Source organism: Styela clava, chromosome 4 (genome assembly GCF_964204865.1).
Source record: "Styela clava chromosome 4, kaStyClav1.hap1.2, whole genome shotgun sequence".
NCBI classification, from domain to species: Eukaryota; Metazoa; Chordata; class Ascidiacea; order Stolidobranchia; family Styelidae; genus Styela; species Styela clava.
Genome location: NC_135253.1, coordinates 22970717 through 23076188, shown reverse-complemented (window position 1 = coordinate 23076188; position 105472 = coordinate 22970717). Strand labels below are relative to the sequence as shown.

Here is a 105472-nt window from a genome sequence, read left to right as displayed (position 1 = left end):
ATTGTCTAATCCCTACTGCCTCGTTTTTTTGCTCTGGATATATGGTAAGTTGGTACTCCCGTAGTATGTGTATCGGGTTAGGGTTAGTCCATAATTTTATTTCGATCTTCCTTATTTTAGTTCTAATACTAGTTCGGAGACTGTCTGTGTTAGCCAAGTAAATATACCCCCTGCCCATAGGTTTCAGTCCCTTCACACAACTTGATGTAAAGTAGGCGACCAAACTTAGTTACCTCCATATTGGTACACATACTTCTGGAGCTCCGTAAGCCCATCTATACCCGTTTTATTATTCTCTGACCAACTGATCGCAAACTATCCTGTCATTCTCCCCATTCTCTTCCTACAAATTATCCTCGTATTTCACGACACACAGACCGTAAATACCTCGACCACGCAGTAAAATCGATCGAAATCTTTTGAGTATAAATAGTCCAGTACGATTGGTGCTAAATAATATTCAAATCACGCGAAACCGCTGCGCTCTTTAACATCCGGACCCCTGGGATTTCCAGCTGTGAATTTAGTAAGACATTCTACCATGCTAGAGCTAGGCTTGAGTTATTCAAAAATTCTTTTGTGATGCTTTCGAAAAAAAAAAACGGCAAAAATTACCATAATTTTCTGGTAATTTTCACCAGATGTAAAGATAGCTGTAGTCAAAATATTTTTCTGCATTTATACGTTACTAAATTACTTCACTTTTCATACTTTTGCACCTTTGGATCCATCTATGTAATACATGTAAAAAGGCATGGCCTGGGAGAGGGATATGGGAGTCCGAACACTGAAACGCATGAATGTCTAACTTGGCAATTATAAATCTTAGATCCCCGACATCCGACTTTCTCGTAGCAGGAGAAAGGTCGAAAAACCGCTCCAAATAATTTGTAATAATTTTCAAGATGTCATCACACAAAATTTCGAAGTGGAAAACGAATCACGAGCTCAAAAAATATTTTGAAATAGGTAAGTGTGATAGCCTTCTAGCGAAAAATGAAATCTTAAATTTTAAAGCAATTGATCCCGTAGTTAATGAGAAAGATGAGTTTTACATACGGTAACAACGAAAAGAAAAATACCAAAAGAACAACAACAACATAATGACAAAACGATCCATATCATCATTTCGTGCCCCATAACACTACAAAATTCTAAAAAAAAGTTTCGCTACATACTAACACAAATTATATTTCTGTAACGTTTCATCCAACCAAAAGCAGATTTCTTCAAATATTGATATTCCCACTCTGTTGGGAATACACAATTTTATTACGATAACCAGTTGCCAGAAATCATTTCTAAATTACTTAAAATAAGAGACGGTAGGAATTATCGAAATCTCTTTGAAAATTCAAAGAAATGGAGGTAACTTTGCAGCGATAGACACAACGATCAAGAGTGGATCGGAAGTCTCGCTTTGCTCTAATACCAAGATAGTACGGAAACGTTTTGCCTTCCTGAAGCCGAAATTTTGAAAATCAATTGTTAGCAATTTTGGATAATAATATAATTCTGCAACGTTTTACCTAACCAAAATCAGAATTCCCCGGCTATAACATTTCTGCTACGTTAGACACAATTTTATTCCGTTAACCGGTTGCCAGAAATCCCCCCTACTTTACGTTAAACTAGGCGACTGGAGGAATTTCAAAAAACTCTTCAAAGATCGGGAAACGCCCTAACCACACAAAAGACTCGGATCATGGGAAATGTCCAAATCGTTTAAAATTGAATTAAAATTCAAAACCGCCGATCCGTTATAATTTGATTTAGTCGGAACGGCTTCGACTCCACTCTTTTTCAAACGAAATTGAAATAAAGCATTAAGCCGCGAAAACTCGCGAGAGAAAGATTACTTAACTATACAGGGGGCTCCCGAAGTATGCGAACCAAGATGGCGGACATCGGAATGTAATATGTGTACTAGGTTAGGGTTAGGCCATAATTTTAGGTATAAATACTACGGGAGGCTCTTGGCTAGTCTTCGAACTGATAATAGGACTAAAATAAGGAAAATTGGAAAGAAATTATGGCCTAACCCTAACCTGTTACCCATGTTACGTTCCGATGTCCGCCATCTTGTTTCGCATACTTCGGGAGCACTTTATACAGTCAGGCTTACCATACGTCCCGGTTTAGTCCCGATTTTGGCAAGCTGTCCCGACGTCCCGCCCGGTAGACCCAAATCTCCCGGTTACGCAGTGTGGCAGTTATAAATTTTCTTTTATTCAATATCAATAGGAATTTTGTTTTGTTTTGTTAATAGACCATTATCACTGATTAGTCCGTTCATCACATGATTAAGCCGTCTTATCGGCTTTCCTTTCTCCCCGGGATAGATATGTTGATCCTATCTATTATATTCATGAATAATAATATGAGTTGAATATTGCTAAGCCTCGAAAATGAACCAAGGTTCGTCCAATCCGATCTGTCCGGTTTTTTGTTTCATATATATCAGGGGTGGCCAACACGCCGATCGCCACGTCTTAGGTAGTCGATCGCGTCGAGTGAATTCAATAACATACCCCGAAAAATGATTTAAACCTGTTTTATGCAACGCCTGTTCTGCGTTTTAAAACTGAATGAATACAGTACTGTACATGCGCCAAAACGATATACACAGTGGTGGGATTCAAATTTTTTGTCAGCTGGTTCCATCATACAGATGTCATATTTTCAGGCGGTTCTGTTACAAAAAGTCCTGTAATGCTAACCGGTTCGCTGATCTCATCAAATTCCGTGAGACGGTTCTATAGAACCAGTGCGAACCGACTTAATTCCACTACTGGATATACGGTGCGAACCGACTGAATTCCACTACTGGATATACACATACAGTATTTTAAGTTCTATAGGGCCTATCATTACATAATGCAAGATTCGCCGCGCCAAAGTTCAAAAATGAAGTGCCGAATATCGTGTGTCGAGACTGACAAACGATCCTGCAATAACTTCTGTAGTATGCAAAAGTAATTGTCTCACTCCAAGAGTAGGGTGGTAAATTGTATTCGCAACGGTAGCAGTGGCGTCAAAATGTCTAATTTTTTCTAATTCCAAGCGAGCGAAGGAAACTGTAAATTAGATACTGACGTTTGAGCAGTTTTGTAACAATTATATGTTTTGATAAACTTTTTATTTTTCGCGTCTTAGATAATACGAATACTTGCGGTTATCTTCATTTTCAGCATCCATTTTTATGTATATGACCTTATCACCAGGTTCACCACTCCTGATATATTAAGAGGTAGAAGAAGTTTTCATCAATGATTAGGACAAATTATGTTTTAGTATGAAAATTGTTGTGGCGTGGAATTTTAAATCAGACAAGCGACAAATCTTACGTTACAATGGTCAAATGTGTATTGACGCGCTGGCGGCATTGAAGATTGATTGGGGTTAGTCTCAGTTACTGAGCGATTTGTCGAGTAAGAAGACAAAAGTACGAAAATGGGAACAGAGTTGTAAGTAAGAATGGGAAGAAGAATACGCATTCCCCAGTCAGGAAAATAAACCATTGTGGTCAATCTCTAGTAAGCTACTTAGTCCGAATAAAGTCAGCAATGTTGAACGGCACCATAAAACGAATCACAATAACTTCGCACTACCCTCGTAAATCAGCTGGTTTATATCGTTCACCAGGCTTCGAACTATAACAGCTATACGTTGAGAGCAAACCTGCTATAAATCTTTCCGCGGTAGAGAAAACGAACAAAATTATATCGCGTTAGGCCAGTGGTTTCCCCAATCTTTTTCGCTAAGTTCCTCACCTTCGTTTATTTTGTAACTCGTTATCACTTCCTCACTTTGCATAAAACTACATTATATATATAATAATATATTAATATTAATATAATAATAATTAATAATAATAACTTAATTAATAAAATTCACTGAAGTATTTTAATAAAATACTATTTGGAGGTGTTCATCAATTTATGTTATCAATACATTCTTTTCGAGTTTGTCTTTTTTTGTTAAAAAGAAGTGAAGACAAACTCCATGTACGCACACGGTATAACATAGCCGATGAAACTTTCCAATTACTTGTCTACTTCATTCTTTCTTTCGTTACTGACAAGGTTCTGCAGAACTTTTTTTTTAGCAAAAACAACAACCCGTTGAAAAAATATATTCGTAACAGCGGGAAGAAATAACATTGAATCACTTTATTTCCACTATAGCAACATTGCATTACACGCTCTCGGATTCCTTGAGGCCTTCCTGGCTGCGCTCTTGCATACGGCAAGTAAAGGTAGACTAAGTCTCGCTCAACCACAACCGATAGTTACCATTAACAGAAACAAGACTTTAGCAAATTATTCAATCAATAGGCTCACTTCGTGTCCAAAAAAGTTATTAAACAGACACAACATTTTCCAATTTTTCCCACACGTCTTAACTCAACTTTCACATCTTCCGAATAAAATTTAAATTATTCACGAACGGCGTCTGTTCTGCGCCGGATGTTTGTACGACCGCAATGTTATCGATGCATGGCTGTGATATACATGATCCATACTTGGACTAAGTATAAATATAATGTAATATCTATGGCACAAACATGGACGGTGATAAATTCCCAGTCAAAAAGAAATCTAATTTATTATGCACGATTTGGAACCCTATTGATATTAACCCCTTTGCTATCGTTGGAAGAGATTTTGACCAATAAAAGCAAGATTAACCCTTTTGTTACTTTTGAAATATTTTTTTTGTGAGATCAAACAAACAATATTAACCATTTTGCTTCTACTGAGAGAGAATTTGATGAGGTGAAACAATATTAACCTTTTTGTTACCGCGGGTTCGACTTTTTATTATTATTTTCTTTTAGACTTTTTATGTGTGTCGCTGCTCGATAACCAATATTAGTTTCCCACAACTCCGCGCACCCTACAATGGTTTTTCATAATTTATTGCGATTTGTATATCTATTAGTATTATGGCTTTTAGAATGATGAAAAAAAATTTAACAACTGATTACGAATGAGGTTTGCGGATCGGGTTGTGTCAACATGGACCTACGGGCGCTACGGCTTCTTCCTTTTTGAGTTGGTATTATGCACTGATAGCAAGGCCGTAGCAAGAATCAAACCCGCTATATTGTGTGGTTTTCCAACAACATTATACCGTATTACTTTTGATGTGTAACGTTTCGGATCTTTTGTACAAAGCTCCCGCCGCTAATACAAAAATGTGAGATTTCAGAAAAACAACCCCGTTTTTAAATAAAAAGTTTGTGGTTGTCCAAAAGTAGTGTCCAAAAAGTTTCGCCCGATTTTTTGGACATCCTGTATATTGATTAAGATATTGTTTTAGACGAAATTGCTTACGAAAATATTTCTAGTAACCACGGGTCGGTCACGGATAGTTCCATCATAAAACGATGGCTTTGAAACGATGGAACATAAATTAATCATTCCCGGACTTGTAACAGGATTAGAATTATAGGGTTTAACCACAGTTTCAAACTTATTTTGTTTAAAAGCTATTCTCCGTCCCTCGGGTGTTAAAGAAAAATGTCTGGTCAATTTCCGTCGACAACCGACGACTCTCATGAGATAATTACGTCATAATAAAATATTTATATAAAACCGTTATGATATCATATATAAACATTTATGTTGAAATAATGGGTTGGATAAGATGATAAGGTATAAGCGCTATCGTGAATTTAGTTGGATCGAAACGTCCATGGATCTGAAACAAATAACTGGCTAGCAACTTCCGTGCCCAACATGCACTGGTAGACTGAACGAAAATCCATGGTTTGCCATATGATTAGGCAATCGTATCGACTAGGGCTGGGCATTTCGAATCGAATAGTAAATTATTCGAATCGGTTCAGAGCTAAACTTCGAATCGCCGCCATCTTGTTTTTATCTTTCCGTTAATGGTCGAGGTGAATTCCCCATTTTTTTTCATCGGAGTCATATTTTTTCAACGAAATTCTAACATATGACTATTTTCTGTAGTGAGTTATTGATAAAACGTGTTTGTTATTCTGTGTGAACGCTCAGTAATCTATCTGAGTGATTTATTCTATGTCTTCAGTAATTCATTTGTTGAGAGGACCAATTATACTATAATAAAGTCGGTTACAATTATATATTTTCAAGTATTCGAGATTCGATTCGATTCGAAAAAATTATTCGATTCGATTCTGAAATCACAAGGTATTCGAAAATGCCCAGCCCTAGTATCGACTGTTCTCTCCCCCCGGGATAAATATGTAAATCCAAACACAACTTTAATTGAAATGTCCCGACAAGGCTTTTTAAACGAGTATGTAGGCAGGGGTGTCTCAAGGGCAGCGTTTCCCTAACTTTTTCGGCCGCGGAACACCTCCACTTTTTATCTCGCCTCGCGGAACACCAAAAAATAAAAGAGTAAAATTGATAAAGAAAAGTTGTCAAATGCGCGGCGAAAACTAATAGAATTGTGTTAAAATACTTAAAATAGGATTGAATATTTTACATGTTGCATTTTTTATTAATGTTTTATTGTTTCTTAATTTAAATGGTGTGTATAAGAATCAATAAATTCATTTTACCATTCTATGCCGTTTACTATCCATTACGTAGTGTTTGCCTCTAATGTTACGTCTAATGGAGATAGAAGTACTTGCTGCAATTTTGCTGCATTTATCTACTTAATAGAGTTTAGCGAAAATGAGTATTTTTCAGCATTTCGTTCGTTTGTTGCTTAGTTATTTCACTCTTATTTGACCTTTAATTTATTTATTCTCATGTATAACAACATACATAATTTGTTTATCCCCCAAATTATTTTTGAATCTTGGTATAGGATGCAGCATTATCAGAAACTCGCCCCGGGCAGCAGGATAGCTTGGCACACCCCTGTATGTAGGAATGCGTTTTTTTTTTATCAAGATCCGACGAAATTTGTTAACTTTAATAATTCTAATTTTAGACATCGAATCCGCCATATTCACCCAGCGACGTCTAAGGTTAAGATTGTGGCAATTTCGGGGGAACAAACACGTATGAAATTTTCGGAACTGTAAAATTAAAAAAAAAATCCTTGGCATAGGGGTTATCTACTATCCTGATTCTTTATTCCAAGTTTTCTTATTGCTATGTAACATTTCACATCACGTTACACTGACTACGTAGTAAAAATAGTAGCCTAATATATGTATTAAGGTGACCGTACATTTGAACCCATGTACATTTGAACCCATGCGTATATCCACGGGTTCAATCTATATGCGGGTGCTAAAACCCATGGGTTAGGGTTAGTATGGGTTTAACTATCCGTGAAACAAAAAAAAATTCCATAGGTGCAATAGCATACAGGTGCAATTGTCATGGGTTCAAATGTACGTGGGTTCAAATGTAATGGAACCATGTATTAAGCCCGCGCGCAAATCTTCTGACGTTTGGGCCGACGTCGAGTCTTAGATAGCCCTTAATAAACACATTTAATTTATTCATTTGTATCGCTAGGGTCTACATTTCAACAGAGTTAAATCAAAAATCTTAATTTCAAAACAGTTTCCACGCTTGATTGAAGACGACGACCAGAATTGGAAGACATAGTGATGTCATAAAGTGAACTGCGTGTACACGACCTGAAAAGTTAACAGAGCCAGCGTTAGAATTACATTTCATGGCCGCACACAACTTTTCAGGGAGCTAAACCTCATTTACTTTTGAGTTTGTATGCGTTAGTTTGACTAGAGCAAATTCAGAATAGCTAAAGAAAGCACTGTTGTTGATGAAGCAAGGTATATACAGGTTTTAGTGAAAATGCACCAGCTCATTTGAGCAATTCAACAAAGGATATAATTCTAGGATATATTCAGTTCGTTGCAATGAATAATTAAAAGTGATTTTGGAACTCATAGCGGGGACAATTTATCATAAAATGTTCGACGGTTTCGTTTTCCAAGCAAATAACGCAGGATCAGCGGTAAGCGCATTACACGGGGAATGCGTTTGACATCGGATCTCTGATTGCCCTGTGCGGGTTCACAGGCTCGACTAAGTTTTATCGGCTTTCCTCTCCTCTGGTATAAATATATAATCCCTACATTTTCTAAATTGTATGCCGCTGTTTATACAACTTAAAATATCTACAAAATAGAGGTCTTTTTTTAAACTTACTAGCGCCATCTCGAGCCTGACTGAAACAGAAAGCCTCATCTTTACACTCTTCTGTTGTCAGATCGCACTCGGAACATCTCGCACCTTCTTTGAATGGCGCTCTGCCTGTGGTCATAAAATACCAGTTATTGGTAAAATCAATTTATAATGAAATATAGATTTAGAATGCTCAAGCATAGCCTCAAAGATCAATCCAGGAGAAGTCGCATTCGAGTCGCTACCTTTGAAGGAAAAAGAAGGGAGGAAATTGACTGAAAAATATAGCATGCAATATAGTGATGTAGAGTATGTAAATTATTATCGCATCACTGGAGTTTTACCTAACGATTGGTTATGCAATATTGGAAACTGTATTGATTTTAGGGGGCTCCCGAAGTATGCGAACCAAGATGGCGGACGCGGACGCTCGTAAGGGGTCAATGAATGAATGCGGGTCGTGGTGCCGGACAAATGGCAGTAATTCGTCCGGCGCACTGCCGCCAACACATTTAAACCATTGTAGTTTAAATAACACATTATGAATTGTTAGTTCCTAATAGAAGTCGATTTCAATCAACGGTTCGTGATCACTCAACCGCGACGATAAAGACAAACGGCGGGTCGCATCCAGCAAAATTAGAGGTAAATATCGAGAATCAAGAAAAATCGAAAAAGCAAAACACTTATACTGACCTTTTCAATTTTCTAATACTAAAAATTGAAATTGATTGCTCCATTAGTTACAAAATGAAAGTTCTTTTGTTCACAACAATAAAATGCACTTTTGTGTCCAACAAAGCAACAAGTACCTTCAACATTTCCAGCCGGGTAATATCTGCAAAGAAACAAAGTAGCGACTCCGTATTTTCTTCCATCCCCGGTCTCCACTCCATCACATGTTGTCATCCCACAGCCGAATCTATGACTTTCAGCCCAGACGAGCTGTGAATGTATATGATGTATAGTTTAGTCCTGGGACGTGCAACCTGCGGCTAGTGAGCCAAATGCGGCCCACAATAACAACAACAATTGTGCGGGCCGCGAATAAGGGCTAATTTTGAACGGTGTGCGGCGCGCGAGACGAGACGAATTTATTTTAACCTGGTACGTGTAAGTTATTCCAATCATTTTGCGTTTCAAAGCCTATAACTGAGCGCTTAGCCTATGACATAAAAATGTCCTAACAACTAGCTTGTGCGAAGTCAACAACGCATGTTAAAAGTCGTAAGATCAATAACCAAAGTTTTTGTGCCTGCAATCACTAGAAAGCCTATGTTAAATAAAGGTGCGCCCGCCGTTTTATTCAGTTATTTGTATCTGGCCCTTCCGTATTAAAGGTTGCACACCCCAGGTTTGGTCTATAAAATGAATGGAAGTCTTAATAAATTTTTATCGCGTCGTCCAACTGTTTCTCAAGATTCGGTTGTATGCATGTTGTAATAGACCTTAGTTATTTTAACCCCATTTCACTAGAAAAAACATAACATAGCATGATCGAACATTTTTATATCGTTAGGATATGAATGTTTATGATGAATGAGTATGGGATTGTTGAATCGAATAGTAAATTATTCGAATCGTGTCAGACAAAAATTTGGAATCGCCGACATCTTGTTTCAAGGTGAACTCCTCAATTGGTTTTTTTATTAAAGTCATATTTTTAAAATACAATTCTGACGTATGATTCTATCTTCCTCATGAGGTCTTATCGTGTGTGAACACTCAGCAAACTGACTGAGTGATGGATTCTGTGTTTTCAGTAATTTATTTACTCATAAAAATAAACAAGCCGCATACAATTATGTCGTTTAAATATTGAATTTAAATATTCGCGATTCGATTCGAAAAAAAATAGTGGATTCTGAAATCATCAGGTATTCGAAAATGCCCAGCCCTAGATATTTCTCATCGTGTCCGAATAAATCGCTTTAAAAAATCTATCTTGTCGCAGGAAATTTTGCCGCATGTAAAATCGCTGCAAGAGCATTTTGCTGTAAAACAAGTATTTGTGATAAAATCAGTTAGATTAATAGGGTTAGGGTATGCTCTTAAATAACGAATCTCCTTCAAATAAAAAAAGTACTTCAGAAACTTAACTGTTTTTGTCACAAATACTTTGTTTTACAGCAAAATGCTCTTTCTGCGATTTTTCCTATGTGGCGAAATTTCCCGCGGCGAGATTTTTTACGACGAAATTTCCTAGAACCATTTCTCACTAACCTGCGTATAATTCCCACAATAACCCGTGTTGCACGTTGCCTTGTAGAAGTCATAATTCATCATCTCGCTTCCCCATGCATCGAACGTCTTTCTCAAGAACTCAGAAAAATTCTCCAGCTGTCCTTTGGAAATGTATTCATTCACTCCTACTTCTCCGTATTTCCTTGACTCTTTCTGAAATAATAAAGCGAAACAATGTTTAAACCACGCTTGAATATCGAACGAGGTGCTTGAGCGGCTGCATAAGTTACGTTATTGTTGACTTTTTAATGATTGGTCATTGTTACGGAAATTAACAAAGAAATCGATGCTCGGGGAAACATCCATATATATGTTGGCCGTTTTCAGTATTTTAAGCCTGATTGGTTCCGTGTTCATACCGGGAAGAGGAAAGCCAGTAAGATGGTTACAAAGCTAATCACTGTACTAATGTACAAGTTAATTTCGACTTTTATGCAGTTCTCGGAAGTATTTTGAAGTGAGAATCTTTTTTTTATACCTTCAAATTTATACGTGTTTTCAACATTTTTAGTCTTATTATGTTTTTCAAACGAAAATCCAAAAAAAAGTTGACGACCCCTAGCCTAGCCTCAATAATCGGTATTCGGTAAGTATGTGAACCAAGGTGGCGGACACAGGAACGGAGTATGTATACCGGGTTATGGTCAGACCATAATTTCATGATACTTAAAACCAAGATGCTGAATCTGCCCTCAGTTTGGCTGATTGTAGAGACTGGAAAAGAAGTATTTTTTCCCCGACTCCACGACATCGGATTAAGCATTCGAAATAAACTTATACTCATGTGCAGGGCCTACATATGGACACTCACACTGATGGGGAAGTTATAACAGTTTCTCGAATCGTCCATCGCTTCGTAGGCAAGTTCTTCGTCCCAAATCAATGGTCGCATGTTGGCGGCAGAGGGTCCAGAAGCTGCCCTGGCTCCCTTGTGAAACCCCGTCAATTCCATGATTTGTCCCGGATCTAAGTTCAGTTCAGTCTTTACCGATGCGCTGAGTGAAAAATTGGTTTTTAATTTTTTAAAGACCCGAAGAAAATACATTTTGAGTCCGCGTTGATATACTCATTATTACCAAGGCCGACCAGGAAAAGTCCCGTACCATGCGTGCGTCTGTAAAGGACTTGCTTGTCGACCTTTGGCGGATAAAAAAAAACAAGAAGAAAGCCGATAGGACAGCTCAATCATATGGCGAACCACGGTTCCTCGGGTGGTTACCATTGCTTGTCGGGTATGGGATTAGTTAGCCAGTTGTTTGGTCTCAGATGCATGGACCTAATGGTGGAGGAAGTCGTCACGACCAACGGTTACGTGGACCACCCTACGGCGACGAGGAATCCAGCAATCTTCTTCTCGCACATAACTAATAACTCTCCCCACATGGGATTCGAACCTGCCAACTCATGCTGGATAATCAGAGGTGCGGAATTTAAGGTCATAACCTTACTTTGAGCAAACTGACAAACAAAAGATAAATTAATATAACCCAAACAACGGAGCCAAACAATTTCACAATTTTACGTAAATTGAACACATTGCAGCCAAAGATTCCAATACTACTCACCCATGCGCCAAAGTAATGAAAAGTGCCACAGAAAGAACTAGTTTCATTATTATTTTTCGTTGCACCGTTCACCCAAGCAAAGTCGTACAAATGAGTATATTCCTGTTTAAATTTAAATTTTTATGTTTTGATAGCAACACATTGTGACGTCACTCTTATATTTTTTAAAAATAGATTAACGCAGAAACGTACCGTCTTATTTTTGTTTTGTTCTGTCTGTGTGTAAACTGTTTTAACAATGCTGGCCACGTCAACATATCAATTAGGCTACAGACCTGTTCACGTGTGATCAGTGTTTTCCCTGATAATTGTTTTATTAGTGTCCGTACACAGAATTTAGCGTCATAGTTTCACCTAAACCACTTTATCACATTTTCAGCAATGCCCAATCTAGCAATCAGTGTAGTTTTTCATGGCTTAGTTTTCTTAGCTTTCATGACTATCGTCGCCACTTCCTTACATTGCACTCCCCATATTATTGTTAGTCACCACCAAGGAGTCGCATTTTTGAACTTTACCATGGGCGTCATTTTGAGTAGATATGACACGCGCTCAAATATATGAACACGGAAATAAAACGATATGTCGACGAAATGTTCAATGAATGGACCTTTCCCCGAGCATCGACTTCCTTGTTTACTTCGTGACATTGGCCAATCAGCAAATTGCAAAAAGTGACGTAACAATGCTCCCTTTTCGCATCCGCTCAGACACTTTTCTCACTCAGACAGATTTTCAAGCGTGGTCGTAAACATTACCTCGTTTTCGCACTTTTGAACTCTATTCGTTAGTTTTCAGTTATGTTTTAGAAACTTAAATGTAAATCAGATAATTCAATGGTCACCCTGTCTTCCTAGGAGTTTCAATTTAATTGCAGTAATAAAAATTAGTGTAGAAATAGCTGTGATAGATTAGGCTAAAATTCTTTAACGGTAATTTAAAAAAAACAGGTTGTTGTATGCGATGAATCATAGTGATGGTTTGAAACACATACCCCATTTCACAGGCGCCAACTCGCAAAAGCACTCTTAAAATAGCCCCGAAAATTTTGCAATAGTAAACTATAGGAAGAATTTTTCGGGGGTCAAAGGTCGGGGAAAGGTCCATTGTACCGGATATCATAAAACAGTGAACTTAAAAATGCACAATTTGGAGTGAAATGTCGGGCCGTAGGATTCGAGAAAAGAATTTAAAATTAATATGCGACAGTGCGACTTGCGCTGTTTTCACTAACAACAAATTAGATTTTTTCATTGCGGAGAAAACAATTTTTTCACAACAACGACAGTTTAGCAAAATAAATCAAAGGTTCACATCTTATCCCTGTCCGATAAAATTATTTTGAATGTAGAAAGTTTTCAAAAAAGAAATTGAGCGCAAATAATGGAAGACAATTCAAGAATCGAATAAAACTTTCAGATAAAGCTTAAAACGTGTGGAACGCCTTTTACATTGAGAATAGAAGAAACACGGGCACTCTTTTTTTTTATCGCACCTCAACCAAAATGGCAATAATCAAACTTAACTTATCTGCCTCTAGGAAAATCGTCCAAAAAAGACTAGAAAATGAGTAGAGGAACAATCTAGGCCTGCCCGAACTGTCGCTGGTCTATATGTGAAACGAAATGTACAGGGCCTAGCATTGATACACATAAGAATAATAACTGAAAATGGAGATTTTGTATTAAATGAATTAATGTTTACGTTTTATTTTAAATTTTTAAATAACTACGAATTATGATTATTGTCTCGTGAGCGTTGCGTACAGGGAATTCACATGCGAAATATTGCCAAAGTTCGGATTTTTACATGGTTCACTCTCAAGGAAATCGCCAAGTTTTTGATTTATATTCGTAAATTGTCGATGTCAACCTCAAAAAACGTGTAGCTTTAGTGGCAGAAGCTTCCTCCACAAGATGCCATATTTCAACTATTATTTGCACAATATAGTAGGGATGGGATAGGATAGGATTTACTTACATATTTATCCCGGGGGAGAGGAAAGCCGATAAAACGGCTTATCCATATGGCGAACCACGGCCTCTCGTCCGGTTGGTTACCATTCCAAGTCGGGTATGGGATTAGCTATATTGTTTGTTTTCGGAAGCATGGACTTGGTGGTGGAGGAAGCCGTAACCGACCAGCGGTTACGTGAACCACCCAACGACGGCGAGGAGTCCAGCAATCCTCTCGCACATAACCATCCCTGCATGGGATTCGAACCTGCGAACCCACGCAGAGTAATTAGAGGTGCGGTGGCGAGCGTATTCCTAACGCTTAGCCCGTTGAGCCACACCGCCGCGCCGAGTAGTTTGAGAAATCAGTATATTACCAAGTTTCAGAAGGGGGGGGGGTCATAAGGGGGAATTACCTAAAATAGCTCTTTATAACACTAATAGGCTACGTTTCGAATGGTTTAAAAAAATATAAACCACTTCTCTTTATTTTTATTTTTTTGATAAATCCTCGTCGGTCTCGTCCCCAAATTTTTATGACATTCGGTACAATTCTTCTAATATCAGCTGTAACATTTTTACTTTACGGTGGCTCCCTTGTTTTAATTTCGATTTCATATTCCTGTTATCCTGTATTCAGTTGTTTGCCCCCGTTTGCTGTTTCATTACGGTATTTTGTGAGTTCCGTATAGGCTACCGGTACTGGATTATGAAAAGTGAAAATTATATTGGATGGTAATATAAAGTAATGTGACGATTGTTGTTTCCTTGTTTGGGTTCGCCCTGGACATTCTCAGGTCAAAGTCAAATTATATGTATAGTACCGTAAAAGCAGGTAACTTCGGATGATTTCACTATATTATGAACAATTTCTCCGCCGTTTATTGTTCAATTGAAGCCAAACTTGGAATATAATACATTGAAGCCTTTCTCCTCGCGATAAACTCGGTTTCATATCAATCAATACTTTTTTTCATTCAAATTATTGACTTTATTTGCCTGCCGATCTGTATTCCAAATGTTTATAACTTCGGATGGCCACTTTTCGCTTTGCGTCACTTCGTCGTGAGAGAGAAATGTCTGCGTGATCAGTGACGCGTGATAACGTCGCTGCGTAGAACTTACGACGCCGTGATTCGTTTTGCGTGTCGCACACTGACGTTCATCTATGACGGCCGTTTTTGTGATTATTAATTCTTCCGGGTCGGCGGACATCAGAGTTTTATATATCTGGTGTACCCGTGTGTTTACATCGGCAACAGCTCTTGAAGACAAGAAGGACTGATTTCAAAACCCAAATTAATTTTGTTCTGATTTAATCTTACGTGTTGGCTTTGATCTTACTTATCACCGTTTGTATACTATTAATCGTTCGAGTTTAAAGCGAACGGTGATATTATTATCGTCGCCGAGATGGAGATATTTATTAAGACGATGATTGATGTTGTTATGCTTTGCACCCGCGATTGTGCGAATACTGAATTTTTATTTATAATAATGATTGAATAAATCGGCCGTTATGCATTTATACTTGTCATAAGGCTTTTGGTCCTGATAGCGGGTCGGACACTAATTATAACTATTTCCCTCAAGTTTTTAACTTTTTTTTTGAACAAAACAATACCCCAACGGTTATTATAGCTAAAACCGTTACCGACTAATTCACAATTTTATCTGCGGAATTTGCGAACTCAGCACTTTACTCGACGATTTTGACAGTGTCGCGCCATAATTATTACCGCTAAATGCTTCAAAATACAACGCATGTAATAATTTTGCCCAGCCCTATTCCTGACGTTTCGCAAAACTAAACCATTTATCTCTTGACTATTCTTAATTTCATGAAAGTGCTATATCTTGCTATTATGATCGTTTCAATACGAAACAAAAATGAGACAACATGGGACAAATGAAAATAAAAAACGGACGAATAAAATAAGTCGTAAAAGTAAAAATGGAAAACTATTTTTAATACAAAACAAAAATGAAACGAATGAAAATAATAAAAAAGAAAAATGGATGATGAATTACAGTAGGTAGTAAAAGTAAAAAAAATGGAAGTGGACAACAATATGGAACAGTGTAGCTTGTGGCCGTGTTGATAATTCAGATATAATGTATTCACAGGCAGATAGACATGAAACGGATAAAAACGCCAAAAACCTCCAATCTCCTGCTGTGTGCACCTGTGCAGAGTTTTATGCTCACCTGTGCAACATTCTACTCTTAATATATTATCATCGCCGATCGTAAAACCTTGTCATTGTGATAGTATAGATACGCGTATCTGGCTGTTCATCAGCCTTACGTATCAACAACATCTATACGGTCGAAGAATGCCGAAATGTTAACACACAAATTTAATGTGCATTAATCGGATTCACAATAAATAAACAGCATATGACCGGGGCTATAATTAAGTTTTTGTAGGATTTGGTGACGAGGATCAGGTAGGAGTTTTCACTTTATATTTAACTACACGTGGCGCCACATAGTCTGGCGTTCAAATGTCGCAGCGAGTTACGCACGAGCTACGCAATGTGACGTCGGCCTTAAATGGAGCGAAATTGAATCACGTTGTTGACGTCACGTTCAGCGTAAGCACCGTAACGTCGATATTTTGACGAAATTTTTAAATCAAAATAATATATTTTACTTGAATCTCGTACGACATCTCGTGATCACTGTAATTTTCCTTGTACATTGTGTATGCCCTCTAGCGATTGACGGTCTTTTAGTGAAGTTAGCGTCGATAGAAGTCGCTATTTTAGCCGCTCAAAAGCGAGGTGTCAATTTTTGGCAAAAAGGTGATTTTTTGTGTCAAAAAATAAATCCTATTAGGCGACTGAATATGATAAGAGATTAAGATATATAAGGACTCTCTATAGAAACTGCCAGAAGCAGAATATGACGTAATTTAGTCGAGATATAAACGATTGAAAATTTCATCCGAAGTTATAAACCATCCGAAGTTACCTGCGTTTACGGTACCGGTTCCGGTAGGCGGTACCGGTAATAGGTATAAAGTTATCAGATGTTTGGTATCATTTCATTTGCTCAACGAATTTTCAAATGTTTATTGTATAAAATATTCTTGAAATCAAGAATTATGTTGTATTGAAAGCTTATGCCTGTAGGCGAAATCTCAAATTTTCCATTGTATTATGATTTCACATTTATTTAATTTCAATTTTTAGAATCTGGAACTAAAGTTCAGGCTAAACATACATTAGCCATCAACAAGAATGACGATTGCTAGTGTAGTGCAGTAGTACCGGTACTGTAGTGTGTGGCTATGTTTGGCAAAGAATTTGCAAAAATCATCTCTAACTCATAGGTAGTAATTACCGTAAAAGCGCCTAACTTCGGACAGTTCCTAACTTCGGACAAAATTTTTGAACGGCCATATCTTGGCTAAAACGCGCCGTATATTGCTAATTTTAATTATTATAGGTTGCGCTGTTATATTTACATCTATTCTCATCTTTTTTAATGTTGCATAATTATTTTTTTGTTAAAAAAACGGGAATTTTGCCGAAAATTGACTGCCCGGCATTCAACGGCGCAGAGCGTCGCTCCTACTGAAGCTATCATCGTCAAAATACCATCATTCGGTAGAGGGCGACAACAATGTATATAATTTATTTGAGTGATCGCAAGATGTCGTACGAGATTTAAATAAAACCTAAAATTCTGAATTATAAATTCCGTAAGAATATTAAGATTTCACGCAGCGTCAAAAATTACGTCAACCTCACGTAGATTATTTTTCGCTCACTTCCGACACGACGTCACACTGCGTCGCGGAAATGAATTTTGACGCCAGACACAACGGAGCCAATATGACAATTTCCGTTAAGATAAAGACGGCGTTCCAATGTAATATTTTTGTATTTTGTTCGGTCATGTAAGAATATATGCCAAAATTACATTAATGAAAATACATGTCACACTTAATCGATGACGTTAAAAATCGAATATATAAAACTATGATAATTCCAACGTCCATATGGCACAGTGCACTGACTTAACCATTATTTTATGATTAGTAGTCGAAATGACAGGTATTGAATACGGCCTGGGTGAATTTTATTCACTCGAAATTAAAAATAAATTTAATCTCCAACAAATAAACGGGACCTACATGTTTACAAGATTAAGTTGAATTTTGAATTAAACTTTACAATCGGATTTACCGTGTGTTTGATATAAATTATCATTTATAAAGATAACCGCGCAGAATAAAAAAAAAGCTATCCGTCGAGAATATTAATACTTCAAAGACTTCGATAGAAGCCTGTTAAAATACTTCATTGTGGATTGAAACGGTTTGCATCAGATATATTTACGTATGCATTTCCTGATTAAAATGACTAACGTGTTATTATACTCATCTGAAGTATCGAAAATAACGAACGAAAGATGTAAACATAGGACGACGGAAGTTTCAAATAATGCATTTTCGTCGTGACGTCAATGTTACGTTACGACGACGATCGAGCGTCTTATCTTCACGCAACGACGTGATTACGTCATCCGCATCGGAAGCCTCTTTCTCTCTGTGCGTCGCGGTTACGCAGTGAAGAAAATGACTGTCCGAAGTTAGGGCAGTGAAGGATAACGGTCAGATGGCAAGAAATATCGATTATTTCAATAGTAAAAATAGTCCAATTGAACCGAAATTTGCAGGGAATGTAAATTACCGCACGAATGTTTTACCGAGCAATTTTGGCACCGTTTGGACAATAAATGGCCGAGTTATTGACGAAAATATAGTAATTTTGTCCGAAGTTAGGCGCTTTTACGGTACCATAAATTTTGGAAAAAATAGTTGGAATAACATTGTCTTGGTCAATTTCCTCCAGTGTTGGGGTCTTGCAGTACGGCACACTATACATTTGGGTGACATCGTCTCGTTTCAGAGAAACCCATTTTACCAATGATCAGACACCCCTCCTTTGGGAGAGGTCTGGACATTGTTGTCCCTCAATATCGGTAAAAATACAGTATAATGAAGTTGCGCAAAATACTACAAAGAAGCGCAATCTAATAACGTCATCATTGAATTCCTCTGGAAAAAATAATTCAATTTACCGAAGGAAAAAAAATTTTACTATGGCATTCGAGAGTTTTTAGCAAAAACGGCAATTTTGGTCATGTGTCGGACTGTCGGTCGCGATTAATTTAGATAAATATTGAGACAAGCATGGCGCGATATGACGCATCTGACGTGGTGCCAAGCGCCCCTCGTTTGTGAGACACATTGAGTGTTTGTTTTATTGAACCAAATGGAGAGAAATTCTTGGAATTTGGATAGTGTGCCGTACTGTCTTGTGTAGTCTCGCACCTAAGGTACTTCTAGAGGACGTACCATAACAATTTTTTCACATGTCAATCCTACTCCCACCTGACTGCGACCTCACAATCATGTCGTAGAGCTTGCCAAAGTATAACTCCCTGACGACAGCAATCTTTCTTATATTGGGATGAATGCGACAAGAGAGAGAAATACCTTGTTCGATTTTGGGTGATCGTATGACAGTTGTGAGACGGTGACGTCGTAGTGATGTAATTTTTGGATGAGTAGTCAGGTGGGGGTTAGGCATAGCATATTATGAAAAAATACATTATGTACGAAACTACACTAGACCCCAGTGTTATAAGTTGACTGTCAGAATGTGGAAAAATTGTTTTGTCAGACATCAGATGTCAAAATGAACGTATCCTAAATGATTCCTAAAATTTAGTATATTGAATATACTAATTTTGACATCCTCAAATCAAATTTAAATGATAATATATGTCAGGGCTACTCAACTGGCAGACTGTGGTCCGAATTCAGACCTTCTAATCATTAAATTTGGCAAGTGCAGTTTTAGGTATTCTGTGGCGTCTGCAGCTGCCACAAAACCATGGCGGTATTTCCATACCATGGCCGCTACGGCCAAGCCTATGGCGACTGACTTTTTAGCTGCCACAAACGAACGACGAGCTGCCGTTACCGCGGCAGCAAATTGAAAACCAATTGCAGGTAAAATTTTGCTGCCGTAACCATGGCAGGTGGGCCTTAAAGACAGGGCTGTCCCTTATGGTGATAAATATTGGGTAAGTTGGGATGTTTTTCTTATGGATACAGTTTTGATGGATTTGTGGTTAAGGTTTAAGTAGATATAATTCCGCATGATTAATTGAAATCGGGTACATTTATTTGTGAATATACCGTTAATACTGATTACTGAATACTGAACAGCGCTATAAAACCATGGTAAGAGCTGCGCGGTTCGTTCGTGGCAGGAGCTGCCATGAAGTGGTAAGAACTGCGCCTCGAATTTGGACCTCGTGTGCTTGTTTATTTTGGCAGCATAAGCATCGTTTTATAGTTTTAGGTGATTTTGATACAATTTAAATACACAGCTATACAGTTTGTCGTGCTGGTACCGATGTGCGATATTATTTGTGTCCATATTAGCGAGCCATTCATTGCGCTTGTATTGAATTTAATATTGCATTTGAAGTTTTGTTTATTTAATGAAAAAAATTTTCTTTAATGTGCGGACCCCAGTAACTTTGAAGTTTTCTAAATGGACTATTGGTGAAAATAGTTGAGTAGCTCTGATATATGTAAAGCGCTTATTGTTATAATGTTTACTACAGTTTTCATTTGCTACTGACACTGCATTGCTTTATATCAATGTTCAATTTGTCGAATTTTCAGATGAAATATTTTGTGTTGTTGTATTATCAAGAATTTATTATTTTAATTTAAACACTTTAAATATATTTAATTTGTCAAATCCTACTAAATTATAATATTTCAATTTCACAGCTATTAAGTTTTAATTTCTGAAATGTAAAAGTGAAGTTCAGGCTAAACATACGTTAGCCACCAACGAGAAGGATGATTGCTAGTGTGGTATGTCGTCAGGCTGGTCTCGCTGCTGTTAAAAACAGCATTCCGGGTGTAACAAAATGTTTTTCTGTTGCCGGTTTTCATACCACGACTCCGGAAAGGTCTACATTGGGTGAATTCATCCAAACGGTGAGGTTCAAGTATTTCAATAATATTCGTCATAACTTGGACAATGACAAATGGGCGAAAATATTCGTTGTCGAAGGAAATATAAAATCAGGAAAAGGGGCGTTCGCAAAAGAATTCGCAGAAAAGTTAGATCTGCGTTATTTTCCGTCTGTCGAACCAGAATACCAAGTAACACACAACTGTCATCCCGAACATCTCGAAAGGACTCTGAATTTGTTTCACACGATAACTCGACTTTCGTTGGAAGATTTCTACAAAAACCCACAAGATTGGCCCCATATTGGACGTTACCAGTTGGAAATGACTTCAGCTCGATTCATGCAATACGCTCATGCCGTGTGTCATCTTCTGTGGACAGGTAGGGATCCTTATCAGTGGCCTCTTGTAGTATTGAGCTCTTTTTCCAGAGCGGAAACGTATAAATCAACATACAGACATATATCCTTTTGTAGCTTTATTTTTTTATCATGTTAAAGATAGTGACTCTTCTGATTCTATTTTTATCGAAAAAATTAGTTCAAAATTAAGGTCTCTCGGAAACATAAAGCAAATCTATGAGCAAAAGTTACAAAAAACAAGTTATGAAAAACCTTCTGTAGCCCTGTTCGTTTCGCATTTTGCATCCAGTTTCATAATTTCAATATGTGAGATAGTAAATTTTTATCGACAAGATTTTGTTTAAAGCAAGGTTTCTAGGCCAAAGCTAAAACAGAAAATCGAGTCTCTGAACTGGGCCTCGAGAGTTGGGAAAATTTAGACTAGACTCCAGAAGGTACTCCCGAAGTATGTAAACCAAGATGGCGGACACCGGAACGTAGTATGTGTACCAGATTAGGGTTAGTCCATAATTTTATTCCAATTTTCCTTATTTTAGTTCTATCACGAGGTCAGGGACTAAACAAGTGACTCTCGTAGTATTTGTATCTGAAATTATGGAGCCCAACCCTAACCTGGTACACATACTACGTTCCGGTGTCTGCCATCTTGGTTCACATACTTCGGGAGTACCCCCCCCCCCCAGCATTGAAAAAAGAAATGATACTGAGTGGAACTAGAACTTCAGGTGGAGAAATATTGACTCTAATCGGCTCCAAATAAGAGCAAATTCTGATAACACGTACTTTTGCGCATGCATTCCTTCTCCAATTGTTCATTCAAAATGCTAACTTTACTTGATACATTATGTGTATCTGGCGAAATATTCAATTTTAATAATCACCATCAAATTACTGGAAGGAAGGTCTCCCAGACACAGTCAAAATAGAAAACCAAAGTTGTGTTGAATACTACACAATTCAAGAGTCCAGCTGCACACTATCATAAATGTATTTCTGTAAAATTTTGTCTGACCAGTTTTTCTTAGACAAGCATTGCATGCATTACAACATTGCATTGAGGAAGGACTGAGGAAGGAGTTAGTCTCGCCTCTCGCGTAACCTCTACTAGTAGTTGTGTTGAATAGTTTCGAATCTCATCCAATTAAGCTGATTTAATTTGATTATAATAGTTAGCGAAGTGATTGAAAAAACTCTGATTTTGGTCAGATGAAACGTTACAGAAATACATTTATGTATTAGTGACTTTTGTCCAGAGTTTTAGTTGTAAAAATGTGAAAAAATAACACATAACTATCACTTTAGAGGCTTTAACCCCAAAAGGTATTTTGAGAAAATGTGAAAAAAGTGTAATTTTTAAACTTCTGTGACTTTCTATTAAAATACTTTTGGTCTAAACCAGGGGTGGACAAGGGGGCAAAATTAACCCACTCAGAATGGCGGGCTATGTAAGTGTGACCTAAAAAGTTACATTCTATGAACAACATTTACATGTTACAAAAGAGGAAATCGATAAGCATCGTGCCAAAACCAAATTTAATCGCAAGTTCAACAAATTCCTTGAGCTATTTTTAGCTAAAACTTCAAAATTTGGTTTTAGTTTGGTTGTCACAGCATCAGGCTGGCCGGATTGAAGTACCCAACGGGTCGGATTTGGCTCATGTCAGGTCTAAACTATGATTATATATTAAATTAGAAAACGCACCTATTCTTTTGTAATATTCTAAGATAATTTCCTTAATTCAATTATCGACATGAACCATTTTTTATGAATAGAACTTTTATTAATTTTCACAAATTCTGCTAGTCATGCTTCATTGATTTTTCGACACGTTATGCTGACTATATTGAAATATCCCTTAAGGCTCATCCCTTAAGTAACCATAAGCCTTATTTTCAGGCCAAGGATGTGTTTTGGAACGGGGTTACTTTGGACTCGAAGTATTTGAACATGCGATCAGAAAGCTGAACTTGGTGCCAGAGAAAGTATTGGAACATTATTATCTGATGCGGGCTCGCATGACTCCTGAGTGAGTTTTAATGAATTATTACTTATTGCTTTTGATCGGTAAGTATGTTGATAGGTATTTGTCTGTATTTCCGTCTGTTTGTCTGTAAGATGCACGCGATTTCTCACGAAAGCGAGATTGAATCTGCTCCAGATTTTGCATGTGCATTCATCATATGTCGGACCAGAAGCCTATTGATTTTGAATGAATTATGTCGTATAATTAGTGAGTTATTAATTAATTAGTGATAGGACACAAGGTGTCACCATGGGATAAGAGCGCTGTTTTGGGGGATCCCTTAACTTTCGATCGATAAGTCTTCGCTCTGACCGATATTCTCGTTTTTTTTTTAATTAAGAACTCTTTACGGTACTCCCGTAGTGTGCCAGTGCCAGGTCAAGGTTAGGCCATTATTTTATTTTGCTTTCTCCTTATTTTAGTTCTATCACGAGTTCGGGACTGTCTGTGTTAGCCAAGTGAATATACCCCTTGCCCATGCCATAGGCTTCAGTGCCTTTACACAACTTGATGTAAAGTAGACGAACAAATTTAGTTATCTCCATATTGGTGAACACACTTCTGGAAGCGCCACTTTAGTGACTAGGCCACGACAACTCTTTCAATATTAAGCTTTCTACATTCTTCAACAGTTTTGAATAATTAACATACTTAAAAATTCAAATTTTGGTTTTTCAAGACTCCTGACACCACAATGTGTGATATATCTTGACGTGGAACCAGAACAATGTCATGAAAATCTTCAGAGAAGCGGAATAGAATGGGAAAAGCATATTCCGCTGGAGTTTTTACAAGCTATGGATGAGGGGTGAGCTGAAGTTTTGTTTTTCAGATATCCGCTGTAGGAAGGGCGTAGCCAGAATTTTTCAAAAATTTTTTCTCAAATTTCTAATTGTCAAGTTAGACCGTAACAGCTAACTAGCGAGTGTGACCAGAGCTGGAAAATGTCCCAAATACGTTTTAAATTACGAAAAATGCTATGTATGTATAGCAACAGATCATATTTCAGAATGAATTTTTATTCCGACCATCCGACCATGGAATGTGTTTGTTGCGTCACAATGCGTTTTTGCAACGAGGCATGTTTTGCAATTGGATATATTGTTTTTCCAAGACGCGTGAAGCTGATTATATTAACGAATCAATTTTTTCAATCAACAACCCTTGCAATTTATAATTGGTCTGCGGCCCACTCCAAAATGTCTCTGTGGCTCACCAGTGGGCCATGGCCCAGTGGTCTAGCTGTCGGCTCCAAACGGCTGTGGTGATCTGGATGAAATTTTTCGCATTTGTTATCCCTAGTCACCCTAGTGTTAGGTGAGTTACCCGAAGTTCAAATTGATGTTTTGTTTCCATGGCAGCAGCAACAAAAACGCATTGATCACTGTAAAATTGCTGTTATCATCTCACAAATTAATTAGAGAATTAAAATTTCAATACGATACGCTGAAGATACTAATGAACTATGGAACATTCATCCTTATAACTCATGAACTTGGGAAGTCTTAGTAATTATATAACCAGGTTTTAATTATTAGCCACATCACTTACGCAAGGATGCTGATGAAACGCGCATGCTGATGAAACGCGCAGAGTGTGCGTTACGACGTTACGAGTATAAATGGCTAATAATCTATTAAATTTTGAAAAACAAACAGGAATTGAATAGGCAGAGGTTGAAATGTATTGTAAAAGTTGGGAAATACTGCTTTATTACATCACAAATATTTTTAGGTACAATATGAAGTATCTACCAAGTGCTCCAACAGCTGGAACCAAAGTCCTGAGATTTGATTGGACGAAACCGGAAGCTGTTGATGACATTATTCTTGACTTGGATGACATGCCAACATTACAGGTTAGCCCAAGTGATTTTTTGTATAATGTATTTGTACGTCATTTTGCAGCCACTGCTAAGTAAACAAATACTTGCAGATTTGAGAGTATTGGGCTGGGTTAGATTTTTAAAATAAATCTGGACCTCCTGAAGCATGTGCACTAAGATAGCGCACAACCTGAACTCAGGTTGTGTACCAGGTTAGGGTTCAGGTTGTGCGACATCTTGGTGCGCATACTTCAGGAGCACCATAAATCAAAATTTTGTACGAGTAATATGAAATTTTCAAAACTTTTTCAAGAACAGGGGGCTGCTTAAAATACTTTGGCGTGATACATGCTGCCAGCGGACTGTTGTTCGCCTATTCTTGATGGTGATCCACATATTTATCCTGATGGAGAGGAATATTGATAAGATGGCTTAATCTTATGGCGTATCATGCCCTCTCGTCTGGTTATCAGTCCATGTCGGGTATGGGATTAGTTAGCCGGTTATTTGTTTTCAGATGCATGGACTTTATGGTGAAGGAAGCCGTAATCGACCAGTAGATACCTGAACCACCCTGCGGCGAGGAGGAGTCCAATAATCCTCTCGCACATATTGAACCCCATATGGGATTTGAACCCGCGACCCCATGTCAGATAATATCAGAGGTGCGGTGGCAAGCATATTCCAAGACCCATACTATTATAAAGTCCTTATCTGCTTTCCTTTTTAGTGTAAATATTAAACCCTTCTTATATTTCTATCCAGGAAAAGGAAAGCAAATGGGACAGCCATCGAGCCATCTTGATGAGGTATAACGACTACCTGGCGGACCCTCAGAACATCAACAAGCTTATAAATCACCAAATCACGCCGGTTGAAGAGTTATGGTATCCAAAATGGGTCCATTGGGCAACAGATAACTTCAATTACTCAAGAACGAAGACAAATGATAAGTTCTATTGGCTTGCAGAGGAACCAGCGCGCAAGTATTCATACAAGAAACGATATGGATGGCTTTTCCATGGACTGAATCTACCCTGGCGCTAATCTACATTAAGGCCCCCCTTCAAAATTCTCCATATGTTTTTCGGTGTTACCCCCCCCCCATATTTCAAGAATATTTGGACCTTAATGATGTTATACCACCAAAATTTTTCATAGGCTGAATCTACTCTTAAGACCCTTTTGAAAATTTGCATATTCTTTTTTGTTGTATCTTCCCCCCCTCCTCCCATATTTCGAGAATATTTATTAGACCCCTCTTTTAAAAAAAAATTTGATGAATTGATTGAATTTTTTTTTGATGTTATACCCCCAAAATTTGAAAAATATTAAAATTCCAAACTTCAATATTGTTATCAATGATCCAAATTGTAGAATACACCTCACTTCTGAGTGAGTTGAGTATTTTCCATCATAATTCTATATGACTTCAGTAGCGCTTGTGTCATTTCAGTCGCCGCAGATGACTTTTGAGAGTAAATGCATGCAACCTTTTTTGGAGAAGTTCTGATTAGGCTATCTTCCATAGGTCCTAGATTTGTTCCATATTTTTTGTGTGTGATATGATATAATATAAGTTCAGATGAGAAAATTTTGATGTGAATGTTTAATTTATGGTACAGCGGGATTGGTCAAGATGGCTTGAGACTTTGAGACTAGACTACATCGATCAGAGCTTAAAGTTGTGAATTTGACCAGCGGAAGAAAAATGATAAGACAGCTTAAATCGTATGGTGCACCACGGCCTCTCGTTCTTTTACCAGTCCATGCTGGGTATGGGATTAGTTGTCTAGTTTCAGATGCTTGACTTGATGGTGGAGGAAGCTGTAATCGACCAGTAAGTGCCCCATGGTGACGAGGAGTCCAGCAATCCTCTTACACATTTTCCTCCATGGGATTCGAAGGTGCGCACCCATGTAGCGTAATCGAAGGTGCGGTGGTGAGTGTATTTCTAAAGCTTAACTTGATGCGCTGAGCTCTTTAACTTAATTTAATATGGGACTTTATAAACATCAGCGTCACATCAGAGGCGCAGTTTTTACCAATTCATGGCGGCTGCCGTCACGGACGAACTGCGCCATCTCTTGCCATGGTTTTATGACGGTAGAACTGATATATTCACAAAGTCATGTAACGAATTTTAGTTTGTCGTGCGGGATTATATTTACTTAAACCTGAAACCTAACCCCAAATCCATCAAAACTTATCCATGAAGAAAATGTTACTTTTCTTACTCAAAGTTTGTCACCATCTGGGACAATCCTGCTATTACAGCCTACATACCTTGGTTTGTGGCAACACAATTTTACCCGCCATGGGTTTCAATCTGCTGCTGTGGCACCCTGCATCCCACCATTTGTTTGTGGCAGCTAAAAAGTCGGCCGCCATGGTTTGGAAATCCCACTATGGTTTTGCGACAGCTTCAGACGCCACAAAATACTTAAAACTGCACTTGCCTCATCAAGTGCCAGCCCAATACCCCAACACAGGAGCCAAAAACTATACACAAATTATGGCTTTACTTGAATACATGAACGAGCATAAAATGTTGAAGCAATTAAGTGCATGTCATCACAGTCCAACAAAAGATAAACAAGCCAGTCAAAAATGCAATCAGAATTCATTATGGTGAGTGGAAATGAATGAACAATATTTGAAAAATATACTTGGAACTTGAAGCGGAATCGCTTTTCATGTGATGTGTGCTTATTTAAGAGCTTTGCAATTATTTGAAAAATCAGATATTAACTGTAAATGAAAATGAACTCTAATCTCGGGGACCGGAATCGTTTTTGACTAGGGCATATACAAGTTATTGCTATTGAGTCAGAAGTTGACAATTTTTATAGTGACTGGATAGTTGTATTTTCAACTCACTGGAGCTCTAGAGGTGAATTTTCAGTCTTTCTTGAGTCTGGATTTCAGATTTTTGAAGGTAACTGAAGTCGAATGAACTCTGATTGTGGGAACTGGAATCCATTTTACCAAATTTTTTTTTTTAAAGGTTTTTGCTATTGAGTCAGATTTTGGCATATTTTTATAATCACTGAGGAGTCGTAATTTCAACTAACTGAAATTAAGAGGAGAATTTACAGTCTCTCGGGACAGGGGCGCAACCAGAAATTTCGAAAAGTGGAAGGATTCTGGGATTTTTAGCCGCTAAATTTGACTATAATCAGGGTCTACCCCGTGTGGGTTGTGAATCTACCCCGTCTCTGGAGTCTTGATTTTCAGATTTTTAAAGGAGGTTCTTGAAGTCTAAAGTTACGACAGAATTTAGAAAAGCATCAAAATGATTAAACCGAAGATCAAATTATAATTATGGCTTCACTTGGAATATTTAAAACTGATAAAACAATTAAGTGCATGTAATCACAATATATTAAAAACAAATTGAATCAGTTATAAAATGGGTACTCCCGTAGTATGTGAACCAAGATGACGGGCACCAGAATGTAGTAGGTGTACCAGGTTAGGGTTAGGGCATAAGTTTATTCCACTTCTCCCTATTTTAGTTCTAGTAAGCGTTTGGGGCCTATATATATGAACTGACGTGGTACGGCACACATACTACTTTCCGGTGCCCGCCATCTTGGTTCACATACTTCGGGAGTACCAAGAAATGCAAGCTGAATCGATAAAGTGAAAGGCAATATCTGAAAATGTCATGAAATTATAATCAAAATCAAAAAATCTCAAAATATGCTGTTTACGATTAAAAACTTGAAGTGCATCATTTGTATCACAGTAAATAGACGGAAATGGTTTTAATAATTATAAAAGAACTCACTAAATAATTTAAAATTTTTTTTTTTAAATTATAGTTCAAAAGTAAAATGAAACATAGGATTCGCAAGATTTAGACGGAGAGGTTTTGCATATAAAGCGTAAGAATTTGATATTGGACAAGAGTGCAAAATTATGGCTTAAATGTCATTTAAGTGCAGGTGAACTCAGAAATAAATGCATTAGAAGCAGGGGTGTGCTACCTTTACTACATGAAGGCCAGACATGGGTGGATTCGCGGATTGCATCTTTACTTACCATAAGCTCTCTAGTAGTTGCAGACACAAAAATTTTGGTTATTGATCCTGTGACATGCGTTGTTCGCTTCACACAAGCTCAGATATAGGCATTGCAACGCAAATGAATTGGAACTACACATACTAGGTTAAATAAAAACCCGTTTCGCGGGCGCACACCATTCAAAAGTGGCGGTTCTTCGCTGGCCGCACAAGTTTTCCTTGTGGGCTAAAGGTTGCACACCCCTGCATTAGAAAATAAATAAATGCTTTCAAAAATATACATTAAAGCTATTACTTTGCTAGTTAGACTGGGTTACACCAGCAGACTGAAAAATAATTGAGGGGGGGTATAGGTGCGTGCGTTCTTAATTTCAAAAGGGAAGGGTGGGGGTAATATTCAACCCCCCTTACCCTTGGTGCCAATGAACAAAATATTTCTGTGCCAAAATGTGTAACATTAGGTAGAATCGAAATTCATTCAATTACCCTGGATTGTTTTGCATATAAACCACAAGAATTAAGTGCAAAATTATGGCTTAAATTTAAAAAAAAGTGCAGGCAAAGAGAATGAATAAACATGTAGATTTCAAAAATCTCAGAAAATGGGATCAAAAATATTTTAAAGCGATCAAAAGGTTTTTCAACTTGATAAATTTTGACTTTTTATAAAAATTTTAGTGACATTTGTTGAAATGGATGGAATGGCTAAATCTAAATATATGTTAAATAAACGCAGGTCACACTGCCAAGAGATTACAAATTCAAATAGCAATAACTGTAAAAATTATATATTGGACAAGACTGTAAAATTATGGCTCGGATGTCATAGGAGTGCTTGCAAAAGAAATATCTTAAACTGTGACTTTGAAAATATTAGAAAAGTGATCAAAAATAGTTTCAAGCAATTACAAACCGACTTAAACTTACTAAATTTTACGTATTTGACAAAATGGTGATTCAGAAATAGGACGGTTCAATAAGGCTTAAGAATGCCTAAACACAAATTCAAAGCAATACATGAGTATAAAAAATAGTCTAAAAATATTACTTCATTTTCACACATGTTGATAATACAATCACAAATATACAGGGTGGCCCAAAAGTAGGTAAACAATTATTAAACTATTTTATTTGCTTTGAAGCTACTTGCAGTTCACTTTATGTTACTTGTTAAGTACCACAAAAATTGCTTATTTTTTTAGATAATAAATCTAGTGTGAATTCTACATTAGTTTTCTAGCTGCTTGGAAGGTAATAAAAATATATAAAATATCTGTATACCTACCTCTGGGCCACCCATATATATATATAAAGGATATTCTGGTTATTCTGGAAGTTCTTACCATAAAAGTATTTCTATACATGTGTTTGAGAAGTTTTAGTCCTAACTACTATGGCTTTCATCTAAAAAACTAATTAAAGCGAGTATTAAAGTATTAAAAATAATCTAAAATAGTATTCATTCACTCAAGTTTAATAACACAGTATAACACAGAGATACCCTGCTTAGTTTAACAAGTGTTGCTTTATTAGCATTTCTATACATGAACAGGGTGAGCCAGAAACAGAACCACAGTCATTTGGAACATATTCCAGTGTAGGGGTGTGCAACATTATCTTTGTTGTTGGGCCATACAATAAACTTCAGACATCCAGCTGTGCCACACAAAAAGAAAATTAGTTTCACTAAGTGCACAAGGAATTGAAAAATTAGCAACATCCTGAGTGTCACGAGTAAGGCAAGAGGAGAGAATGCGGCTATCGCTTAGCCTTTCAATAATAAAGGCGATTGGAAAATGACAAAATAGTGCTGACATAAGGCTGCACTATGTCTGCACAAATCGATTGGGTTGAGGCCTGCCTGTTGCACACCCCTGTTTTAGATAACATAGTGCAAAACGTCCTAGATTAACGAAACTTTCGGGTACGATCATAGACAAACAGAAGTTCGAGTGTTAAATAAATTGTCTTCATTTTTGTAAAATTAATTAGGAAATTCATAGGTTCTGTTTTTTTGAGTTACCCTGTGATTTACATATGTTGTTTTAGTCCCATCCATTGTGGCATCCGGGAATGAATTCTCCGAGCGTTCCAATAGGGACTGAGGTCCGTTGAAGCGCTCCTGAGTCGATTTTGTACTTTGCGATTGATTTCGGGGTGTAATGGGAGTCGTGGGTCGTTGAGAAAAAGTATTGGCCACCTAGTGGTGCAGAGATGTGAGTTCTGCGAAGATTATCAAGAGCCTAAAGAAAAATATTGATATATTTTAATTGAGAAATAAATGCATTGGAGCAGGAGTGTGCAACCTTTATTACAGCAGGGCCAGATACAAATAACTGGATGAAACCGCGGGCCGAATCCTTACCACACAAAAATTTTGGTTATTGATCTTGTGACATGCGTTGTTCGCTTCAATAATTCATTAACATGTCTTTAATAAATTTTGAGCAAGCGTTCAAAAACTGAAATTTCTGCCCTTATTAAATAGATATCAGAATAGTGGGTGTTGACTTGGTTGAACATATGATTGAGCTGTCTCATCAACTTTCTCTCTTCCCAGGATAAATATGAAGATCAAAATACAATCAGATTTTCACATTTATCCCGGGAGAGGAAAGGTTCATTACTCCCGTAGTGTGTGTACCAGGTTAGGCCATAATTTTATTCAGATTTTAATTACTTCAGTTCTATTAAGAGTTCAGGGACTATCTGTGTTAACTAAGTGAGTATCCACCTGTAGATGTAAAGTCAGCTATTGTGAAACATTCACAAAACCGATCTTACCACAGGGTTAGGAATCATCTTTCCAATCCTTGGGTTCTGAAAGTCGCTCCAGGTAGTCGGGTATTCACGTTGGTTGCCATAGTAACTGAGTGGAACAACGCTGGGGTAGTATGTGTTGGCCTGTGAGGTAAACAAAAAAACGGAAATGTCAATCCTGCTTGACCACAAAATTCCAGAGCTAGAAAATTTAAACTTTCTATGAGAGGGGTTGACTAGAATTGTTTCAAGTCTTGTGTTTCCCTACATCGGACATAGGCAAGGTACGGCCCGCGAGCCAAATCCCGCTCGTTGGGTAATTCAATCTGGCCTGCAAGATGCTGCCACAACCAAACTGAAACCAATTTTGATGTTTTACCTAAAAATGACTCAAGGAATTCGTTGAGATTGCGATTACTGTAAATTAATTTTGGCACGATGCGTATTGTTTGCTTTCGTAACTGTAAATATAGTTCATAAAATGTAACTTTTTACGTCACACCTATATGGCCCGTCAGTCTAGATGGGCCAAATTTTTGGCCCATTGGTTCTAAAACTATACCAACCTCTGCTCTATATTCTTGGTGTACTAGTTTTAAACGCGATTCTTTTAGTCCTTTTCCCCCTCAAGTTGTGAGCTATGGATGTTGCATGCACAGAACACCAAAAAGGGTGTGTGTGTGTAACTTTTAGTGGGTTAGATTATGGCATCTCTCTTACATGCAAGGCAAATATTTTTCATATAATATATATACAGAGCTTTGCTCATAATGAGGGAATTAAAATAAAAGAAAGAAAAAGTTTATTTCATTTTGTCAAACCAAGAAAACAATATATGCAGACCAAAAGATGCTTTCATCACATGACTGGGAGGCAACGATACAACTTTTACAGACACATTGGAGTCGTTTGCCACCCTACTCAATTAAATAGGCATAAAAATAACGATGGCCCACCTTGAATCGAGGCACATTCACAGTTTGGTATGTCGAATCACAAGTCGTGTCATAGAATTTCCCTGCCAGAGTAGATTCTCCGAGTAAAACGTTACTTTTTGTACGTAGTTTTGAACCATCGACTCGCCGAGCGTCTCTGACATTCATGGGAGGATGGTGGCGTCGTGTTGTTGTCATGTTTACTCTCTCAGTGCCACGGTTTGCATCTGTGTCACCCTCCGGAATGTCACTAGCATTGCGATCTCGAGAACGGTGAACCCTATAAAAACAATTTGAAGAATTGTGTTAACATGGTCATAGTCTGCTCATCTTACTCAGGAAAAAATTTCAAAAAATAACTGCTTGTTTAGAGTGAATAATGCATCATAAAAAATAGAATATTGTCGGTCCTTGTCTGGTTACCAGTCCATGTTGTGTATGGGATTGGTTGGATAGTTATTTGTTTCAGATGTATGGGCTTGATGGTTAAGGAAGCTGTCATTACCAAGCATTTACGTGAACCACAACCCTACACTGGCGAAGAGCAATCTCTTAAGCAACCATTTCGCAAATTTTAAACCCAGCATGATTGGAACATGCTAACCTGCACAGAAATAATCAGATGTATGTAAGCAATCGTTTTCTTTCATGCTTATCATGATGCACAACTGCCACACCCATAATAGGATAAGATTATTCATTCAAGTCGCAAACCTTTGACTCTCGCAGGAGATCGGAGGATAACTCTCTTTAGCTGTGCTCTGGTATTTATCAAACGTTCCTTTCCCGTCACTTTGCTTGTAGTTGGTTGCGTATAGCTTGGCATATGAATCTCCACTGTTTTGAGACTTCCAGTCCGTTTTGTGGGGTGTGAAAGACTTCCTCATTGTCGTTGAATGCTCCGTGACCTTTTCTTTATCTCCTTCTGGAACTGACGAGCGAAAGTGCTTCGGAACGGGGTCAGGAGGTGCGCTCCAAAGGCCATGAAACGTGTTGGTGTGCGTTGTCCCAAATCGTCTTACGTTATCCCCTTTTATTGTGCCTTGATTGCCCCAATGTTGCGACCCAACTCGTTCAATTTTCATTTTGCTCGTGTCATGGCCTGGGAAACCGGTTCTATATGTACTGATTGGTTCATCTGCTTTTTCTTTGTCTCCTTGCGGAAAAGAGCTTTTCGTCCAATTGACTGCGAGCTGCGTATTGTCAGGGGGAACAGACGTTGGTTTTGCTGTGTAGTAATAATCATGAGTGGTGTTAAAAGTTTTGATTCTTAAATCAGAGTTTGGTTTGAAATTTGTTTTGTACAACGCAGAATATTTGTCACGCGTGTCAGTACTAGTAAGCGCTTTCTTTCTCGGAAACTGCTCCCTTGTTTCCGAAAGTTGTGTGTTTATTTTTTCTTGGTCTTGATGCATAAATAAAGCAGGCAACGGTGGGAGAGCAGCGTCAGGTTTTTGTTTGGTGCTCGGAGGTTTGTAGTCTGTATCCACAGTGCTGTTCCAACCTTCGGGTATATAACGATCATCGTTGCCGATTCTTAAGATAATTTCAATATTATACCGTAATACTAAGACAAATGCACGGGACGAAGGACAGGATAGAGTTTACATATTTATCCATGGGAAGGAGAAAATCAATAAAATGGCTTAGTCATATACGGCGAACCATGGCCTCTCGTTCAGTTACCAGTCCGTGTCAGGTATTGGATTAGGTATTGCTTTCAGATACACAGATTTGATGGTGGAGGAAGCCGTAACCGACCAGCTGCAGCATTCAAACCTGCGAACCCATGCAGGGTAATAAGAATCAGAATGGGAAGCGTATTTTTTATGCTCAGCACTACATAGGCAATTTCACCTTGTGCCATAGAATATTAGTGTAAAATATGACAAGATACTGTCTAATTCAGTTTAAAGCTTAAGATAACACATGAATAACATTATATGTGAAAAAACACAATGAGATACACCCAAATTAGGCTCTAAGGTATGTGATAAAACATTAATAGTCTATATGTGAAAAAATACACGCAGTAAATACCTCAAATGTGATGAAGCTAGAAATTCTCTCCCTGCAAGTGGAGCGGGGATTAGGTGAAGAGCTTCCATGACCTATGAAAAACAAAATTAAAACATGTCTTAATGATTGACTCGGGATATGATATGATTATGAATCCTCATAATACCTTTATGGAGGGGAAACCTGATAAAATAGCTCAATCATAGACTTTAGCCAAAACCGGTAGGTGTAGGTAAGTAATATTTATTCATCCCCATGTGAAAATCAAAGACACATTTACAAACAGAAGACTAACATTGGATAGGATAGGATTTACATATTTATCCTGGGGGAGAGGAAAGCCGATAAGACGGCTCATCCATATGGCGAACCACGGCCTCTCGTCCGGTTACCATTCCAAGTCGGGTATGGGATTAGTTATTTTGTTTGTTTTCGGAAGCATGGACTTGTTATTCACAGGAAACCTCAAGAGGTTACCTATCTAGCTCGGCGCCCTAAAAGATGAACAATAAAAAAACTACATTAGTCAATTGTTTATAGTGGGACATTGTTTTTATATTTCGAGGTGCAATGGAAGGATGACAAGCGCTGAAGTGCGAACATACCGGTACCGGTACGGTACCGAACAGTTGCAAGAATGCGCTTGCCACCATGTCTCAGGTCAGACAACACACAAATCTCATATTCTATCTTATTTTTTCGATTATATCTGGACAATAAAAACAAACACTTACCGAACACCGAATCCCTTGAATGCAGGGACGGGGCAAACTTTTTAGAAATCAGCAAATGATATCGGTAACCATAGCGATTGTAGTGAGGTGTTCGGAGTCGGTAAACGTGTAATCGTTATCTTGAAGAACCCTTTGATGCTTCAATCCATTAACAAGAAATGAAAACAAATTACGTTTACAGCATATAACTATACCAATAACTGCATTTATGGAAAATGAGTCGCTGGAAGCGCCAAGAGATTTCCGTGCTGGCCACAACGCTAGGTCAGGCCGGCCAAAAGGGTTGCTGGATTTCTCCTCGTCGCAGTGCGGTTCGCATACACGTGACCACAATGCAGATTTCCCCACTTGTCATTACCCACCTAGCACTTTTACCAACCGACAAACTATTTAGCTATTATCATATGATTAACAACTCAAGTTCAAACAAAGGTTTTCTACATTTATCTTTTACATCCAACGTTGGTTTCTGGCAAGTTTATATCCCTAACAAATCTTTACGTGTTTCGTGAGACATAGTGTAAAAACATATCGATTCAGCGATCCATACCCTGTCTCCATCTTTTCACACCGGAACCTGGGATATGGACGTGCCATAAACTGACTATTGTACATATTGTCGTTGTGTCGTACCTCTTTGTCTTGTGTATTTTTTTTTATTTGTATAGTCAATTTTATGTCTGTTGTCCTAGTATAACGCAGCAGTCCTAAACTGCTGTTATAATTGCTAGGGGTACATGTCGTACATCTGTGTCTTGGGCCAATAAGGTAATAAGGTCTTGAACATGTATCCCGTCTCTGTTTTACTGTTTAATTATTAGGCAGATACTGTTACATTTTTGAGGCAAATAAAACATACATACCGTGTTTCCCTGAAAATAAGACAGTGTCTTATTTTAATTTTATTTCGAAAAATACCACTAGGGCTTATTTTCTGGGGATGTCTTATAATTTTATTTATCAAAAACAAAATTAGAAAGTACAAAATTAGGATATTTTCAAATATAAAAATATTAAAACTGATATCCATTACTTAATGACACGTTTTTCTCTCTCACACGTTTTAGATTAATCATTTATAACGTATGGGAGAGATTTCTTGCTATCGACCAGGTAAAAAAAATTTGCGGTATTGAATAGGTCCTATTTTAAGGGGAGGGCTTATATTAAAATCATTCCTAAAATTCAGGCTAGGTTAGGGTTACCATATTTGAAGAAGCAAAATTCCGGACAGTGCATGACTATGTCGGCAATGTCGCACAACCTTAGTCCTAACCGGTACACAAAAACTATGTTCAGGTTGTGCGCCATCTTGGTGCGCATACTTCTTTCTGGAGGTCCCTATTTTCATGAGACCATATATATGCGCTACCGAAATGCTAAGCCTGCAAACGTTGTACGATACTCATGCTAACGTTGTACGATACTCATGCTAAAGCGCCAGCTACCGAAATGAAAAGTATTGTCTTCAGTCACAAGCAGAATCTCACACCAGGCAGGTAAGCACACTCTAAATATAGCTACGGGCCGTCGACTGAAAAAATCTCAACTTCAGAGTGAAAAATAAGAATGAGAATTAGATTGTGCCGAAACGGAAGAACAGCACTTACATGCTTAAAACAAATTAAAGACAATCACTACAAATTTACTCTTCTGACCATGCATATTTTTCTGAAGATCTAATTCTCTTCTTGTCTGATTTCAAAAATGAAAACAATTCACTACAGTGCATATCTTTGAAATTATATTGGAGAGTCAACATGCCTTTTATAGTCGCAACTTGTTTCTCTCTTTAGTCCACTGACTTTGCATCAGTGAAAAGACTCTCTCTACATTGACATTGTGGAATGTAACAGCAAAGAAAAACAGTTCAATCCTTAAAATTTCGGAGTGGCATGTGATGTTCGTAGACTGATCGAAATATTTGCACCATTTCTTATGCGTTGGCAGTTTAATAAATTCTTCGTCTTGTAGGTAACTTTCCACAAACTGCTTCAAGTTACAGAATTGGTCAAAGCATTTATCATCGTCCACATCAACCCGTTTACTATTTTATTACTATATCAGATGTTCCAGGCAAGGCTTTACATCAGGGGTCGGCAACTTTTTGTCGCTCGCGGGCCAAAACCAAAGGTTGCAAGTCATTGGCGGGCCTCATATTTTTAGAATGTTGAAAACCGAACGGATAGCCGATGAATCACACTTTTTTCACACAGATCAGAAGTTAAATTTAGAGCAGCGCACGAAGACTGACCATTTGAATATTTTCTGCACCATCAAACCATTTGCGCTAAGCATCAACTTTTCTGCGTTTTGTTGCCATTTGTGTAATTATAATTAAATTATAGGGTCATTAAACGCGCAATTGTGAGTTATAACATACTTTAGCCTACGCGTGTCGCAAAATTAATTCTGTTACGTAAAGAATATAATCGTTAAAACAGCTGTTTTGTTACTATAATCCAGTGAAGCGTCGCGGGCCGGATTATATTGCTCTGCGTACCGGATCTGGCCCGCGGGCCGTAGGATGCCAACCCCTGCTTTACATCCTTCCAACTTGGTATCTCGTTCAAGGTTATCCATTTGAAACAAGTAAACTCTTCCATTGGTTTCATCCATTTGCACAGGTATTCCAAGCATCTCTCATAGACGTTTACAACTTTAACACCATTGATAAGGAAAACGCTCTGTTATATTAAAATTCCATACAACCTCGTAGTAAAAATATGCGCACGGTACGAAATAACAATGTTCTGTATTAGCAGTGTGCACATTACGATTGCAGATGCAGTAAAATTCCGGACATTTGAGCATTTTTCAAAATTCCTCCCGGACGCAAATTTTAACCCTAAATTCCGGACATGTCCGGAATTTTCCGGACGGTATGGCAACCCTAGGCTAGGTATTATTTTCAGGGTAGATTCGGGGAAACACGGTACATACATATCCCGACTGATAAACCGAAGCATTGTTTCTCCAAATGATCCAATAATAGTATCATCTTTCTTTCTCTTTTTTGGATAAAATATGAAAACTGCACGTTTGCCAACATGTATATTTGTATATCTTTTTTTCAGCTGAAAAACAAACTGTACATATAAATCGTTGGGTTGAATGCTTGTTGCTGTTGTTTAAATAAAACGCTTCTTTTTCGACTTCCTTTGTATAACTTGTACTCATATATTTCAGTACACTTGTTGACGGTATCGTTACCGAAGCGCGAATTTCGTGTCCGTATATTTGAACATTGCTTTCTTGTGCATTTAGTTACTTATGCGCGATGTATTTTTCATGACATATTTGTATCTGCCAGTGTGTATTGAACAAACACTACCGTGGGAAGAGTCTACCTCTTTATATCACCCCTACTTGCGGTATGCGATTTAATAATGCATTCGAGTTATTTCGATGAAAAAAATGACCAGTGAAGGTATTTAAGTTGCTTCAACTTTAATGAACTATTCGTCTGCGGGCGCAAATGTCCGTAGCTGTCGAACCACATAAAGAAGTGGTAAGGTATCATAAACTCATTTTTTACGTGCAATTGTATTTATGTGTTATCGTGTGTATAAAAAGTGATGTTTTTAATAAGAAAAAATTAAAAAAAAATGTCCGTAGCTGTAAAGGTGCAAATAGGATAGGATAGGATTTACATATTTATCCCGGGGGAGAGGAAAGCCGATAAGACGGCTTATCCATATGGCGAACCATGGCCTCTCGTCCGGTTACCATTCCAAGTCGTTACCGGTATAACCGGTAATTAAATAGACAAGTAATAGCAATAACATCAAGAACATAACTATCAACTATTCGTAACTTTTTCCTATACGAATAAGCACTTAAGCGTAAAATATATTTTGGTCAACAAATAGCCTACAGCCGGCAAAATTATATTCGCGCAAAAGTTCATTCTCGAATTTTTTTTTCCGCGCCTTTTCTGGAAAATATTATTCTCGCAAACAGTTTTCTCACAAAGTGAAAGTAGATCAGATTTTTGTTGTTTTGGCTGTCGTCAATTTTATCAGCTGGGGCATTTCTATTAAAAATATTCGTTCATATTTCGAGCCACAATATGTCGAGGGTTAGAATCGGTGAACCGTATTTATTAATTTGTGTGAAATGTCTAGTTTTTTTTTTTTTTTAAGAAGATTACATACGGTGGTACCGGTAGATGGAAAATGTAGAAATCACCTATGGCATGATACCGTACTGCCGTAGGTGTTTTTCTGATTATTTATCTAATTCTTTAAAAAAAAATTGTTTTTCATAAAAATGCTAATGATGGATAAATTGACTATTTATATTGTATATTATATAAGTGATGATAATGGAAATTATAGTCTATGTCTTAATGGTTACTGCATCACATGGAACCCCATGCTATTTACATTACAAAATAAAATTTGGGCCTCATGCAATAAAATTGAAATATATATTTGGATAAACCAAAACTATAATTTTCATAAAAATCCAATTTGGCAATGGATTTGAATTTGGCAAAAAAAAAAAAGGATCGGTGAATAGTACGATACCGGTACCTGTATGACTTTTAGATCTAGGTACGGTACTTCAGTCTTCAGTACTTCAAATTTCTGGTAAAAGAGAAACATAAGACAACTTAATGCTGGAATGTCTTAATACTGTAATACAGTGAATGACAGAATGTTGGGCACATGCTGACATGGTCTGTTTGGTGTTGTTCTACAGTTCCAACTAACCGTCTAAGTGTTAGTCTAACAAGGTAGCGGTAGGTATGAAATGAGAAAGTTCCTGATACTTTGTCAAGCTCTCCTTCACATGCGTGAAATGATGACGTCGTCAACTGCTGAACTGCAACACTTTCCTGTTTCGTGTTATGCCTCTCTCTATCCTCCTGATCTTACGCTCTGAACTTTCCTCAGTCTTTTGAGTTTTAACTCTTATTTTTTTAGAATGGCATTCCTAATTGATAAAATTCTCTATTTTGTTGTTGTATTACAGTATCAAATATAACTAGCTCTAATTTTGTCTTAAAGTCTAATTGATAATGGCTGTTGCAACAAATGAGTTAGATCCCATGTTTGTGAAAGCACTCGATTATTTGTGGTCGAAAAGCCCAGATTCAACGGCAAAATTGAAACGAATGCTCGATGATGCCATTGAGCAAAGTTTAAAAAAAAAACAAGACGTTAAATCAAATATAGACAAATCGTTAAATGTGAAAACTGGGAAACATTCAGTGAAAATTGTGAAAACACATGACACAAAGAAGAAGGAAAAAGATTCAGCCCAGAAACGACAATTTGAAAAAATACAAAAAGATTTGTTAGAACTTGATCAAGAGGTCTCGAAAAAGTCTCGTCTCGATAGCCAGTCACCAGCATTTTTATCGAACGACAAATTTAGAAGTGGGAACGAGTCGAAACGGTCACCTTTGGCATCAGATGATAAAGATTATGCCATTGAGATGGACGAGCTTGCATGCGTCGTTTGTAAAGGCTTCTCTAATGATAAAGGAAATACGATTGAATGCCAGGAATGCCATAATTGGTATCATCGCGATTGCCATCAGCCACCGATAAGTGAAGACGCAAATGATCCTCGTTGTTTATGGAATTGCTCAGTTTGTACGAAGAAAGTTGCAAAACAGATTAGTTCGAAGCCTTCTACTGTCGCCAGACCTAATCTGGTTCGAGATAATTCTTTCGAACCAAAAAATAAATCAGCTTTTGTAACGCCTTTTAAGCGGAATGAAATAAAATCGACTTTACAGTCATCTGGAAATGGATCAGTTGGGGGGTCGTTATCTGGATGGGCTGCTTTGAGTGGAAAAACAATTCCCCAACCATCAGCGACAACAAAACAAGTAAAACCTACTACATCTGGGGTTCTATCTTCTAAAGAAAAGCGTGATAAATCTACTAAAATGCCAAAAGTTGGGCCCAAACTTGCTGTATCGGATGCATTTGCCGAAGCTCTTGGAGCTGATTTACCGACAGGAATGGCGAGTTCGTCAAAATCAAGTTCACATAAGTCAAATCCATCGTCATGGATTTCTACTTCTAAATCTTCAATGTTTCCTAAAGCGGCAGCAACCACTAGTCTCGCCAGTGCGGAGAAAAGATTCCAAAACATGAAGAAAAAAGCGAAGTTAAATTCAAAGAAATCGAAGATATGATTTTTTATTCATGACTTCGCAATATTACAGTAATGACTCGGTGATTGGCGAAACAAGACTCTATAATTCATTATAGCCCCAGTAGTTCTCGACTTCCTGGTGGTTGCCCAGGACTCCACTCAGATATCTTTGATTTATGAGTGATTACATGTGAACTTGCTTTGAGCGAATTTCCATTCAAAAAAATTCTGGTGCTAACAAAACAGTAATTGGAAGACTTAAAATAAAATTGTTCTGAGCTTTTCATTTTCAATAACATAACATAGGACTTTACTTGAAAAACTAATTCAAAACTAATCTGCTAACTATCCCAAATTTTTGGTTTCTTTGTGTTTACTGTTTAGATATTTGTTATAGGTTCAAAATGATGTTATAATGTATATGGTTGGTTGTATTGTGAATTTTTCTTGGGAATGACAACTGTAGTCCCAATGAAAGCGCCAAGCCTGTTTTAAAATTCATCAAAAACTCTACATGTTATGTACTTTTGTTATTAAATTTCAAATGCCTAATTTTCTGCTTTTTCCAGGTTCAATTAAATAACAATAGTCTTATAAACTAATTAACCCCTAAACGACCACAAAAATGTCTTCGAAATCAAGGCCACCCCCTCCCAGGCTAGCTCCAAAACCAGGAATGGTAAAGACATTTCGAGCTCTGTATCCTTATGAAGCGCAACAGAAAGATGAGTTGTCAATTGATGAAGGGGACATTATTTATGTGACTGACCAAAGTGATAGCAACTGGTGGAAGGTAGGTGATGAAATTGGTTAATGATGTGTAACTGGTCGGAATAATAGTGGTTGGAGGTAATAGAGCATGACTGGCCGGAATATTTGTAACTGATTTATGTGACTGATCAAAGTGATTGCAACTGGTAAAAGAAGATAGGTGAGGGAAGCTATCCCTGGCTGTCCAAAAAAATTGGAAATTATTTGGATACATTTCAAATACCAATATTCAATATAGTGAATTTTTGATGGCAGGAATAATTCAGAACAACAGAGAAATAATTTTCTTTATATTTATGTTGTTTCAGATACGATCAACATGAAAATAATAAAGTCATTTATTTAATTTTCCATATGAATTTGCCCCCAATTTGGAATGTATTTGACATGCTATATTCCAAAATATTTTTTAGAATGTAAACGGAATAGTGAAATGCACAGTTTTAGCCATCCGTTAATTGACTATGAATCAAGGCGGTAATACAAAATTGCGAATGCCCGAAGTTAAAAAAAAAATGAAAAAATTCCAAAAAAGGCTGCTTTTCTAGTCGTTTTTCTAATCAAAACTTGTGGCTCTTTTCACCGAAGTATTTCGATACAAAATTAGAGATGTTAATCCTCATTTTCTCAAAAATATTTTTTTACAAGTCGTATCATCATTTATTCTGTTTCAGGCAACCTGCAAGGGTAAATCAGGTCTCGTTCCTAGCAACTACATGTCAGAGGATAGCGCTGGAGCGATTGATTTCCCACTTCATGAAGCAGCGAAGCGTGGAAACCTAGATTTTCTTCGAGAATCACTTCGGAATCGGGTTGGAATTAACGGGCAGGATAAAAGCGGAAGTACAGCTTTATACTGGGCTGCTCATAGCGGGCACGGCGAAGTTGCAGATGAGCTAGTACAGAATTCGCTCACCGATTTGAATTCCCAAAACAAGCTCGGGGATACTGCACTGCACGCTGCAGCTTGGAAAGGCCATGATGAAATTGTCCGTCTTCTACTTGAGCGAGGTGCAAACCCATTGTTACAAAATAATGATAAAAAGACACCGTTTGATTTGGCGTCCTCTCCAGTGGGGGCGAGTCTTCTGAAACCAAAAAAATGTAACTCCCTTGGAAGTCTAAGCGATGATTATCTGGGAGATGGTGACGAATCTGATTAACTTTTGCAAGGTCATGAGCGAAACCATATTTTTGTCATATCTATTGATGAATCTTGGATATTTGCACTCTTAAAACTATTTTATCAGTAATTTTTCTCTTTTCAGTTAATATCGGTTCGCTTTGAGAAAACTTGTAGAAAAAACTAAAAATTAGTAACTACTCGTCTCCAGCCTTGCCTACTATTTGATTAGACATTTGGCACTGGTTGCTTCTAACTCAGGGTGATCCAAACCCAGGCCCGCGGGCCACATGTGGCCCGCCGCTTCATTATCTGTGGCCCACATCACCTCGGAGAGTAATCAGAAAATCACATTTTGTGTTGTTTCGTCATAAAATAAATCTTTTGACATATTGTCATCACTAATGTCACTGAATTAAATAGTGTTATGGCTAGCTGAGGAAACTAGCAAAATTGAATGATGTGCTTTTCTAAACTGTTACCTGGCTTTTTAACATTTTGGTCGGGAATATATGCTAGCAATATAGGCATTATAGAAAACTAAAAATTAAATGCGGATTCTATTGGCTATGACTGATAACTATGTGTTTGCGCAATAAAAGTGTTTGTTTTGTATTGCACTGTTTACCTATTCTTGGCACTATTGTGACCCGCGGACCCGATAACCTTGGACCACCCTGTTTTAACTATTCTATCAGTAATCTTTGTACTTCTCATTAATGGCTCATGAGCTTGCTTTGAGGAAACCTGCACAAAAATTGTATGTATAAGTGTTGGTTTGAAAAATTGAATTTTTTTCCTGCTTCTCATTGAATGATTGCCCTAAGCCTTGTTCATGGTGTCCTTGAAACTCCGTACAATTCTGTTTGTAACAATTCTTATTCCATTTTCAGTTTATAAGGTTTTGTGGAATCTCGTAATAATAGGTTTCAAATTTGTGACTGGTTTTCTGAAACCTCATTTACTTTCAGTTAGACCAGCGTTTCTCAAAATTTAGTCACATTTTCGATTTCTGTTCTGTGGAACAATCTGTAGAAGCTCATGAAACACAGTTTGAGAAACGCTGAGTTGGACATTCGGCAGTGGTGCACAAAACTATAATATCAGTACTATATCCATTTTTGTTGAGGCCGAATGAATTTGCTTTAACTAAGTTGCATTAGAAATCCTTGTTAAAAAAGTCAGTATGATTACTTATATTGATTGTTATGTCTACTTAAGACCACAGATTGGATTATAAATTACCAAATTAAATGGACATTTACATTTGCGTATATAACATTCTATCAAATGCTGCACTTTTATCATCATCGACTAATAAATGGTACTCTCTGAATCATGTTTTCGAATTTGTATTTTGTCATTCCATCATTTTATAATTTTGTGTGCATTCCCTGATCAGTGCGGTGTTCTCAACCTTTTTTCTATCGTGGCCCACTTTTGTTGCACGAAAAATTCTCTGTGGCCCATCAACTATCTCATGCATGGCTACAAGAAAAACAAAAAACTCTTTTTGCAAAGACAGACATTTTCACTTAAATAAATAATGACAACATTTAAAATAAGAATTACCACCCGAGTCAAAAAGAAGCATCACCATTTTTTGCTACAATAATCAGAGACTAATTTATCAATTCCTAAAAGCAAGAATATACATTAACAAAAATATTCTATTTTTAATGTACCCCAATACCCCAACAGAATACCTGGAAATTTTATTCAACTGTCTCTGATGTGGTAGCTCCTATGTGTGTGCATTTTGTATTACTATTCTGTTTTTATATCTTTGTTGATGTTTTTTTTTGAGAATATTCAGACAATCTATAATCAGAGTGAAAAATAATCGTAATTTATATTATACTTATGCGGATACATTTTTATTATTACCTTCTCACTCTCCGCATCAAAGTTCTGTTCTGGCAAAGAGTTTGAAAGCCTAGCAGTGAAAACTCTGGACTTAATTAGGTTGGATGGTAAACTCGATAATGTTTGTCATTTTTACATTGAAATTGTGTTTTATGTCAAATTTCATTGGAGCACAAACATTAATATTTGTAGGGAAGTCCAACTGAATAGTTGGCAATTTTAGTTTCTGTTTTTACATAAATTTTAATTATTCTGTGTTGACCTATTTTTTGGTCAACTTATCACTGAATTCTATGCCTTGAAATATGAATGGCTTTGTATATTGTTATTCAAAGGTTAAATAGTAAATTTAAAAAAATCCATCAATACGATTGATTCTGAATTTCCACCATTTTGAAACTAGAACTGAATAATTTCCAACCCTTATTTGCTTACTTTACATTCCACCATAAATTTCGAATCTGGATATAGAAGTCTTTAATGGTACGATTCAATATAATCTCATCATGAAAACCAATGGACCAAAACCTGGCAGTATAATTACTGCCTGATTCATATGCTATCATTCTGACCAGTCAAGCTTTGTATATATTATAGCCAGATTTTTTATGCATTAATCTCTTTAATCATGTGTACTTTATTAATTGAAGAATTGTATTCTCAAATTTAGATTAATTTAGAGATATAGTTCTATGAGATCGGAATATATCTATAATATTTGACCTTGGGAGCTGAGAATGACCTTGTGAGGCCAAAATGATTTCGCAATCTGGGATAACTACAACATCTTTTCTTGGAGAGACAAGTTTAAAAATTTCAGAATGACCTTTGACTGAATGACCTTCAGATATCAAAGTGACATTGTAATGTTATAATACCATTACAAGGGACAAGTTATGGAATGTCGACTCGAAATTGACCTTTGGGATATAAATGACCTTGGGAGGTCGAAATATTGTCGCTACTGAATTTCTCTTACTTATCAAGAAAGGCTTGGGTTAGGGTTAGTATTATTGGAGCATTAATACTAATCTATCACATTAAGAGGATGGATATCAATGCCTAAGAAGTTTGTCTTGTTGGTGAATTTGAAAAACATAAAACAGGTAGGAAGATTTGAGTGTATTTTGAGTTAATTGCAATAATATTTTTGTGCAAGGATCTTGGTAACCATTAATCAATCCTTAGTAAAGCATGCGTAACTGATTTAAAGCAAATATTTTTTTCAGATATAATATGTTTATAATATTATGATGGTATAATTTCCGGGTCTTTCGTACAAAGCCCCTGCTAATGCAAAAATGTGAGATTTGAAAAAAAAACACGCGCACCGTGTTTTGAAATAAAAAATTAGTAATTATTCAGGTGGGTCAGCGCAGTCTGTATTTCTAACTGGATATATACTAATTTTCTTATTTTGAGCGATGGTGGGGAAGATTTTTGGATGGGGGTTTGTACAAAATATCCCAATTTTCTCTTTCACCCAATACAAGCATAATGTATTGAGGGAAAGCTTATCTCCATCTGTATAGACTCAGAACATTGGCAAAACTAAACCATTTGCATATGGATGAGCCAGATAGCAAGCGCCAGGCACTCTAATTCATTATTCTGTAGTGTACTGAACCGGCCACAAGTTAATTTTTAATAATTTATGCCATTAACTGACAATCGCGTTAAATGGGCATCAACCTTCAATTCATATATGTAGAGAAGTAAAACATATTAAAACAATGCTTTGAACTTGTCTATGGCTGACACTTTTTAATTATACTAAACTTACTAATAACCAAATTTAGTGGTATATGTGGGTAGGCCTACTCGATATTGTTCACACAGTTCGGTCAGTTTGCATATATTGTCTTATAAATTTTCTGATTAAATATTTCCTAGTTTGAAATATTTGATAATATTCAAATAAGTTCTTTATAATTATAGTGTCGATTTTTCTCGTTTATTATGGCCATCTCTGACTATAATTTTACTATTGTGCTAATGATACCATTAAATAGATATTACCAAGTACAGATTACAGTACATGCATGGCCGCTTATTTTACATTCTCATATTTTTGTCAAGAATGAATATTACTTTTTGACAGTTAAAACATAACCTGAGGGGCCAAATAAATTTTATTACAGTATAAATAAGGAAGTTGTAATACTGGTTGATTAGCTGATAATTATCTTGAACACAATTAGTTATCTGTTATGTATTTGATAGCTGTGATAAACTGTGAAAATTGAAGGCTGATCAGATCGTTGTTTATCTTATCTCTCCTTATCTGTTTATTTCATCTTGCCCTGTCTGTTTATCTTATCTTTCCCTGCATTCCCAAATTGAAAATCATTTATTAATATACAATGACTTCTTTGTTTAGCACAGTTTTTTTTAACCTGAGTTCGATCGAACCCTTGAGATTCGTTGGGGCTGTCTCAGGGGTCCGACAGAAGTCCTCTAAACAATTTGTAGGTACTCCTGTACTGTGTGTAGCAGGTTAGGGTTAGGCCATAATTTTGTTCCGATTTTCCTAATTTTAGTTTCATTACGAGTTCGAGACTGTCAGCGATAGTCTTTCCCATAGGCTTCCGTCCCCTTACACAACTTGATGTAAAGTAGGCGAACCAAATTATTTACCTCCATATTGGTGCACATACTTCTGAAGCGCCTATTTCTATACCATTAAGTATTTATATTATCCAGCCTATTATTTGCGTAAAAATAACTTTATTTCACGGCAGATATCCAAACTTCAACTCATAAAATATCTTAGCAATATGTAGTTTTTCACAGATATAAGTTTCTGTGAACCTAACTATGATTGATCTCATCACACTTCATAAAAAATGTTGTTCTGCTTGATGGCGTTTTAGGATACCTCCTGCTTATGTTTTCGAAATTATGAGTTGTCACGATAAACGTTGGGAATTCATGCTGAATATTTGAAGTTTCAGAGAGAAATGATGGCTTTTCCGTACTGTTTCAGCTTTTAAATCTCTAAAGTTCCTTTTTATATTTGGTTTTGGCCCCTGGTTTTGACTATTCAAAACATTGGGGTTCAACGGAAGCTTGCATAATAACGTAGGGTAACGTATGCAATGGTTAATAAGAACCACTGGTCTAGCATGGCCCAATTTAGAATATGCTCATTATTTTAATATGTTCCAAAATACAGTAAATGTGTTTGCCACAATTGTGGGTCACATTTTCATTCTCAATTCTTTTTCGAAATTAAAAAATATTTTTCAACACCAAAAATATTACCTGAAGGGGACTTCATGAAATTTGACGACAATATCAGAGAAGTTGCGTCGCTGATTGACTTTGCTTTTAATTAAGCGTGACAATAATGAATATTGATTACCGGTACTTGAAAATTAGTTTTCTTGAAGTTTCCATTACCTATGTATTCGTGATTGATGCCACTATAGAATTTCAAGGTTATAAAATTGCATATCTGGCATGCTGTAATGTAATACCACGCAGTATATACTATACATGGTTTTTGCAAAGTTATAAAATGTTCAAAATTGAGAAGGGAAATTTATAGATTCTATTTACTTTGTTGCTCACTACTGGTGTAGTAAATGAAGTAAAAAACTTCGTTAAAAACTGATAAAATAAACCTGTTCAAGATATATTGAGAACTGACTCTATAACAAAAGAAAATTTGAAAGGGAATTTGTTGATACCATATATAATTTATTGGCCTCTACATGAAGTTAAATAAAGAACTTGAATAAACACTGATTTGAATAAGAATAACTGGTTGAAATAAATAAAGAATTGACTTTTAAAACAAAATTGAAGTTGCAACAGCAACTTGTATGTTAGTAGCATGTCAATAACCTATTTCCTATCAATAAATAACACCTTTGTATTCATGTTCCAATTAAATACCATTTGAATGACATATTCAGTTAGGAGTGAGGATTGACATAATCAAAAATTGTTGAGGCTGGCCAACTAGAAGTGCATGTGTGGCAAATGGCAATAATGAATATTGATTTTGTTAGAAATTAATTTTCTAGGAAGTTGCCATCACCTCACCTAATGTATTTATGATTGATGCCACTAGATAATTCCAGGGTTATAAATTCGCTTTATCTGGCATGCAGTATACACTATACAGAATACAGGGTTTTATAAAGTTTTAAAATTTTCCAACTTGAAATTCATCAAAGGGAAATTCATTGATATATTTGTTTCACTTCGTTTTGAAAATAAAATGAGTATTTTCATTATGGTGTCAAAATAAATACTGATTACTGAAATTGTATTTGTAACTTGTATAAATGTGGCATGTCAATAACCTATTTAATCAATGAATGATGTTCTGGGAATGTCCTATCAATAAGTAGCATCTTTGTATTCATGGTCTATTTGACATCTAAACGTCCAATTTCCAGGAAGGTTATTTCCGAATATTTTGCCAGTGGAAATCAATTTATTTATAATACTTTCGATACTGATACCTAATTTGGGATTTCTAGTCAAGGAAAGCAGTTAACAATAATACTTTCGTGGAAAATTAAGTTGAATTGAATGAATTAGTAATTGACAAAATTGCTAAATTATTGACATTATAAGCCATAGTTAGGTATTTAATTTAACACAAATAGTAATTTCCTTGTATGGGAAGTTTACAGAAAAGTACGATCAAATTTATGTGCTGATAAGCCGACCCCTTAGTTTAACCTTTTTTTTCCTAATTTTTTCTTGAGTTTCAAACTCTGCTTATATGTGTGAATATACGGATCATTACCAAGTGATACGTGCAACTCGCTCTGCTTTTTTTAGAATTTGAATAGTTTGTATTTCATGTATAAATATGTATTACAATAATAGTAAAAATGTAAAGAGTATTAATAATACACACACATATAAAAATTTAAAAAATTCACTCTCCGAAAAACGAAAGTAAAGTCCTCCCCGGTAGGGAAAAACTGCTGTACATCTTGAGAAAGCCTATGGATAGCTTATTTGCATATATTTCAATTCACAAATCATTTTTAAAGACTACAGGATGTGGCATACGCTTCCTTCCTAAGCATTGTATGTATTGTTTCGTTTCTTCAAAGCCATTCACAGATATGATTCGTAAGGCATTGAAATTGGGAATAAATTAGGCTTTAGATTTGGCTTTTTTATATGTAAATTCAAAATGTTAATATAAGGACTAAAGAAAAATAATTCACTATTTGAATACGTTCAAATTTTGTTAGTTAGGTAAAAGAATATGTTCAAAGCAAGGTCGCATGTACTCATTCAAAAGCAAAAGAGGCTTGTCTCTGAGATAAGTTACATCTTACATGCAACCATTAAATGCCAAGATATACTGCAACTTCATGGAATTATTGTAGGACCTAAGAGTAACAGAAACTCATTTCTGAACACAACTGGTACTGGCTAACCTCTGAATGCCAGAAGCCACAGACACTACATAGATTTATGGCGATGCATGATCACTCGCTCAAAAGTGACATAAATGTATCTCTTGAGAAAGTTCTGGGTGACCAATAGATTGATAGATCACCTACTGTATTTACATAATCATTGAAAATTTCATTAAAACGATTTTGTATATTTATTTCTCTACTAAAATTTCTCTGTATAGACATTGATAACATTGTCCCCAAATAGATAGGTACAGTATTTGATTTTCATATATTTATGACCCACAACAAAATATTTTCAAAGACAGCACAGGATGTGACAATCCCTTCCTGAGTATTACAAATTGTTTGTATTGCTTCATTTCTTCAAAGCCATTCATGAAAATAATTCGTAAGGCTTTGAAATTGAGTTTGGAGAATTCAAATGGGCTTTGCATGTTAATATCTGGAAACAAAAAATTAATATTTGAAATACATTCAAAATTTTTTTTCGAATACGGAATGTCAATTATATTTTGTTCAAATGTCCAAAAGGAAATTTAAATAAATACCGGTAGTTGCTAATTCAAGAACTAACATTATATGTAACTTTGAAATGTTATTATGGAGGCATAGAGCGGATAATTTACGATTGGAACTATCCTAAATTTCTTTTTTTTTTCATTCACTATTTCATGCCATCCTAAATATTTTTTAAATGTGAGATATCAAATTAGGTTTGAATTGGGACAGTTTGAAAGAAGAATTTAGGAAATCATTACAAATTCAGGAACTTGCCTAATGTGTAGTCTGCCTGAAAGATTTGCAAATTTGAATTGTTAATTACGAATTTACGATAATATGTTTTATTGAAATGTTAATGTGTTTGAGCATTCAATTCATATTTGGGCATCATTGGATTACTTGTATACTTTTTGTCTGCTTTGAAACTGAGAAAAAATCTGAAAATATTAGTTTAAAAAATGTAAAACAATTTTACTGTTTAAAAAGCTAATTCTCAAAATTATTTTTCTCATAGGCCTAATTGATCTTTATTGATTACGTAATAAACGAGGTAATTATCAATTATTCTCTATTTTTAAACTCAGTATATCATTATCATTGATTGATTTGATCATTTTAAATTAATTCTGACCAAATTTAGTTATCACGATGATGCATATGCAAAGTGACCTTGTGATTTGAAGGTTCAACAAGTTACAAACTATGTGGCTCATACATTTGCTTGTAAATTATTGGGGATTGTGACTCCGTCATCATGTTTGGTAATGTAGTATAACTGGTTAAATAATTCCATACCCGACATGGACTGGTAACCGGACGAGAGGCCTGTTAACTGGTTCGTCATATTATTAAGCCATGTTATCGGACCCATGTTATCGGTTGGATAAAATAAACTTGAATTGGGATAAATATGTAAATCCTAGAAGATTTTATCTTTTGTGCGAGGCTATGAAAGCACATCGGTCTCATTAAAGAGATTGTCATTTTTTTGATATATTATCAAATTTGACTTCATTTTTTGTCCCTGGGGGCCGCGAAAAAGTTTGGGTCATGATAAAAAAGTTTGAAGAACGCTGATTGAAACCAGAAGTCTATTTCGCCCACAAAAGCTTATTGCTGAAATAAAGCATTAAACTGCGCTCACTTACCGCATAAAATTCATGAGTCACCTAAAATAACCAACTAACACCAGGAACAGTTTCCTTAGTGCTGCATGGTCGTTATCGTGACTCATATCAGTACATTACATAGGTGATCAGATCATTACCTTGGGCCGAGCATGGTATGATGTTAATACTCCATAGTCAAAAAGCCGTATATTTTTTGCTTTGCTTTGATCATATTGGTGAAATGTATACTATACAGGGTGTCCATAAAGTCTCTTTACAATTTCGATTTTATTTTGAAGTCAGTTCCCATTATATTTTAACCTGGTTTGTTGTTTTTTAATCAGTAATTATTCAAGAATTTTTAACTCATTCAATACATTTATCTGTGACGGCCAAAACAATTTTATGGTATTGACAAATTTCTTTTGCAATTTGAAAAAATATTAAGACTTTATAATAATATTGTTGAAATGTATATTATATATCTAAAAAATTGAAAGTGTTTCAATGCTATTTTGTAGCAGTGGTTCCAGAGGTTGACTGACCTAGGGCCAAAATTAGAATCGGAAGGATATTCGTCGGCCGAAAATGAGCGATAATATGCCTGATATTAGAATAAGTTCAAAATTTCATATTTTTTTATTTAGATATTCCTTTTTTGAAAAGTCAAGTTTTGATAGCTGGCCCGAATAACGATGGATTTTTCATATTATCATCAACCGTTTGAGAAATCTCTGTTAATGAGAAAAGTTTATTAATTTGCTGACAAATAATGATTTGCTTTTAATATAAGTCGGATCAATAACTAATTAATCAATTAAGAAACACTACAACGCGGTTGCCATTTCTTGTTCTTCTTTATCATAGTAATCTAATTCCAATATTATAGCATTTTGCAAACAGCATATTTATATGGATAAACATTTAATAAGGACAATACGGCGCTCCAGAAGTGTGTGTACCAATATGGAGGTAACTAATTTGGTTCGCCTACTTTACATCAAGTTGTGTGAAGGGTCTGATACCTGTGGGCAGGGGGATATTCACTTGGCTAATACAGACAGTCGCTGAACTCGTAATAGAACTACAATAAGGAAAATCGGCCTAACCCGAACCTGGGACACATACTATGAGAGTACCAACAAAAATTTTAACAATAGTCAAGGATGTTCATAACTGATTGAATTACTCATGTTCGATTTTGCATATCCTTGAATTTAGAACAGTTACTTTTAAAAAATGGTTGTTTTGAACAATATCGTTCTTTGAAACTTAAAAGACTTGGTAATTAATTTGTTTGTAATTACTTAGTGCATCATTTTTTAGGGCCTAAATCGCCATAGTCAGGGATGTCCGAACCTAATTGTTTATTGGTGGCGAATTAGAGAAACCAAAGGATTTACGAGCTATTCGTTTACTAAAACAATACTGAATCTCAGCAAATACATTAAATAAAGTAATTTTAATTTACTCTGGAACATTTATCTGTAAGAAACAATGTGCTTTTTGTTTCGTTTTTATTTTTATAAATTTATTGAGGGGCTTCATAAATAACCTCTTCACAGGCTCAATAACACCAAAAGTTCCAAAACATATAGACTTCTACATGGTTTGTTTTGTTAACATGACTCAAAATATTATTTTTGTATTTTTTTAATTTCCATAATATTTGATTTGGTTTTTGGCCAACACTGAAGGCATGGAAGAGAGAGGTACATGGCACAATAGACTTTCTGATATTTTTTTGTCCTAAAATTTTCTTCTGATTATATATTATTTTGCAGGTTGCAATATTGAAGATGAAGAATTTCAGTGCGTTCTCAACTTCTCTCATCATGAACTGCTCACCTGCACCTCTAGTGTATGAAGAAACTAACCCACGGAACCAAGCATCAAATACGAAGCGACCAGACTTAACATGGAGTGGGACATAGCTATGTTACCATCGCAGATTAAGAGTTTTGGATGAGACGGTGTGGCTCAACGGGCTAAGCGTTAGGAATACGCTCGCCACCGCACCTCTAATTACTCTGCATGGGTTCGCAGGTTCAAATCCCATGCAGGGATGGTTATGTGCGAGAGGATTGCTGGACTCCTCGCCGTCGTTGGGTGGTTCACGTAGCCGCTGGTCGGTTACGGCTTCCTCCACCACCAAGTCCATGCTTCCGAAAACAAACAATACAGTCAATAAAACTAATCCCATACCCGACTTGGAATGGTAACCGGACGAGAAGCGTGGTTCGCCATATGGTTAAGCCGTCTTATCGGCTTTCCTCTCCCCCGGGATAAATATGTAAATCCTATCCTTTTGGATGCAACCCCTTTGACTATTGTCCTGCTCTGGGTGTAATAAATTGTGCGGGCAAGGGTGAGCAATCAAAATAATAATTGACTGTTCAGAGCCTTTAAGGTTGAAAAGCCAATATTTGTCAGATCCGTGATTACAAACTTCCGATGATGATAGTCGAACACAAGATTTTCAAGCATTGAGTTTGCTAAGAATTTTGGATAAATTTAGGCCAAGTTTCTGTAGTCAAATACAGGGTGTCTCTCTCAAGAGTATGTATACACTTTTAATTTTGATTTGCTTTTCATATACTCATCATAGAGCGTTCATTTTTTCATGAAACATAGTATGAATAACTAGTAAAATTTAGGTATTCATTACTTTTTTTCAACAACCCACAGAATGACAAGGAGATTAACTCAAGAAATGAAGAGCAAAATTGCTTATATGCAAGAAGCATGTAAATTAGTAAGGCAAACTTAGTGCCTCTTTAACAGAGAATTTAAAACTAATTCAGCTACATCAGAGCGTCCGCTCCTTGGTCTTCCCGATCTTTGTGCATAAATTACAGATCCAGTTTTCATGAATTTTTGTAGAATTGCGTGATTCTACGTTGTAAAGTGTTGAATGCCTCACTGTTTTATATGCTTCTTGCCAAATAGCAATTTTTCACCTCATTTCTTGGGTTAATCTACTTGTCATTCTGTGGGTTGTTGAAAAATGCAAACAATACCTATATTTTACTAGTTATTCATACTATGTTTCATGGAAAAATGAACGCTCTATGATGAGTATATGGAAAGCAAATCAAACTTAAAGTTAAGTTTTCTACGCATTATTAACAGTGTATTTATAAAGGCTTGCATGCGCTAAATTTGATTTTTTAAAGTTTGAAAATGGGGTCTGAATTGAATTTTCTTTGCAGCCTAGAGTCTGACCTGGGACTTTTTTTCTTGTGCGAGTCCATTGTGAATTTTTGCTACCTTGTTTCTCAACACCTGTTTCAGTTTTTGTGTTTTGGCGTTATTTGAGTAATAAATCAATATTTAATGTAACAAGTGCTGAAGGCGTCACCATGGGCAAAAAATGAGACTTAAATATGCACACAACTTGTTCAACTATCCCGTAGCTGACATGGACGGTGTGGCACATCGTGCTAATTTTCCGAATACGCTGCCACGTTTTTGATTACTCTGCGCAAGCGAATAATCATGTGCGAGAGGATTGTCGGATCGCTGATCAGTTACGTCTTTCTCCACCACTCAGTCCATACGTCTGAAAAAATATCCAGTTTTCGGCTGTGGCTGGCCATATGTGAGTAGACCAGGGGGGCACAACACGGGCACGCGTGTCAAATTTGGCACGCCATACGCTTAAACGTGGCACGCGAACGGTTTTGTAAAAAAATTCAAAATATCACGTTTTTTATCAAAATCAGCAGTTTTTCATGACATTAAATTGTTTCAATAAAGAAAATATCCGTTATTATGTATTATTATTGAAATTTGTTTGTTTTGCGGGTGTTAATTTACAATTCCACAATTATGCGTGGCAAGCGACAAGATTATTTTGAAAAATTTGGCACGCATCCTCATTTGAGTTGTGCACCCTTGAGTTAGACCTTTCTAATCAGCCAGGATTTTTTTTAGGCAGGCTACGACCCACCAATACTTCCCTCCCCGTACTATCGCAACTCCCTATGCGGAACGGATTGTGCAGCGCTTGGGTACCCCAGATAAAACCTGAAAATTAGGATCTAAAATAGAAAAACATTTTGTCTTCAAATTTTTTAACAAACAACATGGTCCCGATAAAAATAACTTCACTTAACGATCCTCGCGTGTAAGAATATCGTCAAATTATACTTCTTTATGATGATCATCCGAAACGAATAATTCGCTAACTTATCCAACACCCGACATGGATTGGTAACCGGACGAGAGGCGATTGCAGAAGATTAAGTCGTCTTATCGGTTTTTGTCTCATAAATATGTAAATGCTATCGGTTCGGTTTTCTGAAATGAGTGAATATGCTGTTAGCAAGTTCGATATAAAAAAGAGCCTTTTCTTAAAATTTCTGAATTCCATCCCTCTCACCAACCCATCTCAAAATACTATTTATCCGCAAGTATTATATCCCGCACGAATCGTACAATTCCGAGCAAATACTCCTGAATCTTTTGTAGAAAGACTCCACCACTACTGCAAAAATGTGAGTTTTGAGAAAAACACCCGTGCTACGTTGTAAAATTTTTTAATTATCCAGTTAGAGTTCGGGTTAGGAATTTTCAATGCGACTGTCGCCGCAATTGAGCTGTTCCACGGATAATGTTTTTTACTGTTCTTGCTCTATTAATTTAATTGTGTGTTTAATGTAACCTGCGGTTGCGTCGACAAATTGAGAACTTAATTCACGGCCATGAAAAGTGTTTCAAACTGCCCGATTATATTTAGTTTTGATCCTAATTTTAGATTATTTTAAAGATAACAACGTCAGAGAGATCCCTAGTTTATTCAGTACAATAACATTTGATTGTACAGTGGTGTTTACCAAAAAAAATCGTGTTTCGAACAAAATTCTGATCCCGAACATCCGAGCTAAGCTCGCGGCCACCTGAGATGACCCAGAACCGAACTTTATCGATATAGGTCGAGACTGACAGACGAAAATCTTAGTATGCAAATGGTTTTTAAACCGCCAGGTCGTCCTAATATAATGCGGTTGGTAAAGCAAAATATCCATTGAATGTTTTTTTCATTATTTAACACTGCAATATATATTTAAAATACATCAGCTGTATGGTTGCAGTTGTTCGATTTATTGATGAACATCAACATCTATCATACGGTAGTATGACTACAACGTTTTGCGGCCCACTCAATCAGCGATGACTGATAAAATGGCCCGCGACAGCAAATAGGTTGGTCACCTCTATTCTATTCCAACTCTCCCAAAAAAGATCGCCACAAATTTTTGATGCTTTTTATATTCGAGGTAGGACAAGACATTGCAATTAGAAGGAGAATAAAAAGAATAGAAGAATAATTTGCTTTAAGATATTTGTATCGTAACCGATTCCACAAAACTCTCGAATCTGGGAAGTTCAAATTCTAACTCCTAATTCGGTAAATTTCATAATATGACCGCGGTTCCCACCTTCATACTAGCAAAAACTTAAAAGCCCGGCCCACGTTCAACACCACAAAACATCAGGAACGGTCTGGATTTTGGGTACAAGGATACAGTCAAATATTTTTTTTTCGAATTTTCTTAGAGCAATGTTTCTTAGAAGAAATAGAGACTCATCCCCGATCAAGGTCATTGCACCAACTGAAATGTCAAAACCCAGTGAGACTGAAAACTTGCCAAAGACATTCTAACCTAAAAGTGCGAAGCAAATATAATAATAGAGCAATACGTCGTCAAACGGTGGTCTCTGGAGAATTGAGTAAACAAGTTTCAATATCATCATCAAGCGACATGTTTTTAATAAAAATGTGATCGCTAGACGATGATATTGAGTCACATAAACTGTCATTTTGTGATCGGTTTGAAGATTGGGAATCTTCAAACGATTCCGGAGGCAGTAACGTTACATCAGTGCTATTCCGGGTGGTTTCGTTTATACAAAAGCCCCGCTTGGTACTTTTACGAAAAAATGAAAACACAGGGGAATTTTTAGGTGAATTCCCCGTTAATTTATCGTTACTATTGTTATTATTAGTGTTTCGATTATCCGAGGTCTTTAGACGCACAACGTGAACTTTGTGTGAATTCCCGCTCTTCCAAGGCGAATCGAAAGTCAATGTTCTATCGTCTGACGGAAAATCGTCTATGACGTCACTATTAGATGCAATGATGCAGCACATTTTGCAAAGACCGCCTGGAGTTTGTACCGTCGTGGTCGGGATAGCTCGCTCAGAAGAAAATTTCGAAGTGAAAACTGGAGAAAGAATCCTACGGAATGCGTTTCTGAAATCACGCAGCTTGTAAGCGTAAAGTAACGGATTTACTAGCGAGTTAGCGTGGGATAATAATATGGCAAGGTCTTTTAGCCAGTTAGGCTGAAAACAGCCAGGGCAAAATAAAGTTATACTGTTTAAGATGTGCAAGGGAAGCCAGCATATGGCGAATAACCCAACCACTGTTGCCAGACTTCTTGCAGCTTTGAATTCTTTCTTCAGTAGTTGTCGTTTACGTTTCATTCTTCTGTGAGCGTTGCCAGATTCTGACGTTGTCCACACGCCGTGTTCTGAAGTGTATATTGTCGAGCGGGAGGAGTTTAGTGATGATGGTAACTCCCCATTGGCTAGTTTTTGAAGAGGCGTAGCTTTAAGGTTGTAGGATGATTTTGATTGGTTGCATAAATGTTTTGTATTTGTTGATGCTGAAAACGAGTGGGCTTTACATCGAAGCCTGTGGTTGCGCCTTTCATGAGAAATTTCATCCTAAGGAAAAACAAAAAAGCAATACTCAAATATACATAAATTCAAATGACTACGCAATGTCAAAAAATTTTAATTGAAAGTTGAAAAAATTGTGGTAAATGCCATATGAATTTGTGCATTACGGTACCGGTAGATAAAAACAGCAAAATTTGGGGTGTAATATTAGTACTCGTAGCGGACGACTCCGAAATTTGGGAAAAATTAAAGTAATAGTCTTCTGACGACCTTTTCTATTTCCAGGTACTATCTACAGGTAATTTGACATCAATTTTCCACTAAGTCACATATTACCCACTGGAAGGGCGTTATTACTGTTAAGCAACGACGATAACATACCTGAGACGTGTAATAGTCAAGGTTCCCGTTTTCCCCTTCACATGAAACACTTCGTTCATGTAAACGTTTTCGCATTTCGGCCAATTTTTTTCGTCTTTCTGCGCCATATTCAATATCCGATGAAATCACTTTAGCGATTCCATTTTTGTCGGGGTTTGACTGAGGTAGATTTTCGTCGTTTCCCGCGCTTTTTGAGTTCAAATTGCACTTTCCCGCTATTTCTGTTTCTTCGACGTGGATTGCGGGATTTGAGGTTGATATTTCTTTGAGATGGGGCGTAAAATGTGTTGATAGGTCACAGTTTACCGCCTTTTCTGATATTTTTTCAAGCTGGTGTAACTTTGAATCGCGATTTTCCGCCAAATCTGAGTATTTTGCGCCAAAAGTTTCTGGTTCAATGAACGAGGATTCGTCGACAAAAGTTTCGGACGTTATTTCCGAAGAAAACTTCCCGATTTTATCACCACTAAGTTGCGTTCGAGAGAATCTGAAAATTGATCTCTTCTTTTTCTTGTTGTTGCTATGGGAACCATTTATAATGTCAAAGTTCATGCTAGAAGTTGTACTTCTTGTGTTATCCGCCACTCCAGGCGCACGAGAGTCTCTCACTTTTTTCTTGTATGATTTGACGTCAAAATATATTTTCCTGAGTTGATTCTTTGCAGACTGGGAAAAGAAATAATATCGATATTTTTATGGCGTTCTCGCATATTTTCTCTGAAAATGGGTCTATATATGCAACTATTGATATCAAGAAGGAATGGTATTTTTGGAAAGGGCCAAATTTATATGGTTTGAAGTAATTGTCTCCAAGGTAATTCGTAACCCAAAAAATATATCTATACATATCACACACCGACACACACTTACGGGGATGAACATATGCTACAAATCTGATGGACAAATGTTGTCTCCCGGGGAATATAAGTATGAAGACAAACATTGGACACTGAGACACACGCACACGGAGAAACAAACGAGATAAACAACATAGAGCTCGAACAAAAACACACAAAAAAATCCAAAAATGCGCCAAATAAAGATTTTTGATCTGAAAAAAATCAGCACGAATGTCGACCATTGAAGCGCTAAAATTTAAACTAACACACGAAAAACACATCACACAAATATGATGAATTTCACTTACTCGGAACTGGCGCACATTGAATCACACATACACACATCTTACATATGGGATAAATTTTACTCACTCGGAATTGGTGCACATTGAATCACACATACACAAACGAACACGCAGCTGACATATGTGAAAATTTCACCTACCTGGAATATGTAAGTATAAATTTCACTTACTCAGAACTGGCGCACATTAAATCACACATACACACACGAACACGCATCTAACATATGTGATAAATTTCACCTACCCGGAATATATAAGTATAAATAGCACCCATGATTAGTAGAGGTAGCAAGATACATCCGAAGAAATTGAAGTAGACCATGTATTCCATGCTAATAACGTCTTCGAAGGCGCAACGCTGCCTTTCACTGAAAAGAGAAAAACAAAAAAATAAAAATGATCTATTTTGATCTCCGCCATTGTACATAGGAAGAGAATTCAGGAAAATCTTCAAATGAGGTATTAGGATTTACATAATTTTCCAGGGGGAGAAGAAAGCCGACAAGGCGACGTAATCATATGAATAACCACGGCCTCTCGTTCGGTTTCCATTCCATGTCGGGTATAGGATTAGTTAGTTATTTGTTTTCGAAAGCATGAACTTGATGGTGAAGGAAGTCGTAACCAACCTACGTCGGCGAGGAATCCAGCAATCTTCGCACAAAACTATTCCCGCATGGGGTGCGAACCTCCGCAGGATAATCTGAGGTGCGGTGGCGATCGTATTCCTAACGATAAGTACGATGCCTTCCCCACCTCCGAACAGTACAGCTCAGTAGTGTTCTTGTTTGTAATAGACAAACCTGAAGCACACAATTAAGAATTCACTGAAAGTCTATCTCACCAATTTGAATCTTCTGTTCCCGCCCATTTGTTCCAACCCAGCTCCGGGGCGACACCTATCAAAGCTCCAAACGCCCAGGCTGCAATGATGCCCACACGAGTCTTGAATGACGTCATAAAAACACCGTACCTGAAAATAAACGATAACGGTTATCAGTTATCACTAAAAGCGGGTTGCAGTTAATCGACTTTTCTAAACGGTTAAAGGGTTCAAATTGTATAAGATATGATTTTTTTAAATTTTTCCTGTAGTGGTAGTGGAAGTCCTAATCATGTCTGTGAAATCCGAGTTCGGTCTGTTGTCGGCGTCTAAATTATAGTTGGAGTTGGAATTTCCTATTTTTTTTCATGGTGATAATCTGAGTCAACATTTTCAAAGCAACTAAAAAATTACCCGACTCAACAGTTCATTTAAGTAGGCTGGTACACATCAAAGTTTGTCAACATTTTTACCTAACCAGGAGTTCTTCATTATGTATACCCGAAAATTAAAAGAGGGAGTAATATGCAAATTAGGTGGTTTTCGGAGACGTATTTCATGAGGAAAAAATTGTCTTTGAGAAAACTGATCAAAGCGTGTATAATTATTTTAAAAATAAAAATAGACCCCATAAATACAGTTTTAAATATGTTTTTAGGCGAGAGAGAGAGAGAGGCGATTCCCTCAGTAAGTTCGACTATTATATATGCCGCAGCGTATGGCGAATAAACAATTCTGATACAAACAACCTCAATTCAAACGTCACAATCAGAATATTCAGAAGATAACATCGGCGGGCGACATGTTATTATTTCATGACAAAGTGGTTGTGAAATGCCACTTTGACGTGACAGTTCAATTCTGAAAGCGAAAATATTATTGACGGCCGAACAATGTACGTGATAAATTGCACACGCGCATTTCAACATTAATAACCACTGAAATTGAAATTAATTTTACCGCGTGGAAATAATATCATTTAAAAACTAATGTGTGGTCATTTTGCGGTTATTTATTGTATTAGCGTATTGAATTTCATTTACATACACAACGGGCGTATCCGCAGCAAATGCATTTTGGACACGTTATTTGTTTTTGGTTGCGCGTTCATCGTTTTAATTTCGAATAGGACACTGGGTCGTAATCGGTACCGGGATCCTTCATTCATCATTACAAAGAGTACCCCGGTTTATTGCCCCTCAGTCAGGTAGTGAACGCGCAACCGCCACATGGTGCGCAATTTCGATGACGTCATTGCACACAAAACTAATCCCACAGATCCCACATAGTAACAACCTTCTAGCGACAAATACAATCTATAACCAATAAAATGTCAATGCAATTGGTCCAGTCCTAGAATATAGCTTATGTCATTTTAAACAATGTCAATGCTTATGTCATTTTCAAGAAACTCTTTTATTACTTTGATTACAATAGCCAAAGCTAAAAAAGACTTAAGGCATTGGCTAAAATAAAAAAAATAAAAAGTGATGGCTCGGTCCAGGATGACGTAGGGTTAAAGATAAGGCACTTTGGCTGTACTGTGACATTATAATTGTCCGTTCCATGTGACCGGCTATTAGTCTCTAAAGCAGGCGTGTGCAACAAGCGGACCGCGGGCCACAACCTGGCCCGCCAAGTCATTCAGTGTGGCCCTTGTCGACAATCAGATTTGTTTCCATAAAGCATCAAATCCTAATTCGAAAGTTGATGTTTAAAAAGACGTGGGTAAAAATCTATAAATTTTATTTTGCTCTTGTCGTTGCGTTAAATCTTTTGCCGTTTTGCCCGGTACCATTATTACTGTAAAGCTAAGCGATAGCCATTACATTGTGAGAATTTATTGATAAGTTGTGTACATAAATTTTATTTTCGTGGCCCGGCTAGGTGTCGGAAGTGGCGGGCCATGTAAGTGTGACGTAAAGAAGTGACATTTTATGAACAATATTTACGGTGGTACAAAAGCAAAATTAGAAAACAATAAGTCTCGTGCTAAACTAAATTTAATTGCAATCTAAACAAATTCGGATTCCAGAAACAACAAACATGCAGAATTGGTTGAAAACAGAAATTTATGTCAGCATCAGGCGGGCCAGATTGAATGACCCAGCACGCTGGATTTGGGTCTATAGTATAGCTTGAAGTGAAGGTATGAAACCGCGAAATAAAGTTGCCTCTAGCTTGTCTTGAGACTTCTTTCGAGTGAGTGTCTGCGACACTCCATAAAATATCATATGTAAGCAATATTACATTTATAATCAACAACAATAACGGCTACACTACGTGCTTGTTGTCACGGTTGTTTTTATCGGAATGACTTCACGACCACAGAAAGTAAATATCATAAAATATTAGTTTGATAACGAAATGTTGAAATTAGCTGTTTGGTCAACATGGACAGTAATGGACAACATCGTTGGTCTTCAGACAAAATCGTCAGCGGATGCCATCTGGTTGGCTTATGACGTATGAACATTTACGACAGCAGTATTAAATATACAGGGTGTCCATAAAGTCCCCTTACAATTTCAATTTTGTCATGAAGTCAGTTCTTAATATATCCTAACCAGTTTTGTTGTCTTCCAAAAAGTAATTGTTCAATATTTTTACGTCATTCAATACATCTGTGAGGGCCAAACAATATACGATATACAATATCGTACGGTATTGATGAATTCCCTTTTAAATTTAAAAAAATGTAAACATTATGGATACCGTATAGGTTATACATTACGGAAGCGACTATACGAGTTTCAGCACTGATATGTAAGAGGCAAATATCCCGCATATTCTGCTGGTATTTTAAACCACGGAAAACTTTATCGTATATGGACTGTTTTCAAAGTGCTTCCGATAAGCGTTTGCAATGTTGCGTAGAGCAAACGTTTTTATGAAGTGCGTTCGCGTCTTCGTCTTTTGCCGAACAAGTCTTTTTATAAGCCGCCACTGATACGCATCTAGTGTTTTAATCTTTTACGCTCTGCATTTGCACGAAAAATAAAATGAAGTTTTTGCTTAAAAACGCGTTTAAACGTCACATTTTCGTTATGCAATTTAACTCGGATTAATCCTGGCAGAGCATAAATCGGAGTTAAATCTAAGAAAACTAGAAACAGTGATGATCAGAAATATCGCGCCAAAAATCGATGCGATTTCAATTTAAAACCGATTTTACCACAAATGATAGATTAAAATTGAGAATGTAATTTCACGACGAAAAGGCAGCACCGGGCGCGAGTAAATACCATAGCAAAAAATTCTAAATTTTCTAAAAAAAAAAAAAAAATTTCTGAATTTTTCATACTATTAATGAAATAACCCCGGCCCACGCGTCGGACTCTAAACTGCGAATTTTCCGGAATCTGAATTACAAATAGAGTTGAAATTACAGTAATAAAACAAGAAACCGATGCTCAAATATATGGACACGAATGCCAAGACGAAGTAGTACGGGTATGCAATATGTCACAGTAGACTATCCGTTCCAGATATCAACCGCCACAAGGGTAGCAAATTTTAATTTTGATGAATTCATCGCGGCACCACCGGCACGCGGTCTTGGCCTGACTACCAGAACACAACGATTTGCGAACGCGGAACCGCCTCATGGTGAGCAATTTTTATTACGTCATCGCACACACAAAAAAAAACAATTCCTATAGTGCCAACAGAAATTTTGAAAATAAATAAAAGTAATATCTTTCTAGCGAAAAATACATTATTTAACCACTGAAAATATCAAAGCAATTGGTCCAGTAATTCAAAAGAAAAGCGATTTTTTTTATCACAACAACAAGAAGAAAAAAAGAATGACAAGATCACCAACAACATAAAAAACGATGTGTATGTCCACTTCGTGTCCAATAAGTCAAAACTGTATTCCTACTAAACCTCAAAAGCATTAATTTTACAGAGAGTTCCTAACAGTCATTCAAAGGAGGCTCTCGTACGACAAAGTTTTGCTATGGAGCAGGAGTCGAAATGCGTTACAACAAGTGGGAAACGAAATTGGGACATTAATTTTAGCGCAACTTCGGGGAGGGCGTGAACCCCTGGCTAAAAAATTCAAGACATTCCGGCTTGAACAACTTACCTGAGTGGGTAACTGATGGCGATAAATCTATCAATAGCGATAATGAGGAGACTGAACACTGAGACTTGTGTGAGGAATATAACGGATGAAACAATAAATAAACACGTTCCTTCGCTGACTGATGGTTGAGTAACGGCTCCGCAATCATTCTTGAGAGATAAACCTGAGAAATAAGCGAAAAATTACCAGTAATGCCATTTCGTGTTCCACATAATGTTTCCTATTGGGTTTCCCTTATTGATAAGGGAGATAATGAATAATTCCGGAATATTTCATGACATATAAGTACATATTGCAGTAAGCATAAACAAACAATAATCATGAAACATAATCGGAAGGGGCGGGGAAGACTTCAAGGTCAACAATGTCGACCGACCTAGGGGAATAACTTAGTTATAGTCCTCACTAAGAAGTAATAACGAAGGCTGAGCTCTGAGCAAAAAGCCATCGAGAGAGATTTATTAGTTCATCAACCAAAAAGTACAGTGACCAATGAGGTAAAAAAGCAACAGCAATAAAATTATTTGGGTATGGACGACCGGTCATAAAAGCCATTTTGTAAATAATGATGTAAATAAGATTCACACTAAAAGATGAGATAACTAGTCACATAACTTGAACTACTACGATAATTTTTTTTACAAGTTTCTACAACAAAATTGGGGGGTTTCTGAGTAAACTTTAATGGTATACACGTGTGTTTTTAAAGAGGGGGGGGGGGGGGGGGGGGCATTCGTCAAATAAAGAATAATGGGTACTCACGAAATATGTGAACCAAGATGGCGGACACCGGAACATAGTATGTGTACCAGGTTAAGGATAGGCCATATTTTTATTCCAAGTTCCTTATTTTAGTTCTATTACGAGTTCGGGGACTAGCCAAGTGACTCCCGTAGTACTTGTACCTAAAATTATGGCCTAACCCCTAACCTGGTAGCTGGTACACATACTACGTTCCGGTGTCCGCCATCTTGGTTCACATACTTCGGCAGTACCGAATAATGTGGTGGAAATAATGGTGGTGAATGAATAATGTGGTCGAAATACCGCGATATACTGAAACTATGTAAAATTATGCGGTGAATATATCGATTCCGTACGAATTCGATTTAATTGAGGTCATTTATTAGGAAAGCCGAAACCAAGGTTTGTGTAAAGGCCCCCTGATAGCCCCCTGTAAGCAGAGCCGTTTGAAGGTAACAATGGGAACGTATTTTACTTTAAGATATGAACCAATAGGAACGCCACGAAACGTATACGACATGCATATGATGTTTTATTGTGTAGTGTAGTCTGTTGGTTGCTTACCCGATGCCTAGTGCATAGCGCAAAACAAAGCAGTAAAGACAAATATTGCTTCTTTTCGACTCAATTTCATGGATTTGGATCACCCTGGTCTACAAGCTTGTCAGATTCCTATTTAGAAAAAACCTAAAACAACGAAACATATACAAGCACTGCCTTTACTCGCTTATATCCGTGACTGTTTGAACGTAGTCTTGTTTTTTGAGTGAAATGTGTAAACGTCGTCAAAATACCATCTTTTATGTTTTTCGATAATTTTTGAAGGGCCAGGAAGTGGCGGGGTTGTATTTATTAACTTAGTGATTACTTATCGATTTTAATCGGTAAGTATGTTAATAGGTATTTGTCTGTCTGTCTGTTTGTTTGTCTGTTAGATGCACGCGATATCTCACGAAAGCGAGATTGAATCTGCTCCAGATTTCGCATGTGCATTCATCATATGTCGTACCAGAAGCCTATTAATTTTGGATGAATTATGTAGTATAATTAGCGAGTTATTAATTAATTAGTTATGGGACACAAGGTGTCACTATGGAATGAGAGCGCTGTTTTGGGGGATCCCCTAACTTTCGATCGATAAGTCTTCGGTCCCTGGCCGATATTCTCGTTTAACTGTTTTGTCATACGGTCATTTAACAGCGTTTTGCCACTAAGAACGACTCACAAACAATTTTTAGTTCTTCAATTAAAACGGCTTACGATGTCGTGTATTGTAAATTTGTCGCCTTGTTTCAATTTCACGCAACACCCCCCCCCCCCCCCCCCCCCCCGTTACAAAATCCTGACCCTCATCAGAATTACTGTTCATTTTCGCTTTTACGGAGGTTTGCTCGGAGTGGATACGGGTTAACATCATGTAAAAATATCTTCCTTCATGCTTTTGGATAATTTTTCAAGACCCGGAAATGGCGGTGTTATACAGTATTTATTTACTCACTGTTTTGTTATGAACGACTCACAATTTTTAGTTCTTCAAATAACTTACGTTGTCTTGAATTGCAATTTTGGCGCACTGTTGCACGCACGTAATAACCCCGTTACAAAATAACACCGTGTAAAATGCAATCCTTTATGCTTTTTAATAATTTTAAAAGTACCGGAAATACCGGTGTTATTTATTTACTCACTGTTTTATTGTTATATCATAGGCTCATAAACATTTGAAGCTTTATTATTGTCCATCCTGGTTTTGTTTGCTCCATATGTCATGTAATTATACAATTTTATTTGCAGGCCGGCACTATAAATAGATATCGCGATACAACACTAGTAAACAGCAAATTAATAACTACCTTACCACAATATGTCGGTCAATAAATATGCTAGGGATATGTCATTTTAGCAGCGATAATTATAGATTTATATTTACACGCCGTCACAACAAATAGGATTCGCGATAAAAAGGCTTGAAAGTAGTTAATAAATTGTTGCATTGTCACAGTTTGTCAGCAGAATAAATCAGAATAAACATAGAAGAAATGGACTGTCTTGTCAGAGTATGTCGTTGGCCATTTAAAAGTGGAACGCTTGGAAAAAACTAACATACGTTGTCACTAAAATATAACATGACTACATGAGCAATGTACAAATATCTGGAACACAAAGTGGACCTATGGCTCGTTTTGTTATTTTGTTGTTGCTGATCATCACGTTAGTATTTCTCTTCTTCACGCTCTTGTGAAAAAAAATCGCTTTTCTTTTTAACTACTACATAAATTGCTTTGAAATTTCCAATGATTAATTTTTTGTGGTTGAACTTTTCGCTAGATGGCTTGGAATTACATTTTTTATTTCAAATTTTTTTATAGGTTCTATCTGTGGGATTCGTTTTATTTTGTGAGCGATGACGTCATCAAAACCAAAAAGTGCGTTTTCTGTGGCAGCTACAGATTGCATACCCGTACCACTTTGTGACCATATATTTAAGTATCGCTCTCTTGTTTTGAATATCGTTAAAATTGTATTTTTGTATATCACCAACCATATGCTATGTAGTTATTTCAGGTCATATTCGTTTGCCAAATATCAAAAATAGCCGTTTTATGGTTTATATTGTCTTGAAATACGGAATTAGTTCCCACTATGCAACTGATTTTTACAGTTCCACTGTGTGTGCACCTGGGCCAGGAGTGTACAAAGGAGGGGCCCGCGGGCCACAACCCAGCCCGACAAGACCCTTGTCAACACTCCGATTTTTCCCCATCACGCATAACCCTAATCTGACTCAACAACATAAACTTTACTCACCCAATCTGAGTAATATTGCACTCGGAATTGCAAAAATCGCTACAGCGATATCCGCTACAGCGAGACTGGCAACGAACCAATTAGTGGGCGTCCTGAGAGTTTGAAATTTCCATAGAGCTATGATGACAAGTACGTTGTTGATGAAAGCGAACAACGCGATACAAACTTCAAGAGCGATGTAGATCACCAGTTCTGTCTGGTTTTGCTGAAATATTCAAGAATAATGGATAGGTATTAAAGAATCATAATAGCAATAGAGAAGAATGATTAAATGTTAGCTATGGTCAATATACTTAGATATATGAAAATAATATAACCCCCTTCCACGAAATAGCAAGTATATTTGTGAACTTTCGTCCAAAGCCACATTGAAAAACATTCTGGGAAACAAAGTACTCAATGTCTAACCCAATTATTAACCGTTCAGTATAACCGAACTAGCATAACTCTCACCGAACAAGTGGATTGAGTCGCGAATCAGTGATAAAGGGACTGCCTCCATTAACGAAAAAGTTGATATTGAAAGTTGATAAAAAATTATTTATAAATACCATACTTAGGGTTACCATATTTTTGTGACTTCAAATCGGGACGCCTCGAAAGACAACGACCCATTAGCTGTGATTTTGTAACTGACGTTGACGATTGTAATTGACGTTAACGATACCGGTACAAATAATTCGAATTTAGACTAATTAGCATTGGTTTTACATGCGATACGTCTGCCATCAGTGGGAATCAGCGGGAAAAGAACGCATTCACCTTCAGTAAGAAGGCCAGCGTTGCGCTACACAGAAACAACAGTAACAAGAACATGTTTATGTATTATGCTGGAAAAGCGAGACTTTTGGCTGACTTATAGGGACGTATGGTAAGCCTAACCAATTAACCATACTGCATAAACGGGACATTTGAGTCTACCGGGCGGGACATCTTGTCAAAACCGGGACTATCCGGCCTAAACCGTGACGTATGGAAAGCCTATTTATACAGTTTTATATTTGTTTTTACGCCGTCAATCCAAATGAGAAGTAGTCACTGATAAATCGGGAGCTGCTATTTTTAGAATAAATGTTTTCGATTGTTTATCTTCACATATATATTATTCATTTGCTACCGGCAACCGCGTTAAGTGAGACTGAAATTCCGGTCTTAAAGATCATGGCCTTTGCCCGAACCTATTACGATGTAATATATCAGATTAAAAAGGAAATTCGGGTAATATGATGGGCGTGGCGACATTAGGAGTAATGAAACAAGTCAATATTTATATTGCTTTTCTGTCTCAGTATTAAATTGATGTAACGTAACTCGAGTTCCGAAAGAAAAATGATATCTAAATACTTGTGGAACCTAGTGCTTCAAATTAATTATTTAGAAATTGAACGCGGGATTATAATCTGAGATGTCATCAGGGCTAGGAGCTTAGCCGGGAATTTTCAAAAAGGAGGGAATCTGAAATATAATCTCTAATTACCAAGATAGACTAGACCTTAACAACAAGCCAGTCCGGCCGGAAAACATGAATTTTGAAGTCTTGAGGGTCAAAAGATCGTGTCAAGCTACGACAAACCGCTATGTACAATACAGAAAAACGCTTTTTATTTTACTACATTTCAAAGGGCGGGTTCGAACCTCAACTTCCCCTGGGTGTCATAGACTCATAACATAAAGTCCAACGCTTCAACCACTTGGGCCTCGCGCTCATAAATCGCACCATATCGTCTGCTTTTATTTTTTTGAATGATTACCGAGATAAATCCCGTTCAGAATTGATAACGTGTAGGGAAAGTAAGAACGAGGTAATACTATAATTAGAATGGATTGTGGAGAGGATTGCCGTTTCCGTGTTCCGGGTTAAAGATCGTGAAAGATATCTTGGCATCTGTGCAATATATTTTAATTAAGGTCTTTGAATTGCAACCCTTTATCAGTTCCTGCGGTTGGGCTTGCAAATCGAAAATTCATTGCAAGTTCGCGGTGTGCGGTAATCTCGATTGGGTATTTAATGGTCTAACTACTTATCTTTCTTTTCGGATTATTGATGCATATAAAGCAAGTATTTTGCAGAAAGAGTGCAAATAGCTATTCTGAGTTATTACTATTCGGGCTGCATAATACTACAAGTGTATTTCTGTAACGTTTCCTCTAAACAGAATCAGACATCATCATGCAAACGTAACATAATTGAACTAAACTTGTGTCTGCCGATTTTAAATTAATGGATTTATATCCAATTTTTTTGCATCCGAACGTGCCAAAGTTTGAATGGGACAAACCCAAGGCCGGATCATGCCTTTTAAAGGCATTAAGCATCATAAATTTGCATCATTTTGTTGAAAACAGTCGTCATACTTTATGGAGCATTTATAGCGAGGTTTAAGATGATACTTGAGAACTTTTTTCAACTGGGCCAAATGGAGGTCTGTGTTGACTGACCAATTCGAATTGTTTCATTAAACAATGAGGCAATATTGAAAAATCAATATTGCTGATATATTATTTTTATATTCAACCACGAAATAACATTCTGAGCCCGAAAATCTCGGAAAACCTTGTCCAGCGTTTCACGCAAACTATAATGCATAAGAAGACGACCTGTACATGTTTGTACCCGAGATTTTACATGCATGCGATACCAAAATAGCTCAGAGCAAGCAATGTTATATTCAAAGCCATTGCGCCCACATTGTAAAAACAAAGATAGAAGCCACAGAAAAATCAAACTCAAGCCTATCAAGACCTACTGGAAACAAAGGAACGTAAATCAATAGTACAGGCATTTCTCAAAAAATCCTGGTGTCGCTTTGGCTTTAATTCAACCGAGTATACCTTTGGGATTTCCTGTCAAATCAGGGCCGATTAAAATGCAAATTTAACACATTTGAAGTGTGAACTCGGTTTCAGATTGAAAATACAAAAGAAATTTGATATTTATCCCTGAGGGATAGAAGGCTGACATCTTAGTTTAATCATATGGAGACCAATACGACCCTTTGCCCGTTCCAGTCATAGGGATACCTAAATAGCTGAAGTGACTTCTCCCAAAGACTCTCAACATTTGCGACCCCTACTCTTCTGCCTAGTTTCGCCCTCAACGCGTTCTAGTAGGTTTTTGCATGTTTCCATGAGTTTTGGTATGTTTTGTGCGGTTCACCTAGGCTTTTGCATAGTGATACATTTGTATATAACTATATACCGGTCCTTCTCGTGTATCGATAGATTCTTTAAGGATATTTTCAAGTAACTCGAGCCACTAAGCTTAATTAAACACTGCCAATATATTTTATTTAAATATACTCAGAAAACTTTTGTATGTTTTTTTGAATTTTTGGTATGTTTTATGTGGTGTTTAGTAGGTTATTCACGTAGGCTTTAAATAGGTTTTTGCATTGTGATAACTTGTAAACCGAGCCACCATGCTTCGCGCAGAAAACACTGTCAACATATTTTAATCGAATATACTATGAAGACTTTTAAATGCTTCAGTGAGCTTTTGATATGTTTTATGCGGTTTGGGCACGATTAACGATAGCTTTGATAGGGTTTTGCATATAGTGATACACTTGATTATACTGGTCCTTTTCGTGTATCGATAGATCATTTATGTTTTATGTAACTCGAAAACCGAGTCATAATGCTTCAGTAACACACTGCGGATGTATTTTAATTCAATATGCTACGAAGAATGACTCACAAATCACACTCAACCTTAAATTCACCACTAATAACGTAACGTTCGATCGCTAGTGACCATTTATCGGTCAAGAGCGTGGTTGAAAATAGTTAAACATTTAACCGAATTATGGTTGAGATATTATCGACCGGGAACTGTCGCGTATAAATTTCTGACTGAAATTTGGTTTCAACAGAGTGGAAAAATTCATATTCAGTTTGTATGACGAGGTCTTCAGATTTTCTGTCTAAGTTTAATAAATTTTGTTTCTTTATGCTAATATAAAATATATTTCAACTACAATGAATGGAAATACAATGAATTGAAAATGTAAAATACAATATAATGTATATTTATTTTTCCTCACTTATTCGTAATTCAAACCTTTCAATTGTATTCTGAATATCCGTTATCAATTATTTTAACCGAAAATGGAATTGACGTAAAAATAATTCGAATTCACTTTTATCTGAACAAAATAATAAATTCCTTATTGGCACTGAAATTCAATTTAGCAAAAAAAAAAACGGCGAAATGATGGAGCATGTATGTTACTGTTGTAATGATATTTCACGGCTGGTTAATAGTCTACTTGGTATTAGCTTCACCAGAATCATCACTAAATTTATTATCTGTTTTCTGATTCTTGTTTATTTTAAAATTGTACAAAAGCCTAATAAAGTTCTTAACGTGTGAATGGTTTCATGCAACTCGTCTATCAGTACTATTTCCAATAGCTCTAAGAGTTTGAGCCATTGTACCTGGAGGGGAGACTATCTATAAACATGCCCCCCTCCCAAACACTCGGAACATTCACTCTGTGCCACCCTGCTATTTAAAGATTTTTTTGTTTTGAACGGGATTCCATCACTTATTTTATGCCCACATTTAATAATAAAAGGCAACAAGTGAAAGTAACAACAACGCATCACGGACTTTCACGGTTAATTAAGAATTTAACAAATTACAAATAATTTACTTTAAATCAGTGTAGTAAAGCGGTACCCACCAAGCGCCTTCGCCCATGGCCTAACCATAATAAATAAATTGGGGCAATAATAGGAAAGTAGCTATCGCTATCGAGCTCATACAATATCTGAATATGGAATTGACCCCGCGGCATACAACTTTCTTCCTTGTTCCGTAATTTGAACAAATCATTGACTTGAAGTGTAAAAATAACTCACATTATGACAATATAATGAAGTCTAATGATTTTTGTGCAACGAATCGGAAATAACAGTATCCTACGACCCCTCCCGAATGAGAAAAGAAGAATTATTTAGATGGATTGATTGATCAGAAAAAAAGAAAATCTGAGGTCGTAATAAAGATACCATACTTTAGAGTTTTAGACCCCAAAACACTTAATATTGGAAACTAATCATTTTTAGGCAAAAACTAATCATCGGCGGTTTTACGGTCACACTCGAAAGAAAAACTTAAAAGCATTAATAATTATTGATAAAAGCAACTCTGTTTTTATAAAAGTGTTGCGGAATCAATCAACCTAAAATGCCTTCATCAATTTAACATACTGTAAAAATTGATCAATTTATTAGGCAAAAACTACCAAATTAAGACCTTTTGCGATTTCCCTTGGATTGGTAACATCGTTATTGAGAATAGAAAAAGGGCAATTTTGTTGTGTTAATGATGCTTTTAGCAAAGAGCACTTTAATCATTTTAACATAATATAAGAAAATTTGGTTCAATTATTAAGCAAAAACCACAGTCTTTGGACGTTTTTGGGATGACTATCAGGAATGGAAAAAGCAAACCTGTGGCTATTGCAGACGCAATTAACGCAAATTGCACTCAGCATTTCAACATAACATAAGAAATTTGATCCGTTTATTACGAAATGACTACGATCTGCTGACGTTTTCGGTAATAACGTTGGTTGATAACAGTCAATGAAATATTGTTTTCAACCAAAAAACGTTTCAACTTTTCCGCAAAAGTCTAGTCCTCCACAGGCCTCAACCGTGTGAAAACGAATGAGTGTAATCGAGTTCAAACGAATTTAATAGCTGTTATTCGAGAGTTCAAATGTTTAAAATTATTGATTCTTTCTTGTTTTTCGAGAATTTGCACTGACCTATGATTTGCTCTTCAAAATATGCCAGTTTGAATATTTGAATTTAAAATAATTGCTGAGCAGATGTCAAGAATATCAAGCTAATTCCAAAAGCAACTGCTCGCAACTAAAATGGTAGCGGTCAATGTGGGGTTATATATTACTGGCGATAATAATCAACGATGGATTAAGACATGCAAGAGTGCGATTCATATTCATTAAACGGACGAAGGGCGCAACTTCTGCCCAATAGGTCATTATATTAATCTCTCAGCCGAGGTTATCAGTTATCTCATACATAAGCGACTTTGTTTAACCAACTTACCTTATGAGAGATGTTGACGACGAATTCTTGAGTGACGTTTATGACGTCATCAATCGCGGCAGAAGACACGTTCATCTTCGATATTAAATCCAAATATGATGCGATAAAGTCCCTTGATACTATTTATTACGTCACACATATGTATCCGATTCTCTGAGTTTGACCTATTTGAACACATAGCAAATGCATCTCTTGCAAATAAATATTAATATATGCAAGGATATAGGATACTTTCCGTTTAACTGTATAAAATTAGAAAAATTTATTCATTTTGTAAAGCTAAATCAGTTTGCATTACGGGCTTGTTTAAGTTAAGTCAAAAATAGCCAGGACTGGGTTAATCATTAGGAAAATAAGCGCGCGCTTAAGGCAAAATGGAAGGGGGACAACACAGAAATTTTATAGTCGAATTAATTATTAAGCTGTTCCCGTTCTTATAGTTAGTTTTGATGGATATTATCTTGTGGCGTCATTGAAACTAAAGGCACTAAAGTCTTTAAATCCTTAGGGCCTCGAAAATCAATGATCCGGGCCTGCACGTAGCATAAATTCATCTAACAGCTGCGAGTTCGCCGATGTGACCAAAATAATTGAAAACAAAATTTGAATTTATTTTAGGGCAGCTCACGGATTAAAATCACGAATCGGGTTCATGAAATAGGCTTTCTGCTTTAGAAAGGAGTAAATTTTTGGAATGAAATATTTAAATTCAGTATTTATGCCTATAAATATTGTGCCATTTGCAATTCAGAATATTTGAACTTTGTTTGACAATTCTGAATGATAGAAAAGACGCCTTGAAGCCACAGCCCTTTAGAGCTATCTGTATGTAATTATTCAAAGTAGACATGGGAAAAGTACGGCCCGCGGGCTAAATATAGCCCATTGGGTAATTCAATCTGGCCCGCCTGATGCTGCCACAACCAAACTGAAATCTAATTTTGATGTTTCAGCTAAAATAGCTCAAGTAATTCGTTGAGATTGCGGTTAAATTTCGTTTTGGAGGCCTATTGTTTCCCACCATTGCTTTGTAACACTGTAAACATTGTTCATAAAATGTAACTTTTCACGTCACACTCACATGCCCCGCCAGTCTAAGTGGGCAAAAGGTTTGGCCCCTGGTTCCAAAACCTTGCCCGCCCCCGATTCAAAGGCTGGTAGGGAAGTGTGGCGGCGATAAATCTACATGTAAAGCAGCTAAACGACTGTAAAGCCAACGATAGTTTTTTTTAACACTATGCGTAATTCCATTTACAACGAAACCTTGCTAAATACGCGGAATAATTTCTAACAGGAGGACTTGTGTCTAAAATTTGCTGTCCTACCAGAGTTAGCTTTCCATCTTAAAACATATTCATTATTAAGCTGCACAAAATCGTTAACCGCGAGTAACGCAAGTCTATTCTTAACAGATAATGCAAAGATAGGATGTTTCTGTCGATGGCGACAGAATATTCTAGTGAACAATGCTATTGCGATCTTGTTTCCGGGCCAATATTGGGCAACTCATATTGGAAGTGCGTCATGAAGATTGTAACAAGGCAAAGACAGTCTCAAGCCCTCCCTAACGTTGGTCCATGCAAGGTTTTCATAATAGCTAACGATAGGAACTGCTAACCTCGATGACAAGGGCTGAAAGGCCCAAAAATACGAATGCTTGTTTTTGCGGGTGGCAACCACTTTGAAAAGTGAAAAGTTCTCGCGCAATAATTTATGATGCAAATTTGTATATATTCATATTCCTGAAAATGAATGTAATAACATGGGGCGAACAAAAGACGACCAAACGGCTCCTCGTCCGATCACCATTTAGCATCGAATGCCAGAAAATCGAACTACCCTCGCCCACGTACCGCCTTTGAAAATGCGTCGTCAAAAATGACGAGTCCACAAAACACTCAAACACAAGATAGATATTTTGTTTTAACGATATTTTACTAAGCCATAATAAATAACCTGTTAAGGGTACTTAAGCCACTGAACGCCGGGCTTTACTTGTCAATTAACGTAATAATATAAACAAACTGTAATTTTGCTATTTCAGCTTGATGCCCTGAGGTACATTTGTCGCTAATTACGGTGACTGTACATTTGAACCCATTAATTTGCACCCGTATATCCGCGGGTTCAATCTATATGCGGGTGCTAAAATCCATGAGTTAGGGTTAGTATGGGTTCAAATATCCGTAAATAAAATTTCCATAGGTGCAATAGTATGCAGGTGCGATTAAAGTGGGTTCAAATGTAATGGAACCCTAATTACTATTCATATTCATAGAATTCCTTGGTCAAGAGTAATCAATTTTGGTGGGGCCACTAAGGCTCTCCGACAGATTAAACTGTTGATCTTTCAAATCTGAACTACAGTATCTTTTATTTTATTCTCATATAAGCTTCCACACTGGGGATCGAAAAGCACTTCCAATGGGCCACGGAGTATATTGAAATGGTATTGTTTCCCAATTCGACCCAGCGAAGACATGGACAAGAGAAGATTTGAATTAATGTTACCAAATTTTATGTAGAAAAAGCCATGTCAACTTAGACGTTGTGTTCGTGCATGGGTTTGATAGACACATGGTTAATAGTTGGACTCAGCTACGATCGGATTGTCAGTTAAAATCTTGAGTCCAAGTCCTATGCCCACCAACTCACCTATAAATTAAATGTGGAAAATTACGAAGGAAAAGTTGAAGCGAAAAGATATCGATCCTTTTTAAACTATCCTCGTTTGTAACGGCAATACTCCGATTAGCCGTTGTTTTTGACATTCATATAATATAACAACGCCCCTCAAAGTAATCTCAGTTAACCAATAATAATGTAGCAACAAATGTGACTACTAATTCATCAAGTACCAATTATAATTCCTCTTATACGAGTTCGATAATAACAATCATTTCTTATTATACAGAACCAGTATCTTTTGTACGAAGCCCACGCTACTACTGCAAAAGTGTAAGATTTGAGAAAAACACCCCGTCAACATTCAAAATAGGAAATTTAGTAATTATTCAGTTGGGATTACTGGGTTAGGAATGATTTGAAAATACGACGCAATCTGCAGTACTAACCCAACTGGATACTAATTTTGAGCGTTGGCAGGGGGGTGTTTTTTTCGGGAGTATTGTACAAAAGATCCCAGGGCCGGCCTTAAATATTGCAAAACAAGTAGCGCAGATTTTATTACCTTCTAATACAAAATCACAGGACCTCCTGAAGTATGCGCACCAAGATGGCGCACAACCTGAACTCAGGTTGTGTACAAGGTTAGGGTTCAGGTTGTGCGACATCTTGGTGCGCATACTTCGGGCGTACCAAATCACAATTGAAGTATATTTACTTTGCGAGCGCTGAGAGTAGCGAAGCCATGAAGTACATTATCGAAATTCTGTATGATTATTATTTATATCGGTTTAATATTTAACTTATTATTTTACACCTAGAAACAGCGCGGGGGCTACATATGTGTAGGCCGTAGGGTCCGCTGAAGCCTCATAGGTTGCAGTGACCTAAGGTTGTCCTTGATCTTGTATATAACTGTTATTTACAAACTCGAGAATAAAATTAATTAGTTTACAATTAAGTTTACTGATTAAACTATTACTACATAAAACAATAAATGCTCCTTTCAAATAATATTAATTCTGGCAATATCACTCGAGGATATGATAATTATCTTTGGTAATTTCACGAATCAAATTAAGTACCACCGATTAAAACGCCATTACCTCATTCAGTGAAGTTTGACATCGATTATAACATTGTCGCGACATATATCAATGTTTCGCATTATTACTGTGACTCATATAAAAAGCATGATTGCGGACTAAAAATAATTGCGAATCTGTTACTCACATCACTCCCTACGGGCAAATCCACTCTTCACTACGATATTTCCATTTTTACTACAGTTTATTTATTAATAAGATGTTTTAGTCCTGATCCTGACAAGTCCCTAATTCTTATTGGAGTTGTGTGAATGGGTGAATATCACCTGAAAACCTCAACTATCATTTTTGCTATGGCTATCATTTCATATCGTTACTGACTGGTTCGGTAAATAAATATGCCAGAAATGCGCATAACGGAGAAGAATAAATCTTTACGACACCGACTCATCGATAAAATATAGACTCTGATATATAGACAACTATAGACTCTGACTCAAAGTATACAATATAAAGTAAATACAATTGTGACTGGCACTCGAGATTTATATCAATTTCAAGAATTGCGCAAACAACCTTGACGCTCAAATTGAAAGATTTGTCTAAAATATAACTTAATAGTTTGAAGTGACTTTATAGATTTAATTGTCGCGATTATTATCTCACACTTAAGAATGGACGACAAAACATAATTTACACTTATCCTGGCACAATATAAATATATCTTAATTGAAATAATTTAATAAAAAATTTCTTCTATAATTCTATACGTACAAAGAGGGCCAGGTAAAAACGAGTTAGACCGTCTGTGGGGAATGGGGCTTGGGCTTTCCTTATACCAACAAAAATACTGAATAAATAAATGAATATATACATGTCAAACATTATACACGCGAGGCACACATGAATATAGTTTTGCTGATTACCGTACCATTCATTCATATATTCAAAATCAAAACAAATGGCAGAGAAGAATACTAAATTATGAGTCCAAAATGAATATAATATTACATTAAAAATTAGTCTCATTCAATATTTTAGATTTCCCATTTTAAAACATTACATCATTTTGAGTTATTGAAATCTACCAGTATGTTTAAACAGTGCTTCCTTTATATAACTGAAAACTTTATTACTGATTATCCAGATCGCCCTGCATTTCCAAATTTAAACTTGACAAATATACACTGCGTTCTATAGATATCCTCTGTTGAACATGATACATTTTACAATATACTCAATTTCACTTACTTAAAGTACTACCGGTGTTTCAAAGTGTAAAAGAAATAGTAAGTTATACGACATTCCCATCCCTGAGAACAGCTCTAATGGTAAAACGTTCTTTCAATTCAGTGCTGTATATTGAATCCAGTGAGGAGAACACTAAAATGAAATTTTGAAAGAACACGGCGTTTTATTACAAAAACTTTCAATGCAAAATGCGACGTCGTGAAGTATGAGGCGCAACAACCACACCTCTATAAATGCTATTACATGAAAATATCGTTAATGTCTGGAAATTACCACACATCTCATAAATGTTTAAAGGTAGAAACGTGATAAATTACCTTATCAATCATAGTTTGGCTTTTGGTATTCCTGAATATTAAAGCCATGATACCCGCACTGGCAAACCTTGGGAAATTATCATTCGACATCATTAAGCGATCACAGTGCAAAGTCACAGAATTTCAACCAAAAGAAAGCTTTGTGCAAAAGATACAAATTTAAATAAAACACGCTATTGCGCATTGGATCTGACTAGTTGGTGCCGCTGGTTAACGATATTTGGTTCATACCGCATGCCCAACACCTCACATGTAAGCGCTGTTTGCCGTACCGGAATTATTGTGGTTTTCATGAATGCATTGTAGATCCATACTTATTAGCAGCTTTGAAGAATCACAGAACCTCAAATACCTGAATCGATGAAAATGCGTTTATTCTTTTTGTCAGTGGGTATGATAAGTTTTGATGGAACCGATATAATCGACGAAGCTCTTAGCTCAGTGGTTCTCAACCTTTTATGACTCGTGGCCCCCTTTCGGAGGCTTTTACCACTCATGGCCCCCACTTTAATATTCCAGAGGTATTAATAAGGTTATTTTCATTGATAGATTCCAAATCCCATCATGTTAAACAATTCGCACAAAAGAGAGCGAAAACATCCTGCGAAATAACCTTGTTGAGCAGAAAACTAGGAAAAACTGTGAAATTTCTTTTAAAGTGAAAAGTAAATTCAGATTTCAGCCCATCCTTGTGGCCTCCCTCCAACTCCTCTGTGGCCCCCTTAGGGGGCCGAGGGCCCCCGGTTGAGAACCGCTGTCTTAGCTTATGTCAATGGTGGCGAACCGCGCCTCCTCTCGCTGGCTATAATTACCGTATATCCAAATTTAACTAAGTGAACTGTAGCGTAACAATTTTTTTTAAATTTATTAAGCGATTGAAGAATATATACTTTGCAATATTGTTATTATACGTTTGTGTAAGGTTCTTTTCAGTTCACGATATTCTAATATTATTAATTTTAAAAATTATGCGGCTCTCACATATTTCTGACTTGCTGCATGCGGCTCTTATACTAAAAAATTTTGCCCACCCCTGGCTCATGTCTCAACGAAAGTCTGGTAAAATTTGTATTATGCAGAATGAGACTCCAACCTATTGATGCCAAACTTTTTTCTCCACAAACGTCTGGGAAGTGTGTCTATTTGTAGATTCATAGCAGTTGTACGTATTATGCTTGCTTACCTCTAATAAATTGTATATGAACCGATTGCTTCATAAACAAGCATATTGACAATACCGCGAAAGCGCGCGTGTGGTTTTAAACAATAAACATTGAAATTCTGACGACGACAAACTTGTCGAAACAGTCCGTTAGTTAGGAATGTTATGAGCAATTGTTGTGTAGTGTCAAATATCGATAAATGAAGCCAGCGTTTCCCAACCGCGGAGGATTTCTCTCAAGGGAGGGATTTTATTGTTATTGAGGAAAAACTTATACCTTGTAGTTGTTTGTATTATTGTCAATATATTTGAATTATTTAGTATTATTGGCAAATAAAATAGGATGGGATGTATTGAAGAAAGTTGGGAACCACTGACATAAAATCATTTAACATGTAAAAATAGTAGTTTGTTACTATTTATTTCACTTAATTTTGTTTTTTGGTGCTCCCGAAGTATGCGAACCAAGATGGCGGACATCGGAACGTAACAGGTTAGGGTTAGGCGATAATTTTTTTCCAATTTTCCTTATTTTAGTCCTATTATCAGTTCGAAGACTAGCCAAGAGCCTCCCGTAGTATTTATACCTAAAATTATGGCCTAACCCTAACCTAGTACACATATTACATTCCGATGTCCGCCATCCTGGTTCGCATACTTCGGGAGCCCCTGTTTTTTCTTCATGGATATAAATAACCGCCCATTACAATAACAACAACACCCATTACTGCAACTTAACCACCAAAATTGCTAATTTTAAAAACATCGAGCGTCCCGGGCGTTTAACATACTTATAATATTAGCACTAAACCAGTGGTCGGCAACCACCGGGCCGCGGCCCATTGCCGGTCCGCTTAAAGATTACTACGGGCCCGCAGTAAGGCGACACAAAAAACGTACAATGTCCTAATAGCATCGTTACCAGTATGTGAGGTCAGGTTTTCGAAAATTGACAACTACAAAAACGAAACATTAAAGTAGGACGAACGTAAGAAACACGTTATACCTTTGTTTTTGAATGTATTGTCAACATAACTTTTCTAGCGCATATAATTTATTACATTAAATCAGTTCGTCTGTAATTTGTATAAAGGTGGTCCGCCAAAATTTAGGTCAGATGTTACCGGTCCGTCACTGAAAAAAAAGTTGCCGACCACTGCACTACACAATATAATACTGCTGCCATTGACTACAACCATCCCCTCATTTTAAGTAAATTACCAATTAACCATCCCGATAAATTATCTATCAGTCATCCCGACTGATCAGGTGATGAAAAAATTCCGAAAAAGTCCGAACTCAACATACTAATAATACTATTATTGACACACAAGATACTAATATTACAAACATACATCTGGAATAGATCAAGCATTAATTGATCATTCCCGCGATTGTCAATAATCCGAAATCCGCATACTTATATTGATACTAATAAACAAGGCGGTTTGCAGTAAACAAGTATAAAACATACGCGTGAGTTGGGAATATTTCCGAAGTTCGAATTTGACCAATACTAAGAGTGCACCCACTAAAGATACGCCAAGTAGGTTTGGGATGGGATTTACTTGACACGTTAAGCAATTCCTGGTCATTGCAAATTTGTTCGAATTCAACATACCGATACAAAAAGTACAACCACTAAACATGAATTCTCGAAAACCATCAAGCACAAACCGATCATAACCCCAGACCCAAAAATAGGTTTGGGTGTTCTTCATACTATCCTCATATACAATTCCCGGACATTTCAAATTAGTTTGAAGTTAACAATAACATACCAATACTCCAACGACCAAACAAAATATTAATTTCACTACATCAACGACTACTGCTGTCAAACAAAGACAAATTTATTAAATAAATCAAGGTATTATTCATTCACGAAAATTGAGAGTTCAAAGTTCAAATTAAATATTGAAGTTATTATAAACACTACGTCAAAGCCCGCGTCATGATAGCGAACATTCTTCCCGCAGTTTAAAAAATAAGCAGAAAATTAAATAGCAGTTTATGATCATTTCACGCTAACCTATATATTCGAGACTGAAATATCTACAGTGTGACCAATGGTAACATGCGGTAAACAAGAGTAGAGGAAAATATTATACATGAGAGTTATATACTGTAATATGAGACTTAAACGGGCCATTTTACGCTAATCGGCACATTCATGCCCGAAATACCTACAATGGCGGTATTTGATAAGGAAAGCAGGCATAGGGGGGATAACCTGATATCGCTTATTCCGCAGAACAAGACTCTGCATAAGCTACCACGTAGGGCCCGTCAAAGTGGAATTTTCCATGCTAAATAGTTTGAGGATGTAAAACTTTATCGGACACAGGAAGTGTACATATGGACCGTTTTGTTATTATGTTGATTGCATGCGGTAAATAAGAAAGTATAGGAAATATGTATGCACAGAAGTAATAAACTGTATTATGAAAATTGAACAGGTACAGAACTCTGTACTGATTTCACTGATAAAGAACAGGAATTCTCCATTCACAAATGCGATACTTAGTTCACTCAAAGAATAGTATACTTCGCTTAGAGTTAGCTCTAAATAACCTACTCACTCCTCCAGAAAACCTTATAGTTATAACATAGAGCAGCGGTTCTCAAAACTTTTTTTGCTCGCGGCGCACTGAGCAAATAAAAAAAAATTTGCGCACACTTGTAAAAAATAAAGTTAGCTTTAAACAAATTTATTCTGCAAATGTTGATTCGATGTGTGTGCCTGTTTTGAGAAACAATTGAAACGAGGTTCCATCGCTCCCTTTTTTGCTTTTAATTTCAGTCAGAGCGAACACCCGTTTTCACAGAGCCATATGGAGATGCAAATGGCCAGATTACTTCGATGAATTTAGCACAGTCAAAACTCGTACAAACTTGCTTTCCTGTTAGCCCAATCAGGCGCTCAAGTCAACATGGTGAAACATGGACGTCTTGTTTGAATATACGTTATAACATAACGATACAATTATAGCGTGACAATTACACTTACTACAACGACAAGTCAAATGCAATGATGGAGGGGCTCCCGAAGTATGCGAACCAAGATGGCGGACATCGGAATGTAATATGTGTACTAGGTTAGGGTTAGGCCATAATTTTAGGTATAAATACTACGAGAGGCTCTTGGCTCGTCTTCGAACTGATAATAGGACTAAAATAAGGAAATTTGGAAAAAAATTATCGCCTAACTCTACCTATTCCGATGTCCGCCATCTTGGTTCGCATACTTCGGGAGCACCCAATGATGTTATCAGTCTAATAATGGATAATGCGCACTCAAGTCTTTCCCGTTGCATGCATGCCTATGTGTAATATGAAAAGCTTAATTTCTAAAATTTCAAAGAGAATATCTCACGGCACACTAGTGTGCCGCGGCACACAGTTTGAGAAACACTCATATAGAGTATCCATAAAGTCTTAAAATTTTTTAAAAATGCAAAAGGAATTTATCGATACCCGATATTGTTTTGGCCCTCACAGATGTATCAAATGACGTAAAAATACCAAAACAACTAAAAAAAAATAATTTGGTTCAGATATAATGAGAACTGACTTCATAACAAAATTGAAATTGTAAAGGAACTTTAGGACATTCTGTATATTTATTTCTTCAGAAGCCGTCATAATTGATACGTATTTTGTTTGCATTCTGTAAAGTCGAATTCGCGTGATATGATAAATAACCCTGATGGGAACACAAAATACCGCGTCTAAATATTGAGCATAATTATATTATCGGAACACACTATAACTCCCAAATTTGCTTCTGGCGCAACCAAAATAGACATAGACAACTGTTTTAATTTAATGTCATCTGCCAAACATTTCTTCACGGAAATGCAACATCTGCGAAACTCGACCATATAAAGCAATGGATTGCTTAGTCGAGCCAGAGTTGTGTCTGAATCGCGCACAGAACCAATTCCAAACCACTCATGTGCAATTGATAATCACTAGCTGTAAATGCTAACTAATGCAATATAAATACTTAGATTATCTTAATCTTTGAGCGTTGTAATCATACACTGATAGACTTCCCGCACGTTACCGAAATTTCAGCACTAAAACGTTTGCCATAACAACTGCCAACTTCGTATAGCTCGCTTTAACTTAGCTGATTTAGTTTTTCCAATAGTATGGTTTCAACCTCTATAAACTGACACCTGACTCAATAATGCACCAACTACGTCGAATCACGCACATTGGTCATTTGCGACCGTTCAAGGAATACTCTATAGTCTATCCACTTCAAGTTGAGGGCTTGAGCCTTGCTTTGGGGCGAGTTAACTTCTTACTACTCCCTATAAACTACCTACGCCCCGTGCCTGAAAATGATCCAGATTACAACTGTACTATTATTATTCATCGCACATGTTAGTCAATGGTCGAGTGCTTTCTTTGTACATAACAAAGATCCGAGATCGAGCCAAACCAAACAATTCCAAGCATCAGGCCGAGAAAAGTAGGTCGGTTTACTACAACTCGCTTTACAACAGCGCCTTACAACAACACTAACTTTGGCAGTTATTCATGTGTCGTTTGCGGGATTGAGAATTCGTTCCTTATGCTGACTAAACGTCGCGTTTCGTCATTCCGAAACTAAATGTTTTGATACCAATAACATAACTTTCTCCTTAGTGTACACAGACATTTACAAAGAACGTTTGCAGACGTGGCGTGTGCGAAGGGAAAGAAACATCTGGGACGTTCTACCCCAGAAAACGAGGGATAACTTCAAAATGATTCGTCCCTATTAGTTTCCACTTTTGTTCTTGGGCACAAAACCTTCCCAATCGAACCCATCTTGCATTGGTTTGTACTGAACTAATGTAGTACGATGGTTCCATTACATTTTAACCCACGTACATTTGAACCCATGACAATTGCACCTGTATGCTATTGCACCTATGGAACTTTTTTTGTTTCACGGATAGTTAAACCCATACTAACCCTAACCCATGGGTTTTAGCACCCGCATATAGATTGAACCCGTGGATATACGCATGGGTTCAAATGTACGGTCACCTAGTACAATACCATACTTCTGCAAATAGCTATTCCAACGAATCGGATCTTTTGTACAAAGCTCCCGTAAAAAAAACGCCAACGTTCAAAATAAGAAATTTAGAATTAGTCAGTTAGGGTTTGGAATGCAGATTTTCGCTAGAAATTCAAATTTCCAACCTTAACTCCAATTGGATAATTACTAATTTGTTATTAAAAATCGCGGCGGGAGTGTTTTCTCAAATCTCGCATTTTGCATTAGTGGCGGGGAATTTGTACATAAGATCCAATGCATTGGCAGAATAATTTATGCCTTATTTAAACCTTGCAATTCTGTAATTTTATTTGTATTGGTTGATTGAATATACCGCGATCAATGGAACCATTCTACGTTATTAGGGACGACATTTTTCGGTTAGGCCAGGGACATTTAACTTTAAATCATTCGAAAGAACAATTCTTGTAGAAGCCCTTGCCAGAAAAACACCCACGAAACAGATAAAAATAAAAACATTAGTAATTATCTAGTGAGGAATGCAGATTTCGCTGACAACTCAAATCATTCTTAACCCGGACAGGATAATTACTTATTATTCTAGTTTGAACTTGGCGGGGATGTTTTTATTAAATCCCACATTTTTGCATTAGTTACTGAACCTTTCTACAAAAAATTCTAAAGCTTTACATAAAATATTGGAATGAATTGACATTGGCAATAAAGGCAGCCGCCCTAAAACTCACTGTCTGTATGCCAGTCCAATATCCCTGAACGGAAGCGACCAATAAAATGGCGATTGAGACCATATTTACATCCTAATTCCTAACTCGCTGTCTAATTGAAGCCCAATTGTTTTCTACGGAGGGAATGCAAATGTTGATTGGAATCATAAATTCCTCTTCCCAACCTACTGTCTACATGGCAGCTCACTCAATATGCCCTCGACGGAGGACGCCATTAAAAGCACGTTTAGGGCCATGTATTCATACCCATTCCAACTAACACCACTTCACTTGCCAAAATTAGAATTCTGACGACTCAAAGAGTCAACCACGCTACAGCAAATCTGATTCTGAGAGGGTTGAGATGCTTCTGAAGTAGTCGAAACCCAATAATCCTAATACGAAATAACATTTATACTAACTTATCACCGCCCAACTTCGCGAATATGCAGATATACATTTCCTAAAAACACTAATATACCCGAAACAAGGCAACAATATATTGACTTAACTCCTAAATACTTTTTCACCAGATGAAATAATGAACCGACCCTGTCGGCGCTACATGTCACGTAAGCTGTGATAAGCACACAGCAGCGCGACCACTTGACACTGTGGCAGATGCTTTTAACATAGTTACCGGTATACTGCACACTGACCACCGAACCAGCACGATCAAACTTTTATAAAATGATTAAATATTGATGTGAAATGGTAACAAGTGGAAATTTCATGCGTATGTTGGAAATTATAGAGTAATTTGACCTATTTTTAACGCAGAAATGCATTTAAATTTGCAAATTTGCGTTGTGGGTTTTACGCAATGTAAACAACTTTGATGAGTGTGTAACATAATTATGGCATCATACAGACGTCAAACGAGTGTTTGTTTGCTCACGGAAGATAAATATACACTGTTGCAAATTTCACAAATTGAATATTTCTTAGGGTAATTCAAGAAAGTTGTGTCGGTTTATAGTTGGCCAAGCATAATCAGCAGATATGTTTGAAGTTTATATGTGCCTCATACCTGAATCATGCTTGACAATACACTTGATTTTGGCGTATGCAAGACTGCTTTAGACTGTCACTCATAGTAAACTTAAGATGAGAGCTATTTCAGAATTGCATTTCAAAAATATGGCTTCACAAAAGAATTGAGCCTGATACAATATGGCTGCGATTCGAAGTTATTGTCTGAACCTATTCGAATAATTTACCATTAAATTCGAATCGAAATGCCCAGCCCCAGTGACGACCTGTGACCATACACCTAATACAACCTATAACCGGACTTACGCCTAGTTAATACAGGCAGAGCAGCTGACATTGCTATTTTATGTGCAACAGAAAAAAATAAGGAAATTAAATTATATTTTCGATGACGTTACAACAGTCTTTTGCAGAAACATCTTGATAAATTTGCATATAGTTGATATTTTTCACAGAAAAAGAGAAAAGACATTGTCGTCGGAAATGTTCCACAGCATTTTAAGTACGAAGCGTTTTTTTGGCTCGTCTCTCGCCTCTAATCATCCTGAATCTGATCCAAATTTACGTTTCCGAAAAGTGAATCGGCAGCGCGAGGACGAGCATATTATTAACTTAATCCTAGGACAGATATTAAACTTTTTTCAGCTTTATTTAAAGCGAAATCGTATAATTACGAGTTCTCTTGAGTAGATACTACACGACATGTCCCATGTAAAACGCTGACATTTTGGCGTCATAATTAAATTTAACGCGCTAAACACACAGTAACATCCGAGTAATTTGAATACAACAGAAAATGAATGTTTCTCAATTATACGTGTTCGACTGTTGAAAAAGCTGCATGTGCACCCAATGGATGTTTCCCCCAGCATGGATTTCCTAGTTTATTTCCGTAAGTATGATCAATCACCAATGACTCAAAAATGACGTAACAATTGAAATTTCTACAGTCTCTCAGACAGATATTTAAGCACGGATATAAACATTGCTGCTTTTCTGTAGTTTTGCACGATATTTCTCGTTTTTCAGCCATGTTTCACAAATAGTTCAATCGTCATTATTTCTTCGGAGGAGTTTAGTTTAGTAACTAAACTTTAGCTGGAATGGGAAAAAATTAGTCCCGAAAAAGATGCGATAGATTGGGCTAAAATTGGCTATAAGTACCTGTAAGAGACGCGAGGTTGAATATTTTTTAATAAAAATGGTGATTTCAGAAACGTAAATCAGTTTATAAGAGCCAACTCTCCAAAACACTCTCAAAAATCTTGAAATAGTAAAGTATGGGGAGAATTTTTCTATGAGTTGCGGGTTGGGGAACATCCATGACGCTGTATCAAAGTTAGTATAGTATAGCAGTAGGTTGATGCGTGATTTGAAACTTTTACATTACTTGGTTCAACAACACCACTATAATGTTTGATATCAGCAAAAATTGAAAATGAGAACCCAAAGTTCCGACATTGGGTGTTGGGGTGAGTTAGGTCGTGATTGCCGTGGAAGTAATTCACTTGCGATAACTAGATTTTTAAATGAGGTATTCGCACATAATATTTCTGGGCAAAAGTATCTAGTGTATAAACTTGAAGCTTGTAGATTGCCGATCGCAAAGAAACACGACTCTCTAAAGGTATTTGGTTTCCCAGCATCAAAGGAAACTTAGCTTTGAAGAATTGGTTTGTAAATTTTGTAATCAAATTTTCTATCGAGCATAAAAAAATTATAACAAACAGACAGAATTACCTAAAAGTTACGTCTAGTTTAGGCCAACAGATGATATTCTTGCTTGAAATGGAATTTCACTTTTTCTGTTATTAACTTAAATCCTCTATTTTTCAATATGCATAAAAGGAACAATATCTAACATAATGTTTAGTAAAATTAGACCCGTATAATGACAGGTTGTTAGGCAATTATCGCGATTTTCATGTAAAATTTTTGATGATGTTTTTGTAAAATATGTATACCCTTTCTGGTATTTTCTCGCACGAGAGCGAACATCAAAACATTTTCACAGCGCCGAGTTAACATTGCTAAATTGCCATCGACTTTATGTCGTCATAATTTATTCATGTGTTGCTAGGATAACATCGATAATCAAAGAAGAATTATTTAGTTGGTGTAAAAAAATTGTGAAATTAACGTTTAAATTTTTCTCGAATATCACAGTAGATTGCCGTCACAAGGTGCGAAAATTTCAATTTTAATGCTGTCATTTCACACAACAAACGAATCCCATGAAGAGAAGGGTAGAAATATTCGGGCTTTGTACAAAAGATCCCAATTTTATTCGGTGAAAACTTTTTTTTTCGCAGTTGATAGCAAGAGTCTGGCAACTCTTCACAACTCAGCAACAGCTCTTCACAGCGCAGCTTATTTATATCAATGATATCCCATATAAATAATTACACCACAACCTCACTTATGGCTTTAAACAAATGCTATCAAATGAAAACATCTGAGGCATTTAATGATTCCCAGGGGAGGGAAGATTACCCGTCCGCAATAACATCAAACGCTCGCTTTGTGGCGAGTTAGTCATCGATCGCAGAGTTTATTCTGAAAAGATAATTGCGAAATTTGATGACGTCATCTGGAATCGTATCGTATTCGCTCCAAACACACGTTGACTTGCAGGTAATATCCATTATTCTTGAAAGCACTCGAAGAAAAGATAGGTTTAGGTATCCCGGAAAAACGTAGCAAAACACAACAGCTTTGCAAAAACAATGAATAACCTTCCAAAAACACTGATAAACCACCAAAAACGTGTAAAAACAGTAAAAATCTGTCAGAAACACCAATAACCTTAAAAAACGTGCGAAAACAGCAGAAAAAAGATTAGAAAAATCAGAAAAAAAGATTCAAAACACGTAGAAATATGCGTGCCCATTTAATATTGGCATGGCACTCATAAAAGCGCGAACGCATATACGGGTTAACGCATATAACAAATATATATATATATACAGGTTGACTCCTCAAAAAACCCAAAAACCCAAGTGGAACATATTCTAGAGCAGTAGTTCCCAAAATTGCGGAAGGATGTTCGCGGGTCGGGAGGGGAGGGGAATCAAAGCATAGGGCCGATGCAGGTATCTATCTATACGTGTAATCAGGATTCGATATAATTGAATTGTTACGAAATAAATGTGTTTAAACTGTGATAACGACGTAACAATTGGGGTTATCTAGATTCTAGAACGCAAAAATGTAAAAACTTAAAGTGTCAAACTATTTCACTTAAGTTTGGCGGGCCATATTAAATTGTTACGAGGCCCGTAATTGGCCCATGACTGCGGTTTGGGAACCACTGTTCTAAAGAGTGCATAACTTTTGAGCAAAGTGTCCTATATTATTGAGACTATTAGACACAATCATACACAAACAGAAGTTCAGGTGTTAAACTTTTTACATTTTCACATAAGTAATTGCGGAATTTGTGGATTATGTTTTTGGTTTACTTTGTACAAATTCTACGTGTATTATACTCCATATAATGTATTGTGGACAACATAGAAAAACTTTGAATGCAAACTACAAAATAAAAGTGAACACTGATCCACAGGCGAGCCCATAGGCTGCCCATGAAGTCTTAAATTTTTTTTAAATTGCAAAGGTAATTTATTGATATCATATATTAGTGTGGCCCTCACAGGTATATTAAATGAAGTAAAAATAACTAAACAATTACTAATTTAAAAAAAAAAAAAAAACCTGGTTGAGATATATTGAGAACTGACTTCATAACAAAATTGAAATGTAAAGAAATTTTATGGTCACCCTTATTATAACCCCGATGTAATCATGTTATGACGCCGTTAAGAACGCATTTTGAATCGGCGGAAGTTATTAAAGCTTTCTGGCCTTTTACTGCGAGCTATTACTCAAGACTGGGCCACGACGGTCGCCAAATAAACATAGGAAAGGACATGCTTCAGTCATGTGAATTTACACTCGTTATTCTGGCATATTTTGTCATCAAAAGATTCCTTTATATCTGTTTAAGGAAAGCAATGAAGCCGAATGTACTGACCCTTTCTTCTTTAAATCTCTAAACTCATTTCACAGATATAATGGCGATTTATGGAACTTTGTTTGAATTTTGTTCGCCTACTTTACATCAAGTCGTGTGAAGGGACTGAAACCTATGAGCAGGGGAATATTCACTTGGCTAACACAGACATTCCCCGAAATCGCAATAGAACTAAAGTAAGGAAATTGAAATAAAATTATGGCCTAACTCTAACCTGGTACAGGGAGTACCTGTTTTTTTCATCAAGCGATATACCTTTTCATCTGTTCAAGGAAAGTAATGATACCGCATGCACTGACCTATTCTCTTCAAACTCATCCTACAGATATGGTGGTGATTTATGTGAACTTTTCGACCGCTGTATCACCGCAGTACTCGACTCGCAATAAACTTCTCATATACTCTTCATTTGCCAAATGAATTTTTATGTGGAAACATTTTCTTAAAATCGATCCCGATCAAAAAAAATTGACCAACATACAAACGCTGAACTAAAAAACCTAACTCTTCTAAATTGGTAACCCTTCACTCTCTAGTTGCGGCTTGTACGCTGATTTACGTGTACCAATATGGAGGTAACTAATTTTGTTCGCCTACTATATATCAAGTTGTGTAACGGGACTGAAACCTATGGGCACTTGGCTAATACAGACAGTACCTGAATAAAATTATCCTAACCTGGTACACATACTACGGGAATACCACTGATTTAATCGGCGTGAAGGCGCGAAAACGTCCAACAAATCTAAATGACTCATTGGAAATTACCGCTTTATATATACCATTATCGTGTGCTGGTCAGCTGCTTTAATATATGATTCGGACGATTCTTACTAAAATACATATTTTACAACGTTCTTATTCGTCTTAAATTTCACTCTTTAATGACCATACGGTCGTATCGCTCTCCCCAGTCTATACTGAATAACTTTGCGTATATTGTTGATGATTCTAAGTATAGTTGCTTGTTTTTCTGGTCGACGGATAATAATAATAACTCTCTTTATCTCTCTCATTAATAAATTATCGTTCCGATTTGCTGCATTTGAATTTCAAAGTTGGTCTAATGATACGAGACGGGTCTTCGTCACTGGCACATTCTCAAACGGTCATTATGACAGTGGGAATGATCAATCACTGATATGAAAAATCACCAAAAAAACGTGCAGAAATCACCATAAATCTTGCAAAACATTGAACTCTTTCTTCATCTGAGCTGGGGTTTTCTCACTCGTCTACACATTCTCAAACGATCATTATGACAGTTGAAAACTGAAAATAATTAATCAATTACTAATATAAAAATAGTTTCGTACGATCTACAGCTGTAAAAATATCGTTTCCATAGCCTTGTCTGTCACCAATTTAGTGCATTTTGATTTCAAAGTTAAACTCATCATTTCAGATAGATCTTTCTTACTAGTCTGCACATTATCAAACGATCACGATGACAGTCAGTATGACCAATCTACCATGGGCATGAAACGATTTTGGATAGGGTTAGGGTTAGGGTTAGAACATAATTTTATTCCAATTTTCCTTATTTATTTATATTACGAGTTCGGGGACTGTCTGTGTTAGCCAAGTGTATATATCCCCTGCCCATAGGTTTCAGTCCCTTTACACAACTTGATGTAAAGTAGGCGAACTAAATTAGTTACCTCCATATTGGTACACACACTTTTATGGAGCACCCAATTTAGCTATTTGTAGGATTACCGCTCCAATTATAGTTTACCACAGCTTGTAGTCCAACGTTATCATTTCAAAGCTGGATTAACCATTCTTTTTCTGAATTACGTAGACATTTCCAACCCAGTAGCATTCAAAAGCAAGGTAATGAAAAGTAGCTGAACTCTAACTAAGCTTAAAAATAGTCTAGCGACGCACTGTCCTTCCGATATTCACTGATATTGAATCTAGAACAACTCAAGAGCACGGATGCCGCCGCGTTGCAACAACTCATTGTGGCTTTCACCGACCTGAAAACGATATTCCGGGTTAACCGACTGCATTGCCGAAATAGCAAGCAGACGCGACGCACGATGACGTAGTAGTCAGAAAGCAGAGTGCCGAAAAAGATAGAACAGGGGAAGGGCAAGGTGTTTGGACCAGCGGCCCACCTACACTGGTGGGCCATGTAAGTGTAACGTAAAATATCACATTTTATAAACAATACTAACAGTGTTACAAAAGAAAAAGTGGAAAACAATAAGCCTCGTGCCAAAACTAAATTTAATCGCAATTTCGACAAATTTTTGGAGCTATTTTTTAGCTAGAACATCAAAATTTATTTTCTATTTATTTTATCTATTCTACTTTGGATTCTACTTCTAATTCCACTTTGGCGAATTCCGAAATACTTTATCAGGGTCGGGCAAGGTGTTTGGATCAGAGGCCAAAAATTTGGCCACCTAGACTGGCGGGCCATGTAAGTGTGGCGTAAAATATCACATTTTTTAAACAATATTAACAGTGTTACAAAAGTAAAAGTGGAAAACAATAAGATAAGACATCGCGTTGGTCTGGAGTAATTTCTCCAATTCGTATCGTATCAGCATAGACGCATCAAGGCAACATTCCCAGTCACGACTAAGGATGCTATGTATGAGTACTTACAAGTATTCAATTCTTATCCGATTCCTAAATTGTCGATTCCGATTCTCGATTTCTCGACATATCTTACCGAAAACACATACCCACCTAAGCAATACCATATCAAATAAAACAAGAGCACGATGTTCAAATTCTGAACCGCCAAGAAGACTGGAACTAAGTAGTATGGGTATCCAATCTGTCACAGGAGACAAAATCGCACAAAAAAACGAATCCGTCAGAACCCACAGAGATTTTTAAACGTTAAAGCCTTCCAACGAAATATTATATATATATTATATATATATAGTGAAGTTTGCGTCGTCGTAGCAACTCAACATAGCAGTGAAGGAGTTTATACATATATGTGAAGGAATTGCCACAAAACTTTACACATTCTTTTCAATCCAAGTTTTAACCTCGAGAATCGATTCCAATGCATCGGAATCGATTCTAGTCGATTCCGCTTCAGAATCGATTCTAGAATCGAATCCGGACTCGATTCCGCCATCCTTAGTCACGACGGCCGAGTAGTCAATTGCGAGGAAAGCTGAATCATAATACGTTCTAAATCTTTTCTACCATACCCAACATGGACTGGTAACCGGACGAGAGCCCGTGGTTTGCCATATGGTTAAGCGGTCTTATCAACATTCTTTTCCCTCAGTGCAAATATGTAGATAGATATGTTTACTACTATGACTGGATTTGGCCTATGCTATATTATATCGCATGTTATACACAGCCACAGCCAAATAAGCTACGTTTCCTATTTATTGGACACGTTTAGTGGCCATAACGATCGTTTCAAAATTTTGTTGTTATTGTTATTTGTCTCCGTCTCCATTTTTAAAAAATCGCTTTTCTTTTCGAATACTGGACCAATTGCTTTGATATTTTCAGTGGTTAAAGATAAAATTTTTCTCCAGAAGGCTATTACTTTTTTTCCCGCTATGACGTCATCAAAATTATTGCCACTGGGTGGCGCTACGTGTCCATATATTTGAGCATAGTTCTCTTGTTTTATTTATTCTACTTTCTCGAACTTAGCAGACCAAGGACGTAAGAATATCTAATTGATTTTTAGCGAGTTCCGAAATACTTTATCAGGGGTGGGCATGGTTTTTGGAACACGGCCAAAAATTTTGCCCATCAAGACGGGTGGGCCATGTAAGTGTGACCAATGACATTAAACAACATGATGCGCAACTCCGGCATTTTTGTCCGAAGATCGTATTCGATAGCACGCTCCAATGCACATACTTGACGAGACGAAAACGAGCGGATGTGTGCTGCTTTCAAGGCGTAGCACGAATGGTGTTCGTGCCTGCTTTGACAGTTGTTGTCGATTTTATTGATATTTTGGAAAGTTAAGGTAAAAAGTAATCGGAAAAAGGTAAGGTAAATACTATTGTTGTATATCACACCCGGGCATCGCACTGTTAAGTACATGTGGGAAAGCCAGCCTTTGTCAAATACTACGAAGTTATTAATTCAGTACGGTACGTAGTTGCCCATTTGCGGAAATTACATATTTACTTACCCCTTATGGTTTCAAATATTTCATGCACCTCCAGTTAGATTTTTTTAATCAGTGAGGATATATATTCATTGTTGATTGCTGCTCATTGTAACATACTATTGCGCATTCACTTTTATTTGCGTATTGAATCAAAGTGTTAACAAGTTCACCTAACATTTCACTCATAACGGTCTATATTGTATAGTCTGATCTCTCAAGTATTTGGAGCCACGAATGCTTGTAATTTTCTGACTTAACCCTTTTATTAGTTGGTTTATATACAAAATTCAGTAAAATATTTTTTACATAAAACATGAGATATTGGATTTATTAGCTTTTCCATTCTAAATCATATAGACTGCTTTATTTATTCTTAACGGAAATTAATAAATCTCCTCTCTTTCTTCAGATGTGAAAGTTGTGGACAAACCTGTCTAAGCATTGTGAGACTCCTGCAGCACAAGAGGCAATAGCAGAAGTAGTAAGTATATCAATCAAGAAATTAAGCCGACATTAAGCAAAACTTTCAATTCTAATTCTAATTTCAACTTTTCTAATCTCAATTTCCTATTATTTATTCACAGGACAACTATAGCAGAAGGGGAGATATCAGAAGTCTGGCGACATATCAGTGACAGTGTGATTCCAAGAAATATAATTAGAGTACTCTGCAATAGAAAAACAACCTATGGAGGCATGCAAAGACATTTGACCCTCCGGTAGAGTTGTGTACACATCCTGCAGGGCTTGAGGAAAATAACTAAAAATTCCAAAGCGTAAAATTGCATACTCGGTCTTATTTGTAAAAAGGCACAAAACACGCCAGACATACTTAAAAAAGCTTTGGAAAATGAGGATTACGGGTAACTCACTGCACCTGTGTTATATTTGGTTCATCAACTTTTGGTAGTACTATAGAAGAAATTCCGGAAGGGGTATAATCATTTTTATGATAAAACACTATCATATATTTTTTGGACAACTTCAATCTAGACCAGGGATCTCAAACTCGCGGCCCCAGAGAACTTCCAGTGCGGCCCTCGAACGCTTAACAATAATTGTAATAGTATTTTGGAATTTTTTTTCTCATCTAAATGTAATAGATTTTTCAAACCTTCTAAAGTGAAATTGATTATTCACACAGAAAACAATTTACTGAAAGTAGTTTTGGAATATTAATTTTTTTTTTCCCCATTTTGACCCAATTAAGAAATACACATCAAGCTTGCAAAAGAATACTTGAATAAAACACTTGAGTGATTAAATTAAACGTAAAGTACATGAAGAAGGTGGCATTTTCGAAGAAAATGGGAGTTGTAACATTTCTGCTTTTCACAAAATTCTGAAGCACATTGTTTAATTTGTCATATGCCCATCAATACAATGAAAAAACACAATAAGCTCAGCAGTCAATATGACAAATTCGAAGACCAACTTCGAACAGAAAATTTTCATGTGTTTGTATATTAATATAATTATACAACGACTTAGTTACTAAAAATCAATATTAATAATAATTCAAGCAATCCTATGCCACGCAATGTGGTGCGAAATGTCTGTCATTTGTTTTTTTACTGATCTTAACATGAAATGATAAAAGTAACTTTTTTGCATTACTGGAATTAATTAAACATTCGCAAAGATCCAGATTAACCCATGATCATGTGGCCTCGTTAGTTAGCGTTGGTACTATAAAATCATTTCAGTCTGGCCTTAGTATGCTGGTGACACAAAAAAGATGTCAAACGTCAGGACAAATATAATTATTAAAACATTTAGTTTATACTGTAGTATTTTTGTTAATTTTAGGTTCATATATTTAGATTAAGTTATTTTTAGTGTATGTATTATTCTTTCCTTATTCAAAGCTTGTTCAAAAATGATTTTGATGGTTGTACATATTATTTTATGATTTTTTATAATAAATACAGTAACTTGCAAATGTTGCAATAATAGTGGAATGCAAATATTAATATGTAATTGCATTTGAAATTGAAGAAAATAATAAAACTTAATCCAACTGTTTAGTTGCACCACAATATATGTCACAAACTAAAACTATCTTAAAAATATCTTTTAAGTATACATTATCAAAAACTGTTTGCGGCTCTTTTTACAATTTCCAAAATGCAATGCGGCTCTCGAAAACCCATAAGTTTGACACCACTGATCTATTCTAGACGATTCAAGCATTGCTTTGGGAAATAATATCACTTCAATTAAATTGAAATAATCTCGCTATATTAAATACAAAATCGTTGCTATCATAAAGGTAAACCAATTCAGCCACTCGAAATATATTGGCCTTCACAAAGAAATGGAGGCAAAATTGTTCATGAGCTATGAACATTTGTTCTTTTCTTTGTCTTGAACTTTTCATCCTCCACAGCCCCTATTAGTTTTTTTAATTTTAATTACCATGTGATGGTCATACATATCTTTAACTTGTATTTTCTGTCATGGTGTATTATCTCAATGTGCCAAACTATTAATTAATGTGCATATTTTGCTTCCAGGTGACATAAATGTATTGTCTTGTTTATTACCTCAGCTTGGAGTATTGACAAGAAAAAGGTGCCAGTAAATTAGATAAAAAAATTTAACTCTTTGTTATAATCAGAATTCACAATCAATAGGAAGTATAAACAGCCAACAACCAATGAGAATTATATGCGAAATCCCTCAGAATAAATTTGTTTAAAATCAGAGGAAGGCAAAAAATATAGGTAGTTTCCATCCACACAAGCATTTCAAGAAGACTGGCTCGAGCCAAACTAAATGAGCATTGGCAGGTGGTCGGTAAGGCTGCAAGTTGAATTCAGCCCTGCAACCTCCAGCATAGAAGATAATATTAATTAGTGAGCTATGAGCTAAATTTAAACAAATCTATCTACGATGCATTATGTACCAGCAATGTTATCTACGATTAACTGAATATGTAATATGCCTAATAAATTCACCTACAAAAGCAAGTTCGATAGGTGCAAACTTTGTGTTATGGAATTGTATCACAGCACAGTTTTGTATGACACCCCCTTTAAATAAAATTTCAATGATTAAGCGCAAACATTAAAATTACTAACTTTGAACTTTGTCATTATCTGCAAAATGTTCCACACAAATTTTTCCGCTGTCGCGTTTGTAATCTTCTCTGATAAAAAAAACGTCTATGATGTCCAGAATTGCTCTTTACAGCTTGCCTGCCATTCCAGCTTTCCAAGTGATCAAAACTTCATAGATATAGAGATTATTTTGTTTCGTTATAGGCGTAAAAGGGCAGGTACTACACGTAAAAAAGACGCCAAGTAGCAAAAGCGAGCGGAAAACAGACGCGAAAGGCGACGAGAAATATGTGCATTGGAGCGTATCATGAAATACAATCTTTCGCCTGTAGTCTTATGGAGTGACGTCAGAGTTGCCTATCATGTTGTTTAATGTCATTGGTGTGACGTAAAATATCACATTTTATGAACAATATTAACAGTGTTACAAAAGTAAAAGGGGAAAACGATAAGACTCGTGCTAAAACTAAATTTAATCATAATATCAACTAATTCCTTGAGGTATTTTTAGTTAAAACATTAAAATATGGTTTTTAGTTTGGCAGCATCAGGCGGGCCAGATTGAATCACCCGACGGTTCGGATTCGACCCGCGAGCCATAGTGTGCCCATGCCAGCTTTATAATCATGACAAGCTGCAAACGTTCGTTCCTCAAAATTTATGGTAACTGTCCTCTACAGCAGGACTACTCAACTGGCGGACCAGGGTCCAAATCCGGACCTTTCAACCATAAAATTCGGACCGCGTTTGCTTGTTAATTTTGGCAGTATAAGCATCGTTTTATACTTTTAGATCATTTTGATACAATTTAAATACACAACTATACAGTTTGTCGTACTGGTACCGATGTGTCATATTTTTGTCCATCTTTGCGAGCCATTCATTGCTCTTGTATTTAATTTAATATTGCATTTGAAGTTTCGTTTGTTTGATGAAATAAATTTTCTGTAATGTCCGGACCCCAGTGATTTTTAAGTTTCGTAAACGGACCTTTGGTGAAAATAGTTAAGTACAATGTGCCCTCTAATTTTTTGTAGTTTGTGTGCGCAGTAATTTCGGTGTGTGCGCACTTTTTTGGAAATGACTAATATTTGTGCAAAAACCAATGAAGAAATTTTGGCGTTCTAACCGGGTAATAAGTGGGCCAACAACAAACTTTCTCAACCTGCCAACCGAGCACATTGTTACATTACATCGAAATACGTCTGTGCGCAGTAAATCTATGCGTGTGTGCAGCCTCTGAACACACGCGCACACCTTAGAGGGAACACTGGTTGAGTGGCCCTGCTCTACAGTCTACGCCAGGGATTCTCACACTTTTGGCGTTATGGAGCCGGTGAAGAGATTGACTACTATTTACGGAGCCCAGCAATTTAACACTTGACAAACATATTAAGAAAGTAGTGTCGGAATGTGACAATACGACTGTAATTCAAATATGGATTTTCGATTGAAACTTATAGATAGTAATATTTGAATCACCGCCTCGAATAACTTGCGGACCCCCAGGTTTCTCTCAGGGGGCATTTTGAGAACCAATGCTCTGGGCCAGGTGTGTGCAACCTTTACTACAACAGGGGCTAGATAGAAATGCCTGAGTGAAACCGCGGGCCGCACCTTTATTTAACATTTTTAGTAGCTGCAGACACAAAAATATGTAATATACGTTGTTTGCTTCGCCCAAGCTAGCAACCTTATAGGTATAGATAAGGGTGGTCCAAGGTTGTCGACTCCGGGGGCCACAAAATTATTTTGGCATTGTTCGCGGGCCACAAACAGTGCCAAGGAGCGGTGAACAGTGCAATGCAACACAAACACTTTTATTGTGCAGACACATTGATCAGTATTTGTCATTTATCAAGCTAAAACATGCAAAAAACACCAAAAACTGCATAAGTCTTCCTATAGCTACACTTAGTGTAAGATTTTGACGAAAAAGTATACTTCCGTAGTATCTGAACCAAGATGGCGTCCACTGAAACGTAGTATGTGTACCAGGTTGGCGTCAGGCCATAATTTCACGTACAAATAGCCAGTCCCTGAACTCATAATATAACTAAAATAAGGAAAATTGGAACACAATTATGACCTCTATCTAACCTGGTACACATACCACGTTCCGTTGTCCGCCCGCCATCTTGGTACGCATACTACAGGTGTACCGGAAAAAGTGCCATAACACCAGTCAATTCAGTGACATTAGTGACTTAACAATATGTCAAAAGATATTTCTGGTTAAATTTATGACGAAACAACATCAAATGCGATTTTTTGATTACCCTCCGATTCCGACGCGGGCCACAGATAATGCAGCTGCGGGCCACATGTAGCCCGCGGGCCTGGGTTTGGACCACCCTGGTATAGATAATAGATTGGACTCAAGTGTAGGCTTTGCAATGCAAAGGGATTGGAATTAGTCGCACGTACCTGATGAAACTAAATTAAAAACTCGTTACGTGGGCCGCAAACTCTTCAAAATTGGCACCTCTCCGTGGACCGCATTTTTTTTCCTTGTTGGCCGCATTCGACCCGCGGGCCACAGTTTGCACACCTCTGCTCTACGCTGTTTCTATCAATGACGGTTAATGTTCATGGCTGCAAATTTATTCAGTAAGTATAACTTGGTTATTTTATCAAATATTTTCCAAATCATTATATTTTGAAATAAATTGATTAATACCAAATTATCCTTGAATATCTCTACCTTTATAGAACAAAATAAGATACAGACGTTCTGTTTTTAAATCCATCTTCAATACGATATATTTGTAAAACCTGTTTGGTTATTATTAAGACATTTTGACTTAGATTATAATAAGCATTTGTGCAAAAATATTCAAAACTTTTCTCAAACTAACCGATTTTATGTAACAGATATTTCGTACCTATATCTCACCACGGAATAGAATTTCACAGACGAAATGTCATAACTTTATTTAACTACAAAATAAACAACTTTAAGTCTTGTGGTATGTCGTAAAGAACAACTTTACTAAATAAACATTGAACGGCCTGTCTGTTTGGTCTATGTCGCGATTTTATCAAGTATTGGCTGAAGAGTTGTTAAAGAGAGTGCTACTTTCAAAGGAGTTTTGTATAGCTGGAATCGAACATCGCTGGTCATACGGCATCTATACGATGCGAGCTACGATAGGAATCTGATAGGAGTGTGTTCCGACCTGTGGGGTAATTTCTGGGAGAATAAATATTGGGTAAAAACGATCGTTTTATATTGGTCATTAAGTTTGCGATCATAAAAGTGCGCTCCGGAAGTATTCGTACCAAGATGACGCACAACCTGAACAACCCTAACCTGGTACACATACTGTGTGCAGGTTGTGCGCTATCTTAGTATGAATACTTCGGGAGCACCCATAAACGTACTACGTGCCGTTTAGTATTTGAGCACGTCTTTGGGTAAATTTGGGTCGATGGGAAAAAAGGCTGAGAACCACTGTTCTCGTCTAGGAAGCCCAATAAATCATTACAAAATATAGTCACTCACATAAATGCCCTTAGCCTGTAACGAAAAATAGAATGCTCCGACGATACGCAATGTGCGTGAAAAAAATCGGGTTATTACTTAAAATAACAAAACATGATGGATAAAGTTCGGAGCTCAATGAAATGATAATATATATAGTCTGTGGTTATAAGATTTCGGTACGGCATGTATTCCCTCTTTTAATTTTGTTCTTCCAAGGTAAACAGGCATAGACAAGACCATGCATTTTAATCCTATCAACCAAATGCTTTTATTCTAACTATTTCTTCGTAAACCATTACCACGACCAGAAAATTATCAGCGACATTATTGGATAAATGTATCTATGAATCGTTTTGTTATTATACTATTATTCTCAATCTTTTTGTTGGTATTTTTTTCCAACTAACTGCTTTGAAATTTTTAGTGGTCAAAGATTGTACTCTTAACTTGAAGGCTATTACTTCCATTTATTTCAAAAAATTTCCGTGGGCTCTGTGGCATTCGTTTTTTGTGTGCGAGAACGTCGTTAGAAGTGTGCACATTATGGCGGTTGCGCGTTAATCGTGACCACCGCGGTATTCTACTTACACAGATTGCATACTCCTACTACTTCGTTGTAGCCTCCGTTTCCAGATATTCGAGTTCCTCTCTCTTATTCATATCTAGACCGAACGTAAATATGTGAATAAATAGCGACATCAATGAGGTGGTGTACAAAACTACGGAAAGCAATACAAGCCAATCTCATTTTGAAGACCATCAGTATTCAGTAGTTCATTTTCCCACTGAACTGAAAATACACTTCGCACTAACAGAATATATAAATATCGTAAAATTTCAGAGTGAATGAAGACGCGAAAAAACAATACTGGCTATGATATATACCCCACTACGTTACAGTTGTACTACAGTAGTTTCTACTACACAAAATTTCAGGAACGGCTGACGGAATCCCTTATGAAATCAGGTCGCCTCATTCTTCATACTGTTAGAGTTGAGGTTAGCGATTTCCCAGCACCCTCACTGCGAGAGGTGACCCCCCCCCTAAAATGTCAATCACCCCCACCCTAATATTGAGGTGACACCACACTTTAAATTTTTATATTAAAAATAACTGCATTTGAATATCCAGAAAGTGACGCATATGCTGGTATAAGTATGATCAGTCGAATACATAACACATGTTTATGGGTTACATATAGCTTTTATTGCTAATGGCAAAATATTTACTACTTCTAATACCAATGGACCTGGTATGGATACCATGGACATAAGTTAGCGTGAGAGGGTTGATATTCACAGGGTGATGCCTACTTGTCGGTTATCCACAAGGGTACGCTTAGGGGGATTGGTTACAGAGGTGGAAAATTACTTTTCTGAGTGGGCCAGTTACAGAAAACAGACTGAATATGAAAAACTCAATATGAAAAATATGAATAAAAATTCACAAAATCTAGTCCAACAGCTAGGCTAACGTTTATTTAATAAGAAAAAGAATATAGTAACAATCATCGTCATCATGTTTCATCTATGTATTTGAAACGGAAACTTAAATTTAAAAAGTGGGCCGGATCCGGCCCGGAATGAAATTTTCTCGGTGTGTCCAATTTATCACACACATTAGAGTAATTAGACGTTGATCATCTGGTTTGGGGTTCAAGAACGTAACACGCTGTGGCAATGCAGTTGGGTTTAGCGCAGCGCTTCCATACTGGGGAAGAATTCTGCCTAGGAAGGAATTTTGTCGTTTTGGGGTGGAATTTGTTGTAGTACGACTACTAATATTCTTTATTATTACTTATCGATCTTAAGATCGGTAAGTATGTTGATAGGTATTTGTCTGTTTGTTTGTTTGTCTGTTAGATGCACGCGATATCTCCCGAAAGCGAGGTTGAATCTACTTCAAATTTTGCATGTGCATTCATTATATCTCGGATCAAAAGCCTATTGATTTTGGATGAATTATGTCGTATAATTAACGAGCTATTAATTAATTAGTGATGGGACACATGGTGTCACTATGGAGTAGGAGCGCATGAATCGAAACCGCAGTTTCTGTTTTGGGGATTCCCTAACTTTCGATCGACAAGTCTTCGGTCTCCGACCGATATTATCGTTAGCATTATTATTACAATGATGGTTATTCTTGCACACACACACAGCTACTGTACAAAAGCGTGAATACGACTAGCGCACAATACTAGCTAAGGATATTAAAGTTTGAACAAATAAAGTAGTTTTTGAGCTTAGTGAGGGGGACAAAAAAGTTTTAAAATAGGGTAAGGGAGGAATCTAACAAGAAAGGTTGGGAACCAATGGTTTGGCGTGTTTACCAATAAGAATGAGCAACAATTCACAACAAGAAGGCTATGCTCAAATATATGGACACGCCACATAACTTTGATG

General features: G+C 36.7%; 6 protein-coding genes and 2 long non-coding RNA genes across 8 annotated transcripts; 5 read left to right on the top strand and 3 right to left on the bottom strand.

The window, feature by feature from the left end:
- Positions 1-7448: 7448 nt before the first annotated feature.
- Positions 7449-12051, bottom strand: LOC120326728 (peptidase inhibitor R3HDML-like). The gene is made up of 6 exons (XM_039393064.2): positions 11921-12051; positions 11167-11350; positions 10335-10508; positions 8924-9056; positions 8136-8240; positions 7449-7600 (listed from the first exon to the last, which is right to left on the bottom strand). The coding sequence occupies exons 1-6, from the start codon at positions 11965-11967 to the stop codon at positions 7515-7517; spliced, it is 729 nt and encodes a 242-aa protein (XP_039248998.2). The 5' UTR covers positions 11968-12051; the 3' UTR covers positions 7449-7514.
- An 8643-nt stretch (positions 12052-20694) lies between these two features.
- Positions 20695-26706, top strand: LOC120326015 (NADH dehydrogenase [ubiquinone] 1 alpha subcomplex subunit 10, mitochondrial-like). The gene is made up of 5 exons (XM_039392222.2): positions 20695-21272; positions 23150-23279; positions 23956-24084; positions 25011-25134; positions 25867-26706. The coding sequence occupies exons 1-5, from the start codon at positions 20774-20776 to the stop codon at positions 26146-26148; spliced, it is 1164 nt and encodes a 387-aa protein (XP_039248156.2). The 5' UTR covers positions 20695-20773; the 3' UTR covers positions 26149-26706.
- Positions 26707-27606: 900 nt separating this feature from the next.
- Positions 27607-35663, bottom strand: LOC120326387 (stabilizer of axonemal microtubules 5-like). Its single transcript, XM_039392664.2, has 6 exons — positions 35578-35663; positions 34865-34935; positions 33539-34360; positions 32846-33104; positions 31914-32033; positions 27607-31372 (listed from the first exon to the last, which is right to left on the bottom strand). The coding sequence occupies exons 2-6, from the start codon at positions 34930-34932 to the stop codon at positions 31175-31177; spliced, it is 1467 nt and encodes a 488-aa protein (XP_039248598.2). The 5' UTR covers positions 34933-34935; positions 35578-35663; the 3' UTR covers positions 27607-31174.
- Positions 35664-40535: 4872 nt separating this feature from the next.
- On the top strand, positions 40536-42263 carry LOC120325720 (integrator complex subunit 12-like). Its single transcript, XM_039391837.2, has one exon. The coding sequence runs from the start codon at positions 40604-40606 to the stop codon at positions 41732-41734; it is 1131 nt and encodes a 376-aa protein (XP_039247771.2). The 5' UTR covers positions 40536-40603; the 3' UTR covers positions 41735-42263.
- Positions 42192-46125, top strand: LOC120325721 (osteoclast-stimulating factor 1-like). Its single transcript, XM_039391838.2, has 2 exons — positions 42192-42487; positions 43140-46125. Exons 1-2 carry the CDS (start codon positions 42320-42322, stop codon positions 43626-43628), a joined length of 657 nt encoding a protein of 218 aa, XP_039247772.2. The 5' UTR covers positions 42192-42319; the 3' UTR covers positions 43629-46125.
- Positions 46126-46277: 152 nt separating this feature from the next.
- LOC144421898 (uncharacterized) lies at positions 46278-56258 on the top strand. The gene is made up of 2 exons (XR_013475021.1): positions 46278-46560; positions 54248-56258. It is a non-coding gene; the product is annotated as an uncharacterized LOC144421898 (long non-coding RNA).
- Positions 56259-57721: 1463 nt separating this feature from the next.
- Positions 57722-75466, bottom strand: LOC120326711 (uncharacterized). Its single transcript, XM_039393049.2, has 7 exons — positions 75229-75466; positions 69148-69352; positions 65596-65758; positions 61524-61652; positions 60924-61047; positions 59536-60201; positions 57722-59199 (listed from the first exon to the last, which is right to left on the bottom strand). Exons 1-7 carry the CDS (start codon positions 75301-75303, stop codon positions 58174-58176), a joined length of 2388 nt encoding a protein of 795 aa, XP_039248983.2. The 5' UTR covers positions 75304-75466; the 3' UTR covers positions 57722-58173.
- A 20718-nt stretch (positions 75467-96184) lies between these two features.
- LOC144421900 (uncharacterized) lies at positions 96185-97393 on the top strand. The gene is made up of 3 exons (XR_013475022.1): positions 96185-96391; positions 96927-96998; positions 97102-97393. It is a non-coding gene; the product is annotated as an uncharacterized LOC144421900 (long non-coding RNA).
- The last annotated feature ends 8079 nt before the right edge of the window (positions 97394-105472 follow it).

Bases quoted from the DNA above. Each gene is read 5' to 3' on its own strand.
- LOC120326728 (XM_039393064.2), bottom strand. From the start codon at position 11,967: ATGAAACTAGTTCTTTCTGTGGCACTTTTCATTACTTTGGCGCATGG. The intron at 11,351-11,920 runs GTGAGTAGTATT...TTTTTCACTCAG, and splicing joins TTCATTACTTTGGCGCATGG to CGCATCGGTAAAGACTGAAC. The intron at 9,057-10,334 runs GTTAGTGAGAAA...ATACATTCACAG, and splicing joins ATTGTGGGAATTATACGCAG to CTCGTCTGGGCTGAAAGTCA.
- LOC120326015 (XM_039392222.2), top strand. From the start codon at position 20,774: ATGATTGCTAGTGTGGTATGTCGTCAGGCTGGTCTCGCTGCTGTTAAA. The intron at 21,273-23,149 runs GTAGGGATCCTT...CCTTATTTTCAG, and splicing joins GTGTCATCTTCTGTGGACAG to GCCAAGGATGTGTTTTGGAA. The intron at 24,085-25,010 runs GTGAGCTGAAGT...AAATATTTTTAG, and splicing joins TTACAAGCTATGGATGAGGG to GTACAATATGAAGTATCTAC.
- LOC120325720 (XM_039391837.2), top strand. From the start codon at position 40,604: ATGGCTGTTGCAACAAATGAGTTAGATCCCATGTTTGTGAAAGCACTC.
- LOC120326387 (XM_039392664.2), bottom strand. From the start codon at position 34,932: ATGGAAGCTCTTCACCTAATCCCCGCTCCACTTGCAGGGAGAGAATTT. The intron at 34,361-34,864 runs GTATTTACTGCG...AATTATCTTAAG, and splicing joins CTAGCTTCATCACATTTGAG to AATCGGCAACGATGATCGTT. The intron at 31,373-31,913 runs GTAAGATCGGTT...ATTTTTCTTTAG, and splicing joins AGATGATTCCTAACCCTGTG to GCTCTTGATAATCTTCGCAG.
- LOC120326711 (XM_039393049.2), bottom strand. From the start codon at position 75,303: ATGAACGTGTCTTCTGCCGCGATTGATGACGTCATAAACGTCACTCAA. The intron at 61,048-61,523 runs GTGAGATAGACT...TTCTCTTTTCAG, and splicing joins GGAACAGAAGATTCAAATTG to TGAAAGGCAGCGTTGCGCCT. The intron at 60,202-60,923 runs GTAGGTGAAATT...TTCTTTTCCCAG, and splicing joins TTTATACTTATATATTCCGG to TCTGCAAAGAATCAACTCAG.
- LOC120325721 (XM_039391838.2), top strand. From the start codon at position 42,320: ATGTCTTCGAAATCAAGGCCACCCCCTCCCAGGCTAGCTCCAAAACCA. The intron at 42,488-43,139 runs GTAGGTGATGAA...ATTCTGTTTCAG, and splicing joins GTGATAGCAACTGGTGGAAG to GCAACCTGCAAGGGTAAATC.